Here is a 140,420-nt window from a genome sequence, read left to right on the forward strand (position 1 = left end):
GAGAGGAAAACCCCAAACCCCTTTACAATCCCTTAACGACACTGCAGTCTTCTGCTAGCGGTTTTGACGACATGCAATCTCTTTCCATCCACTTTCTAGCAAACATGTCAAGCTGGAAGATTAATTCATTAATTTCAAGTTCAGCTCTCAGACATGCAGTAAGAGTAAGAAGTTCTTGCAGCAAACCAAAATAAAGAGTTCATTACAGGGATACGTCCAGAGTATTTGATTTGTGAACGGTAACCCTTGTAAAATAAGAAAAGGCATATAAACATTAATGCTAATAAATTAGTTTACTCCACTACAAAGTAATTACTTGATAATATTGAATTTACAGCTTGAATTCAAACGCAACAGTTAACTATAATGTAGGGAAAATACATAATGAGAGTATTTTCTCTGTGCACAACATGATTAGATTTGTTATTGAGTCAGTTACGATAAGCTAAGCAATAAATAAACAAATCGATGTTGACATTTAAATACCGAAGATCTCCAGAATTTACTAGAGAACTTTCTCCGGATATATAAATACTTCCACAGCACAGGAGAGGAAGAAGGGGGAAAATCCAAATATTCCTTCCCTAACATTTTCGTTTCCCTTCCATTTGCCTCCAAAGCCCACGGTGGCACAGATCTGGAACTATGTTTAGTTTCCTAAAGCACCGACTACACAATAGACTTTTGTCACTCTGTTTTCTATTTTGATGAAAGCCAGCCGGAACCTGAATATTTCTTTTCTGAAATCGAGCATCAGAATAGCCTTTTTTTTTCTCTCTCTCTTTTTTCCCCCCCCTTCCCCTCGAGAGCCTAGGGATGTCCATGCCTCAAAAGGTGCTGTATTCTTTGGCGCATTTCTCTGTTTTCTTTGGCTCTGCTCATTCGGTGGGGTGTGCATTTTTATTGGCAGAGAAGTACTTTGCAGTCTCTGCCCTGTACAATCCACTTTCTATATCATCCCTTTCATGCAACAATAGTAAAAATTTAACCACGTTTTAAAAATAGGTCTCCTTGGGTCTCAGCCTGCAGCGACAGTACGAAGCAAAAAGGAAAGTATCTCGGTACGGCGAGTTTGTTCCTAGGGGTTAACAGTATGTCAAATAATTTTCACTGGGTTTCTGGCAATTAAACTCGGAGTATTTTGTCGTGCCAGGGTAGCCTAGCGTCCACTGGTTTTCCAAGTATTTAGCGGCAGATTTGAGGTGGAGAGATCTGCAAACACTCTTTGGCTCCGTGGTCTGCAATTTAAAGGGCTTTCTGGCTTTACGAATGAAGCAAGGAACGATTTGGAGAGGGTAAGGAGAGAGAACCTGTGTCCTGGGAGCTCGACATTGTTCCCCACCTCCAGTAAAGCTTGGCAGGAGTCGCGCGGGGTACTTGAGGTTAATATGTAAGTAAGGGAAGGAAGACACTAAGGACTTCGGAAGTGAACATGAATGCAAGCATGTAATCTATTCACCATGAAAATCCGTACAGACTTGACCCTGGCACATTCTTCCCAGTACCGTTTCCAGAAAAACCCTGCGGGGCGAGGGCTCTTTTTATTATTATTTCTTTTTCTCTTTCGGGGGCTGGCAGTGGGGGCAAAGCCCAAACCGGACCAAAACAAACTTAAAAAAAAAAAGAAAAGAAAATAGAAAAGAAAGGAAGGAAAAAAAACCGCGGCCGATTTCTTCAGGAATGTTTCCTGCTCGGAAGCAGCTTTCTAGGAGAAATCGTGTCTGCACCTCTCCTGTGCCCTCCTCGGAGCCTGCCAGCCGCCGATCGCCCCAGCAAGCACACAAACAAAAAGAAAGGTCTCACCTAAGCCCGGGGGCACTGCTAAGCCTCTCCGCTCCAGAGCCACAGGGTACCATGGGCCGGGCGGCTAAGTGAGGGGATAGTGGCCGGGCGGCTTTGTGTCCCCCTGGGCTTCCCCCCGGCCAACCTGCGCTCGGCTCGCCCGTAGGCGCCGGCGGCGAGCTGTTGCTTCCCCCCGCGATGGCCACAAAGGGAGCGGGGCCCGGACCCGCCGCTCGTCAATGTCAACGTCGGGCCACGTGACCGCACCTCCCTGCCGCCGCCGGGGAGAGCTTTCCACGTCAGCTTACGTCTCCCCATCTCTTACTTCACGGATCTGCTTCAAAGAGGCAGCTGCGTTAGAGAATCATGTTAAGCTCAGCTAATGCGGAGAAGCCGAGGTAGCCCTAATGATGGATTTTGATGAGCGTGTTCCTTGTTCCTCTAACATGTATTTGCCAAGTTGTACTTACTACGTCTCGGGTCCTGATTTTTCCAGCCTCCCTTCTTTTTTGCCCCAGACCCCGTCTTCTCGCCCTATGACATACTCCTACTCCTCCAACCTACCCCAGGTCCAACCTGTGAGAGAAGTTACCTTCAGGGAATATGCCATTGATCCCTCCAGTAAATGGCACCCCAGGAACAATCTGCCCCACTGCTACTCCGCAGAGGAGATCATGCACAGAGACTGCTTGCCTGCCACCAACACTGCTAGCATGGGAGAGATGTTCGGCAAAAACACAGCTAACGTCTACCACCCCAGCACCAACGTCTCCTCCAATTTCTATAGCACGGTGGGCAGGAACGGGGTCCTACCCCAGGCTTTCGACCAGTTTTTCGAGACAGCTTATGGCACGGCGGAAAACCTGGCCTCGGCGGACTACCCAGTAGACAAGAGTGGCGAGAAGGCGCCCGCGGCCGCCGGGCCGGCGACGGCAACTTCAAGTTCGGAGGGCGGCTGCAGCAGGGCGGCGGCGACGGCGGCGGAGAAGGAGAGGAGGAGGCGGCCGGAGAGCAGCAGCAGCCCCGAGTCATCTTCCGGCAACAATGAGGAGAAATCCGGCAGTTCCAGTACGTATAAAAGCAGCGCCCGAGCGCTTTTAGGAAAGGCAGCTTGAAATCTAGCGCACCGCCGCTGTTAAATTTTTATATGCTGTTTTATAAGCATATAAGGTTTATGAAGGGCCTTTAGATTTCCCCCAACAAAACTTTGTTATAAAAGGCGAGATCACGTGTTTAGTGCTGAAATTGGCCGTGAAATACCCACTGGGCAACGGATGCCTTATTTTTTTTTCTTTCTCTTTTAAAAATAATAATAATAATAATAATAAAGATCAACTCTCGAAAATATAATAGCGTACGTTCAGTGCCTGTAAATTTCGCAAAAAAAGGAGATCTCGACTCCTTTGATATCAATGTAATCCAGTGATTTTATAAAAGCCATGTGTTGCACCAGAAGTCTAGTTAGGAGCCGAATTCAAAGCCTTTGCCGTTTTAACGATTGCACTAGAATAGCGTTTAACAGATAAAGTAGCCGCCTGAACTGTAGCAATATATTAAAAGAAACAAATTAACCTAAAGCTGGCCTTTTTGTCTAAAGGAAGCCATTTTACTAAGGCACTGTGGCAATTACGTGTTGCCTTCTGTCCAACAGTTTGTTACTTACAATTGTTATTCAATCTGTCAAAGCCTGATTTTTTTATGTGGGCTTTTTAAAAGGCAAAGCTAGTATACGGCTCGGGGGAAAAATACCTCGACAATGAACTGCATCAGAAAAGGAAGTTTTTAAAGGGATAGCAGCTACGTTTAGTGTAAAGAGCTCCTGAACCTTGAAACCTTTTATATTCTGCTTAATGAACTTTAAAACCGTAATGGCTAATCGAGAGGAGAATATCTCCATGCTTTGGCGACGAAACCTGGTGGGGGGAAGCAAAAAAAAAAAAAGCCGACTGAGAGAATGAGGAGCCTGAGCCCTGGACTCGGGGGCTTTTCCTCTGCTGGGGAGGTAGAGCTGGGATTAGTCCATGGAAGGTGGGCACGATCCGAGCGGGCAGGGGCCTGGAGAGGGCAGGGTGCCGGGTCTTGCTGCCGGCAGCCAGGTGGTGGCTGCTCCTGGGGCAGCTCTGTGTGCGCCTTGCCCGGCGGAGCTGCCTTACAAAGGCTTTCCTCCGGCTCGTTAAATGCTCAGGAACTACCCGCCACCACCCCTTCCCCCGGCTGCCCTCCCTGCCGAGGCAGCCAGGCCAGATCCCCACGTCTCGGCGGGGGTCTCGCCCTGCCTGCTGCCCTGGGGCCGCGCCTCGGCGGGAGCCGGCGGGTCCCGCCGGGTCCTAGTCCCGGCCTGCCCTCACCCGCCAAGGAGGAGGGCTGGCGCCCAGCCTTGGACCTGCCAACACCGGCTCCGGAGCGGGCAAAACGCGTCTTTTCTACATTAAAGCGTTTTGCCTGCACGCCCTCCTTCAGCCCCCACTGCCTGACATCGCCAGGTTTCAAACGATTCTGCCTTTTCTTACCCTACAGGTGGACAACGTACCCGTAAAAAGAGATGTCCATATACGAAATATCAGATTAGAGAGTTAGAAAGGGAATTCTTCTTCAGTGTCTACATAAACAAAGAAAAACGCCTCCAGCTTTCCCGAATGCTCAATCTGACCGACCGCCAAGTGAAAATATGGTTTCAGAACAGAAGAATGAAAGAAAAAAAAATTAATCGGGACCGATTACAGTATTACTCAGCTAATCCACTACTTTAAAACTCATAGCGTTTTTCAAGATGAGATTAAATTCAGATTTCGCCCTTGACAAGGTCAAGCTACGGGGTTACATGGAGGAAGGAGGTGTGTATCTGACGGGACTTGAAGAATCCAAGGTTTTACATACATGTAGATCTACTCTGGAACTTCAACGGTGATTTTATATATATATATATATTTGCATATCAACTGGAATCGATTTGCTTTTGACACACATGGCATCCACTTCTAAACGTGCACGTCACCTCTGAGTGCAAAATCCATACCTCTTACCTTTCTGGCACTGCAGCTCACCCTGCGACTGCTTTCGGCAGGCGTAGGCCGGGGGACAGCACCCTGGACTCCCCCACCCCCGGCCCTTCCTCGCCCCTGTGCTGCTGCGGACCAGCTGTCTGGAGATGGCCGGGTCCAGCTCACCCAACCAGGACCACTGCAGAATATGAACTCTGAGGAATAATCTTTTGTCCTTCATTAGCCTTCTTAGAGGCAGGGCTTCATTGCCCGTGGGTTTGAAAGGGGAATTTAAGGGACACACACACAGAGGCAGAGTTAAACGGAGGGGGGGATGACATGCCCTTAGCTTTTGGAGGCCAACCATGAGCAGTTATAATACGGATGTAGCGATGGGTATAATAGTGTTTCCTTTGAGTGTATGAGGATGAAAGAGGATAGGGGAAAGAAATAGGATTAAATGAAAGATCTAATTATTTGCTTTTTAAAATCAGGTATAAATTTGCCATATGTCATAAAGAAACAATCACTGAAAGAATATTTAGGAAATTATAATTAGCTCTCGCTTTATTTATGACAACTGACTATACGTTGCCATCTTTTCGGAGACAAATCATATTTAAATACTAAAAATAAGACAGAAAAAGAAGTGTGAATTTCAGCGTTTTAAAAGAAACAACTCCAAAAGGAAACTAACCTTCTGGCTTCTGGCTCACCAACTTTCTTCAGGAAATACCTGTGGAGAACGACTGTTTAGCAAATACCACACAACACTTAATTGAAACTTGGAGTTGTGCAATGTACTAACATTGGATCATTAAAATAACTCGATCGCATGTTCGTTGTGACCAGTGAGCAGTTTAAACAGAAGCCAAACAATGTAAATATGGTCATTTTGTTGTTGTCTACTTTAAGTATCACAAGCTCTACTTTTTCGCCCAGTCGACATATGCAAAGAATGGAGAGCTGTTCGGAGTTATTTTAAATATCTATATATATATATATTTCCCTGCAGGAACCAAAGCGTGAAAAAAAAAGCAATTTAAAAAAGAAAAGAGGAAAGAAAAGGAAAATATTTAAAATTCTATATCAGTTTACAAATGATATGGTGTACTATGGTTAAGGTAACTTGCTGTTGAGAATATCTGAATGTATATTTCATACAGGAACGGTGTTTTTCAAGACTTGTAAATAATAATAAAAAAAAGGAAACCGTGACCTATTTTGTTCGAATGCCTTTCCCCCCCCATTCCCCCCGGTTTTGGTTTGTTTTGGTTTTCTCTTCCTTTGGGGCTGAAGGGTGTGGGGTTTCTTTACATGTGCAACGAAACGGTGATGAGAATGATTTTTGATTAATCAGTTTACCAAATGGGTGTAATTTCTTTGACACGGTTCACAAAATGCAATATCTTTATATGACGTCACTGTTTTCAATATGTATCATCTATATGTATATACAGTTTTCTTTTAATAAGCAAAAGCATTTGGTTGCATGTATACAATGGAACAGCGCACAAGGAAAATAAAGAAAAAAAATGGAAACTTTATATTTTTACTCTGGTGTTACGTTACTGTATGTTCTTTTATCCCCTGTAACTCTGGGACCTGAAATTCCTCATGAACTTGTTCGCTCATTTGGGGAGAATTATTCCTCTTTTGTGAACTTCACTTTTAAATCCGCTCTGGAGCTAACAACTGAAACTAGACTTGTTTAAGCAGTATTTCAATGGGTCACAGGAAAGCAAAAATGATGCCTGTTCGTGGCTCTCTGTGTTAGGCCTTTACCTTGTTCTGCCAAGGCTGGCGGGGCAGTGTCCCGTGCTCGAGGGTTTGATGTGACATTGCTGTTTGCTCCCTACCACGTGCCCAGGAGAGACGGTCGGGAAATGGTCGTGGTGTTGGGAGTGTTTTGGGTAGATTTTATAAGCACAGCACCAAAGGGAAGATTCATGACAGGTGATGGATGTAGCCAGAAGCAAGGGTCCTGAGAAAAACGTTGTTTTTAAAATAAAATAAATAAAATTTTTAAATCCCTGTAAGAGTGTGGTGGAAACGGGCTGTTTGAAATTGTCCTTGATCTCCAAGGCAGGGAGGGAGTGGACTGAAGCGGGTGGGGAGGAGAGGGGAAGGAGGACTAGAGAGAGAAAGTTGTGGGGGGGAAGAAAACCCCAAACAATAACTGAGATAGGAATGTGTTTTGGAAAGAGTGTTTGAATCTTTAATGTTCACCCGAAATCCTAATCAGGAGAAGAAAGTACATTCTGTTTACTGGCTTTGAACTTCTGTATTGCTTGGACATCACCCATAACCTTGAGGTGAAGGACTTACTGACTTCGGCCCTTTGTTGACAACCGCTACCCAGCCAGACTATGTCTATCCAAAAGAAATGTTAAAAAGTGAGAGAGGAAAAACGGGACTTTGTTTGTTTGTTTGTGTAGTATGCAAGGGAGAATGCCGATTAAAAAGAGATGGGACAGATGGACACATAGTGGGAGAGGGAGAGAGGGACGGATGGAGAGCTGAATGGCAATGAAAGTTAAGACACCGAGCTTCCTTTCCTGGTTAAACATTAACTGGCGTACATAGCCAATCCCCGAGACAGTTAAAACCACGGAGTTTCTCTGGTAGGGGTTTTGATTTCCTAGCCCAATAAAAATCGCATCCTCTGTGTTGCTGTGACAATTGTGGCCATAAAAAATGTCCGTGACTCGTCCAGACGAAATGCGTCGCTATAAAGGCACATGAGGTCTCTACACCGGGAGGTTAGTGGCTACTGCTCGCTACCGCCGTCCGTCCATCCATCCATCCATCCGTCCGCCGCACCGCCGAGCGCAGCAGGACGGCGGTGGGGCGGTGGGACCGACGGACAGACGGACGGCGGCCGTTTGAGGGCTGTTTGGCCACAAGATGGCGCTCTTCGGATCAATGTCAAAGCCGTCCGGAGCGAAAGGATCAGCCCTGGAAGCGGCGGCGGTGGGGGGGAAGCCAACAACCAAAAAAATCTTGGCCTTTGTTCATTTTGCATCCCTGGAACCGCACGGGTAATTATTGCACTTCCGTGGACTCTGCTTTTTCAAAAACAAACCAACCAAACAAACAAAACGCCACGATGGATAACTGGCGGGGGGCAGCCGCTGGGGCTTCTCGGTGGAGTTAAAAGTTTCATAAAAATTAGGAAAATGAGGCAAGGTAAGTGTTTTATGTATCTACCCTGCATGGAAAAGGGCAAGGAGTGTGGAGTGATCGGAGTGGTACCTAAGCGAGCTGGGGTGGCTCCTGCCTGTGCCGTCGGGGGTAAGAACCATAGGGAACTGAAGAGATGCAAAAAAGTTGGTGATTACGACGTGAAATAACATAAAAGAGACTTTCTAGGTTGCAGCTGACCTTTGATTTTTCTCTTCGTAAAGTTTTGGCCAGCCACGTGGAAAATCCACATTATCTGGATTTTTTTTTTTTTCCAGAGTAACTTGTAGCTTTCTTCCAGTTATATAAAAAAATGTAGCACTGGAAATATTATGAAACTTGACATTTATGTGCGGAACAGTAGGTGTCTTCAATCAAACAGATCTATGGCAACACAGACTGCAAATGACAGACAATTCTGACGATCTTATTGGACTTGAACTGTGGTTTAGCTAGGGTAGTTTGGTAACTTTAAAGAGTAGTCTGCTTCCTTGCAACTGGACACAGGTTGTGGTAAACCAGTTTTGACACACTTTTGCTAAAAACTATTCATGTGATTTGCATATTAAGTCAATATTCACACAAGACCAGATTCCATCTATCTATCTATCTATCTATCTCTCTATCTCTCTATCCATTTATGTATCCATCCATCCCTCCATCCATCCATCCATCCATCTAGCCATGTATCTACCTTTCTGAGTAGGCACAAGTACTGTAAACAAACAATAGTCACGTACTCTCATGTGCTCAGGGCTGCTCTGGGTTGTAGCTTTGAAACTCTACTCTTGCTACGAGTATCCCCAACTCCAGCTTATTTTTTTCACCCATAAAAGTTTCACATGTTTTTGTTATGTCTCCATTTGAGAAGGATGGGAGGGAAGGTAATATTATATGGAGTAGATACTGGTTTGTATACATATTTTAGTCCACGTGTTTCTTAGACGAAAGTATACCATTTTAAAATATCTGTCGGGAAAAAAAAGAAAAGAAAACATCGTTTTTATCCTTGCTGTCATGTGCAAAATAATGCAACTTGCTTGTAATATTTCTTAAGAAAATGCCCTTTAAAACAGGGAACTGTTGCAAACGTAGTTAAAAGCACATGCTCAGTCCGCAGAAAGCAGTTGTTAGCTGATTATCAGAACCTATCGATTTCATCAAAGATGCTCCATTAAAAGCTGAGGGATGTTGATCTCTTTTGACCTCCTCTCAGCAATGCCAGGACGTGAGAAGCAACGTCTTGGGAAGGCGCAGGCGATTTGAGAGTCCCTTTGCAACATTTCATTTTACACCAGTCAAGTTAAACTCAGCATATTTGATCAAATATTTATTTTTCCCCTTGTTGTTTCCCTGCCCCATTCAATCCTCGGCAGAATAAATCAAAGGGACCCAGCAGCAGCTAAAGCGCCCTCTGGTTACCAATTGTTTACTGACGGCCGCGGTCATAGGATAATATTTTAAAAAAACAATCTTGTTTCTTACAATAACTGTTTATTATTTCACATGATTTGGGTTTGCATGTTTTGGAGGGAAGAGGCGAAGCCAACTCAGTGTCTACGCTGTGTTTAATTAATCGTGTACTCAACTTCAGCTCACATACCACATCCAAATCCCTGGGAGGCTTTTTCATAAGCTCTTTGGGTCTATGTTTTGTTGTCGGTTTTTTATTTTTTTCCTTCTCTCTGTTCTTTTTTTGTGTTTTTTGTCACAATCTTTTCATTATATGCTCTGAAATCGAAACTTCAAGGCAACGTGCGTGTCTGAGAGCCAAGCTACATCGAAACTTAAAAATATATTTGTATATGGATCCAGAAAGACAGATACAAAAAGGGGAGAAAGGATACAGTTTCAAATGCTTAATACAGCTGCGCGGCCCATCTCTCGCAATAGAAGAGGTACGTTTAAAAGACGGCCTCGAGTGTGCAAGATTTTCCTGATACGTACATAACCCGATGCCGTTGTTGCTTCTGTACGGTGTTTGAGGCTCTCTGGACAATAGAAAGCTGCGTTTTCCTCGCCAGAGCCAGCGGAATGGTGAGGAGATAAAGCCCTAATGAATTGGTTTGGATGTATTTTGTCCAGTCGCACGCTAGAATTCAGAGCTTGTCAGAATTGCTTGCAAAATATGTTCCTAATCCAAATGAGTAAACTGATACACAGATACTATAAAACATAGATAGGAGAACAAGCCTCTGGATGGCTGGAATAAAATTAAATCTCAGCCTAGTTTTTAACAAGACAATCCGCCAAAACAAGCCAACCTCCCCCCTCGCTCGGCACCACCAGCGTGAAAGAATTTCTAGTAAAGATAAAATTAGTGGGGCCGTCGTTTGTCACCTAACTTGGCACAGATGCAGTTCCTAAACGTCCTGTCTAAAATCCGCCTTCTTTGGAGGAAATCCAGAAAAGGAAAAAAGAAAAAAAAAAAAAGAGAGAAAAAGAAGGAATCTGGCACACACGCACGTTCATGACAACTGACAGTTTCAATATTAAATAACTATACCCTGATTGCATTAATTTTTGGAGCTGTATACAGTGTAATCCGCGACTGTGTGCTCAGAGAGGCGCGCAGACGCTCCCACCGCAGACTGCAGGGCCATTTACGTTTTCACAAAGTGCAGTCTGCTCGTGTCTACAAATAAAAACATATTTTAATTAGCTCGCAAAATGCATCTCTGGATTAACAGTGCTGATCTTTCGGGTTATATGGGCCAATAATAAAAAGATAAATCACGGTTTAACACGATACATTTTTAGATTTCTAGTCAGAGTTTGCTCAGGCTGAGTTGTCGGGTTTTATTTATTCCCTTTTTGTTTTTAATTTTAGTCCCACCAATAAAACCGCTTAACGATGCTATTAATACATCCATTATATTTTTTTTAGATCAATAAACTTTTCTTTTGATAGTGTTGTCTATATACGCCGTGAATTTTGATTCTCCGCGGAAGCACTTTCTCGCCCGTTTTGATATTTATCAGAATTTTATTTGCTCGGTTTTATAGACCCTCGAATAGCTTTACTTACAGAAGTAGAATTAAAAAGAAAGTATTTCTCGTCCCCTGGCGTCCACAATATTCTTTAAAATTTCTTTTAAACAGGGGTTAAGCTCCAAGAGACACAGTGTTAAGCACTGGAAGTGCAGTAGCTACACGAAGCGCATGCCAAATTAGCTCAGTTTAGTCAGAATTGACCATTATCTTTTATAGTTACGAATCAAGTGAACATTATTAGTTTCACTTCACTGGGTTTGATTATGCTGGTTACTATTTGCCTTGGCCTTGTTAGCGATTAAAGAAAGCGGAGATAATGCAACACCTATTTGAGTTCATGATCTAGACGAAGACAGTGCCTTGACCATCAAACCGGCACCACTCTCTGAGATCAACAAAGCCCTATACGGCCTTGCCGGCGACAGGACACGGGATGGAGGGCAAATCCCAGCTCTCTGCCACAAAACTTAGGAGGGTAGGCTTAAGAAAAGTTAAAACCTTCTAAATTGTCCCTGGCTTCCGTGTCTTTTGTCTGATTTCCCTGCATTAGCTTGCAGAAAGGGAGAAGTCAATCCGTGTTTCTTCCGATGCATTTCGAACTATTTTATTCCTTCTAAAGAGGATTGCAACTTACTTTTATAGGTCTTCCCTCTTCTCCTTCAGTCCAATTTTTAAAGGGAACTGCTTATTTTAGAAATAGCTTTGGAAATATTTCAAGTGTTGTTCCTAGGTTCCGTATGGCTTTTCGGTTTGCAATCCATTTCTATTTAATTTGGCAAATGCAAAATAAACATACCGCAAGAGCAGACTTCCTCAGAGTAATTTTTATACCTGACTTGTGCAGAGAAATGTATTTGGAAGGCAGCATTGGTGCTCACGTTTCATTTTATTTAGACCTGTATTTATAACGCTAAGCCTATTGATAATAGCTTTCCTCTATACCAGCCAATAAACCCATGCCGTATATGGGATTAATTTTGTGAGCAGTGATATGACCCTCATAGGAATCTGATAAGGGTTTGTCCACCGCACATTAACACATTTCGGGGTTAGTCTGGTTGGGGAAATACAAAAAATATTACAGGAGGAAATACGGGAGGGAGAAACATGCGAACCCAAAACCTTGGAGGGTTTCTATAGGCTGTGTGATCTAACCCTGCCACTGCATTCCACGGGTTGGTCAGGAGGAATCTGCGCTGTGATGCTCGCCCCATCATCCTGGAAAAAAATCAGACTTCTTTCCATAAAGGTTTTATAGGTATTGCAAACTTGTAGCAGCCCGTGCCCGCCCCGGCGCTTCCAGACGGCCCGGGGGAGGCTGGGGAGGGCCCCGCCTGCTCGGCGAGCAAGGCGGAAAGGGACACTCGCCTCCTGCTACAAGCAGGGGCTCCTCCGAAGGAATGTCCTGCTGTGGAAAAAGCACTTCCCCGTGGCAGACAAACACTGCGGGACGAGACCACGTGGGAGTTGACAGAACTCGTGGGGCGGGAGGAGGGGGGAAGAAGTGCCGCCCCGGCCCCTGCTCCGCTGTGCTGCCCAGGGCGGTTTGAACTCCAAGGGTAGGTGCCGGCGAACGCGGGGCGCCGCGCCCACCCCGCCACCGCCTCCAGCGCCCTCTCGGGCGCGGCAGTCGGGTGCCAGGCAGCGCCTGTCGCCGGGGACAGTGCTGCCGGCCTGCCGGCGGCCAGTCTCCCCTGCCCGTCATGCTAGAAGCGGAGCCCGGTCGGCCGCTGCTTCCTCGGGCAGTGTGTGGGGGAGAGAGAGAGCCTTGCTCCTCGAGGGCGAGCAGCAGGCAGCCCCAGACTTTCCTCGGACTGAGGAGCTAGGCAGTGAGACGACATCAAAATGGCCTAAGTGAGAGATGATGGAAGTGAAAGCAAGCCATCGTTAAGCGATTCATTAGAAAATCTATCTGTCTCTCTGTCTACGTTCCTGTCTGTCTGCTATCTGTCTGCTACATCCGCCACAATGACATGTTAACTGGACGGGGCTGTCTAATATCTGGGGATTCATCTACTTACTCTTCTTTCTATTGTTTAGTACATGGCTCGTGAAAGGGACCCTGTGTTTGAAGAGGCGAAAAGTGAGCGACCCAAATGGAGGGGAAGGAGGGGAGGGAGATATAAAAATGATCGCCCAAATATAAACACATCAATAAACAGGGTGCGCAGTATCTTGCGAGCATACATTTGAACTGCTCGCGTCTGCATTCTTTCTGTGGCATATGTCTGGCTTTATATTTTAAATGGTAATTAGACCTCGGGAAAAATCCAATGTTAACTAAAGCACTAGGAGCTGAAACCGCAAGATCAGTCCTCCCAGAGTGGCATTGCTCCCTGAGAGATTCTTCAGAGCAGCAGCGAGCATTTTATCTCCAGGAAATTTAAGCCTGGCCTGGCTTCGTGACGGTGATACTAGGCTGGAAGCAGCTCCTCTCTTCGGTAGTTTAACATCAGAGGCAGCAGGCCTCTTTACGGTTTCCAATGATCCGTGATAAACAATAACACGTCTTTTACTTCTTAAAAACGAGACAATCAAATAAAATGAGCATAGCCTGAGCATAAAACACCGGGCGAACCGTGGCTTTATTAATTTCGTGAGAGACACAGGCTGTGCGGGGAGGTGAGCAGACATTGCTGTCGGAAAGCCTAACCACGGGGAGAGAGAAGTGATAGTAAAAGCTTCATCTGGACACCGCTCCAGCCTAGGTATAATAAACATCAAGACCGCCGGGTTATTTTATAGCGGTACGTGTGAGAAGAAGGGAGCAAAACTTGGAGGCAGTATGGGCAAAGCAGGCTCCTTCCCCTTCCATGGAGCGCTGCTCCCGCCCAGGCGCCCATGTGGGTAAAGTGTGCGCGCCTGTGTGTATGGAAATCCATATTACACATTAATATACATCTATCTCCCAAATTCAGAGGTCGACCTGAGAGCAGCTCGGTGCATACGAAACCAGACGGGGAGGGGTTGCTGGGGAGGCCCGGGCTTCCATTGGCTGCAGGCGTCTGCCGTGGTGCGGGGGTATCTCTAATCATATTCAGCATGTTTTGCACAAGAAATGTCAGCCAGAAAGGGCTATCTGCTCCCTTCGCCAAATTATTCCACAACAATGTCATGCTCCGAGAGCCCGGCTGCAAACTCTTTTTTGGTAGACTCCTTGATCAGCTCGGGCAGAGGGGACGCGGCAGGAGCAGGAGCAGGAGCAGGAGCAGGAGGCGGAGGCGGCTACTATCCCAACAGTGGTATCTACCTGCCACAAGCGTCCGATCTGTCCTACGGGCTGCAAAGCTGCGGACTTTTCCCCGTTTTGAGCAAACGCAATGAAGGTACTTCTCAAAGCATGGTCCCCAGCTCTCACCCCTACGTGTCAGGGATGGAAGTGTGGCTAGACCCCCCCCGGTCCTGTCGCATGGAAGAGCCGGAGAGCCAGCAGGCCACCTCGTGCTCCTTCGCTCCAAACATTAAGGAGGAGAGCTCCTACTGCCTCTATGACTCAGAGAAATGCCCCAAGGGCTCGGCCTCCACAGACATCGCTCCCTTCCCTCGGCTGAACGCCGAGGTCAATCCGGCCGGCGGCGGCAGTGGGGTTCCCGTCCCGGGCTACTTCCGCCTCTCCCAGGCTTATGGTACCTCCAAGAGCTACAGCGCGGGGCCGGCCGGGGCTGGTCCCTTCCCTCCGCAGCCCCCCGGCCGCTTCCAGACGCCTCCATCTTTGCCTCCCGTCCCGGACGCGGGGAGGAAGGAGGACGAGGAGCGCTCCCCCAGCCCCTTGGCGTGCGTCTCCCAGAGGGAGGACGAGACTCAGGCTTCATCTTCCACCGCAGAGGAGCTTTCTCCAGCTCCGTCAGAAGGCAGCAAAGCCTCTCCCGAGAAAGAGCCTGTAGGTAAGCGAATGATGGTCACGGTGATGGTAGTGATGTTTTGTTTTGTTTTGTTTTGTTTTTTAAAAAAAAAGCAGTTGAGGATCACGGTGGCATCGCGATGCTAAAGGAGGATCTCAGCTGCCCCGCGGGGCTGCCAAGAAGCGCTGCTCACACTGACCTTCTGAACTTTGTAATATTCGGGCATGGGGTTGCCGTAAAAATTAATGTCCATCCTACAGTTTAAAACCCTTAGAGCCTCCGCTCTGGGCAACTTTAGCCTGCATGCTGCTTAAACATATAGAAAAACAATATCAATCTTTCCCCTGTGATGTGAAGGTGCCTACCAGATAACAGAGATGTTTGTAAAGCATCCAAAATAAGCAATAGGCAGTGCCAATAAATAAACCTATTAACGCGGTAAGTTATATTTTACGATCCAGAATGCTTTTCGGAATAACAGTGGCGCTGAAATGTGCCATCTATGAACTGCTATCAAATTAGACTGATGAATGCACTGTGAATATCCTTCAGCGTCTACACGAGATAACAGGGTTGTTATTTATTAATTTGCTTGTTTATTTCCCTTTCGAGCTCCCATAGAAAAAAAAAAAAGAAGAAGAAAGAAATTAAAACAAACCCCCCTCTTTCCCTGGGCTGCAGACTTCTCTCCGGCCGCATTTCAGACGCCCTGTTACTCTTTCAGACGTCTCTTCGAAAAGTAATAAGATCAAAACAAAAAAGGGAAAGTACTAGAAAGACAATCCTAAACCACGAACCACTCCGAGCTATGGAGGAATCTGCCTTTTTTCTTTCCCAGTCGGTTCCACTGATAGTGATAAACACACTGCAACGGGGATTTTTTTTCCTTGTTTTTGGTGGTTGTTGGTCGGGGCTTTTTTTTTTTTTTCTCCCCTGAAACGGTTGGAAAAGAAAGGACTCCCCGGGAAGGCAGGGACTAGAGTCAGGGAGGATCCTGCTCCCCAGCTCACCTTGCTTTCTATCTCCAGAACATACTTATAAAGTTAGATCCACAGACATTGGGGTGTTTTTTTGGAAGCAGGTGCCTCGAGGGGGTGGGTGCTGTGGAAAAAAGATGCCAGGCCATTCATTTTAGCCCCCCGTCCCCCCCGTCCCCAGTAACGGTGGACTCTTAGCCGCCGAGGGAGAATGGATAAAAACCTGTGTTTTGTAGGGTCAGTGGTGAACTACCCCAGGCCCCGCCGAAGGCTACCCAGAGCTTTTTGAGCAGAGGCAGATTTGCCCAGGCGGACTCAGGACCTTTGGGAAATCACTTTGAAGGTCTCGATTCCTACAAGGACACCCTGCATCCCAGCTCCCCGAAGCTGGCTGAGCGAGCTCCCTGCACACACTTCCCCCAGACATACACACTCCTTCCACCTTCTCCTACTGCAGCTTTTGGCCTCCTACCCCCTGGTAACGTCCCTTTTTTACTTTCTCAAAACTAGGCAATTCAAAAGGAGAAAATGCAGCAAACTGGCTCACGGCAAAAAGTGGCAGAAAGAAACGGTGCCCTTATACCAAGCATCAGACTCTCGAGCTGGAAAAGGAGTTTCTATTCAATATGTACCTGACTCGTGAGCGTCGCCTAGAGATCAGCCGCACAGTCCACCTCACAGACAGACAAGTTAAAATCTGGTTTCAGAACCGCAGAATGAAACTGAAGAAAATGAACAGAGAGAATAGGATTCGAGAGCTCACAGCCAACTTTAATTTCTCTTGATGAACCTATAAACACATCTTTACGGTTTAAAGAGCCAGTATCATTTTCCTAGGCTGTAGTCGTCTGCACCTGTATGGATTATCGATTTTAGACATTCTCAATATGTCCTTAACCTCTGAGTTACTATGGGGAGGGGTGGAAGGGGGGTGGAATGAATCCACACTAATACACAAAATGCCGTGCATGAGCCTCCCCTCTTCTTCCAGTCTTCTCCACGGCCGGTCTATTCCTTTAAGCTTTGAAACACAAAAATAACGTTTCGGGAGCTGCAAATATTTTTTTTCCCTCATATCTTCTTCTGCAAAGTAAACAAGCTTGGTTAAAGGCTCATTCTTTTAAATTATAAGCGGTGTAACTTGGACCGTACATAGCTGCAGAATGAAGAATTTAAGCCTTGCCATATTTCTATAGCGGGAGCTTCCCCCCCTCTGTTTTTCTTCCATCCCCCGCCTTTTTCCTTCGAAAAGCAGGACTTACAATAATGAAATGCAGGCATCCTTTAAAAGGGCGTCACGGGAGCGGGTGTTAAGAGCGATTTTCTTTTCTTTTTCTTTTTTTTTTCCTCCCTTTACCTTAAAAGTCAATATTACAGCTTTAAAATTGGCCAGGAAAATGAAATCTCTTCTCTTTAAAGGTATGAAAGAGTTTGTGTTGCTCATGGACTAAATTACGACACTTACCTCTGAATTTCTCTCACTCTTTCTGGTTGTAGATATTTCCTTAATGTAGTTTTGCTTAAATATGTGGAATTAGTGACTCTTTTTTTTTTGTCTATTAATAACGTTACCCTTGGTAACGCATGACAAGCACACAGAAATTCCCCCTTGAGAGGAAAGTAGTCACTTTTTCCTCACTAATTTCACTGAAATGTATAAATCCTAAACATCAGAAGGACTTTCTGAGCCAGAGTCTGAGATTGCGAGGGAGAGTATGTTCGTCTTCCTTTATACTGTGAAGTTACATGCATTAAAGGGTCAAACATATGGGTGAAAAATAAAATTTAGAATATTAAGAAAAGAAAGGGGGAAAAGTATAAATACAGATATGTATAAATATCTATTATTATTAAAATGCCGATACTGTTTTAAGCAAATGCATTCTATCGTTATTATAAATGTTAGTTCTAGCTATATCTAGTTCTTACCTTAAATCGGAATAAATTAATATTGTAATGCTGCTGTGCGTGAAAAAGACGATGTTTATGTTCTCATAGAAGAATAAAAAACGTGGAATGAATCCTTTTAATTTTACCCTTTTTTTGTGACTGTTTATCCTCAGGTTCTACTTTATGTCTTCGAGAACTTTTACAACAGGAATAGTTGCCTAAACTCCCTGCAATTACTTTAGGAATCTATTTAAATATTACCTAGACGGTCGTAATTTGTCTGGGCCATATAGCGATGGTGCTCTAAGGTTTGTCGGCTTTTGTTCAGTTTTATGACTTGCTAGTATATCTGGATTGTTGCTGTCTTGAACGAGTGGTTTCAGTTGACTGAGGAGCTGCATAGACTGAGGAAGCAAATTACTATTTCTTGAGGGCAGGGAAACGATTTTTACTTCTTTTTTAAAATTCATTTTAATCAATCACCTACAAGCGTGCAGAGATCTTTAACTCCAGAGGACAGTGACAAAATTCTAGCTTTATCTCAGGGCTGAGAAGAAATCGTAAAGGTGAGCGCATGGGGAGGGGGGGAACCCCAGCATCGCCTCCTTGCCAGCGGGCCTCTCCAGACAAGGTTATTCTCTACCTGGATGCGTGTGGAAGAACTTATTTTACCCAGACTGCCTTTTCTCTTTTTTTCTTTTTCTTTTTTCTTTTTCTTTTTTTTTTTTTAATCCTGATTTCTCCTTCCTGCATGTTTAGCTGATACAGTCAAAGGAAAGGCAAAAGAAGAGCTGAGAGAAGAGCCACAGCTAATGTTTCGGGTATGTGTATGCCACGGTGGGGGGGGGGGGGGAAGGCCCGGACAGACTTTGAACCCGGACTTACTGGGAGCCGTTAGCTTTTCTTGATGTGACACTGTCAAGCACGGCTTTTTTCTCCCCGACTGTATCTGCATGGAAGGCGAAAGGTGCCCGGGGCGGATTGGTGGGGGGTAGTTGTTATGATATTTTTTGTTATTATGTTGTTTTCATTAACACATCCGAGCATGGCCGTGGGGAATGAAGGGGCGCCAGAAGGGCGAACGGGAGGGAGAGAGGGATGTTTTAGTCACGTTTCTGGTTTTATTTTTGTAGCGGGATCCTTGCGTTAAGCACCACGACAATGGGGAAAGTAATAATTAGCGCCTGAGAACTGCTCTGTGGTTTAGGTAGTTTCATGTTGTTGGGGCTCCACCTTTCTCTCTACAGCACGAAACTGCCTTAATTACTTCAGCTGATATCATCACCAGGTATGCTTGGTGCGAGTGTCCTTTCTGCCCGAAGAAATCTTAGCACTGAAGTGATCTGTAGGCGTCAAGTCCCAATGCCATTGTTCCCCATCTGCAGCGGAGCCTCCTTTGATTCCTCAGATAAACACGGCAGCCGAGGGGGGATGCTTGACAAGTTCTTCAAGGTTAGCTAGCTCCTAAGCGAGTCACTGCCTGCTTGCGGGATTTTAATATAACTCGTAGGCTGCATTCAAGGTCAGGTGCGTTTTTGCATTCTGTTTAGCGTGGGTCGAGCTCGGGGGGCGGGGGATGTGTGTGTGTGTGTGGGGGGGTGTTGTGCTCTTTTAATTTTTCTGTCTGGATTTGTTAAAAAGCAGAGACCCGAAAGCCTGCCTGGGGGAAGGGAGAGGCAGAGATCAAATCTGCCGGCTCTGCTCCTCTAACCATCCCAAAAAAGGCCCCGGAGGGCAGCACCCGTGGGCGGGCGGACGCCACTCGTGACAAGAGTACCTGGTCCCACTGGCGGCTCTCGTCCCCGGGCGGGGAGGGCTAGTACCCGCCTAGGCCTGAGGCAGGGCTCTGTCGAGCCCGCTGCTCCAGAGCTGCCCGGGGTGGCCGGAGACCCGCAAGGCCTCGGTTACGATCACGATTGCGGCGCGGGCGCTCTGCGCGACGGCGGAACGAGCAACAGCGACCTCTCCGGGCTCGCCGCCGCTGCCGCCGCCGCCGCCGCTGCCGCTGCCGCCGCCGCCGCCGCTGCCGCCGCCGCCGCCTTTTGTGTCCGCAGCGCGACCGCGGCCCGGAGCGGCCTCCCGCCGAGCCCTCCGCACCGCAGTTAGCACCGGCACGGCAGTGGAGCGGGGCACCTCACCAGCGGGAAGGCGGGCGGGGTAAAGGGCGTGAAACTGGCTCGCTGCGGCTTTATTTTTATTTGTTTTGGCTTTTAGTGATTGTGCATATTTTGGCCTAAAAGATAGTAATATTTTTTTAATAAAGTTTTTCGAAACTCCAGACTGGGCTGCAGGAGCTCCCAGGAGTTGGATAGCGGATTTCAGCTAGACCAATCCTAGCCGGTTCCTCAGAGAAGGAGATATCTTTGGCTGGGGCAGTATGCGTCTGACGGGCTGTCTGCTGTGTCCGCAAACATGCAAAGAGTGTATTTACAGTGTACGTGTCTGTGCGTGCCTTTATGACATTTGTACATAGGTTTACCTCTGCCCTTTATTTCCAGTTTGAATCACATCATCTTGATTTTGGACCGCTTCCCCCAATTCTGAATAATTTTTTCTACCCGCTGTGCCAAAACACCTCCGTGCACTCGTAGTTCTGGTGTTTCCGTGAGAGAGGTTTACAGAGCAGGAAACCCTGGGGAAATGCTATCCTGAACTTCCCGTTCAGGAGCGATCGCCAGCGCCTGAGGATTCTTGTCCCGCGCCCGCGTAGACTCCGCGCCTCTGTGGTGTGTGGCTAATGAAGCAGGGCTTGTAGATGCCCTTAGCTTCAAAACCGACGGGATCCTTCCGTGTTGCAGCCTGGGGTAAGAGCTAGCGTAATGGAAGCTCTGCTGATTTGGCTGTATCGGGATGGAGGGCAGGGTGTAATTTTATTCCGGTACGATCGCTTCAGCGGTGCTTCGTTCCTGCGAATTCCGATTTCATACCACAATTTGAGACAAACGCTTCTTTCTGCCCTGTTTTGGAGTCTTACATCTCCGAGGGTGTAAGCCACTAAGACCTTGAGTAATTTGCAACGCAAATTGTACGAAGCCCACGCTGCCGCCACTAGCCTCAGTGGCTCGTAGGTAAAGCGTACTTTGGGGGAAAAAAAGGGTCTAAAAGGACGATAAGGGAGGGCGAATGCTCCAGCTTTGTTATCAGCAACGTGACCGCTTGAAAAATGTCTGTAATTATTTGCTGTATTTTATCTCTTGCTTTCAGTACACCCTCTCCTGCCGCTTGCATGTTGGCAGTCAACAAATGCACAATTTTACAGGGAAATAAAAGTGCAGGCGCTTTCTTTTAAACGTTACTGTTATTGCTATTCATTTGCTATTATTTTTGGTGGGGAACCAAAAAAATGAAACCCGCTGCAAGTTGAGAACCCAAATTCGAATATAAACATCCAGGACTCCTGCCGCTAAGATTATTTTTTCTGAATGGAAAAAGGAAGTTCTACAATCACATTTCACCACAGCTGACTCTTAATAATAAATACAAATGACGTCGAGTTCCGTCTTTCCAGGAAAGAAATACAATTATTTTTTTCTATTACGGCGTGTCTATACAATGGCCACATGAAATAGCAGAGGAGAGCTTTATTTGCATTTTTTTTAATTGATAGAAAATAACGGGGCCCTTGTTTGTGGAGATCTTACAACTGTTCCGTAATTTTCGAACTCTAATGGGGGATAATAGTTTCATTATGGTCCTTTGTAATCCTGAATGGGGGAAAAGAACGCTGTTAAAATAGGATCTCTGTAAGATTTCGGATTAAACTGTTGGGAAGACATGAAAAGAAAAAGAAAGAAGGAGAAAGGGGGAGAGAGAGAGGGAGAGAGACAGCCCACATAGCGATGTAAAACTAATTAGAACCACACTTTCGCGTGCACAGTATTTACACGTGATTTTAATTATTGCTGAGCCGTCCCTACTATTTGCTGGGCTCTATCTTCAAGAAAAGATATTTAGAGTAAATTGAACCCCTCGCAGAGATTTTTTTGTGCCTCCTGCATCCCACTGACCGCGCTCCTTCGCTAGCCGCGGGGATACACAGCGTGACTGTCCGCCCGAGTAAAACTAGGAGTCACCGGCATATTTGCCAAGCGCTCAGCCACGACTTTAATTCCTAACACTGGACTTGGATCTGGCCGCCTCTTACTCTCTCCTCTCGCGGACCCTCCCCTCCTTCTGCGGAGCACTGTAACCCTCCACTCGGTCTCCGATGCCGCTAGCGTGTGTCCTGCAGCCAAAGGAGGTGTCAGCAAATAAATAACTATATTTGCACATAAATTTGATTCACCAGAATGCAGGATAGCCGACTGCGACCGCCCCTTTGATAGCTGCCCTGAAAAGCAGGGTTCCTTTCGGCAGCGGGGGATGGGGCTTTTTCTCCCCTTTCCCCCCGCTGCTTCCTTGCATAGTTAGAGAATTAATCGTCGTGATAAATCCCGCCGCCCGGCTCTGCCTGCGCTCCTTCCCTCCCGGCCGGGACGCCGGCTCCCCCCCGCCCCACTCCCCTCCCCTCCGCTCCACTCCGCTGTGGTAGCCGCCCGGGCCCCTGCCCCTCTCTCCCCGGCATGGCGAGAGGGTGCCCGGCCTCTGCGGCACCGTCCAAGGGCAGGGACGGGCAGGCGCGCCAATGTGGGGCGACGGGCAGGACGAGGAGGGTGTTTCGGTCACTGCCGCGCTCTGCCCGGAGGGGTGGGGTGGTGAAGTGCAGCTTGGTGCGGGCCAGCCTAAATACCGAGCCAGAGCCTGTCCCGGTCCTCCTCCGGCCAGGAAGAGTCAGCTCGGCGGCGCGGTTTCGGAAAGGGGATACGTTGAATTTGACTTTCCGCTGCCAGCTCTGAGTCGAACGGAACGGTATTATTTACAGTGAGTTCCCAAACTAAACACAATAGTATAATTTAACCTTTCCAAGCACTCGTAAATTTTTACTGCTGTGAAACACAGCCATGCAAATGAGCACGCTCATAGTTACAGACTTAATAACAACCCTGTGGCTCCCGAAACAATAACTCCTTATGAAATATAATAAATATCTATTTAAATACAGTATACTGCAACTGCTATTTTGCTTTTTTTTACTGCTTCAATTATTGTATAATTTTATGTGAAGGCTCCAATCACAAGGATGGTGGTGGGTTGGGTTGGTTTTTTTCGCAGGGAACACGATCCACTGGTGGAGTGATTAATTATGATATAAAATAGTCCGCTTAAAAGGAGGAAAAGGGGAAAAAAAAAAAAGGAGATAGGAGCGGGGGAGAGAGAGAGAAAGAGGGAAGAGAGGCCTGTAATACGGAATCTGATCTTTTAATCTCCGTTGGCCGCAATTAAAACAAACCCTGCCGTATAACTCCAATATCCCTTTGCATAAAAACATATGGCCTCGCTATAAAAATTATGGCTGGAAAACACTGACCCATTAATAGCCCGCGGACTGATTTATACTTTATTGTTCTGCTCCCCCGCCACGTGACCGGGGCAGCCAATGGGCGCCCGGGCTGCCCTCAACTTATTACTGACTCTACTTCTCCGCCAGCACCAAGTTGTTACGTGAAACCCGCAGCCCCGAACCGCGGCGGGTCCGCCGCCCGCGCCCGCCATGTCAGCTCCCGGGACCCTCAGCAATTACTACGTGGACTCCTTCCTGGTGCCGGAGGGGGAAGAGCTGGCGGCGGCCCGCTACGCCCCTGCCCCGCTGGGGCCGCCACCGCCCCCGCCGCGGCCGGCGGCGCTGGCCGAGCACCCCGAGCTGGCCCCCTGCAGCTTCCAGCCCAAGGCGCCTGTCTTCGGCCCCCCTTGGAGCCCCGCGCACCCCGCCGGCGCCAGCGGCGTTCCCGCCGTCTACCACCCCTACGCGCACCACCAGGCGCCCGTGGCACCGCCCGACGGCAGGTACATGCGTTCGTGGCTTGAGCCTGTACCGGGCTCCTTGTCTTTCCCCGGGTTACCTACCGGCAGGCATTACGGCATTAAACCTGAACCGCTGGCGGCCAGGAGGGCTGACTGTACCACGTTTGACACTCACACTTTGTCTCTCTCTGATTATGCTTGTGGTTCTCCTCCAGTTGATAGGGATAAGCAAAGCCACGAAGGCGCATTCTCTGAAAGCAATGGAGAAAGTGAGGCAAACGGAGAGAAACCGCAGATCGATCCAAGTAAGTGGGACTGCGAGAGTCATGGACTTCAGGGCGCTGCGCCGGCCGTGGGGAGGTGTCGAGGCACTGGGGCTAATTACACGGCCGAGCACCGGCAGCTGCCGCCGCCGCTGCCGCCGCTCCAGCTCGCCGGGCTCTGCAATCTGCAACAGTCAGCCCTGCCTTTCGCAGGCTCTAACGGGATCTAGGATGGCTAGAGCTTTCCAGACTGGAAGGAAAGCAAAATCCCATCCTACAATTGCCATTTTAAAAAAAAACAAAACAGCAACCACAACAACAAAAAGAAAGGAAAAAACCTGTCCCAGCCCCAGCCACCCCAACCAACTCCGCAGAACATACTCTCATCCTCCTGCCTCACTGCGCGCACGAGTGTGGGCAAATGCTGGGGAATGGGTGCCTAGAAAGCATTGGATGTGAATCTGTGAATCTTTTTGAGATGAGCAGGCCTGGGCAGCTATTGCGGGGCTGAGACCAGCAACCTCGCCGTTGACTTGTTTTTTCCCCCCTCCCCCTTCGTCTCCTCGGTGCAAAACTCCGTGCTGGATGCTCCCAGGGCTGCGGGGCTGGTGGCGGAGCACCTCGGGATTGGCATCGTGATTAACACCATGCGAATAAGGGTCCTAAGTGGAGGAGGCTTTAGTTATGCCGGCTGTAGACTGACTCGCCAGCTCCCTATGTCTTGGCAGTGATGACACCAGAGAAGTTCAAAATTTAGAAGTGAAACAATTTCGATGACATGTTGGTCTGGCTGGTCACTCCCTGGGCTGGCAGTTGGGGGGGGATGGGGGTGGCGTGTGAGAAGACCAGGAAGGAGGGAGCAAGCAGAGAGAGAGAAAGAGAGAGAGAGAGGGGAGGAGAGAGCATTTTAAAATTGCATCCTATAAACAATAAAAAGGCGAGGGGAGGCGGGGGCAGTGGGGCTTTGCTGCGTGTGCTTGCGTGTGACCTCTCTATGAGTCTGTATTTTGGAGTCCATTGTGCCTCACTATGCTTTCTGCCTGGGGAAATGAGAGCCACATCTTAAACACCAGTATCAGGACAACTACGCGGTTGGTCCCGCGTGGATCTACTTCCCCAGCTCCCTCCTTTCCCCCACGCAACACCCCCCCAAGCCTGAACTTCTCCTGTTGTTTTCGTTGTAGATAATCCAGCTGCAAACTGGCTCCACGCAAGGTCCACCCGGAAAAAGCGATGCCCTTACACCAAGCATCAGACGCTGGAACTGGAGAAGGAGTTTCTGTTCAATATGTATCTCACCAGGGACCGTAGATACGAGGTGGCCAGACTTCTCAATTTAACTGAGAGACAAGTGAAAATCTGGTTTCAGAACAGGAGGATGAAAATGAAGAAAATCAACAAAGATCGAGCAAAGGATGAATGACGGCGAGCACGGGTTAAACTGAAAATGCATAAAGTTAAAAAAAAAAAAAAAAAGAAAAGGAAAACAAGAGAAAAACGTTAAAAACAACACAAAAAAATTCCTCCCCTCGAGCCCTGCCATGCAATGCGTCTGGGTCCAGGCCTCATTTTTTTCCCTTGACAAATTCTGAGTATGCTTGTACCTTGCTTGTCACAGAGGCCAGTTTGCCAGGAGAGGTACAGTAAGACTTTTAATTTTCTAATAGGAAAGAAAAAGGGGGCATTAGCACGAGAAGGCTGTTTAGCTGGCTTGTATAAATCTACCTGTTTCTTCACTTGTGGAATGAAAAAAAAAAGAAAAAAGAAAAAAACTACCTTTTCATAATGCACAACTATTTACAGACTGTGTAGTTTAGTCTACGTAGTTAATTTTATTCGCTCTTTGCGAGGCAGAGATCTCTGCTCTAATACTTGAACACTGTGTTTTATTGTGGTAATTATGTTTGTGACTCAATTTATGTGCTTGGGTGCTGTACCGGATGTAATGTTGTAAGCTAGAATTCAATTTGAACTCAGGTTGTTTATTATAAAAATTGCATAGAGTATAGCTCTGTAGTGTATTAAGTCTATTCTGTATAATTAGACAGTTAACCTTTGATTGTAAAATATATATTATATATATATATATTCCAAGGCAAAAGAAAGGAAAAAAAAAAAAGTAGAAAAAAAGTTCGTCCGGAATGTCTGGGAATTATGGTTCTCAAAATATTGAAGCAAGTCATTTTAGTATGCACAGTTGATATATATATAGTACTGTCTTTGTCGATTGTATATATAATCTATATATTAAAAAAAGAAGTAAATAAACAGACTAGCTTAAATATTGTTTTTGCACCAGTGAGCAGTTATCAGATTTCGGAGCTATACGTATATGTGAGAAGGGTAACTACCTATGCTTTAAGTTTTAGTTTTAATCGAATGATTTGATGGTTATTGTAATGAAGGTTAATTTTATTGATAATAAATTATACACTATAAGAACTTACATTTGGTTATTGTAAATTTGTATCAATTTAAAAAATAAATCTGGGACATTATGTTGATGCAGAACGTACATTGTCTATTTTGAAATAGTTACCTCATGGCCTACTGACCAAATCGTTGTGTTGAAATGATATTTAACTTTTTGCCAAATAAAATATATTGATTCTTTTATATTTTGTGATGTTTAAAGATTACTAAGGGGGGAATTCTTCGAGGCACACCGGATCTCTCCAGTAGACGTAGCAAGGCTGGGACGGGCACAGGGCCGAGGTGAGGAGTGTTATTATTTTTGAGCCAAAGCAAACCCATGGCTCCACAAATGTAGACCCCAGGTGATGAAAATCTAGGGTTAGTTTTGTCCTAAACGGGCAGATTCATGTCCAAAACGCCATTGCTTCGCGGAGAAGACGCACAGCTCCCCTCTCCCGGGTATAATCTGGGAGGCTGGCGTGGAGCGGGACTGGTAGCGGGGCACAGCCCCGAGTTCGTAGTCTTTGATAAACCCAGAGGACAGGACGATGGGGTGTGTATGGGGGGGATAAAGTCCAAACCAAAATATCCGACGTTCTTTCGTGCGGGTGATCAAACAGTGACATTTAAGCTGAGACGGTTAATTAGTCCCCACCAGAAAACGTCCAGCACTAAACACGCTTGAAGAAATGCTGTGAAAAGGCTCGCCTTACCAGCGCGTTCATTTAAAAATCCCTTCTAGAGATAATTGCCCATGCAAAAATGTTGTTTCGAACGCCACACAATTTTTCCTTCCCTTGTCTTCACGTTTGGGGTTTGTTTGTTTGGTTGTTTTTTTCCATTTAAATGTTCCGTGGCGAATAAGGTCAACACGTTGCGTTTTATTAGCGCCTCAGATTTTATATTTATGTATAGATACATACACAGATACAGACAAATTTTACTGATAATTATGGTAGAATTTATGGTGTCAATTTTACTCGCAGATTTAGCAGAAGAAAAGAGCTGGGCTGGCAGTAGGCTGGAATAGAGAATAATTTAAAAAAAGGATTTCGTAGAGAAGAAAAAAAAAAGGATTTCTATTTAAAAAAACAGAAAAATCTTTCTTTGGAGTGGAAGATTTTCACACACTCCCCTCATTGTACCCACCCCTCCCCCGCCGCCCCGAGCCAAACCAAGCTCAGCAACAAAAGAAAATAGCAAAGCTTGCTGTAATCTATCCTTTTTTTTTTTTTTTTGGGGGGGGGCCCCGACATTTTACTTCTCAGTGTAGATATCCTCCATAATATGAGCCGCAGCACACTTCTATACCACATCGACCCTTGCTTGCAAATATAATAATAATAATAAAAGCCTTATTGTTTTGGGGAGGTATGCTTGCATATATATATGTATTTAAAGCAAAATAAGACGGAACGCACTTATGGTCTCGGCAGAAGTTGTTGTTAGGAAAATTCAGAGCCATACAGTGCAATAAAAGAAAATGACTGCTGTAACCGTTTATGGGGTGTAAAACGCTGCAGGGTTAAAGGCAAAACTTAGGGAGCCGGCAAGAAGTTTACAGATGTGCAGAACTGTTAAAAAAAAAAAAAAGAAAAAAAAAAGATTTCGCCTTCACCTTAAAAAGAACACAACAACAACCAAAAAAAAGAGAAGGAAATCCAAGGTAAGATTTGACGAGATCTAATTAGCAAAAGGGAGCTCGTTTTGGTGCGCGCACACACAAAAAGCCCCTAATTGATCCCTGAGCCAGTATTTGGGGATGCTGGGACGCCCTCTGTTGTTGCAGACAGAGGCAACTTCAAAGAATCAGCATTAAGAGTGTGTAATAAATGACGGGTCTGCAAACTGTCTGGAATTCGGCTCTTAATGAGTTTACAACTGTCCAGCCACAATTAAGATTTTCTACAAAAGCCTTTTCATTTGTTTTGTCTGGCTGTTTTAGATAAAGTGGGCGAGCGGAAATAACAACCTTTTATTGGCCTTCCCCTGCTTAAATCCAGGCTGGAAGCTGGACATTTATCTTGCAGTGCGCTGGCGGCAGAGGCGCTGGCTCCGCGGGGCCGGCGCGGCGCGCAGTGGCGCGGGACAGCGGGCGGCAGTGGCGGAGGCGCGGCGGCAGATGGCGCTGTGAGCCCGCGAAAGAGAGCTCACGCGCCCGCCCGCCATCAAGCGCTCGGCCGCCTCCCCGAAAGCTCCTAAAATGTCGACTTTATGGGATTGTAACTGGGATGGGAACCGCTGGCTTGATTTTAGCATAGGCTGAGAGGTTTGATTTTTGGGTTGGGTCGTCCACCTCGCATTGTCTCGAGAGTACGGTGAGGGTTGCCCCCCTGCCACTGGGCGCCGTTAGGGTGGCATTCACCACCTGGCCATGCTCGGTGTACTCGTGGCAAAAGTAAAGCTTGCTCTGGGCCGAGGACATATTCTGCAATTATTATTCCCAAAACATCGGGGTATTTGCTATTAACTAACAGAAACAGATGGATCCCTGACACTGAACTGCCAGCTCTTCTTTTCCATGCCCCAAATCTTCGCCCTTGCCTGGCCGAGCTCTGAGCCTGCAGACAGGATGTCCCCATCTCCCGAAGGGCCGGTCGCCAGGGTATTGTAAATACTTGGAGAAAGGGGAAATCGGAGGGTTCGGGCAGGGTGAAAGCGGATCTCTCCGGATCAGCCCGGGAGGAACCCCTCGAAGAGCTTGGCCCTCGGAGTGGGGGGCGAAGCGAGGAGTTTCCCAGTGCCCTCCTCCGTCCCACGCAGCCGGAGACACGGCCTTGCGGGGAAACGGCAGCGCCTCAAACCTCTCGTTTGGAAATTATTTACCGGCGACAGCTGTCCTTAATACAAATAAAAAGCCCTGCTTGTGTCCTCAGCAATTTCAGCTCTGTGGGATCGGTTGTAATTATATGATACAGATGGGAGAAGGCTGATGCTCTGCAAACTTGACGTGTCTCTCCAAGTCATTCATAACTTCGTCTCGCCCTTTCTTTTGACTTCCTCCAGTCGTTTTCTTATTTTTTCCCCCGTTTTGCTTTCGTTGGCTTTCATGTCTTGAGAATGAGTCTTGGTGAAGAAGTGGAGTATTTTCAGACGGCAGAGGAGGAAAGTAATTGGAAGGAGAATAAAGGCAGGAGGAAAAGTCACAAAACGTGGACTGAAATACGAACGTTGTATTTTTCAAGTTTAAGTAAACAAATTTTTAAGTAAACAAATCTCTGCATAGTATTCCGTAAGATAACTGCGTTCCCTGCGTGTTATTTATATTTCCTTAAATCAGAGTCAATCTCTTTCTATCGAAATTCTGCGTCGGGAAGAAACGTGAGCACTGAGCTATTTTTTCCCTACACTGTTACAAAGATTTAGTTCTTTCTAGGGATAAAGAATTAGAGCCACTCCCTGCTTTCTAACAAGAGCTTTCCTATCAAATGTTTTTCTACAGTGGCATTGCTAAACTTATTATGATTAATTATTATTTTTCCTTGGGCAGTAAAATTATATTGAAATTAAGAAGTGTTTATGCGGCGTCATACTAAGTAATAACTTGGCACGGTAAGCTCCATTATAATCGTGGATAAATTATGGCGAGAAGAGATTCCAAAACAACAAAATCTTCTCTAGTAGGAACCACATCAAGATACTGCTTAATACCCAAGCCATAATCATGTAGTGCTCCCAGGTCGCTTATAACTTATGAGAACCGTTTTATCACTACCTTTTTACTTCCCGGAAAAGCTCAGAAGGCAAAAAGAGGTAGTGAAGAGCTCACAAGAAAAAAAACAAATACCGCGAATCCCACCCAGAGGATTATTTTTCAAAGCATGTGAGAATACTGCGGTGACCGAACCTTGCAATCTGCACCCATTCACAGTTTCCTTTACTGGAAAAGAATAAAATAAAATTAAAAATGCATTTTCAGGCTCAGGGATCCAGACTGGTTTTGTAAGCGACAAAAGGAGATTTCAGAGACCGCATTGTGCCTAACACGTATGTGATGGGGGAAGTAAACAAGGTTCATTCATTGAAGATTTTTGGAGAAATCTTGAGACTTGGCAGGAAAAAAAAAGCTTAATGTAAAAAGATATATGTTTAGGAAAACGTGATAGCAGTAAGTACATACACGCATGAGAAAATACATAAACGTGTAAATTGTACAGAATCAGAGAGCTCGAAGTACAGCTACCTAGCTAACATATTCAGTCCTATGCTGTCCATATTTAAGTCTAGACGTTAGTTATATTTACTGTTTCTTTCTTCTTGCATCTCGATATGTTGTCACCAGAGGAACAATTTATTGGTCTCATGTAATCTTCTTCAACCTCTTTGATCTTCTTGGTCGTTGTCTTGTTTGCATCACATTCGTTTAACTTCTTGGGCCTTTATTTCTTTCCATCAGTCTCTTCTGCTGGCGTGTTCCCACATCGGGACTACGACGGCGGAGATACTGCCTGACATTGTCGAATTGGAAGAAGTAACCGAAGTGGGCTTCTCCTTTATGCCTGCAAATAATAATTGTGTTTTCACGTACTAAATGAAACAGTGTTTTCACGTACTAACACTTGAAAAATATCTATATACAGCCGCCACATTTGCATGCTCTAAAGCAGCAATATCTCGGGGATCTTGCTTTAGAGTGTTTTCTTGCTTCTGTCAGTAACCTATATTCATGGGGCTGCAATAACCGCTCATAAAGAGTCCCACGGGGTGCGTGTGTGTGTTGAAGGTGTGTGTGGGGGTACAATGTCCCACGTTTACAAAAGTTTAGTGTCCATGCGAAATATAGCCAAGAACAATTTTAACTGGTGAGAAAGTCTTTGTACACGGGGCACCAAACTATAATTGAAAGGAGAATTTCCGGGGCAATTCCATTGTGCTCCTTCCAGTTTATTATGTGCAATACAGGCAGGCAGTAAAAGCTGTCTTTACCAGGACTCCCTGTCTGAGGGAAGGAAACTCATTTTACGATCCATTTAAAGGAAGGGCACGCCGCAGCATCCTCAATGGAGAGGCATTCTCATTGTTGGGGAGCCCGGGGTTTACAAATGCAGCAACGCTCCCCATCATCTGAGAGCACCGCTGCAGCCTGACAGCGAGGTAGGTAGGACGGAAAGGTGAATGGGGTGTTAAATAAGCGTCTGAGGTTTTAAGCCGTTTGCAGGCGATTTCTTCAGCTCTAGCGGTTTGGGGATTTTTTGGGGTTTTTTTTGGTTTTTTTTTCATTTTTAGGCGTCCACGAAGTTGAGTCCTCGCAGATGTGTGTGTCCCCCCAATTTTTAGTCGTTTCGGGTTTTGTTGCTTTGTTTTGGTTTGGGTTTGTTTGTAGGGTTTTGTTGTTGTTGTTGTTGTTGTTCCTGAGTGACCGTGTTTTTTGCCTAGGGAGGAACCGGCTGCGTTCCCTCCAGGGGAATTTTCAAGGCGGGGACAGCCTTTCAGGGCCAGTGGTGGACCGGCGGGGTGCGGCCGTGGCGGGGCCCGGCGGCCGGGGGTTACCCCTGCCAAACCCCGCTGCGGCGTTTCGTCCCACTTCTTTTCCTTGCGGAAAAAAAAACATGCGAGGGTCATGAGCTTCCTTTAAAGCTTGGTTTTTTTTCCATTTTATTTTTCGTGGCACCCCGCCGGTCCGTCTGAAGCCTCACATGGTGCGCGAGTGCTGCGTCCCCCTGGGCGCGCCGAACGTCCCCTCTCTCGCCGCACCCCCCCTCCACGTCCACCGCGTCGGCGCCGTCCGGGGCGGGGGGAGAAGGGGGGACGACGGGGAGCTGCCGGCGGCTGGAGGTCGCTGCCGGTGCGGCGACAGCGGCAGCCGCAATCCCAGCCCCGGCTCCGTCCTCGACTCAGGCGCCGGCCCCGGCCCCGACCCCGTCCCAGGCCTGGCCCCGGCCCCGTCCATGGCCGGGCACCGGCGAGCCGCGGCCGGCACCACCTGTGAGGCGGGCGGGGATTGGCGGGCGGCGTCATATGACCGGTCACGTGCCCGAGGCAGCTCAGTCCAAAAGAAAATGGGGTTTGGTGTAAATCTGGGGGTGTAATGTTATCATATATCACGCTACCTCGTAAAACCGACACTGAAGCCTGCCGGACAACAAATCACAGGTCAAAATTATGAGCTCTTCGTATTATGTGAATGCGCTTTTTAGCAAATATACGGCGGGGGCTTCTCTTTTCCAAAATGCAGAGCCTACTTCTTGCTCCTTTGCAAGCAACTCCCAGAGAAGCGGCTATGGACCAGGCGCGGGTGCCTTCGCCTCCTCCATGCCCGGCTTGTACAATGTGAACAGTACCATTTATCAAAGCCCGTTCTCTTCCGGATACAGCCTGGGCTCTGATGCCTACAACCTGCATTGTTCCTCTTTTGATCAGAACATTCCCGTCCTCTGCAATGAGCTAACCAAACCCAGCTGTGAGAAAGCGGAGGAAAGCAACCTGCACAACCAGGCTGAGCCTAATTTCCGGATATATCCCTGGATGAGGTCTTCAGGTAGGGGCAAGCGGAGAGGGCTCGGAGCAGTGGCAGTCAGGCAAAGCGTGTCGCCAGAATTACTGTCAGCACAGCCTTTATGGTTTTAATTATAGCCGAGGCGCCATTGCGTAGAAAGCCCGTGGCATTGTATGTAAATGAGTATCATAAAACTTTTTATTGCCCAATTAATGGGTTCTAGCCTCGTAAATTTATTTAACTCCATTTGCTATGGAATTTTAGCTCTGAGTTGATTTTCGTTGTTTGCTATAGAAATGTGGAGAGTTGGCTGCGGGTTCCCCGAGACCCCACGGGTAAGCGTCTCCCCTGCCCTCTGCTGAAGTTGGGCAAAAAACCTAAATTCCGCTCGCTGAGGGAAGCGGAGGGGAGAGGAACGTACAGGATCGAGGTACGGGCTGCTGAGGACTTTGCCAGCCCACGTTGCCAAGACATGCCACTCTCATCTCCCCTGCCCTTTCCACGGAGATAAAGATCTATAGAAATGTACTAAACAGGAAAACGGGGCGGGGGGGCGGGGGGAGGTGAGGGTGGAGGGAGTCTGAGGGCGAGTGTGAAAAAGGAGAGCTCTCTTCTGGAGCTAAATGCTATATATTGTTTACGATTTAGGCGGAGTGAGAGAGTGAGGGGTGGAGGGAGCCCCCGACATTAAAATAAAATAAATACCATCCAGTCTTCCAGCTTTTTATTTCCCCTTGCAAAGCGCGAAAGTCTGGAAGGTTTTAAGGAAATACATCGCCTGGGGGAAAAGTTCCTCCTCCCAAAAGCAATTTCCTCCCCCACCTCCTCTTGAATGCTTTCTCTCCACTTTTTCTTGGTCTCGAGCAACTTAATTTTTGCCCTGTCTGAGCAGGGCAGGTCGTGTGGCTGAAATGTCTTTGTTAGGACAAAGTGTGGGGGGGCGAGTGGAAGTGAGAGAAGGGGATCACTCACTCTCACTCGACTGCTATTTGTTTGCTTGTTTGGTTGTTTATTTAAAAATATAAATAATAATAATGATGGGGGCGGGAGAAAATTAAAAAAAAAAAAAACCAGAAAACTTTCCACCTCTTTCCTAACTTCTGGCCGTGTGTGCCTTGCTTTCAGGTCCAGATAGGAAGCGAGGGCGCCAGACCTACACCCGCTACCAGACCTTGGAGCTGGAGAAGGAATTCCACTTCAATCGTTATCTAACTCGGCGGCGGAGAATAGAGATCGCCCATGCACTCTGCCTGACGGAGAGGCAGATAAAAATCTGGTTCCAAAACAGAAGGATGAAGTGGAAGAAGGAGCACAAGGAAGAGAGCTCCAGCACTCCAGTTCCCAAAGAGCCCACGTCAGCAGCAGCCTCTGTCGAAAAAGTGGAGGAAGACGAAGAGGAGGAGGACTAAGGAGTCCCACTCGAGGAAGCAATCTCTCAGTATAATGTATGCACATGACAGTTGAAAAAGCTCCCTTTAAAGGAAAAAAAAAAAAGAAGAAAATAAAAAAGAGAGAGACTCACTGTTTTATTTAAAAAGAAAAAAAAAATCAGTTCCCTTTAATAATCATATTGCAAGCGAGGGTTTGCAACCATGAAAATGGTTTTTGGGATGGTTTTCCAGCCTTCCCTCCATTCTCTGGTCCTCCCCAAACCTACCCTATGCCGAACCTTTCGGTAATATATCCTGATAGTATCCTACAATCATTTGTTTTTTCGTTCACCCAAACCTGGGTGGGTTTGTCCAGGGGACATTTCAGTGGGAGGACTGCTACTTGCACAGATAGTAAACCGTAACCTTCCGCAGTAGCTACCTGACTCAATAGTCCCAATCATGTGTAAGGGGAAAAGTGCATTAGGCTCACACTAAGAAAAACTACCTAATTTTGAATAAGTAGCTCTGCACTTTTCCCCCCTTTTTTTTAGTTACTGTTAGAAAAGTATTGTAACTAGCAGCTACACTAACAAAAGGTTAAACAGTAATGATTTTGAAAAATTCCACAAACCACTACAATCTACAGCAATGATTTGTACTACCTATTTTCCAGACTACCTATATATCTTGCTCCGCCTACCTATCTTCAAAAGTATGCTGTATTTTAGTAGTCAAAAGAAGATAACATTACTAATGTGAATTGCAAAATGCTTTTAGAAATGTAGGTGTAGTCATTTGAAAAGCACGCATCAATAGCTTTGGTATAGAATTTGGTACTGAAAAGGCTGAATATATTTAAAGTTAAAATAATATATTTATTCCAAAGCAATTATAAATTAAAACCATATGCTGCAATACATCTTTGTTTTCGATTCTTTACTATTCCGAGTAAGGAAGCAAACATACGCCAATATTGTATAAAGGGATTTAGTATCTCCCGTTGGCTTCTACCTTCGACTGCCTCTGCTACAGGCTTTTTCTTATTCTAGGTTGATCTTACTTAACATAGCGAAAAGTGTTCATCGAAAAGTGAATTCAAATGACCATGTAACCACCTTTAAAAAAACCCATGTTTGTCCTGATTATCCGAACGTGTTAATAGGTAATACCGTGATTTTTCCTACAATGGCAGATACTGTATATTTGAACTTTTTTTTTTTTTTTTGTCATTTATATTAATCTTGGAGCTCATTTGTAAGATCATGTCATAAATTGGAAAGTATTTAATTAACCTGGAAACTTTGTAGCATGATGTATTGTTAAGAACTCTGTATAAATCCGTCTTGAAGGTTTGGCAAAAGTTTATTCAAAAATTGTATGTTACAATGTGTTTCAATGTGTTCGTTGTGAACATTTGGATATGCCGTGTAAGTATTGGAAGTGAAAAAAAAATGTCTGTGAACTCTCTTTGGAAGTGATACCGTGTATAAGTATCTCCCACGATAAATGTGTTTTATGTTACACAGAAAATAAATATGCTTGTTGACAATTAAATGTGTTTCTTTATTAGGCAAGCAGTTCGAAGGAAGCATCAAAAAATAAATTACACGGACAAATAAAGAAATTAGACCATATAAATATCTTTTTTTTTTCTTTTCCCCCGTAATCGTAAGAAAAAAAAAATCCAAGGTAGTGACTTGATAGGAATCGGTCAGCACTTGGTGTTGAGTTTTATTTTTTTTTCCTTAGCGCAGTTGATTAATAAAGCGGAAAGCCGCCTTTATGGGAGGGCTTCCTTCCACCGTGTTCCCGCGTCCTCTTGCAATCCTCTTGCAATAACCACGGTCCTGGCGTTCCGCGATCAAGTCGAAATCTCACGCAGTGAAATAATATTTTGTAATAAATATAAAATACGATACGAAACTTCCAATGATAAAGGACCTGGTGGGGGACGTGTGTGGTTTAGGTGTGTGCTTGCAGGGGGCGGGGGTCAGTGGGTTGGCATCAAAAAAGAGAAAAATCACTCTGCTTTAGAAAAATGTATCATTTCTACCAGGTATCACGTAATGTCAAAGAGATCTAATATTCTCTATCTTCTTTTTTTAATAAAGTAAAAAAATTAAAAAATCTCATCTGAAAAGTCTCTTTAATTCAGCCGAGTAAATACAGGTAGAACCAAAGCATGATTTGTGCACAAGTTCCCTTTTTCTACTACACTCCGTTCCTGATCAACGTGCTAATTTTAATTTTAATAAAATTAGTACAAACTCCAGGTCTTTTAAAAAACTCCAGGGCTGCCTCTGTGGTAAGATGGCGCCTCTCTAAGACCTGCCTCTTCTTAGTGATGAGGAAAAGGCCATAAATCCGTTGTTGTTTATGAAAATTTACAACTTTGCAATACAACTTTATGAGTTGTTCGGTTTTTCCATTGGTCGTTGTCGGTCATGTGGATGGTAACCGTGAACATGAACTTTTTTATAATTTCCCTTGCGAGAATAGAGCCGCATTCTTTTGCTGAGCTCTGTCCTGCTTCGGATCTCTCTGGCTTTCAATCCCCATTTCATTTGTTCTTTGTAAGGCAATAGTGAGCAGAGTGTGCGGAGGTTCGGCATAAGCAGCCGCCTAGAACACAGATCCGGGATGGCAATTTCCAGTTCCCCCGCTGGAAGGTGTGGCATATTGGATTCAAAGCACTGGCGTGGCAGATTTTCAACTTGCAACCTGGCTAATTTCCTGCTTCTTCTGGCACCAAAAGGAGGGCGATTCGTCTCCTGTGCAGCCAAAGCGACAGCTGTCAAAGTCGCAGGGGCTCCTGTGAGCCAGAACCTAAAAGGTGAGAAATGTATATGACACTACCGTGAGCAGGGAAACATGGTTTAAGACGTTTAAATATTAGACAAGTGCATTTAAATCAAATATTATCGTCCAGAAATAGAGATAGCTGCAGCTCAGTTAATTTTGACTTAACCAGTGCATGCAAAAATATATCTAAATAAAATGTCTGTTTTCTATTATTTAGTAAGGAAGCTATGGATTTATTTTTAATTGATTTTGGGGGGGAGAGGGGATGATCACCAAGTTTATACCTGCATTTGCAGGTGGTTCAGGTTATTTTCTAAGAATTCAATTTTACAGCATCAATCTGAGGGGATTTTTTTTTTTTTTTTTTAGTACGAGGAAAAAAAGAAAGAATCCCCCAGATATTAATTATATTTTTTAAAAATTGACAGCATTAACTTGAAGATCATTTGCGCCAACTGAAATTTCGATGTAATTTCTACTTTACTATTTCAGGAAAAAACAAAAACAAAAAACCACGAGCCAGCACAATATCTCCTGGCTCCTCTGGAAGGTCCAGGATAAAGGTTACAGGAGAGATGGGGGAAAGAACAAAAATGTGTCTTTGATTTTCTTTATCTGATTGTGCACTGGCTGCCAAATGCCCCTGCCCGGCCGTGGGTCCGGCGGAGCCGCATTCCCGGCGCGTTCCGTGGGTAGTTTGAGCGCCTCGGCTGCGCGGAGCAGACGCTGCAGCGGCAAAACCCAGCTCAGTGGCGGAGACGGAGCCTTTTTTTTTCTTTTTTTTTTTCCCCAAGTCTCTTTCCCCTTTCTCTCCTTGTTGTGACTGTAACGGTGCGACGCTGGGGCGGGGAGAGCGGCGGCTGTCGGGCCGGTACCCCGCGGTGTGTGCAGGGGGGCCGAGGGGGAAGCGGGGCCCCGGGCACGGAGTTGCGGAGACACGCCGCCGCCCTGGTCCGCTCCCGCCTCCTCATGGCGAAAAAGCGGCTCGAAGCCTTGGCCCCGGCTCTGTTTGTGCCGCGGGCTGTTAAAGCATTGCATTTGCATGGCATTGCGGTATACGCCGGACTGGAGCTGCAGCGGGCTGCGGATTATTTATTGCGGGGCGGCGGGTGCTCAGTGCTGCCACAGCGTGGCGGGACGGCGGAGGCGGGCATCGAACGCAGCGGCCCCCGCAGCCTCTGGAAAAGGCTGCGCCGGGAGCCTGCGCTGCTCAGGGGAGACCCAGAGAAAAGGAAAATTGGAGAAAACAAAAACCAAAACAAAAGAGAAAATAAAATAAATCCGGCCTACCTTTTTCTACGGGAACACGGGAGCTCGCCCCCGGGCAAGATGTTCCGGCAGGACCGGCTCTGCCCCCTCCCCTTCCTCTCCGCTTGTACCTCGGTGTGTGTCAACTGTAAAATATCACAGTGGGAGCTGGCCGGGGATGACTTGCTTGCGTCCCCCCAGCTAGACTTCCGACACCCCTGCAGTCTAAACAACGGTTCGTCTTGCCCAAACTGTTTGGATTAGGAGCTATTAGTTAAAGGTTGGTTTTGGTGAGGCCGCCGAGCATGAGGATTTGTAAGTGGTTTTATAGAGGAGGCGGCTGTGAAGCTGAAGAGGATAACTGCCCCCGCACCTGTATCCGAGGTGGCTGAGGTTGCCGGCCGGTTTTGCTGCGGGAGAAGGAAGGCGCGGTGTTTGGTGGAGGAGGCGATGGGGGTTCGGAGAATTCCGAAAACAAATCAAAGGCGGATGAAATAGACGAGCATCGCAAAGTGTGACTTTGTTGCGGTGGTGAAATGCGGCAGCTGGCTTTCTGCTTTTCCAGAGGGGAGACGGTGAAGGGAAACTACTGTGAAATGTGTCCAGGCCGGGCATTGCCACGGCAGAGTTGGGGGTAACAGATTATTGTAATTCGGGGTTTTCTGGGGGTAGGGGGAGGAGCAGAAAGGGCGCCTGAATGTGACTGAAGCGGAGATTGCAGTGCAGATTGTTTAGCTGTCACTGTAACTACTCTAACATGAACGAGCCAGGCAGACATGCACTTTTTTTTTTTTTTTTTTTTTAAATATTATGGGATTGACAAAGAAATGTTTTCACTCCTGGTAGTCGGGCTTTGGACAATTTGGTTTGGATGTAAGCAAGAAGTTGAAAAAGAGGAAAGAAACAAAAAGAGACGGGGTAAAAAAAAAAAGAAATCAATCTGTAATCGATGCTATAAAATGTAAATATAACAGCCTGGCGCGATTTTTTTGTTTGTTTGTTTTATTTGGTCTCTGTGTGATGGAATCAAACAAAAGACGGTCTTGCCGCAACTTTTTAAAGTCAGGCCGGTGGATTTCCCTTATCTCGAGTATTAATTTTTCATGATGCGTTTTCGTTGTGACCTACGTTGGTGAAAATGTGCTCTCTCAAAAACCTCTTTGTATTTAGCGTCTGCGTGTTTGGTTGTTGTTTTTCCCTCCTGTTTTAAACTCTACTCGAGCTGAGAAAAAAAAAAAAACTTTCTCTCTCTCTTTTTTTTTTTCCTCTGGAGAAGGCTGGCTTTCAGGAAATACGTTTCTGAAATGACCTTGCAAAGCACACAGCTAGTACGCTGTAATTCTACCAGGTGTGTTTGTGGATTAGCCGGGCTGAAGAGGTTAAGGAAGTTGGGAAGGAAAAAAAAAAAAAAGGAGGCAATCAACATCTGAATGCGAAAGTCCAGCTGAGACTGTGAACAATACAAACTATTGTGGAAAGATGTTTTAACTCGCTGCTGTTTTATAGGTATCGTAATCTGCCCCCGGAAATGAGACAAATAGTCTCCCAACAACAACAAAACTCTCTTTTGAAAGCTACTTTAGGAAACGGTGCTCGTACGAATGTCACTTTCCGTCAGAGCGGGTTTAAAATTAGGCTATTAAATCTGTTGTAATGGGCAGGGATTACGAGTAAACACAGTTTGGAACGAACAACCTCATGTTATCTCCAGGAACTGCAGGGTTACGGCAGAATTTAAAGCGCCTCAGTGAATTTCATCAGCACTGTTGCTGTCCCTGCCCTGGGCCAAGAATTATATTTCCGCTATGAGGTGACTGCCATGTTGAAAAATGAAGGTGGAACTGTTTGTTTCATGGTTTGGGTGGGGTTTTTTAATCTCTTAAAGATACACATCCACGTTTAAGCAAATTATTTGGAGCAACGAAGAAACCGATTGGCTTCTGCTGGCTCATTAGTGGGGCCGTATTAATTAGGAATAGCCCTACTGGCTCGTTTTTGAAATTAAATGTTTGATTCTCTCGACTCGACTCTGGCGGGGAGGACTCGGGTGGAAAGGACACATGGAACTTTACCTGGGGTGCTCGGGCGGTGTCGGGAGCCTGCTTACCCCTTCCCGTGGCCTTCGCCAGCACTTGGTGCAAGACAAAAATCCCTCTCCCTAGAAGGCCACCATTTCCCGCCTCCGTCGCAATCTCTGCGTTAATTATGGGGGTGTTCATTAAGGTACAAGACCTCTTCCACGCGCGAGGCCTTTGTATCTCTGATAAAAGCTGGGTTCAGTACTGAGGCGGGCTCCCCGAGCTCCGAAAGGAAGCCTCAGCGGATGACCGATTTCCGAAAACAAACAAAAACATATAGAGAAAAAAAAATTAAACCCCCTAAAAACTCCAGGTCGCGGTCGCGGCATCGCGGTGGGAAGATGGAGCAAGGTCAGGCCGCCCTCCCACGCCGCGCCGCGCTCAGCTCCCTTCACGTGCTCCCTCCGCTCCAAACTTTCCCCCTGGAGCATCTTCCGCCGGCCGAGAGCCGGGGGCCACTGGCCCACGCGGCCCGCGGCGCTGCGCCGTTCCCTCGGGGGCGACGCGCCTCTCGTGAGGCAACCAACTTTTAAAGCCAGCCTCCTCCACCCCCCACCCCCGCCTGCAGCCGCCGTATGTGTGTGTGTGTGTCGGGGGGGGGTGTCCCCTCGCCGCCGCTGTCACACCGCCCGCGCTGCCTGCTTCTGCCGAGAATTATTACTGTTAGTGTTGCAATGATTGGAATATTTTTCGTGCGGAGGGGCGGTACCGCCACGGGGGCGCGGCCGGTCCCCGCGGCGCTGCGCGGGGCGGCGCGGGGCGGCGCGGGGCGGCGGGGCCTCGGCTGCCGGTAAGTTGGCGGCGCGGTGGCGGCGGCCCCGGGGGAGCGGGCGCCGCGCGCGCTCCCATTGGCCACCCCGCCGTCAGCTGCTCCTATTTTCTGCTGTCGCTTTTGGCGCTCGGCCATCCAGAAACAAACCACTTCGATGACTCCTAATAGTTATCGCCAGATGTACTAATACACAACAAATCACGGTCCGGGAGAGGGGGAGAGCAAATGAGTTCCTATTTCGTGAATCCCACTTTCCCGGGGAGCCTGCCCGGAGGCCAGGACTCTTTCCTCGGGCAGATCCCCCTGTACCCGGCGGGCTATGATGCTCTCAGGCATTTTCCGGCTTCGTACGGGGCAAGCAGCCTGCAGGACAAGGCTTACACCTCACCTTGTTTCTACCAACAGTCCAACACTGTCATCGCTTGCAACCGAGCTTCCTATGAGTACGGAGCCTCTTGTTTTTATTCGGACAAGGAGACTAGTAGCGTCTCTCCCTCCGGCAGTGGTAAACAGAGGGGGGCCGGGGACTACCTGCACTTTTCTCCCGATCAGCAGTACAAATCCAGCGGCGTCCCAGCCAAAATTGTAAATGACGAAGGCACCGACCGGAAGTACACGAGCCCTGTTTACCCCTGGATGCAGCGGATGAACTCCTGCGCTGGTAAGGCATCTCGATGCGATCGGGAGCGGGTGAGGAGGGGGAAGGAAAGTTTCTTTCCTCAAGATGGTTTGATTATTTTTTGGTCGGTTTTTTTTTTGGTGATGTTAGATAAAGTTAAGGCTGCTGAAGAGACACCGTTCCTTCAGGGTAACGTGTCACATGAAACCTTTCCAGATTGTTTTACATTTGGCACGTTGGCATCCTGGGAATGGTGGCAGAGAGTCCAGCTTGGGATTTCGCTAGTGAAAGTTACTGGGGATCATTTGGGAAACGGGGGTGGGGGGGGGGAGGGGGTGGAAACTACAAATAAAGAGAGAAAATGGAGCAGAGCAGTTTTACTACTCTCCTAAATCTGCTGTAAAGCCTCTCTTCTTCATTGTCAGAGAGCAATGTAAGGAATATGCCCTCTGCACTGAGGATCCAATGCATTTGTGGCACATTCCTCCTCCCCCCCCCCCCCTCCCCCAGCTCATTAGCCTGCAAGTATTGGATATTGAGAGCACGTTTCTGGGGTCGTGGGCACACTATCACGGCATTGCGGGTTTTCTCTGACGTACAAGTGAACTTCACATAATTGAACTATTTTGTCCAGGAGTAGTGCTAGAGGGGGAGGATTGTATTTTGTAGTTGCCTTTATTTTTAATAATCCCATACTAGGGCGTTTGCTTCCAGTGTCTGGTAATGACTCGCCTCCTTTCTCCTCCCGAGTTTGTTTGCTGAACTGTGGGTCGCATTTCTCTTTTGGAATGTTAAACTTTTAGCAAGACCATTCTGATGCTGCTTTGCATTCGAGAGCAATAAATTCCGGAGCAAATGGCAAAGGCTCTTCTATGATCTTCAGCTGATGTCTATAATTATACTTAAATTACAGACCCTCTGTAGTCACAGCCATGGCAATAGAGTTTGTTTGTGCAAACACACCCTGATATGCGTGCACATACACACGCACGCACATACACACACACATAGGCGTGCAGCTCTCCGGATTGCACACGTGTGTGTGCGTGTGCATGTGCGTGCACGGACTCTCCACACGCAGAGGGAAGACATTGCTCAGCCGTTCAACTTCGCTTTCCCTAGGGCCACCTTAAAGCCTCTTTGTATCCCAGTTACCCCAGTGCCGTAACCACGCTGCACATCCGCACTTACAGCTGGTCAGGCGGGAGAAAAGGAAAAGAGAGAGAGAAAAAAATCAAGCCTCCAGGAAACCAGAACAGCTTCCCCCTCCACCCCCAGCCCTACTTCCCACCCCCACCCTGTGATTGTGCCTGCAAAGAGAGACAGAATATAATAACCAGTCTTTCTGGTCTGAAATCACCGGGCCCTGTCCAATGCGATCATTTTGTCTTTACTTCTACAGGTACAGTATATGGAACTCATGGGAGACGAGGGAGGCAAACTTACACCAGATACCAAACGCTAGAGTTAGAAAAGGAATTTCATTTTAACAGATACTTAACCCGAAGACGACGTATTGAGATTGCAAACGCTCTCTGCCTTACTGAACGCCAGATTAAAATATGGTTTCAAAACAGGCGGATGAAATGGAAAAAGGAAAACAAATTCATAAATTCCACACAACCCAGCAGCGAAGAAGCAGAGGAAAAGTCAGGGGAGTAGAACCATGTTTAATAAACGCTACCAGGCCTTTCCTTAGAGCTTATTATTACTATTATTTACCTTGTGTTCCTTCTGCTACTAAAATCCTATAAGTTGGTCAAATTCCCGAAAGGTTTGGTTAAAAGATGTACATTTTCAACCATCTGTGACTTTCTTTAATATATGTGGAAGTCCTAGTTTTGAGCTATAGGCATGTGTGTATATAACCACTTTTCCAAAGCATAGATGGCATTGCTTAAAGTGTTAAGAGAAACGGCCCAGGTTTTTAAATATTTGGGATGAGCATCTTTGTGTGCGTGAGTGTTCCTGGCATGCCTGTGAGGGAAGAGATAATCGAGTGTGGGTTGTTGGTTTTGGGTTTTTTTCCCCTTTTAATTAGCAATGTTCATATTGTAGAAATTACAGATTTTAGAAAATCTTGGGGTTACGTTTTTGCTAGCTCCCGTTATGTCAGGCCATCTCGTTATGCTGTGTCCAGAAGCTTGTGGTCTGAAGGGGAAGGGAAAAAAATAGTTTTACTCATGTATAAAATATTTAAATAGCAAAAATAAGGGAAATTCTTTTAAGAAATCGCTGTCTAAAACCCTGGCTATAAACTTACAGTGAAAGTGAAGATGAATTGCAGGGAGATCTTTTAAATGCCGCTAAACTACCTAATCTGCACTACTAGTATTGAAGTAAAAGCTCGGCACTAAACTTCAGGGGAAGCGGTTTAGCAGCGGGCAAATTTCTGTGGTTCACGTTGAGCTAACACCGAGGTTTCGGTGAGCTCAGCTCTAAACAGAAGAGGCTTTGAATTATGGACTACGTTTCTTAGGGCTTTATGGGCTTGGGTCGATCTTTCTTTCTTTTATTCTTTTTAATTTTTTTGTTTGTTTTATTAGAAGTAAAGCGTCTGTCTTACTAACTCAGAGGTCTCCTTCCCCACTTTTGTGGTATCTTAATTCACATTTGCATTTATTAGCACTGGAAAAAAATAAATAGATACTCTAAAGAAAAGTAGCTGCCATACAATGCTTCCAGTTTGGGAGGTTTGTTAGTAAAATAAGAGCAGCGAAAATATTTATTAATATATATCTTATATCTCTTTGTATTATAGTGTGTCTGTGTGAGTGTGAGTATGTTGCTGTGTACAAATACAGTTGTACACGCATCGAGGGTCTTTTGTTTGGAAGACAGCTCAATTTGGGCAACTACTCTGCGTATTTTAAAATCCGAATCTGGAAAATACTGGGGCAAAATGGCTACCGCCGCATTTAGAGGTTTTTGGATCTTTTTCTCCCAGAGGCAGAAAAATAACGGTGGCCGTAAAGCCGCGTGGAATTTGACCCCCTAGTTGGAAAAACGCTGCCCGATATTTCTCTTTCATAGGTACCTGCCATTTCACATCGGCAATATCCGTCTGCCCCTCGAAACCTCAGGCACGGGAAAAAGGCGGGGGGACGGGAGGGAGAATATATATATTTTTTTAAAAAATGAATGTATAGAAGGGTCGCGAGCGCTGCCAACACCCGGCCATGGATCGCGCAGGATTTGTCAACCGATGTAAATACGCCTCTCCCGGAGGAGCAAACGGGCACAAAACAGGGCGCTCTCCGCATACCGGGGTCCCCGGCAGCTGCGACGAGCGACCAAGCTCCGGCCCCACCCTGCGCCCGCTCCCGAGGCCGCTGGCGGCGGCGCCGGGCTCGCTCCGCAGCTCTCCGCGCCGCTCCGCGCCGCCGTCGGGGGCCGTTACCCCGGGCCGACCCCGCGGAGCCGGCGCCATTCCCCGCGCCGCCAGCGGGTGGCGCTGGAGGCCGGCGGACGGGCGGGCGGCGCGGCGGCGGCGCGCAGCGGCGGCGCGCTCCGGGCCGCCCGCGCCCTCCCTGCTCCCCCACCAGTGCACGAGTTTACCTCTAGAGGTCATCAGGCAGGATTTACGACTGGACAACAAAAGCACGTGATGTGAAGCCGTACCCCATATTTGGGTGCCTACGTAGGAGGGAACCAAGTACATGTCCCAGTCATTTCCATAATTCATCATAAATTGTGCAAGGGTGCTATAGACGCACAAAACGACCAAGAGCCACAAATCAAGCACACATATCAAAAAACAAATGAGCTCTTATTTTGTAAACTCATTTTGCGGTCGCTATCCAAATGGCCCGGACTACCAGTTACATAATTATGGAGATCACAGCTCGGTGAGCGAGCAATACAGGGACTCCGCCAGCATGCACTCCGGCAGGTACGGATACGGCTACAATGGCATGGACCTCAGCGTCGGGCGCTCTGCTTCCACCCACTTTGGTGCCAATGAGAGACCCCGCAGTTACACGGCCAACACCACCTCTGCCTCGACAGAGCCCAGGTACAACCAGCCCGCGACGTCTTCCCACTCGCCTCCCCCTGACCCTCTGCCCTGCACCGCCGTGGCCGGTTCGCCTGTCAGCGAGAGTCACCACGGGGTGAAAAACTCCCTCGCCAACTCCACCAGCACTTCGTCCAATTCCAGCAGCAACACGCACATCAGCAGAGATGGGGTTGGCACCTCGTCTGGGACTGAGGAAGACACTCCAGCAAGCAGCGAGCAGGCAAGTGCCCCGACCGACCAAAGCACAGCCCAGGCTTCACAGCCCCAGATCTACCCCTGGATGCGAAAACTGCACATAAGTCATGGTAAAGCAAATAACCCTGTTCTTTCTTTATTTCTCTGGAGGAAAAGGAGGATTTTATGTAAACCGGGTGGCTGTGCCGGGCAAGGTCGGGGAGAGGGGGAGAGGAGGGCGTGAGAGCGGGCAGCCTCCGCGCGCAGCACAACTCTGCACGCCGGGAAGCCCGCTCCCTTCTCTGCGCGAGGCTTCCCCCGGAAAGGAAAAAAAGGATCCGAAAAAAACCAAACCAAACCAAACCAGAAAAACCCCACCCGGTCCCAAAACTACAGCCTGCCTGGCTCCCAGCCCCGGCCCCGGCGGGCAGGGGGGGAGCAGAAAGAGCCTTCCCGAAGGGGGATCGAGAGCAGAGGCTGCTCCCGGCTCTCCTCTGGAAGGGAGATCATCCAGTGGGAACGGCGCGGCTGACCCCATTTATTTTGCTGAGCCGTATTAAAAAAAGAATAGGAGAGGGTGAAGAGGGCAGTTTTCACTGCTGGGAAACCGTGGGGGGAGGGGGGACGAGTCGCCCCAAACTCCGTGGAGAGGGGCTTGAGGGGCGCGGGGAAGCGGAGCAACTTTCAGCCCCGGGTACTTGCCCTGCCCTCGCTGCCGGGGAAGCAACCGAGGGCTCGCTACCTCACAGAGCCTCCCCCAGCTGAGCCGTGGGAAAGGGCTGCACGCTTCAAGCTTTGCTCTCCCAGCCCTGAAAATCCAGCCAGCAGCAGAGGCATCCACCACGCCAGCTTATCTGGGGGAGGCGCGCTGGGAGGGGGGTGGGGAGAATTAGCCTTCAGAAAAGGAATGAAAATAATTCTAAAAAAAATACTAATTCTAACCCCAAATCCAAGCAAAAACTTACCGAGACCACCAAATCCCCCTCCCCCAAGCCTTTCCTAAAAGGGGCTGGAGGGGGAAACTTGTTGAGCATTTATCCAAACCAGAAACAAAACCAGGCAGGGCTGAGAATAACGGTCCTGGCCGCTGGTAGCTGCAATAAGACACGGAGACTGCGAGTGGCTGCTGAGAATCTAAATAATGTACTTTTCTCTTCCAGACAACATAGGGGGACCAGAAGGGAAAAGGGCTCGGACTGCTTACACTCGCTATCAGACCTTGGAGCTGGAAAAGGAATTTCACTTCAATAGATACCTGACCCGCAGAAGAAGGATTGAAATAGCACATGCTCTTTGCCTCTCAGAGAGACAAATAAAGATCTGGTTCCAAAACAGGAGAATGAAATGGAAAAAGGATAATAAGCTGAAAAGTATGAGCATGGCAGCTGCAGGAGGGGCATTCCGTCCCTAAGCGTTTGATCAATTAAAAGTACTGAGCAGTATTAGCTGACCCTGCGTCTCATGTCAGTACTAAGTTGACTTTCTAAAACTTCCTTGTGTTACTTCTGTGAAGAAACCCTGTTCTTGTCGCCCTTATTCATCTTTTAATCATGAGCCTGTTTATTACCATTTTCTCGCGTGTATAAGTAGATCTGCTTTTATCGTACATTTCTTTGTCTTGAATGGCTTTGTCTTGAAAAAAATAATAGATGTTTTAACTTATTTATATGAAGCGAGCTGTGTTACTTGAAGTAACTGTTAAAACAAATCAAAACTAAGCAAAAAAAGGACAAAAAAACGGAAGGTAAAAAAAGGAGAGAGAAAGAAACCCTCCCCCGGTTTAGTACAAATGTTATGTGTTGCACTCAACCTGCTTAACTGTGCATGTGTGGTCAAGTGTTAATGTCTGTATAGCTCCAAGCTGTTAAAAATATTTTTATTCGAACTACCTATATAATTCCCGTGTAATTAATGCTGTTGTAGAGGTGAAATGATGAAATCAACTGAACTTGTCCTACGTGTAGTGAATAGTGAATCTGTGACGAAAACTGTGATTCCAAGCAGTATGTCCTTGCTGTGCCTTTGTATATGACTCTTTGCACGAACTCTTAGAAGTGGCTCTTATTAAGCGCAGCTTCTGTGATGTATGTTTTTTGTGAAGAAAGTTACAAATATAGTCAAAGTCTGGCTGTTTGAGCAAACTGTGATCAGCTTTTTTTTTTTTTTGTATTTGTTTTTAAAAAAAAAAGACTGGAAATCAACAAAAAAAATAAACTTTCTATTGTAAAGTTTTCGTGATCTAGTTTGTGCAAAGCAAGAGGTTGTGCTTCCTGATTTGCCTCAGGAGGGGGAGGGGGGAAAAACCTACGACAAAAAAAACCCAAAACAAACCCGTGCAGAGTTCGTAATAGTATTTTACCTGTCTCTTACTGCACTTTGAAAATGGTAGATGCTGCGATTGTCCGCTACCAGTATTTTAATTGAAAGTTTGACCGTAAGTTCCTCCTTAATGGTTTCTCGCTAGGTGAAAAACTGTATCGTAGGACCACAATGAACACCCTTTGTGGGTGAATCAACTGTTAGTTGTTTGCTGATGGTTGGAAAAAAAAAAAAAACCAAACCAACAACACTAAACCAAAACATGTGCTTTGTTAAAACACGCTGCTAACTCCAAGGCGTGTTTGCATCACTCTAGAATTTCTCCTCTGGTTTCGCTAAGCATATTTGCAGGACAGCCGCGTCCGAGCCCTGTGCGTCTATTCCTAACCCTCACTAACCACATTCCCACTTTTCACCCTTTAAAGATTTTTGGTTTTCTTCGCTACAATTAGTTTGCTATAAACGTAATGTTACTTACCCCATCAGAGCTTGAATGGTTAACTCTTCTGAGCTTCTAAGAGCAACTAAAGATTTGCACATTTACTGACTGGTTACATTGATGCCTTCCCTTAAAAGTTATAAAACAGTAAACTTTATAAGCCTCAGTTCCGGCTATATGACATTTGGGTGCCAAATGAATAGGGTTTTGTCTATGAATTAGATCGTAAAATCATCCATAGCACAGACAGATAGGCTCACTGGCTATAAAAAGTCACGTGGTGCCATTAAAGTAAGTTTTATGGTTTTGGGGAGTTGACATCCAACATTATATACCACATAACATATAATCTCACTGACGCTGGACTTCATTTGACTCTTTTGCAGGCTACGTGTGCCTCCTGGCCATTCAAATTGTCAGGTTTAGGGACAGAAGTATCCAAACCACAAGTTCTCTGTACTGTATGAAAAATGGCTCCTTGCAAGTCAAAGGTAAGTTTTGTCCACAAGTTCCTTAAAGTTTATTTGTACAGTGGAGAAGCCGAGGCTCCTGCTTGCTCTCACTGCCTCTCGCCTCTCTCTTTCTTTCTCTTTCTCTTTCTCTTTCTCTTTCCCTCCCTCTCCGCCTGGAGCTTTTCAGGACGGTCCCATCGAGCCTGGGAGGCAGGATCAACCACTAGTGATTCAGGTTGTGCTGCAGATCCCCCCATCCCTTCACTCGCAACAGCTAGCTCTGTATTTTAACGATCAAATCAAAGTTAACCACAATAAGCGACTTTGGCAGAGATAGATTTTGGGGCCTAGCTTTAATCACTTTGACTACCGCAAAAGATCATTACTTCCTTTGCTCCAATAGGCTCTCCAAGTTTGGAGAGGTTTTGTTTAGCAAAGAGTAGTTACTGCAGGCGATTAAAAAAACAGGAGGAAACAAAATAGATAGGGCTTGATATTATCTGGGCAGTGTCTTATGTAGACATGATAGAGTTGGAGGCGTGTTGATATGATAATAATATTTGGATTGGTGAAATATGTTGCATATCAGAGCTGGTATTAAAATGACACAGACTGTACTGGAGCATTTCAGGTTCCTATTTTCTGCATTGGGTTGTGCAGAAAGCTTTAGCTATGTGCGTGTGTCCCCCTGCAAACGTGTAAGTGTGTTTCGGAGCTGAGCGTTTATAACGTTGCTTTAACTTTTCCCAGATCCTGTATGTAAATGCATAAACATAAATATATTTATGTGCCTGTGTGGTGCATGTACAAATCGATGCATATGCTTGTGTAAAGCTGTGCACACACAAATATATGTCTGTTACTGCTGGTTGACACCTATAAAGGGTGTGTACGTGTGGATATATGTATAGGTTTTGTGACTTTTTCCTTTTTTTTTTTTTAAAGCAAACCAATTGACTGTAACTTGTAACATTAATAGGAGGGACTACAGGTCGTTAGAGTGTTGCAAATTATGAAATACAGGCTTGGTTTATTGAGGATTGTAAATATCCACTAGATCTGCTCTCCCCCTGTCTGCTTGATACTGCTGGCTGCCATTGTGGGGTAGGCCCCAGCTGCGTGTTTACTTCAACATTCTTTTTATTTAAGTGGAATGTTCTCACTAGAGTGTGATTACTCAGCAATAAACTTTATGGCCGGATTTAACTTTAGTCTTTGAATTTCCAGGACCTGAATGAAAGAGTGAAAGGAACTCTGTCTTTCTTTGGGTAGCATTAAGGCCTGATCCTTACCCTCAGAGCTGTTACTTAGGCAGATTTTAGGGAGGGTGCAGACCGCCTGGTTGAGAGCTGGGAAGAAATTTGAGACTTGCCTCCAAAGTACCTATATCTCTACCTATCTATCTATTTCCAAACCAGCTGTGAATATCTCTTTCTCTGCTCAGGTTTGGAGTAGCAGGGATTCAGAGGATCGCCTTGTTTTCCTTAATGTGTCATAAAGTCAGTTTTGCAAAAGAACAGGATGGTTTGACATGAGCTGGGAAATGAGCTTTGTTTTCTTTTACTGCTGCTATCCTATTCAAATGTTGAAGTTTAGGCTGTATCTGTTACTGTAAGAAAAACATGAGAGAAAGGCACAAGGGTACAGGAGTGTAAGATTGTTGTGTACCTCTGCAAGGTCTGCATATTGCTGACTGATTCCTATTTTTCCCCATTTGCCTTTACCGATAAAGAAATGGTAGTATATAAGGTTGTCTCAGCTCGAAGTTCTCACGGTTTTACAAATATTAAATACTTCGAGTCAGTGCACTGTGTAAGGTTAAGCGAAGTCTGAAGCCTTTGTGTCTGTGTATCCTTCCTATGAAACCTAAACAAACATGCATATACTTTATATTTTAAAATACTAAAGGCTTTAAAAGTACACATCCAAATACGTATTTGAAAGTCATTTCTGTAATAAACAGCTGAAAATTTTATAGTATACTTGCTGTCACATTTTCGTCAATAGGAATACCGGAGAGTTATATATGATAGGGGTGTATTATATTATACTATACGCCATAAAAATTTATAGTTTGAGACAAAAGCATGAAAACCCTTTAAAAGTTTGGGCTTCATTTCTTCATACGGATCCTTTTCCATGAAAATCCTTTGCTTGTAAACGGGAATGATACTAGACACAAACCATTCACGATTACTCACTATTCAACAGCACTGCGTTATTTGAATTATCTGGTGAAATGTACAAACACACACGCATATCCCTTCAACTAATATTTTAGGAACCTGGATACTATCGCGAATTGTCATTTTTCATTCTCTGGAGTTAAAAGATTTGCTACTACATATTTTCACGTTTTTGCATGTGGCTTCTGGAACACATTCCATGTAAAGCACTGTACGGGGATTTAGGGACCACGGGAAAGAAAAATATCCCTAAAACCTATAAGCATACAAACTCACCCTTACTGCACGAAACTCTTTATCAACAAAAGAAAGTTAGCTAGAAGTGACAACTTCTCCATATTTCTGGCCCTGGCCTGTCCTAAGTAGCACAGTTGAAGCCTTTTAAATCCAGAAACGGATTAAGATTTTCTAAACCGCTTTGAAATTTTAAATGCAAACAACCTCAGACTCTACCAAAATATTCCCAGGTCCTAATTGTTTTCCTAGGGAAAATGTCATGGCGAATAATCGCTGGGAATCGGGAGACAGGTCTTATCTGGTCACGTTATTTTTTTCTGCTGTGTTTGGGGGATTAATGCGAGCGAGTTTGTTTTACTTCAGGCATGGCAAGTGGCGTTCTGTGCATTGAAATGTAGTTTACCTAATCCTTTGAAAGAAATACTTGAGTGTAGTGTGTCACATCTGAGCGTAAGGCCAATTAAAAGCTAGTCAACTCTCTTAATGTGTGCAACCACTGACTTTGCAAGGAATAACTTTCTCTAAACCAGAAGTATAACAGTCCAATGGAAAATCGTCCGTAAATTACAGCTCTACAGTCTTGTCTAAGCCCTGCAAATGCCCTAATTGCAGAACATTACAGGGAAATTATTATTCTGCCATTTCCTTACATTTAATAAGTGTGTATCTGTAGAAGGGTGACAATAAAGGGGTTTGCAATCTGCTCCACAGGAAATTGAATGGAACAGATCATGAGGGGCGGATCAAGAGGTTTCGATTTCAAACCCTGGATACTGAAGCAATGACTTTTCCCTCCCCGCAAATACAGATTTAAACGCAGACACAAGTAAATCTCCTGACCGAGTTAAGACGTCGCTCTGCTGTCTGTTTCTCTTTCCTGCCCTTAAAATCTCCCCGGTTCATTGTTAGAGTTGCTAGTCAGAGAGTAAAAGCACAGCTTCCAAAGTCGCCTGGCCATCTTAAAAAATATTATCCCTTTCGAATGAAAGCATCCTTTCTAACGTCTCTCTGGAAGGCAAATACTCATGGACCATCACAGTCACATGTTCCTATAGCTGCACGCACAAGCAGTATCAAATCTGACATGGAGAGCGTGTAAAATTTGCAAGGATTTCGCCTTATAGCATGCATAAAGAATATTTCCTATATCCCCTCCCCCTCCCCCCAAAAAGTCTTTTCAATAATAATATTTGCTATGAAGGTTATTGGGTAATTATTGCAATTTTGTGGAACAGTCCTTGCTTGAGGTGAAGTCTGTCTCTGGATAACAAATGGCAGCCCGTGCAGTTCACTGCCAGGTTAAGTAAATGCAGAAAAGATAAATCTGCACACCCTAGGAATCACCAGCAGAGCTCGCTTTAGACCAAGTTCACAGTCAACTCGTTTGCCTAGACAACGCTTCGCAAACAATTAGACTTGTTTCTTTATGCTTAAATCAAGGAGAAATGTCTAAGATCCTTGCAGCAGAGAGCTGCAGCTTTTCCCCCAACGCTTCTCGCTACGTTCCTTCCAATCTCACGCCCAGAACTTACCCAGCATTTCACCTGCAATTGTAACCATATAGCGCCTTTGAGTAACAGGCTTCCCTCCAACGCTGCTGAAAGGCTGTGCAAACTGAGCTAACAGCACTTTACAAAGCTGCGAGATTAAAAAAAAAAAACAAAAAAACCAAAAAAAAAGGAGCAATAATCGAAAATTCAAAAGAATCCGATTTCTCAACAGCAAGAAGAAGGAAAATGAAAAAAAAAAGCCGTTAGAACGCAGGGGGAAACGGCAGAACTATTGAAACAAACAGTGCGAGTCTCTTACTCCTAAAAGAAGCTGCATAGCTTTTGTATATCTTTGTGGTTAAGGGCGTTACAACTGCAGGTCAAAAAGTTGAGGGTCAAAAGTTTACATTTTGCACCACTCTTAGTCATTCGCCCAGACAGAGTTTGATGTCAATGTTATAGCCGAGATCTTGACTATCAGCACAAAAGATAAAATAGCTTTGAGTTACGTGTGTATCTCAGTATGGACTCCAGGTGAACCCTTCTGGCTGAATGACCTCAATTACCGAGGAAAGGATAGAAAATTCCTCTTTTCAAGACTAATACACGTTGTATTTCATCTTGAATTATCGGCCACATTTGTGTCTGAATATCTCGGGTTCGACTGCGACAGGTAAACACGCGTGTTACCCCCACAGCAGCCACTGATGCTGTGTGCTCCGAGAATCAGGTAGCAGAATGCTTCACCCTTGTTTATTATATAATAACATGCTTTAAGAGGTTTAATGTTAAGCCTTCTCACTTTGCAAAATGGCAGGAAGATAAGATAGGAGCGAAGCTATTAACGCCTATATCGATCCTAGCTGCCTCTTTGGTTTTGCTCTCATTTCTGCAACGACTGCTAAACTGTGGTTAAACAGGACATGCTAGAGATAATGCGGGTTATATCTCTGTTCCTAAGGAGCTCGTTTAAAATCCGGAGCGGTGGGATCGTGTTGTATTACCGATGGAAAATGCTACGCGAGAAACCGGAGCCCTGCGCGGCTCCGTGTTGAGGGTTACCACAGCCTCCTGGGGTTACCCGGGGCAGAAATTCCCGTCGAAACAGAGGGTTGATTTCCCTCCCTCTGTTCTCCCACTCCCTAATAAAAAGTTTAGTACCATTTCTTTATGCAGAAGGTTATCCCCATATTGTTAGGGAGGTTTTTTTCTGTTCCTGGTGCCACCTCGATGTTGAAGTTCTAGCCCCTCGGTTAGGTGTGTTCGCAGGGAGAACTGGCCAATACTGCACACGGAATTTCACTTTGGGGGAGATGACTGCAAACCGGTTCCGGCCTGAACTGAGAAGGGCGAGGGGTCGATGGAAGAGGGAAAGGTTATTCCCAAATACTCATAAACAGATATGAAAGGGGAGGAGGAGGGGACAGGGCTACGAGGGAGTTCAGGGGAGGAGGCACGTCACCCTTATCCGTGCCTTGCTGCCTTTCCATCCCGAAGGCAGGAGGCTGTGCCGGCCTCTATGTAGCTAGTACGCGTGAATTATTTGCCAGAGTCACAGCTGGATCGTGGCAGGCGAGCGCTATTTCTCGGGAACAAACATGCGAAAGGTTAGATTTCAGATTAGCCAGAGCGATTAATGGAGATTTTGCCCAAAGTACCTGCTGAAGCCTGGAAAGTATGGATATAATGCAAGTGTTTGCTCAGCGCGTAGGCGTTGTTCACAAGTTGCTGCTGTTGCTCACTTGCAGCGAGCCCTTGCATTGCACGTTTGGGGAGTTTGCCCTAGCTGGAGATAGTGTATAACCTTTCACATCTAGAGTATTTATTTGGTGTAAGAGTGACGCCTGATAACAAACTAAAAACCGTAGCCAAATATCTATTTTGTTAGAGAATAGCAGGCGGATTGTTTCCAAGAACAACAATGCGTCTTTGATATAGCCAGAACGAAAGCTGTTACTATAACTGGCTTACTCAATAGTAGGTGACTGAAATCCATTTGCTTCCTCACCAAAACAATTAGTGTCTCAAATTCCATATTTTCGGTCTGGTTTAGAATAAAAACATCGATGACAATATCTTCACAGAAGTTGAAACTGCGACTTTAATAAGTATTGACTCTTCTGAGTTCTTCTTTAAATTATCCCCTAAAAAAACCCCCTAAAAATAAAAAGACAACAACTTGGAGAACAGTTAATAATTTGAGACGGTCTCCTTCTGCCCTTTCACTCCGTACATTCAGCATACTGCTCTCTGGCGTGGAAAGGCTGCTCAAAAGACCATTCATTTCAAATCCGGGCACAAATCACATTTTACGTGTGTTTATTTAACCGCGACAGAAAAGAGCGAGCAAATCCCGCCAACCACCCCGTTGTTAAGAGGAGCTCTGGTACCGGGGAAGTCACCGCTTTACTGGATGCTGAACTTGGGGCAGGGCCGGGAGCATCGCCTCGGCCACGGAGGAGGCAGGAGCAGCCCGGGGGCTGTAGCGTTCTCAGGAACAAAGGAGGGGATACAGTCGATACATTCCATAACGTTTACATTTTCCCGCGATTTTTTCTTAATTTTCCTTTAGAAGTAGTGACCTGGGCGAAGCACCCCGCTATCTAAAAGACACTGTTATAGACCTTTTAGAAAAACTAAGTCCAAGGCCGAGGTGAACTTCAGGTCACCGCGTCTAACAAATATGAAAATGTCGCCTGGTGAAGGGCACGCCTTGTTATTTAACAAAGACTGTCAATGTGTAAGATTAATAAGAAACAAAATGCACACGGTGTCACTTTTCGGTCACTTTGAAACTTGGGACAGCCTCGCATTCAAGAGAGGAAAGCTGAGTCTAAATATATTCAAAATGGTTGAAATAAAATTCAACCCAGTCTGGTAGTGTGATTCCTCCTCCTGCTCTTGATGGAGGATGCCCGAGCACGGTGAAAGGATTATTATTATTATTACTATTACTATTATTATTATTATTATTATTATTTTTACTGTTATAACTATTTTCTCTTTCGGCGTTAACTACGTTTTAGCCGCGCATGCGGAGGGTAGCAAGAGTGTTAGCCTGTTTCACAAGAAAAAAGGGGAACCCCTTTTCCCCCCTCTTCGGGTATGTATGAAGTTGCCTCTTCTTGGTGCATGAAAATTGACTCTCTCCCTCTTAACTTAATTCCAGTGGGGTCACCATCTCCTCCCCTGCCAACCTCGGCCAGGAAGCTCTTGCTCCTTTATTAACTGATTAAAGTCTCCTTTGCCAGTGAAACCAAGCCCTTAGTCCTTATGGAAAAATAAGCGAGCTGGCTTATTTTTTTCCTCTCCTTTTTGTTTCTTTGAGGGCTTAGGATGATGCTACAAGTTTGTTAAAGGGAAGTACCGGGGGAAAAAAAAAGTTTCTGAGATTGTTTATTACAGCCATAAATCTTGCAGTAAAATGTCGAAATGGCCGTGTGCAAGATAACACTTGGTGGTCTTGGCTGGGCTCTTGTTTATGATAACAAAACCACAAAGACATGGAACAGGCCTTTTGGAGGTCCTGCCTCAGTACATCTTCGCAGACTAATACAACCACACGAAAAAAACAGATTTCAGCTGAGCAGCCCAGGTCACCTTGCAAATTTACAGTCGTATACAAAATTGTACCCTTCTTTCTCTCACCCAGCACTGGAATCCTATGGTAGAAAAAGACGCAGTGAAAGATGTATACTTTGAGATCTAATCAAGGTAAATAATAGAAAACAGAGTCCGGCCAGCTCTCCCGGTACAGCGCTGAGCTTACAAACCGAGACGTCGCTTTTCGTTGTATTTTACCGTGGCTTGGGAGTACTGCAGCCCTCTAGTGCTTTGGACACAGTCTCTTGGGACTTATGTTGAGGATCGTGTTTACGATAACCTAGTATAATTCATCTGATGTTGGCCGGCAGGTATTCGTACGTACGTGTCTGCATGTATGCGTGTGCTTCTTCAAGCCGGGAAAACGTGCTCTGCTAGTGCTGGACTTTGGCAAGCGTTTATTTTTTCATAGTCGTGTAGGTGGGATCTTTATTCTTTTACAACATGGGTTGCTGTTGTTTTCGGGGGAGGTGTTGTGGTTTTAAAAATACATATATAAATAAAGCAATCTCCTCTTTCCTGTCAAATGTGTGTTGTTAAATAGTTGCGGCTGCCTGCGTGTGTGTGTATAACGGCATTTCCTCTCTACGCAGAGTAAATAGAGAAACTTATCTATTACCCCAGTTAAAGACCTCCGTAGATGTGCTGTTGGAAATGAGTAAGTAAATGTGTTTTAACTCTCTTTACAAATTAGCCATTCGATAGGAGGAGGAAATGAGTGATTGTTTAGATAAGTACCCCAGTATACCCAAGTGCTGGAAATGTTCTAACATATTACAAGCCGCCTGCAATGTGCGTGCGTGTGTGCGTGTGGACAAAATATAAATCGATACGATATGTGTCTTGTTAGATAGAAAATATATTCAAAGAGAATGTTATTGCGAGTATCTATTATCTATAAAACTTCAAAAGACAATAATCTGAATTTAAGCAACCAGAGTAACTGTTAATGTAATATCTTTAGGAGGGCAAGATCTAAACCGTATCATATTTACGCTTGATATATTAGATGTATTTTCCCATACCAGAAAATGAGATTACCCACTCAACAATTATATTCTCGAAGGGTACGGTAAATATTTCTACGCATTTATATGCTTCCCTGAAACGGAGGAGGGGAAAATATCCGAAAAGTTCGCTTCTAACTCCGAATGTAGCAGACTAGCTGACGTTCAATAAGGGTTTTTTTTTTTTTTCCCATTAGAATAAGACTGTAATTAGTTTAACCATCAAATTTCAATTACCTAAGGTCGGGGCGGTTACCTCTTTTCCCAGTGAGCTGCAAATATCGTTAACAGTCTCAGTTTTAGCAACGCAGAAGTGCCCGAGTGCTCTTTCCCTCCTACGCCAGGGTTTGCCAGTTATTTCTGCGAAGGTAATAACTATTTCTCGTGGAAAAGAAAATTAAGAATTAAACCCACGATTAAGCATATCAAACCGATTCACTTAAATTCATAGTTTGGGAATCACTCCTCAGCGGGGAGAGATGCTCGCAGCGAACCCTGTGATCGCCGGTAGGAAGTATTTTGATACCGTCGTGTCCGCCTTCCCCTCTTTCCCTTCCCCCTCTGTTCCCCGTTATTTTCAGTCTCGCTGTGTCCCTCTCGCCCCGCAAGCCACTCGAGGTCTCTCCTCGGCCTCCCCGCCACTTTCGCACCAGCTTTTGTATCTATTCCTCCAGTTACAATGGCTTGAAGGGTGCAAAGGGGTTAGCCCCGGAGCGGCCGGCCAGCCGACCGGCTGCGGTCCGCAGCGCCGGGTCGCGGGTGGCAGACTCCAGCGGGCTGCCAGTGTCCAGTGCCCGGCATCTGCTGCCTCCCTCTGCCTGCGCGCAGCCCCGACTCCAGGCATTCGGAGAGAAGCTTGTTTAAGAGGATTGTGCAACGCCTTGTGCAATGCCTGCCTCCCTTTGGATCAGACAGTTGGGCTGTGCTCCGCTCCCTCGCCCTGCTTCCTACGCTCTCTCGCGGGGGAACGTCGGAACAAAAAGTGCTGCGGGGAGCGGGAGGGGAGAAAGACTGTCAGAGCCGTACTAGCTTTTTTTTCTCGCTTGACACCGCCACTGCTGGACGCGGCCCGGGCCGGGAACGCTGGTGAGAAGCGGCCGCTGGGCGCGGGCGGCCGGCAGTCCCCAGTGGGGCGCTCCCTTGGCGGGCAGCCGCTGCGCGGGGAGGAGGCGCGGCGGTGGCCTCCCGGAGCGGCCTCCGCGGTGGGTCCGCGGGCGCGGAGCTGCCCCGCGGCCGCTCGCCTTCTTTCCATTTCCTGATCCGGGGTCCGCGGCCCCGCGCGGTAATTGGCGCTGGCGGTCAGGTGGTGATGGGGTGGCGGGGGGTGCGGGTGTGTGTATGTGCGGGGTGTGTTGTGTGTGTTGTAGGCGCTCCAGGGGTGGGAAGAGAGGAAGGGAGGGGAGTGTGGCGGGGAAGGGAGGGGGGGAGGGGGAAGCTGGAGGCCCAAACTTTGGCAACGGCGAGCACTTGACAGCAGCGGGAGGGGGAGAGAAAGGGAGGGGAGGGAGGGGGGGAAGGGGAGGGGCCTCGCAGAGCCCAGAAAAACGACAACGCGAGAAAAATTAGTATTTTTGCACTTCACAAATTAATGACCATGAGTTCGTTTTTGATAAACTCCAACTACATCGAGCCCAAATTCCCTCCCTGCGAGGAGTACACGCAGCACAGCGGCAGCGCCGGCAGCTCCGCCAGCTACCACCCGCACCACCCGCACCCGCACGCCCCGCCGCCGCCGCCGCCGCCGCCACCGCACCTGCACGCCGCGCACCCGGGCCCGGCGCTGCCCGAGTACTTCCCGCGGCCGCGCCGGGAGCCGGGATATCAGGCTCCTGCGGCGCCGCCGGGGCCACCGGGGCCGCCTCCCGAGGCACTCTACCCGGCGCAGGCACCCTCCTACCCCCAGGCGCCCTACAGCTACAGCAGCGCCGGCAGCGCCGCCCCGGGCCCCGAGCAGCCGCCCCCGGGCGCCTCGCCGCCACCGCCCGCCAAGGGCCATCCCGGCCCGCCCCAGCCCCTGCTCCCAGGCCATGCCTTGCAGCGCCGCTGCGAAGCGGCCCCCGCCGCCGGGGCCGGCACCGGGCCAGGCTGCCCGCTGCTGCCCGACAAGAGCCTTCCTGGGCTGAAGGGGAAGGAGCCAGTGGTCTACCCCTGGATGAAGAAGATCCATGTGAGCACGGGTGAGTCGCCCTTGCCGGGGGGAGGTGGGGATGCGCCTGCAGAGGAGGGAAGGGGGGAGGGTATTCCAGGGGCCGGGATGGGTCGTTGCGTGTGTGGCTTTTTTTTTTTTTTCCCTCCTTCTCACTCCGTGTTTCCTAATAAACGAAGGGGAGAAAAAAAAAAGTGAGAAACCTTTTGTATCTGTGGTCCTTTATCAAAAGATTTACGAGACGCCAAACTGTTAGGGCAGTAATTATAGCCCCCATAAATTTAATTGCCCTGCAGTGGCTCTGGGCCATGTGTCTTTGAAGCTTTTCTTCTAACCCAAATGCCCATCACCATTTTTTATTGCTCCTCGATTGTCCCCACTGTCGATAGTCTGTGAAACAATTTTTCTTGCCGTTTATGTATCTTATGAGAACCCGGTGTCAAGTTATCATATAATGATTATGTTCCATCGCCCCCCCCCCCCCCTTTTCTTTCCCCTCCGCGTGTGTGTGTGCCCATGTGTGCACGTTTCAGTCAATCCTAATTACAACGGAGGAGAGCCCAAGAGGTCTCGCACTGCCTACACCAGACAGCAGGTCCTGGAGCTGGAGAAGGAATTCCACTTCAACCGCTACCTGACCAGGAGGCGACGCATCGAGATCGCGCACACTCTCTGCCTCTCCGAGCGCCAGGTCAAGATCTGGTTCCAGAACAGGCGAATGAAGTGGAAGAAAGACCATAAACTGCCTAACACAAAGATGCGCTCCTCAAACCAGTCCACACTGAGCCAGCAGTCCAAAGCACAGACACAGGGCCACCCCCATCCGCTCGATGGGGCTACACCCAACGCAGCCACGCTATAAATACGGTTAATATATATATATATATTTACCTATCTATTGGGGTTTTCCGGCTGCCCCGCGGTGGAGGCTGGCCGCTTGGACCAAACAACTATGTAAAACAAAACAGGAGCAGGAAAGGAAGACGATACGTGCCCTAGAACGGGTTGATGTTTAAACCAAAACTTGGACGATTGTCTACATTGTATATAGATAATGGTTCCATGCCCATCATTTATTTTTTTTTTTTTCCTATTTATGGAAACACTTTCTTGCCCTCGGTGTAATAGAGGGCTGGATGCTGTCACGGACGAATTCTCTGTACCTAAGATGGACTCTATTTTCTTCTCTTTTTTTCCTTTTTCTTTTTTCTTTTTTAGCGAACACTTTAAAAATAAAAGACGGTTAAAACAAAGCAAAGACCTCATGAGACACTTGTGTAAGGCATCGACTTGAAAGGCTCTGTTTCGTGACGTGTTCGTGGATTCCCCTTTACTCGTGTGTGTGTGTGAGGGTGCACACGCACATATGCACACACACTGATATGGGACACGTCCACGGGAGGTTAAAGACTTACGAAAAAATTCCCTTTACTCTATCTAAAGGAAAATGTTCTATGTATCAAAGGTAACTTAACTGGTTTTAAGTGTAGCCCCCGCAGTAGCCGTGATCTATTAGTTTTTCTCCACATTCCCTATCGCATTTATTTAAAGAAATATCGATATAAAGGCTGATAGTGTCTTCATATTTGGCACCGTCTAAGTTGTTTGAGTCCATGTACAATTTGTGGATTTTTGGTGTAATGTAAAACAGTGCCAAATGCTGGTAATAAAGATAATTCTGTATAAAAGAATTAAACGCTTGAAGTGCAAGTCCACTCAGTGCTGTTTCATGCACCTTGTGTGTGGCTGTTGTTGGCACCAGGAGTGGAAAACAATGGTTTCACCTATTGTCTTAACTCGGACTCATCTTGTCAGTAGCATAAAGGGTGCTCTAAGTATAATGAAAAAAAAAAAGACTCCTAATTGCCTGGCTGGGAGGAGAACAGGTCTCCTCGGCTGTATAGGTGAGTGGCGTTCTCTTTAGTGGACCTCTGTCAGAATTACCCCGGCTCCATCGCGGTCAGTATGATCGTTTTCAGCTGAGTTCCACAGAAACTAGGGGTCTATGGGAGCCATAAAGCTCCCACGATGGGTTTTACCGGAGAAGTCACACGTTTCCCATGATAACACACTAAATCTTTAACCAGATGTGATTTATTCGTTCATTTTCACCCGATTCTTTCTCAATTGGCTAGCACTTCTACAGGGGAATTTTAGGGAACCTAAAATTTCTCTACATTGCCTTTTCTGGTTTTGTCTCTTTTTGTTTTCTTCTTAATATTATTTGGAAATGTGTTGAGAACACCTTGGCGGAATCATGAATTTGGGTATAACTCAAGAAGTTAATTTAATCAACGTTGTCAAAACGACAGTGGCAAACGGGGGTTGAGTGGCTCCAGCTCAGACTGCTCATTTCACTGCTCCCAGGCATCTGAGCAGACCAGTCAAAGCAGAGCTACTAACGGTGAGCCTTGCTTAGACTTCCACAGCAGAGAGTAACACTCATCTGGGTAGGAAAAGGCTTGGAAAAGAGCTCAGGTGCTAGTAAATCTTCCAGAGAAGGCCCGGAGGCCGTGGCTTATCTACTTATCCAAATACACCCAAGAGGCATTTTTTTAATCAACACTTCTCTTTGTGTGAGTGAGCCCCTCAGGACTGGGTGCATCATCATCTCTTGGGTGAGGTAGTACCAGGCCCCAAAGCCATGGCCAGTATCCCTGTCTGGCCATGGAGCACAAATCTTCCCTGAGAAAAACACACTGTGCCATTGACAGAGCATGTTCATCTTCAGAGAAGTGATGGGTGAAAATACTCCCTACCAAACACTGCTCACCAGCTCTGACCCAGGAGCAGGCCTGAACATTGTGTTTCTACTCACATAGAACTGCTTACTAAACACCAAATTGCCAGTTGCCTCCTTATAAAGGGAGAAAAATATAGTGGTGAGTGAGGTTACTACTCTCTGCAAGCATGTAACTCTGTTTTGTTTATTGCTTTAGAATCCCTCGATATATTTAGAGCTAAAACTAGCACAACTGAGCAAAAATCCATCTGAAATGTACTAACTGGCAATGCAGGATTTCTTTAGTGTGCAGTCTATGTGTATAAACCTGGTTTGCTCTCATTGTAAAGAGAAATGAAATCACGCTGCAAATAGCAATTTTAGCGAGAATCATTAATCACCTCCTACAATAAATACTTCTTTGTAATTCAACAGTGGTTCTGAAAGGCATTCTCTTGGAAAAGTCTGTGAAGACGCAGAGGATTTTCCTGGAAAAAAAAAAAAAACAAACCAAAAAACCAACCAAAAAAAGTGGTCATATGTAAAGACACAGCAGCTTGGCTGTCTGCTAAAAAAAATGTACACTCACTTGCTGGAGATTGAACCGCGGACTGCAAAATACCCCATGGCAGATTATCGTCGTTTAAGGTAATTTTTGCTCTTTCCCTCCTTTGCCCCCTCCGCCCCCCGCTGGTACTGGCAGCGGGCCGCTGCTGCCGGGCGGGCCAGGAGCCCTCTGCTCCCCGTCCCATACCGCCCGTCTTTACAATAACTTCGAAAATTACATCGTTCAGTTTAAATTCTCGCATTGTACTCCCTTTGCTAAGGCAACCGGGAGTTCACCGAGAGGACAAATTTTCTATCCCATTAATTGTTTTTTTTAGAGGAGTAGACTGACCCTTCAAACCCTTGACCTTTAAAGACAGTATTCTTTTTAATCCAGCACTTGGACCTATATGTCTCTTCACCCCCTCCCGCCCTGCCGGTGCCTCTCCCACATGGATCCAGGACACAAAGTCCAGCGCGGCCCAAAACGCTGGAAGTGTAAGTTTGTCGATGTTTCAAAGACCGAAACACCCCGGAGCCAATTCGCTGGCCTCAAGGGATACCGAGCCGTTAACCCCGGCCCCCACCTCCCCTCCATCCGCCAAGAAAACCACTCCTTTGCCAAGATCCCCCTCGCTTCTTCTGCAAGGTCTCGCTATAACTGGTGTTTTATTACATGTGGATCTCAGCTGTGACAAGCACCTTGTGGTATTTAGTAGCTGGAGAATTACCCAGTTCTGGGACTTTCTTTTTTTGTTGGCTTTTTTCTTTCTTTCTTTCAGGGTACTTGCCGCCCCGTGGCCTTCTTGCCCGGTGTTTGTAAACAAGGAAGGGATGGGGGGAGCCCTCACGCAGGCAGAGATCTTGACAGGCTTGCCATGAAAGTCCAGCCCCCCTGGATCCCCCCCCCGGCATCGTGCAAGGGCCCGATCCAGGGAGCTCGTGGTCCCGCCCGCTGTTCCCACAGCTCCGCCGGAGGCAGCCAGGCGGCGCGGCCCTCCAGAGGCCAGGGCTCCTCCCGGGGCCGGAACCCACCGGTCCGGCCGGGCCGCGGAGGGGTAGGACTCTTCCGGGGGTCGCCCGGGGCTATTCCCCAGGGCGCGGCGCGGGAGCCTAAGCCCAGCCCACGCGGGTCCCAGTGGAGTCGGGGCTCCCTGAGTGGGCAGGAAAAGCTCCGCAGCCTCCTCCTCGGGCCCCGGGCAGTCCTCTTGACTCCACCCGGGCTCGAGGACTGGCAGTGCTGACCCGCGGAAGGCAGGCCTTGGGATGCCTCCCCTGATGCCGCCCGTCCCCCTGCCAGCGGAACTCAGAGACACCCTCCCCGTCACCCCTCCTCGCTACAGACAATGAGGGTCTAGGTTCAACTAGCTAATTTGGGAGGGGTTGTGGGGTGCGAAGCTGCCCCATCTCGCTGTACAGAGCGGGACAGCTTCATGTTATTAATGCCCCAGGGCTCTACCTAGAAACTGAGGAGCTGTCAAAGCCAGCAGAGATTAGGGGACCCAAGTACGAGGATCCCTGCACTCGCAGATAAAGGTGTTGCGTCTGTTCTGGGGGAGATATTGAAATTTTAATCTTTAGTGTCACGTGACTCATTAAATAATTAATGCAGATAGTCAGGAATGGATCTGTGACCGTCAGTCCTCACTAGGAGTGATTCTCTCAGAAGTGAAACTCAACTCCTTATTACTGGAGTTTGTTTTTCTTTTCTTCCTTTTTTTCTTTTTTCTTTTTTTTTTAAATCCCACCTGGTTTATCTTGAAAGATTCTAAACTTCTTAAGCAAGCAGTAGGGTCTGTGTTGGTAAGTAGGTAGTGTGTATTTCTAGCTTGATGACTTTAATTGTTTGTGCTTGCTTTGTCTGCTGAGCGTTTGCTTAACAAGTTTAATATTTAGAAATGTTAAATCTTTGTTTTAGCTGCCTTGTGGTCACATTACAGCTTTTGGTGATTAAGTGTTACTGAGGCAAACACATTTGATAATGTTCTAATTCACACCGTGGAAGGCTGGGTGCCACAGTGCAGGAGGACCTGCTTTGTTCAATTTTCCTGGCGTTAATAAATCATCGTCTTCTAATGCAGGGCCAAAAAAGCGATGGAAAGGCAGCTAGCATTGTAAAGGAAAAGTCATGGGCGAATTTCTCTATGACTCATTAGTCTGAACGATTTATGTACGAACCTTAAGTGCCGCAATGAATATTAGAGTTTGGGCTAACAACAAATTAACAAAAAAATGTCATAGCGTCGGTAAAGTGCTTTATTACTACTTAGCAACTTTCAAGAAGCAGCACAGTTTAAGGGACTGTGGCAGTGTAAAATATGCTGGCGTGACTTAATAGCTCAAAAATAAATAACAGAAAGTCACTGGCACCATTTTCAGGTACACGCTCCATATTTAACACGAGTGGAGCGACGCAGTCACGAGACGCTTGATCGATGGTTATTGCCGTTTGTAACATAACTATTGATTTGGGATCAAAACGGCTAAGATAGGAGTTTGAACCTAAAATGCCAGGGAGTTCCCCTTGCGTTGGAGCTGAGGGGAGCGAAAAGCAGAGCTGAGAATAACCCCGGGCAGCCTCTCCCGCCCTCTGCCATCGCAGACTGAACTTTCCATTTTCTTTTGTGTTTGCCAGTAGATCTTAACAGTCAGCGCTCTCAAATTTATGAGACGGCAATAAACAGCTTAGTAGGCTATTATTGCATGATTTTATGTAGACTACAGTTCAACATGAAATTTAAAATTATTAGCGTAATTATGGAACTACTAAATTAGCAAAGCAAAGTCTGCTCGAAAAGTTCTCCCAAGACAGACTTAATATTTCCAAGGCTCAGATGATACCCTTCCGCAAGAACTGTGTTATTTAATTATTAGCATTTACATTTGCTGACAATTTTAAGATGTGTTAGATGACTTTTATTAGCCAGAATGAATACGGGGGGTACGTTATTATATCTGACAAATTCATGTGTAAACGTGATTCAGTAAGTGCCATGCGAATAATCTGACTATTGCCTTCTTGGATTATGCAATAGTCTTTATTTTAGGAGAAGCCGTTCATAATTTTTCCTTCCTTAAAGACTTTCAGTGTGGATTTTTTTTTTTTTTTTTTTAAAGAAGAGGGGAATAAAGGGGTTTGGGGCCCAATCCCGCCCCAGAGAGGTCAAATTATTAGTCTCCTATTTCTCTCTGGTGTCAGGATCGGGCCCGGGCTGATCGTTTGAATAAAAGCCCAACCACAATACTCCCTGCATTTAAACTGGAACACTTTCCGCGTTTTATTCAACAGAGATGAACACAACGGCTTGTGTTTAATGTCTGTTCTTGATTAAATGATCCTAAACAAAGGTTTCCCAGAGGAAAATAAAGCAGACATTCATGTAACAAGAGTTTGGAATGACAATATTTCCAAACACTTGGAGACAGAAAGCATAGCTGTCTACGGGAAGGGGAAAAAAAAAAAAAAAAGAAGAAGAAGAGGGGAAAAAAAAGCGCTCAAATCAAAACCAACCCACAACTGCACGCTTTTATTGCTCAGCTCCCCGTGCTCTTTCCCCGGGTGGGAGCCCACGCTCCGCGCCGAGAGCCCGTGCCCGCTCCATCCCTGCTCACCCTGCTCTGGGGCTCTCCTAGAGCACCCGGGAAGTCATATCTTGCCTATGAAGGAGGACTATACCTCCCCCTGCCCTCCTCAGTAAGGCACTGTTTGTTGCTTGTTTACAGGGAGCCCCGAAACAAACCCACTCGGCCGAGGAGGTGGGAGCGGGGAGCCCTTCAGCCCGGCGCTGCGCAGCTGGAGGAGGTAAGAGGTCGCCGGCCGCTGCTTTTGCGCCGCTGGCAGCCGTAAGAAAGCCATTTGCCTAGTACCTGCATGCAGAACCAGCCTGCTGGAATGAGATTTTGTTGTTGTCGCTTGTTTTGATAAATATTTAACCTGGCTGGATTATTTTTTTGCCTGGATTGCCTCTATTCATCTTTCGTGGGTAGTGAGTGCGCGTGTCTGGGCAGACAAAGAAGTGTATGCGACCTGAGTGATTGCCATCCTTATAAAGGCATTGGGGACAGGAAGGATGCAAAGTCACTTGAAGAGCGAAAGAGCCTGAGAATTTCTTTGTCCATTCTTAGCCCCTTCCCAAAGCAAAGGCGTAAAGGCGAGGGAGAATGGGTTGGGGCCATTTCGGTGGGGAATGGCTTATCTCGGCGTGTCTGTTTGCCTCCTCCTCGAGTTGTTCCGCAACCAGTCCTGCAAACGTGGAGTTCAAGAAGGGGGGTGATGGGGTGTTTTAGAAAACCTGCTTTTTTTGGCTGAATGCATGAACCAGAGAGGATCGGGAATAAGTTTCGGGTGTTTGTGTGTCCTGGCCTGCTTTGCACTGGGCTAAGGTGGGTATTTGGTGGCTCAGTATTGTTGGAGCCCTTGATGTGCTTGGTCCTTTGGCAGGAGAAATGTAATGCTTTTCATAGAGACCATTTTCTTATGCCGGCCGCTGAGGGGGGAGGATTACATAGAATTAGCTCAAATTCCTGCTAGATTTACCTGCTTATTTTTAACGCTGATGTACAATTAGTATATTTTACTACCTTTTAAAAGCGGCCATAAATTACAGGACTACAAGGGCTCTTTGTGTTGGCTTAATGGGCTGCTTAAATCTTAACTACAAAAAGGCACTGCAAATGTCTCTTCACGCTTGTGTTCGAAAATTAAAAGCGAAAATACGGTAGGAAGAAACCTTTCTCCAGTGGCATCTACCAACAGCAGTGCACGCAGAGATATTTGGGATTCCTAAACGGACCCAGCATTGGCAGACTCAGCTGACTCTGAGCAGAACTTCTCTCGTAAGGGCACAGTCGATAGCTTTTTATCTGCCTGGAAATGATCAAAGACCAGCTTTATCTCTATCAGAAGCAGAGATGTAGGTAAACAGCTTTGCGTCCCAGCAGATTTCAAAGCTTTCGAGGAAGAGAGGAAACAAATACTCACATCGTACAGAGATTCCTATTTCGTCTTTCCATGGGAGTGACAGGCTTACCTCTTAACAACTGGCATAAAAGTTAACTTGGAAGACAGTACAAATTCTAATTGTAATTCTATTGAAGCTAAATTTAAATAAGGTTAATGCTAAGAGTGGCTATTAGTACCAGAGCTAGCACAAAAGGTCTCTCTCAATTAAGGCATGGTGTGGACTCAGATCTGTTTGCTGTTACCGAGCCTGGAATTTCAGCTGAGCTCGAAGCCATGTGTATAAAGCACAGAAAAATCAGTAGCAGATCTACTGATAAACACCACATTTTTCTTCTGGAAACTGTATTTCAGTTCTCCAAATTACGAAGGTAATAAACCACAGTGTTGAATGTCCAGGAGCAGGAGTAAAGCAATATATGGGGTGGTGGGGAAAATGTGGCATGTGTGACTCGGGAGATCAATTCAATTTATATTTGAAAACTCGTAATCACGATAGCAGAGCGAAGAAAGCTGCCTCTAAAATCGGCAGAAGATAATAACTTTCATCTATGACACAGGACAGCATAAAGTTAGGCAGATTCCCCCTCATCTTTTCCCAAAGCACACCCCGTGGAAGGTATTCACACGTCAAGAAGTTACTTTTCTAAAGAATTAATTAGTTTCCACACTACATACACTAAGTTAATTGTTAAACAGTAGTTTTAGCATTAACTCGACCATTAATACTAATAAAGATGTTCATAGAAAACAGGTTTTTGAAGCCAATAGTCATAGCTAGCGTTAAGGCATTTAAGCTGACTTATGATTGTGATTTATTGCTTTTGAAGTTTCTATTTGCTCAGGACTGTAACTTCTAAAGCCATCTTTCTGCTTTTGACGCAAAGCAGTCGATAACTTTTTACAACAGCCCCCCGAAAGACTCGCTCTGCTTTTTCCAACAGCTGCTCCTTTCCCCATTAATTTCAGTTTCATTGAGGCAGAAGAACTTCTCGGTGTGTTTCTTTGATGGGATCTAAACGCACTGGATTTGAAAGAACCGTGAATCTATCTCGAGTAAATATCAACCTCAGTTTGAGTAAGAGGGCTATGGAGTTACCAGTGGTGCTGATAGTTAGAGACCTAGGCATGCCGTGTGTGGCTAATGCTCTCTGTTCTTCAAAGGTAAATGGATTTTATTCTAGTTCTTGGTGAGATATAATATGTATATACCCTGCTGCTATCTTAGTCACTTCCCTGTGAAAAATTGCCAATTCCTCCTCTTCTGTAATGTCACGCTGACTTTGTTGTCATGTCTTCTACTATACACTACTACTGATGGGTTTGAATTCCAGTGGCTCACTTTCACAAGCCAAGCGAGTGTATACATAAGGCTTGCCCATAACAATAAAAATCACTTTCAAAAAGAAAATTTCTACTATTCTGTTCAATGAAGTGCAGGTGAAACATTAAGAGGGGACGTGAAAAATAGCTGGAAGTTTTATTCGAACTCATGGAGATGGTGGAAAGATTTGACCAGGGGTATATACGTACATCATCATGCAAAATGGTGAAGTCACAGAACTGGAACAGAGACACTGCAAAATGTGGACTATCTGATTTTCTTTGATTCCTTGTAGAAAAGTTCTGTGACTTGAGGGGTTTGTTTAGCTTATTGTGTCAGTAGCACAAGTTAAACAACGTTGCATTGAAGATGTGGTGTGTTCACACACAGGTGAAGCTGCCTGGCTTGGGGGCCGCATACAACTTTGCTCTTTTTTTTTTTTTTTCCCTGATTTTTTTCCCCCTTTAGTCAGAGAGCTCCCCCTCACCATTTTTTTTTTTTTTTAATCGTTAGAAACCTATAATTTTGTGCATCACTCAAACTAGCTGTATAGGAAATGCGTAAGCACAGGTTTAACAGCAAGGTCCCAAAAGGTTTTGCAAAATTCCGAGCCACAACAGTGAAAGAAGATGTATTCTTCATATTGTGTTACAAGGACAAAAATCAACTAACTTCTTAGAAGAGACCCTCTTTTGCCTTTGTCAGGTAATTATAGGTCTTTTTAGTTTCTACAGGAGCCCTGATGTAGTGTGTGGGAGTTGAGCAAGCCCTGTACAATGGCAGGGTAGAGGCAGCTGAGGGTGGGGGGAAAGCGTCCCATTTAGAAGGGGGTGGAAATAATGGTGTTAAGATCTGGGCTTTCTTCGGGGGTTGCAGAGGACATGCGACGTGGAACAGAGCGTCGGGCCTGGGGAGTAAACGCCAGTTAATTAGGCAGTATCAACGTGCAGCGTAATCCCGTATTATAAGATTTCCTCTTACCTTCCAATGGGCTTTGTGTAAAGAAGTATTGGTGTGGGAGGAAAAAGAATCAAACCAATCTCTCCCCCCTCAGCCATCTGCATCTTTTGGATTCCCCCCCCTCCCCCTTAAAACTCTTCTTTAACATGTCGGGTTAAAGCTTTAAAAAGCAAAGGCTCGCGCTAAGAAACCGTGTTCCTTCAGTGATTCCCTATTTCAAATAAAAGGATTTAAGTTGACGTATGACCACGTGAGCACATAATACAGCGCATTATTGTGGCATTTGGAGTGGAGACCCGGTCTGGCTCCATCTGCGATTACGCTTTTCCAGTTTCTGTTGAGAGCAACCACTGCTTTCTATTATTTTTTTTTTCTCCTCCTGCCCCCATCACCGTCCTCTCAAGAGCTGGCCATTTCGCTGGCAGCTTTCGTTCCTTATGGAAAGGTTATTGTCGAGCCGAGAGGACGAAATGCTTCGCTAGAAAGGATGGATTTTATTTTAAGGTATTTCCGTTGATTGTTCATTTATGTGGTGAGTTATTGCTGTTCGAGGCAAAGGTCAGTAGCAGAGGCTGGGGTGAGTGCGGGTGTGTGTGCGGGTGTGTGCGCACCCGGAGCCAGGCTGCTTCCCCCTTTGTTTCAATTTGCTGCGGTAAATATTCAACTCTCCCCTAGCAGCGAGCAGAGCAGAGAGAGTTTGATTCTTTATTTATTTTTCTCCATAGAGATCCCACGCTGCTGTTGATGGCCAGCTGCCTCAGCTCCAGCCTCTCGATTGCCATCTTATCATTATTTATGATCGGCTAGAGATGTGAAACCTCTTTACAGTCGTGTTTGGCTTTTTTCTCCTTCATTTTATTTTATTATTTTATTGTATTTGTGCGTTTGAGGGTTTATTTATTTATATATTTGGAGAAGTCCGATAAAATGATACGGGGAGGGAGAGGAGGGATATTCCTCGGTCGGGGTCGTGCTCGAGTGTGCAGCAGCGGCGGTGGATGTTGTTTTATGGGTGTTTGTTCGGCCGCTGCCGCTCCGTAAATCGATGAGTATGTGATCGCGCTGCCATTTTATTTATGATGTTTTAGCAGTACTTTGTTTACTGTGCGCAGAGGGCTGCATGGGCGCTCGGCTCTGTGGCCAAGCTTCGCTTTCCCAAATGAGGCAAGGGGCTCCTCTATTTCTCCGCAGTGAGAAGACGCTGAACCAAGAGCCAGACATGGCTTCTAACAATAAATCAGCCTTGGAAATGCGGGTCGTTTGGGTTTTTTTCTTGTCTCTGAATGGGGGTCTAGAAAGTGAGAATAAAAAGAGGAGGAATGGAAATTATCTTCCAGGAGAACATACAGTGGTCTTAAATTCATATCCGTACCGTCTTTTACATAAATATAGATATAGGTGTGAATATTTATTTGCATATACTTATAAATACGTGTGCATAGCAAGTTATAAAGAATGTACTTTAAGTGATGAAAATGACAGATCACTTGGCTACCCAAGGAAGACAAAATGCCATATAAAGCGAGATTTCCCCGGGATGTCCCAGCTTTGGGAAAGGTCGGGGCGCTGAGCCTCACTTTTTCCAGTCCACTTTGTACCTCTTGCCTTGTTCCTGCTCTACCATTTTGTGCCCAGCTACTGGATGCTTGTAGTTACTCATCTTCTAAGAGGTCAGACAGAGAGGAGGAGAGTAGGAAAAATGAATGGTCATAAAAACTCCGCCGAAGACATCAAGAAAAAGGTTGTTTCCGCTCAGAGCTATTCGCAGCCGTTCTGCAGAAACCTGCAGGACGGAGGTGTTTGGGCTGGTTTCTTGCATTCCTGCTCTTTAAGCAACTCTGAGAGCAGAAGTGACCCAAAGAAATGCCATTTCCCCCTCTCGCCATTCTGAAGCACGTTGTCCTTTCTTAGACCTGATGTCTCTCTTCGGCGGAGGGGGAGAAAGCTGTTTCGCTCCCAGCCCTGTGTCTAAAAGCCAAGGTTGGCTTTGCCATATTTTGAAATGGGCCAAACGCGTCTCAAAAATAAAGTACTAGCTTTAATTGCAACTGAATTACTTGGCAGCGTTTCCTCTGATTTATGACCTAGTTCGGATGCATATTGACCTAGTTAAAACACTCATAAATAATACAGTCCTGCTCCAGAGCAAAAGAAGGCAAGAAGAGTTTTGGAGAGGGATTTCGGCGAGTTGTGTAAATAACCCCAGTCTGCTGAGCAAATAGCAAAGAGCCTGTTGCCATTCTTTAGTGTTAGGGAGTATAAATAGTAATTCAGATTAACCACGGCTTGCTTCGATAGTTCAGTCCTTCTCTAAGGTAGCTAATATCCCCTCCTAAGTCTCTAATGACTTGGACAGTCACCACTTCCAGAGCTGGTCTCCTTCTCCAGCAACTCCCTGCCTTGCTATTTTATCCCTATAAGATCCCCTCAAATCAGCCTTGAATTATGGTGCTGCCTGCTTCCAATTCGGAGCATCCAAGGACAAAGCGTTTTACAAGCATTATTTATTCGGAAACTAAGGGTAATTCCAAGAAAGATAGGGAGTCCCACAGAGTGGGACCCTTCGGGTAGAAAAGGCAGCTCATTTCTGGCCCGGAATCATCCTCAAACGTTGCCATTCCCTCCCCAAGATGAGCCTATCACTCCCCGCGGAATGGAGCAGAAAGAAAATATTCAGCCTCTGGGAGAGAAAGACAGATAAAAGCAGCAGGGATCTGTGCATTGAGACACTTTTCCCGACGCCATAGGAGACATTAAGAAAGAAATAATCATCTTCCCATGTTTAAAATGACCTCTTTGAGGAAAGAGGGGGCGTGGGGAAATAGGACTAATAGTCGAAATCTCGCAAAATACAATTTTCAGGCAGTAAGGTGAATGAAGGAAACATTTCAGTATTCCTATGAACCACTTCAGTTCTCACGATTAAAGTCCCTTCAGTTTTAAAAAGACTTTCCCCCTCCCTCCTCCCCGTTCCCACTCTTAAATTCAGATACGTAGTCAGACTATCCCGCTGGAGATCGCTCCAAAGTTTAAAGGCGCTCCTAGAAGACCGCTCAGGCTTTTGGCAGGGCTCCTCAGCCCGGCAGGGCTCTCCGGCGGCTGCAGGTTTCCGCAGTCCCCAGCTCTATCTCCTTTGCCAAATCCTCCTCTCCGGTCAGGGGGCTCCGTCCGTCGGGGCACAGCTCCGTCTCTAGCTGCTCGGTCTGGCAAGAGGGCGAATGGCAGATCAGCAGTTTCAGAAGAAAGTGTGGGGTTGATTATTGACTAAAAAGACTTTTTTCTTCCAATGCGACATTCAGGGAATTGTTTGAAGCAAAACGCATACGTAGGATTTTTGCCTCTCCTCCTACGCTGCCCGCTTCCCCTTTCATGTGGTGCCTTCTCACTTATGCCATAAGGAGCAAGTGTTTTCTGTTTTAGTGCTCTGTTTACAGCTTTGGTGCATGAAGTCATAAATCTTGCATAGCCATAAATGACAAAAACCATTGGTATGCGTAAGAGGCCACCCCAGCCTTATAGTGTTTTTTATTTCTCACTTCCCCCTGGCTTTGTTTGTGCTTTAAGATGACGCCGGGTCCCCTCGTGTTTTAAAGGGACTAGTTTGGGTTTTGTTATGTTCTTGGGGTTGTTTTTAATACCTTAATTAGGGAAGTAACGTCAGTTTTACACCTAGGCATCATTTGGACCCTCCGCTTAATGCAGGGAGCCTATAGACTAGTTACCCTCTACCAGAGGAGCAGGAACTGCAACTTTATTTAAGTTCTCGTTTGCACGGTGACTGCCGCGTTTCTGTTGCAGAGAAGGAGCGGGGGCAGGAGAACATCGACACCCCCAAAAATCCGGGGCGCTGGAGAAAGAGGCGAGCGCCTTCCACAGCACTGCCAAGGAGCAGGAGGGGGAGGAGAGCTGTGCGGCACCGAGCCCGCGTCCACGCAGGGCTCCCGCCCACGGGTCCCCGCGGGGGGCAGCGGGCACCCCGACCCGCCTGTGCAGCACATGTGTGTCTCTCTGAACGCCTCTGTGCCCGTTCCGGGCGCTGGGGATATTTAGGGGGCGGGGGGGGGGGGGGGGGGGTGTCTGTGTCTACATCTGTGTGTGTGCGCTCACGCATGCATGAGTTAATAATTAGTAACTCTAATGATTTCCAGCGTGACTCTGAAACCATTGCCCAGAGCGGGGATCCTAGTGGGCTTCGGTTGGCTCTTCGGACCCAACCCCGTGTCTCCGGGCTTTGCTCCCCCTCCTCGGGACTCAGACGGGGCTTTGCGGGGCTCCTGGCGGCGGGGAGCGGCAGAGGAGCTATTCCGCAGCCCCTAAGCCCACTGGTAAGAGGGATAAGCCCGAGCCCCCCCAGCAGCACCCCCGGAGGCTGGTGAGAGCGACCCTTTGTGAGCGCCGTTTGTCTTCATTAGCATAATTTTCCTGGACTTTGGTGACGCCTGGTGCGGGGGGGCCGCACTCCTTCACTGCCGCGCTCCTCCGCTCCCTCCCCAGCCCCCACGCTGCCCCAGGCTTCCCCAGGCGGACGCCTTTCTTTCTTCCTTCCTTTTGCTTTTCCCGATTTGTTTTTTTCTTTTTCTTTCCCTCCCCCCCCCCCCCCCCCCCTCCCCTCAGCCCCGTTTCTCCTTTTCTTTCTCTCATTCCCTTCCCAGAGCAGCCCTGGGGAAAATCCCCATCCTCCGTGCCCTGCGTAGGGCGAACCCGGCACGCCAGGAACAGGCTCGGGGCAGGGTGGGCAGCCCAAAGGGGGAGGGGAGCGGGCGAGTCGAGTGTCCGGAGCAACCGTTCCCATCCCGTGCGGGGCAGGGTTCGCTCCTCCCGGTCGGGGGGTGCCGAGTGCGGAGGAGCTGAGCCGGTGCCCACCCCGCAGCCGCAGGGACCGGGCTGTGGCAGACAGTCCCTGCTCCCTGGCTTGTGTCGCCTACCAAAAAAAAAAAAATAGAGAGAGCGCGAGAGCGAGCATGCTGGCTTCCGCCTCAGTCGTCAGAAGTTAAGGTAAGCAGGCCACAAATACGCTGCTATCAGTCGTGAATGGCGGAGTTTATGTCCCAGTGATTTATGACCGTAGACTTAAATGTCGGTTCAAGAAGAGTTCACAAGCTGGGGCTTCCTTCCAGGCAGTGACTGATACCCTTACACTTCGTGTTCAGGCAGCTCTTTCTCCTTTCTTCCCCCCCCCCCCCCCTTCCCGCCCCTTCTCTCAACTTTGTCTTTATCTTTCAGGAAATCTTTCAGGGGGGCTGCCTGGTTTTTCGTCCTAGAGTCAGAGTTTGGGGGTCGTCTGGGACTTAGAGGGCAAAGATCTGGTGTGATGGGAAAGGGAGGAGGTGGAGGGAAGGAGAGGGTAAGGAAGAGCTGAAGTGGGGAGTGTGGGGAACAGAGGGGACTTGGCTCCCCCAGGCAGCTTTCATCTGCTGTCTCTGGGCTGTCTGGGTGGGAGGAGAGAAGTTGGTAAGGGGTAGAGAAGTGTACTGCACAAATTGAGACGGAGTCGACTAAATGGGTGCTGGAAAAATTGGGGGCCCATCTGTGTTTGTGAAACTTGGCCTTTTGTCAGGCGGGAAAGAGGAGAGCTCTTTCCATCTCAGACACCGACTGGGGTGGCAAATTTTCTCCAGGCCTCCTTTCCCTCCCATTAAGTCTCTGTTATTATCGTGATCATTGTCGCTCCTAATCCCGCTATTCCTGCTTTCCCTAGGAAAGCTCCTCAGGTTACCCCTGCTTCTCTATAACTTTGTAGGAAGTGATTAACTTAGCGAAGCAAAGGCGGGGGCAGATTTCTTTTGGGTTTTTTTTTTTTTTAATTATTGTTATTTGTTTGCTTTCCCCCTTGCTGGCAGACGGCCGAAGCTTCAATAATATTTTGCCTTCTGAGCAAAGTTGCCAGTTGTCTGCAGGCGCAGCCCGCTCAGTCTGGCCCGCCCGCGCCAGCGAGCTGCCCAGCTGCCAGGGCACACCGAAATATTTGATGTCGCGATCATGAACGGCGGATGTCTCTCTAAAATCACCATTGGCTCATTGTTTCCTCTACCTCCTCCGGTCGTGGTGTCTATATTCTCTCTTTCAAAAGAATTGTGAAAAATCACACCAGGCCTCGATAGCATCAGGAAGGAGAGGTGAGGAGCTGGAACTGGTGTGCGCACCTCAGATCTCCATCAGCTTATTAGCTTAATAGCATCCACAGAGCTTGATTAGTGCAATAACAGGGCAGCCGCCCTGCTGTAGGTGTGTTACCTTATTTCGTTACGGTCTAACAAAGGGAATACTGTTTTCTAAGAACTTGTATAACTTGAAAGGCGTAGAATGAGCTCGTTTGGTGCTTGTGTCGGTGTAAGGCTTTTCGCCCCTAAGCATTTGTTCTCGTTAGATGTTTTGGGGGAAAATATCCAGCTGCTTAAGTAGAGGTAAAGTGGCAAAAAAAAGAGGGCTCTTCTGATCCGAATAGGTGTGGTTGTTTGTTGACAAGAGGGTAGGGGGAAGGTGAGAAATACACTTTAATTTCTGAGAACAATATGAGTGCGTGTGGAAACGGCTCCTATATCAGATATTACGCACAGGTCTCCTCTCTCCTTAACACGGGTGATCCTGTAACTGGTTATTTTCAAGCAGGTGACCAGTAGGGTTTAATCTGGAGGGGGAAAAAAATAACCCTGAAAGAAAGATGGACGTGGGACAAAAGCCGGGGCGAAGGGGGGGGGGGGGGGGGGGGGGATAGAAAGAGGAGAGAAAGGGATTTGCCCGGGCAGGAGAAGCATTCTCTGGGTTTGTGTCCACCCTCTCCCCAGTCAAGTGACCCTCATACATCAAATTACATAGCAGTTTCCAAGACAGAACCTATTATCGCTAAGTTGGAACGAAAGTTCAAGCCGTGGTCATGGAGATGAACGCTGGTTTTTCAGGTTCCTGGTGTGTTTTTTTCCCCCAATCCATCATGTTCTAACAGGTAGGATCTGGCTGATTCCACGAAAAGTTAGTGTCTGGAGAGTAACTGCTGAAAAAAAAAACCCCAAAGCAGTAGCCTCTGGAGCGCCCAACTTGCCCCCGCTGGCCCCGCTGAAGGGGCTTCGAGTGGGGCGGGTGCAGCTGAAGCTCCAGACCCTCTGATGAGTGGGCAGCTGGCGGGGGGGCTGCGTGGGGCTGCGTGGGTCGGTCCCAGCTCCGCCTCGGGGCCAAGCGGGAGCCGCGGCGGGCGGCGGGGTGCGTGACCAGGGCGGTTCGGGGTGATATACGAGTGCGGAGGGGAGAAGGTGCTGGCTTTGTTTATTTTCCTATCAAGCACTTCATAAACGAGCCAAAATCCATCGCTTGAGACTGGGGTGCATAAATATTCCTGGCTAGAAAACCTTTCCACCCTGCTCCCACCTCCTGACACACTTGGACAGGAACAATCTCATGTATTTCTTTGAAGTTATATGGAGATCCGTAACCTGTAGAGAAAGGCTAAAAATAAAATGACGCCGGTTACAGAAGGGGTTTAATCCTAGAATTAATTCTGTAATGAAGAAACAGCCCAGCCCCTTCGTATTACCGATTCCTCAATTACCCTTATCACAGAGACTGGAATTAAAACAGCCTCTCAGCAGTAAAAGATCACCATCTCATCCCCCCATTCCACCACTTGCGTTGTGGTGCCCTACTCTGTTTCTGAAGAAGAAAGGAAGAAGAAAAAAAAAAACCCTAGAAAGCCCCTGTCCCGGTGCAGGAAAGTGCATATTTGTAGCTGCCAGTAAATCCAGGCAGCTTTTATATCGAAATGCTCTGTGCCTGAGGCCAAGTCATGCTGCTAAATATTGCTGACCACTTTTTCTTTTATGGCTTTCATGTCACTTAGCTATTGAAAGTAAGATGGATTTGTACCATTTCTTCACCCTGCTCTGCTCTCCCCACACCCCAGGTCTGCCCGGAGCGGCCATTGGAGGAGGAGTGCCACGTGACAGAGGGGTGCCAATGTTATTCTCCAAGGGTGTCAAGACCCTGTCAGTTTGCGAAATAAATATTGGGAAACAACGAAATGCAAAAAGCGACCTACTACGACAGCTCTGCAATCTATGGTGCCTACCCCTACCAAGGAGCAAATGGTTTCACTTATAATGCGAGTCAGCAGCAATATCCTCCATCTTCATCACTTGCAGAAACTGAGTACCACCGCCCTGCGTGCTCCCTCCAGTCCCCGGGCAGCTCTGTGTCCCACCACAAGGCTAATGACATCAGTGAGAGTTGCATGAGGACTCTCCCCAGCCAGCCTCTCCAGCCACCTGATCCGCAGGCCCCACCGCAGCCACCTCCAGCCCAGCAGGCACAACCTCCACCTCCGTCCTCCACATCACCATCTCAAAATGCCAGCAACAACCCTGCCCCAGCCAACCCCACCAAAAGCCCAGCTCTTAACTCACCCACCATGTCCAAACAGATATTCCCATGGATGAAAGAGTCTCGACAAAACACAAAGCAGAAAAATAGCAGTTCCAGTTCAGGTATGAAATACACTCCCCTGCTTCTCCCTGGGTACACCTGGGCTGACCATGCGTCTGGTGGGGAGGGGGGCAGCCCTGCCCACCTTCACTTTGGGGAGGGGAGGTGAGGGAGAGTGCTTTTTTCCTTCCAGAGTTGACCTCGCTTAAGCTTTTGGAAAGGGATTGCCACCACTCAAAAAAGGAACAATCCACCAGTGAACAATCCACCTCCTGCAAAACTTTCCCAACTTTGCAAGATGGGTTCAAAGTGATTTTACTTCCTAGTGGCTCAACCACTTGTGCATCTCTCACATTTCCTAGGTAATCCCTCCTCCAGTAAATCATATCAATGTGGAGGAGCCCAGGCCTTAAGCCAGGGTCCTGTCCCGACTACTTTGTTGGCACTGTGCTGTTAGATTAATAAGACTGACCTATCTCTGCCCAAGTGTCACAGGAATAAAATAGCTCATAATCATGTGCAGGCAGGATCAATGCGCTGCATGCAGTCAGAACCTCTTCCTATTTTAACAAGCTGATTGGCAAAGTTACAAGCCAGGTAAACAAAAATCCCTCTGGAGTACCATAAACTTCAGCCCATAAAGTATTACTTGAGGGATGGAAGTGTGTTTTAAAGCTTTTATTACTCGAGGAAACCCAAATCAATAACACCAACACTAGCTCCAGTGCCTGTGAACGGGACTTATATTAATCTCTTCCTCTTTTTCTCTTAAATATGCCTCAGAAATAGAGTCCAAAACCTTAGCAAATGTCTTTGCCAGTCTGCTTTTTAAAGCCCTGGTGACATTGCTGTTTACAGCCTTCCACGCCATGTATTTATTTTATGAAAATGCAGTAACATTTAAAGATGCCTGTATGCCTGTATGCAAGCCTAGCCACCATATGTTCTTCTTACATGTGTTATACTTCCTAATCACTACCATATGTTTACGCTAGTGCTAGACATGATAGAAACACTATACCGTCAATTCTATGTTCATATGCTATGATGTCATATTGTGGATGCCTCACTTTCAGTCTTCTCTACCTCATGAGCATGTATCAAGGTTTTCAGAAAGTGAGGGCTACAGGTCTGTATGGAAATGGAGAACAGCTAGTTCTTGAAGACCCTGATCCTACTACATTAGCCATAGGTTGACTTTCAGAGCTTCTAAGCCGCACTGTGTTTTCCTGGACCTTTCTTACTCCTTTGTGCAAAGCTGAACATATATTGTATGCTATAATTTTTTGAGGAAGCAAGTATAGTCATACAGTGACACTAATGAGATGAAGAAAATCTGTTGAGGCTAGCAGCTTGGCACGACTGAGCTCATACCATGGGCAAGCAGTCGTTGCAAATGCGGGCATCGGTCTCATTGAAGAGTGTTGGTGATGAGATCTTCAGGTGCTGGTGGTGCTGGCCATTGTTTCTGGTTGTGATGTGTGTTGGGATTTGCCATGCTGATTGTGTTCTTTGTGTGATTTACATAGGTGAGAGTTGTGCTGGTGATAAAAGCCCCCCGGGGCAAGCCTCCTCTAAGAGAGCCCGTACAGCTTACACAAGTGCCCAGCTGGTAGAACTGGAAAAGGAGTTCCACTTCAATAGGTACCTTTGCAGGCCACGAAGGGTAGAGATGGCCAATTTGCTCAATCTCACAGAAAGACAGATCAAAATCTGGTTTCAAAATCGCAGAATGAAATACAAAAAGGATCAAAAGGGCAAGGGCATGATGACCTCTTCAGGAGGACAGTCCCCAAGCAGAAGCCCCGTCCCTCCAGCTGCCGGGGGCTATCTAAACTCTATGCATTCTTTAGTAAACAGTGTTCCCTATGAGCCCCAGTCACCTCCGCCATTTAACAAGCCTCATCAAAACACCTATGGCATCCCTGCATCGTATACTGCTCCTCTTAATAATTGCCCACCTCCTCAAAAGAGGTACACGGGGACGGCAGCTGTGACACCTGAGTACGATACTCATCCTCTTCAAGGCAACGGTTATGGGAATCCACATATACAGGGAAGCCCCGTCTATGTAGGGGGCAACTACGTGGAGACCATGACCAATTCTGGGCCTTCCATCTTCGGTCTAACCCATCTCCCTCATCCTTCTGCGAACATGGACTACAGCGGGCCTGGGCCAATAGCCAACAATCACCACCACGGACCTTGTGATCCACACCCAACATACACAGACCTTACTGCTCACCATCCTTCTCAGGGAAGAATTCAGGAAGCGCCCAAACTCACTCATCTGTAAGAGACAGGAGTCACTAAGTGGAACATCAAGGCCCTGACTTTTGGAAAGTACTTACCCCTTCCCCTCTCTCTCTCCTTCCCTCTCCCCCTGTGCACCCGTCTCCCCTTCTTGTTTCTTTTGTTTGTTTTTGGTTTTTTGTTTCCTTTGGTAAAAGCGTTTTCTAGTTTATGTGACGTAGCAATATTTGTTGCTTGAATTGCTCTATAGTTTCATTAGTGGATATTTATCTTCTTGAACTGTAGCCTTGTGTCTCACTTTGGGAGTATGCAAAGGCTTTATACTTTACCTTCTACACTTTTATCAAAACAGGGTATATGAACAAATTTTCTATAAAAGGCATTCTTAAATGTGAATTTGTTCGTACATGATTGATCCCACGGGGAAGCAATTTTTTTTATTGCACTTCTTTTAAATACCGAGAAAGACATCAAAAGCGCTTGGACAGGGACTCCCTGGACAATTATTAATACGTGTAAGTCTTTCAGTGTGTGTATGCTGGTGAACATTCAGATTTATTTATTTTTTTCTTTTTTTGCAAACATTGAATAATCTAAGTGTTTAAAGTTTTATTTATCCCCATTTGTTCATATTTATATATATATAAAAAAAATCTGTACCCTGAATATTCAGGAAGCATTTACCTGGCCATATGTTTAGATAGCATATCGGCACACGTAGGAAATATAATTTGAAAGGGAACTATATCTCCTTTTACTAAAAATGGTGATAACGATTATGATGACGATGCAATAAAATCTGGGAAAAAAAATCACGGTTTGAATACTTTATGCTTGTAACATCCAGCTAGGCAGAAAGTGTGTGAGGCTGAAAAGGCTAGATTTGTTTTGAAAGTTATACATTCCTTGCTGCTCACGTTCTGAATTGAAAAAAAATAAAGTTTTTATTCTGAATAATAAAGAGTTAAGGATATGTTCTTCGGAGCGCTAGGGAAGGGAGAACCCTTCATGACGTGAGGGAGCTGAGAAACTCGTCTGTAAACTAACACGAGGATCCACTCCCCCACTCGAGGGCCCTGCGATGCCTTTTCAGCGTTTCGTAGGCAGCGAGGGGGATTTTTGGGGTTTTCTTTTTTGTTTTTCCCTGTTCGGTGGTTGTTGTTGTTGTTGTTGTCTCCCGAACGGGGTTTAAGGGCCCGCGGTGGCGGCCGCCTCTTCCTGCGCCCGCTGAGCGGTGCCCGCCTGGCGCGGATCCCTCTCCCCTCCGCCCGCCTGGCTCCGCACCGGAGCTCCGGAGGTGGACCGACGGGCGAGCAGGTCGAGGAGCGTCACTCGCCTCCCGGGAAGGCCTGCCGAGGGGTGTGCGTGTGTATGTCTGAAGCACATGTATGTGTCTGGAGCTGAGCTGAGGATAAAGCCCCGCGTGGGCGCGGGCGCGGGGGGCCGCCTCGTCCCCGGGTGGGCCCGCCGGGACGGGAGGGTACAGCACGGCGGGTGGCGGCGGAACCCCGCCGGCACCTGGGAGCACGGATGCGGGAGCAGGCCGCTGGCCAAACCCCGCGTGCTGCCGGAGGGTGGATACCGAGCACTGCTGCCTCCGGAAGCGGCTCCTTCCACTCGTCACCCCCGTCTCCGTTTTTTCCCTTTTCCTCAAAGACGTGGATGTTTTTTCCCCCCTAAATTACAATTAATAATTTTATTTGGGGTTTTTGTTTGTTTGGTTTTACCGAGCAGCCTTCCCTCTCTACCACAGCCTAAAGCTGTGGGGGAAGGGAGCCTCGTGTTCCTTCTCGTCCCGCGGGGATGTGGAGTTGTGTGTCTGTGTGTGTCTGTGTGTGTCTGTGTGTGTGTGTGTGTGTTTGTGTGTGTGTGTGTGTGTGTGTGTTGTTGGGCGGGAGGGGGGAGTGGGGGGACACATAGTGATGCAGGAGGGTGACTGTCCCGGGCTCAAACGTGCACCCACCGGGGTCTCCGCTCCGAATTCGGGCTCAAACGTGCACCCACCGGGGTCTCCGCTCCGAATTGACTCGAGCCGGAAGGCAGAAACCCGCTAAGCGTGTGGTTAAATACGATTTTTCTTCCATTCAGGCGAAATGTCCGTAATTTTTAGATTGAACCTTGAAAGATAAATCAAAATAGACCTTAATAGACTAGCTAAAATATACCACTGCACGTTTCCAAAGACATATTCCTATGCTGTGTCGATAATAATGCATGCTGTTCACCATCTGTATCTTTTAGAGCGCAGAAAAAAATGTCGCCATTTTGGTCTCATGCTGAAATATTATTAATCTTTGGGCTTTATCTTGTTCCCGGAACCATCCTTGCCTGATGCTGAAACATTGTCATGCATCCATGAATCCATATAGAGCTTTTCTGCATAACTAGATAAAGCATGCTCCGTCAAAGAAAGGGATTACGAATATATTTATACCGAGCTGTTTATTGTATATATAGACATGTAACCGTGGAAGGAAAAGGTTATGTAGTCTGATATTTTTCACTGCAACGTGGTTATAACGCAATACGGACCAACGACTGATTGTTATTTTGTAGGCGAAGGAAGCATTTTTTGCAGCACTGCAAGACATTTCGCGTTTCAAGGGAGCGCCCGTACAAACCACACGCCGCCCCCCCCACCCCTCGGATCGGCTAGGTTAGATACAACAAAAGGTAACGGTACAGCCGGTGATGCTTACTGTGAGGTTCCTTGGGCACCAGGAATTATATTGAGGAAAATGTTCAAAGAGAAGAAATTTGGTGTTCCACTCCCCTCCCACTCCGAAGAAAGAAGAACAGAGGCGATTTTGTCCTCTTCTTTCCAGAAACCGTACATAACCCCTTCTTCGGAGCCTGTAGGTTGCAAATAAGAATCTGTATTTTTGCATTTAAGATTCACCCGATGTAAAGATCCCTCTGGGGGCAGAAGTAATTGATTTGCCCAAGAATTTCGCGTTTTATTTCCAAAGGTTTTGTTCCAGGTGGTTTTTGTATTAGACTGACCACAAGAAACAAATGTGCAGAATAGAGACACCCACACAGGTTTTACTCACAAAGCCTGGTTAAACTCCGAAACTCTCTCTCTCTCTCTCTTTTTTTTTTTTTTAATTGTCATCCTGTTGTTAATTCCAATATTTTCCAGAGGGGAAAAAAGAAAAAGAAAAGCCCAACCCCAAGGTAGGCACTGAGGAGCAAAATGAAAACGGACTTTTCCCACAAACAGTCCAGTCCTCTACCAGGGTATTTTAAAAGCAGCTTTTTTCCTTGTTTACTTGAGTTTCTTGCTCTGCCTCTTTTCTCGGCCACATTTGATCTTGGAAAGAGCAAGAAGCTTTAAATGTGTTCTTAAGGGCCAGTAGCTGTCAAACCTTTTGGCGGCCAAGATTGATCGCGCGCAGACACCATCAGAGCTTTGTTTGGACTAAAAGCAAGAAAATTAAACCCCTTGCATTTTCCAACAGCATCGATATTTGTAAGGCATCCCTTTTGAGGGATTAAATGACAAGTCTCGTTCTATATTTTATTTAAACAAGTGACCACCAAAAAGCCCATTTAAAGCCTCCCAGCCCCTCCCCTCCCCCTCTCTCCAATGCCTTCGCGGATATGCTACATCTTGTGGGTACATTAACTTAAAACTGATTTTTAAAATGCACTTCTTCCAGTCTGGTCTCAGCCTGATGCTCTGGCTGCTTGGGGTTTGTGTGACTCTCCCCACCCCTCATCCCCCTTTTTACATTTTTTTCTTTTTGTCTTTTTCTTTCTTTTTTTTTGATTCCGAAGACGCTTGCAGACCCCTTTTTGGCAACTGCGAAAATAGAGCGAAAAGGCACGGCATCGCGCTGGCGATGGTCCCTGGCTCCTTGAGGACGCGGAGGGTAGCTCGGAAGCTCCTTGCTCCCCCGGCCCCGGCGCACCCCAGCCCCCAGGGCACCCCGGCCTCCGCGGGAAGGCGAGCCTCGTCAGGGCTGCCCGGGGCGGCTCTGATCATAGGATTCGTCCAGTTGGCGATAGTGGTCATCATCGTCATCGCTGTCTCTCTCGCCTCAGTCTGGTTGGAGAATTGTGTCCAAAGAATCCAAATTCAGGACTTGCCTCACCCTAGCAGGGGTGACTGGAGACGGCGGCGGCGAGACCCAAGCGTCGGAGGCGAGTGCTGTCTCTCAAGTAGTAACCTCGCAGAATTTTCACTCTGCCCGGCCCCGTGAAACCAAACCCGCTACCAGCCCATATATTTCCTGGTAATCGAAAATACTCACCAGACACAGCCTACTACGGTTATTAAGCAAATTATGCCAGCAGACGGGAGTATCGTTTGCAAGCTAAGGTACAGGATTTTTTTTTTTTTTTTAAAGAGGCAACAGCCAGACGCGTTTGCAGCTTCGCTATTTGGCTCGCCCAGAGAGGTACTCCTAGGGTTATATTTTACGGTCCAATCCCGGGAAGTCAACTGGAGAGGGAAGTCATGAAGCACAAGGGCTGTTGCCTATGTGACTCTTCCCCTAGAAGCAAGGTTGCTGAGGAAGATCCTGTCAAACAATGGCTCGGCACCGGTGGCCAATTGTTCTCCGTACTGTACATCAGATAGACGCCAAAAAAAGGGGGGGAAAAAAGGGGGGAAAAAAGGAAACAGGGAAAAATAAAATGAAAAAATAGAATTAATCAAGAAAAAAATGTAAAAGGAGCCCGTCGAGGCTGAGTCGGAAGGAGAAACTAGTTTTAGAGGAAGTGCTATTCCTAGGAAAAAATCAAGACCCTCTGCTTCTGACTCCTGCCTGGGTGCAACTTCTTATGCGGGGGCCTGGCGGTGTCAAAACTTTGAAGATTAATGGATTACTTTGTTAATGACTCAAGGCGTCAGATTGAGGTGCTTAAATGATTTGTGAGGTGCAAAGCGTTTTCCTGACAGTCCCAAACAATGAGAGAAGAGTGTGCGGGTGGAGGCGAGGGAGGCAGCAGGCTGCAGGACAAGCAGCCACACACACACACTCGCACACGCACACACACACACACACATACACTCGCAGCCTCTCACGCAAACATATCCACGCACACGCACCCTCTCTCCCCCCCACGATCATTTCAGAGTAGGACGCCAAGGGGATAGATACTCGAGATATCATTTCCCTCTTTAAAAAAAGTGTAAATAAAGCCTTTCTGGCCCCCAATGAGGCGTTCCTTCCCGACTTTTTTGGATCAATCAAACAGACAGTGGCTTCTTTTGATTAAAGCCCAAATTGTCATTGGGCAGAGGCAATCATGTGACAGCCAATTCGGTCCAATTTCAACCTTGTCTCCATGAATTCAATAGTTTAATAGTAGCACGGTCCCCATACGGCTGTAATCAGTGAATTAGAAAAAAAACACCCCACCAGCGATCTTCTATGCTATATTTTTTTCTCCTCTCGCTCCTTTTTCCTGGGCCTTCCCCCCCCGAGCCCCCTGAATCCGAGGGAACTTTTTCTCCGCGGGGGCTGCCAGTTGAAGGCCATGAATTTCGCTTTTGAGCGAGAGATCGGTTTTATCAATAGCCAGCCATCGCTTGCTGAGTGCCTGACATCTTTTCCCCCTGTCGGTGATACATTTCAAAGTTCATCAATCAAGAACTCGACGCTTTCACACTCGACACTGATTCCTCCTCCTTTCGAGCAGACCATCCCCAGCCTGAACCCCGGCAGCCACCCTCGCCACAGCGGCGGCGGTCGCCCCAAGGCGAGCCCCCGTGGCCGCAGCGGCAGCCCGGGCCCCGCCGGCGCCCCGCCGCCCCCGGAGTACCCCTGGATGAAAGAGAAAAAGGCGTCCAAGCGATCCGCGCTGCCGCCCGCCTCGGCCTCCGCCTCAGCCGCCGGACCTGCCTGCCTCAGCCACAAAGGTCAGTCCAAAGACTCATCGCCGGCCCCGCCGGGCCGCTTTTTTTGGCTTCCCGCATCCCTCCAGCTTCGCGGGGGCACGAGGCGGAGGGGCGGGCGGGCGGGGTGGACGGAGCTGGCGGGACTCTCTGGAAACCCAAACTTTCCCCAAACTTGCTTAATGTGGGATGATTTATTTGAGTTGGAGCTGACCTCTCTTGTCTTGCCGTCCTAGAGTTGGGATATTTGACAGTAATGAAGAGTGATAGATTGCTCCCGCTCAGCTAAGCAGCTGATGCATTAATTATAAATTGCGGTATGGCTAATATAAAGTTTGCTCTGGTGTGGGGAGGTTGGGGAGCTGGAGGCGGTAATTTGGCGGAGGTGGCCGAGAGGCACGCAGCACCGGGCGCTCAGCAGTGCAACACAATGGGTTTACTGCATCCAAAGGCGGCCATTTTGTTGCAGTTGCTATTTTATGCTATATGGACATATAGATATAAACACATACGTGCAGAGAGAGCAACTCCCCCCCCGCCCCCCCCCCCCCCCCCCCCCCGGGATGCGATGTGCTGAAATTCAATCCGTGCATTTATCTGTTTTGTGTGTGCGTGCGTGTGTTTTTGCTTTCGCTGTTCTGGCGGTGTTGCTTTGGGGTGCGTGTGGTGGTGGTGGTTTTCTTTTTCTTTCTTTTTTTTTTTTTTTTCTTTTCTTTCTTTTTTTTAACAGACCCCCTTGAAATCCCCGATAGCGGTAGCGGCGGATCTAGGCGGCTGAGGACGGCTTACACCAACACACAGCTTTTGGAGCTAGAGAAAGAATTTCATTTCAACAAGTATCTCTGTAGACCAAGGAGGGTTGAGATTGCAGCCTTGCTGGATCTAACTGAGAGACAAGTCAAAGTCTGGTTCCAGAACAGGAGGATGAAGCACAAGAGACAGACCCAGTGCAAGGAGAACCAAAACGGCGATGGCAAATTTAAGAGCCTAGAGGACCCCGAGAAAACGGCAGAGGAGGAGGAGGAGGAGAAATCCCTCTTCGAGCAAGCCCTCAGCAACGTCTCTGGAGCGCTCTTGGAGCGGGAAGGCTACGCTTTCCAGCAGAATGCCCTCTCCCAGCAGCAGGCACAGAATGTGCACAATGGCGAGTCCCAAACTTTCCCCGTTTCGCCTTTAACGAGCAATGAGAAAAATCTGAAACATTTTCAACATCAGTCACCCACTGTTCAAAACTGCCTCTCAACAATGGCCCAGAACTGTGCAGCTGGCCTGAACAATGACAGTCCTGAGGCCCTAGACGTCCCTTCTTTACAGGACTTCAACGTTTTCTCCACAGATTCCTGCTTACAGCTTTCAGATGCAGTTTCCCCCAGTTTGCCAGGATCTCTGGACAGTCCCGTAGATATTTCTGCTGACAGTTTTGACTTTTTTACAGACACACTCACTACAATTGACTTGCAGCATCTGAATTACTAAGAAATTAAAGACGTCCTCTCCAAGCGTCCTGCTTCCTCCTCCTCCTCCTCCTTCTTTTATTGTTCCCGTGAATTAATTTTATTTTTTTCCCTCCCTTTTCCTGGTCAGTATTTTCTGTTTATTACCTCCCTCTGCTGTACCATTTTGCCGTTTCTTACAAAGTTTTAGTTGTGTTCAATTTTAACCTAGCCACATTCTAGGTCCTTCTATGAAAGCAATATATGAGGTCTGTAAGAAAGTGATCATATAGGATTGTATCTTCACTTTCTTTTTATTTTTGTATTGCATTAGGATGCGTTGTCATAAGTATTTTTGGTAGAATAAATTCTTGTTTGCTACAAGGAGCTTCCTCTTTTTTTTCCCTTCTCTTTCTCCCTCTCTATTTCTCTCTTCTTTCAAGACTAGTAACACGATGGGTATTTCTCCCCCTCCCTTCTACTCTGAATTTACTAATAATCACAATCCAACATTCTGACTATGAGCTCTCCCTTTTTTGGCAATGTAGTCATTTATTAGAGAGGAAAAACACGTTCAAATTCTTTATTGCAAGAGCTCTCACAAGGACAAAAAAAGCCCAATAAAAAACCAAAGAAACTAAAACCATTCACAGCTTTGATGGAGACCTCTTCTTTTTAATGTATAAATGTAGCATCTTCACTCCCTGAGGATACAAAGCTTGAAAATGCTGAGCTGTAACAAAAGCATGAACGAACACTTCAACTATTACAGGCAAAACATAAGAGAGGCTCAGTAGGATAACCGTCTCCTGCAGAAACTAGCCCGTTACATACACGAAAGGCTTTTTTTTTGGTTTTTAGTGATTTTTTTTTTTAAAAATAATCTCGGTTGTAGTTTTTGTTTTTTTCCCCAGAAAGTAGTGCTTAGCGGCCAGCAAGCTATTTCAGGAAGTATATCTTTAAAAATATCAGAGCTCACAGAGAATAAGCTTGATCCCTCCTCAAGCACTGAGCAGTCCAAGAGACCAGCCCTAAAAAAGAGAGGAAATTGAGCAGTTAGTGCCTGTAAAGTCAAAAGGGTGACAGGAACACGGAGGGGAAAACATTTAAGGAGCAATCGGCCTTTCCACTCGGTCCTTTTGAGGGGTGGTGTGGGTGCACACCAGAACCTATTTTTCTGTTTAAACCTTCTTGTGAGGAGAAGGACTGATAACGAAAAGGGGAAACTCTGACTTTAAAGTTAAGATTTCCTCGGGGATCCCCACTCTGTGCTGGTGGCAGCAAAGATGGGTTTTCAGGGATCTCCACCAAATCGCCTACTATCCAGCTAACGGCGTTGCTGGACCCCGAAGAGGAGAGTGAGCCCCGTTCTTTGGGCTAAAGCCAAGCAACAGATGCCGGGGAGGCTCTGCCGGCCCGGGGCCAGTGAATGCCGGGCGGATGCGATCGCAGCCTCCTGTGTGCATGTGGCTGCGTGTGAGAGTGCATGTGGGTGCGTGTGTGCGTGTGGTTACATTACACAGGTGAGTGAGGCTTAAGTTGGGTATTTTGGAGGGGGCTCTGATGCCCGACCATGCGAGGAGTGTTGTCTCCCAGCCCTGCAACACGTTGTGGAGCTGGGATGCGTGGGTTATAGCTGGAAGGGCTGAACGCAATTCTTCCGAAAGTCATAAATCAAACTCTTTCTATGAATGAGAATGTCATCAAAGAGATCAATTGCAGGAACACATGCACAAATAAAAATCCTCTTACGTATTTGCCGGGGCTGGGGATCCCCGTCTAAAACCATTAAGTGAGAAGGCGTTTAGTCATAATTCATTTTTATTGCTCTTTTAAAATAACAGCTTGGCTGAGCTGCGGACGGGGCGAAACCTCGGCCCTGCTGCTTCTCTCTGCTCCAGCCCTGTTCCTGGCAAAAGCAAGCAGCCTCACCGACATTTTAACTCCTCTGCGGCTAAACTGGACCGCAACGTGGACGTACGGGCTAGGGATTCTTTTATGCCCAGATTTCTGGATGCTGATAACGCTTAAAGGAGAAAAAAAAAATCCCAACCCCAAACAATAACCAAATCCCCACAAACGCTACAAGATTTAAACTTATCGGAAACTCCATTTAAATAAACGAGGGGATACAGCGAGTAGGAGTCGCCTCCGAGTCTCCCGGTGAGCCCTGAGGGGGACAGCGGGGACACTGTCTCACGGAAAAGCCTCAAGCAACGGGATTGCCCCCTCGGCCCCAATCTCGGGGCAGGAAATGCGGAGCAGGGGGCGCGAGGGAAGCGGAGGGACCGGGTCGACCTGCGGACAGAGGGAAGGGGCGGTAGTTCCCCCTCGCCGGGCCGCGGAGCGGGTGCGAGGAGGTTCCCCTCTCTCTGGCCCTTTTCCCCACGCACAGTGCAGACAGTAAACCCCCAAGGCCCTGCCAGAGAAACAATGCAACAAAAGAGACAATGGCACCAAAAAGAGAGGGGAAAAAAGATTTTCAGGATGCTGGAGATTGTAAGAGAGGTGCTGTGATAGGATAGAATTTATGGGTAAAACTGATCTATTTATAGTAAAAGATACCTCCCCCCCCCCCTTTTTTCCCCCCCTCCTTGGCTGGGGGAAAAGCACTGAAAAAATGCCATCCCTTTTATTAGCACACAGTCCCGGCAGTCTGCCTTTTTTTCTCTGCCATGTGCAATATTTATCACAACCGGTTTAGAAGAATTAAATAAATGTATTTACAGCTGTAACCACAGCCAAAAACAGTGCAGTATAACGCCATAAATGCCTCTGCAGCGTTGTTGCTCTTGTCCTCCATCCCGCCCCCCCACTTCACCCCCAACTTGGAGAAAAGGAACCTTTCCAGAGGGCCCTTAACCATCCGTGCTTGCATAATAAATGAGAACAAATAGAAATGCTGAGGCTCTACGGATAGACACGTGGTGAAGAGAGCAGGCCTTCGGTTCTGGTGGCATGGGATAAAGGCTGACCTAACAGTAGTGTGAGAGCTTTGCACCTAGGAGAGGATGTTGTAGTTCATGTGGGAGGGAGGAGCTTGAGGGTTTGTGTGTGCTTAAGAGTAGGGAGAGGTGGCGGGATAGAAGAGGCTTTCGGATTTCAAAACAAGCAAGAACCGAGCGTGAGAACATAGGGGCGTAGGCATCGACTGGAAATGCACTAGCAGAAATAGGGGGGGCAGCCCCTCCTGGGGCTCAGGGCAAGGCACGTGACTTTCCATCCAGCTATCCCCGAGGTTAACGTTTCTCAGGAAGCGTGCTGGTGCCATCCCTTCTTCCTGGAGACGGCTTGGTGACGGGGATGGACGAATGCCTTGCCTTTACCTCCCCGTTCCTTTTCCGCATACGGAAGCTGAAAATGGGGTGGCAACCCACATCCCACCGCCCTCCCTCCTTCTCTGGCCACGGACTTTTTAAAAAAATTTTCTGCGGGGCTGAGGAGGGGTAGGTTTTAGTCGATGCTCAGAGCGGTTCCCAAGGGTCCTGGGGCTGCCTGCGCCACTGGCCATCTGCCGCCTGCCGCCATTGCCGGCCTGGGTGGCAGAGAGCAGGGACAAAGAGGCCCGGGAGGAGGGCCCTGCCCGCCTCCCGCCGCTCCTCTGCCCCTGCCCCGAGACACCTTCCCAGGACGCCGGGCTGCGACCGACGGCACCCCCGGGCAGCCTTTCCCCCGCCCGGTCCCAGGGAGACATGGACACTGCGGGGACCCAGCAGATGGGCTGTGGAACCCGCGGGTCCCCGCCCAATCATCCAGCCTCCTTCCCCCTGCTCCTCCTCCCCTATCCCAGCCCTGGGCTGGGGCGGGTGAGCCCGGTGGAGGGACAGGGGGAGGAAGGACGCGGGCACAGGGAGGCTGGTGGGCCTGGGAGAACACAATGGTCGTCAGTCCCAAAAGCGGCTCATTTCCATGCTAATGTCCGCGGTCGCCTGGTGATGCGGCTGGACAAGCCCCTTTAACTCTTGGCGTCGCGTCGCGCTGGGACTGCGGCGGGGCAGCAGCCGCGAGATCCCTCGGCCCCATCCCATCCCATCCCATCCCATCCCATCCCATCCCATCCCATCCCTGTCCCAGCCTCTGCCCTATCTCTGTTCTCTGCCTTATCCTCAACCCCATCACTGTCCCCATTCCCGTCCCCATACCAGTCCCCAACCGCATCCCGGGTTCCATCGTCCTCTTACCAGATCTGATACTCAGCGCTGCCCCTGCTGCCCGCTCCCCTACCACGGACCCAGCCGCGCTCCCTCCCGCTCCAGTGGCGAGGAGGGGGACGGCGGCGGTGCCCAGCGCCGATCTGACAGAGCCGACAGCAGGGAAAGCACCGTAGCACCCTCGCTGCAGCATCACTCACCCTGGAGGGGACGGCCGGTGGGCTCCGCGGGACCGGCGCAATGTCTGTGTCTCTCCTGCCTTCCCATCTCTCAGCCCGCGGGCGGGACCCTGGCGGTGATGGCTCGGCCCGGCCCAGCCCACCCTGCCCCCCGCCCGCCCCGGGGGGCCGCCGCCGCCCTGCCCCACGGTGCCGCGCCGTGCCGTGCCGCGCCGTCGGAGCGCTCGGCGTTTAAATGCCCCGGACGCGGCGATCTATCAGCGGCAGGAGCCGGGAAAGTCCCGCAGGCGCCGCAGCCATTGGCTGCCGCCCCCCACGTGCCTGCCCGCTGTCTGCACCTTCGTGTCATTTTCCTGCCGGCCCCATGGAGGAAGTGGGAAAGTTGGCGCGGCCCCGCCGGACGCTGAAGACCCGGTGGCGGCGTGACAGAGGGACGCGGCAAGGATGAGCTCCTTCCTCGAGTACCCTGTGCTCGGCGGCGACGCCGCCCGCGCCTACCACCCCGACCACGGGATTACAACTTTCCAGCCCTGCGCCGTCAGCGCCGGCAGCTGCAGCGGGGAGGAACACTTCCTCTCGGGCCGCGGGATGCCCATCAGCCCCCATCGCCACCATCACCATCCCCCGGCCCAGCCCGCCGCCTACCAGCACCACGGCGGCCTGGGGGTGTCCTACGCACACCCCGGCTGCGGCCCGACTTACGGCGCGCAGAGCTTCGGACCGGCGTACGGCTCCTACCCTCTCGGGCAGGACGCGGAACTCGGCGGCGGCTTCCCCCCCTGCGCCCCCGCCGTGTACTCGGGGAGCATCTCCTCCTCCGCCGCCGCGCAGCATCCGCACCAGGGCTACGCAGGGGGTCCCCCTCAGTACGTGCCTCCCCCGTACGGGCAGGAGCAGCAGAGCCTGCCTCTGGGCACCTGCAACCATACCCTCTCTCCCCTCCACGCCGGCCACCGGGAAAACGCCCGCTCCCCCTCCGCCGAGACCTCGCCGCCGGCGCAAACCTTCGACTGGATGAAAGTGAAAAGAAACCCACCCAAAACAGGTCAGTGGCTAGCGGGAGGGCCAGGTCGGGGGCTGCTCCACTCTCTCTCTCTTTCTCCTTCTCAGCCGTGGATGTCAGGAAAACGTAGGGGTGCCCCCGCAGGGCACTGGGCAGGTAGGGCGGCCCGCACCCCTGGGCGCAGCCGCAGCTGTCTGCCCGCGGCGCTGTAAGCTAGCGGCGCTTGTTCCTGACTCCCCCTCTCCGCCTCTCCCGCGGTCATATTTCTTGTGATTCATAAACCACTTATCAAGTTTCCTCTGACACAGGGGGCTGACTCCGGTTTAGCACCTCGCACTCCATCACTCACCCTGCCGGGGCTTCCTTCTTATCCTAAGAAGTTCTCGCTCCCTATCGCTTAGCCGGTGTGGACGTATTGATTACGTCGCCTATAAATCATTTGTGCTTACTTACCCCTGCATGTCCCCCTCACAGGCAAGGCTGGTGAGTACGGCTTTGTGGGACAGCCCAACACTGTCAGAACTAACTTCACCACCAAGCAGCTCACCGAGCTGGAGAAGGAGTTTCATTTCAACAAGTACCTGACCCGGGCCAGGCGGGTGGAAATCGCTGCCTCCCTCCAACTCAACGAGACGCAGGTGAAGATCTGGTTCCAGAATCGGCGGATGAAGCAAAAGAAACGGGAGAAAGAGGGTCTGCTGCTCATCTCTCCCACCACCCCCACGCGCTGCGAGGAGAAGGCAGAGGACTCCTCGGAGAAATCCTGCCCCTCGCCCTGCACCGCCTCGCCTGCCTCCTCCACCTCAGACACACTCGCTGCCACCAACTGAGGCCTGGTGCGCCTTGACGGACGCCCATCGCAGCCCCCCACCAGTGCAGCTTGCGTCCGTTCACCGCAGTTATGTGGGTCCTTTGGTCGGTCCCTCTGAGAGGTCCTGGCAGGCTGCCCCCACTCACACCGGCCCCACCACTCGCCTACCTGCTGCCGGGCCCTGGCACCTTGGTGCCAGGAGATTTTCTTTTGCCTCCCTGCCCCCAGTCCTTTCTGCTGGCGGAGCTGTGTTGACACACACATAAGGGTATCCCCCCCTCCACTGCAAGGATGCTACTCTGAGCTTCCCTGAGTGAAAGACATGTTATCTAGGGTACATAACCGCAAAAGATGCACTATTGCAAGTGTTTACACAACTTATAGGACGTACATCCCCTTAATTTAATGTATTCTTTGTTCATATCTATGAGTTTGTTGCTTGTAAATACTTTGTCCGAGAGATATATCTTTTTACAGATTTTTCTAGAAATGACGTTTCAATTATCAGGTGAAGCAAGGTGAGTGCATTCGCCAAACTGGATCCACTTTTATATTGATAAAGCTGACAACCATATTGAGTAAAACATCTTAAGCTCAAGCAGATACCTCAAAAAACTAGCGCTATTTCTTTAAATGTGACAAGGCTTCAATTGCACTAGGTTTTGTAAACCTTACTCAGTGTGCTTGCCCCTCCTCCATCCACTCTTCCCCCCGAAAGCTGTGCTGGACTGTACTCGACCGAAGGGTATTAACAGTCCAAAAGACCTCACCTCTTCCTATTTTCATATTAACCTTCCTTTGGACTCGATGTCTTATCAACCTACTCGTGAATGTGACGAATGGCCAAATGAATGTATAATGTCTGTGGTTGGTGTCTGGACCATTGCATGACGCACTGTGCTTTGCTGTACTGCGGGTACACTGAGTTCTATCAGTTATTGTGTGTGAGCGAAATGTCCTCCTGATTTTCTGTACAATCATGAAAGGCTCTGGGATTCCGCTGGTGATGGAAGCCAGGGCAGGATTTACGGGTCCTTACATCTGTAATAAATCTATTCCACTTTCAGGTATCCCTCGTCTGCCTGCCTCTGCATGACATCAGAACTGAGTCACAGGCTGGGCTCAGCAGTTTGGTTTCCCTTATTTTACGCTGCTAGGGCCTGCTCCTAGGGGAGTCAGGGAGGAAGGGTCTCCCAGCATTACACCTCATGCATCATTTTGCCGGGGTTAGAGCTCTGGCTGCCCAGCTTGACTCATAACACAAAACTTCTTCCTTTCCTATGCTCAAATAATATTATTTTTAGAAAATATAAGGCACTCCTCTCCCTCCCCTGTAACTGAGAGGAATTTATGGTCCCAATCTATTTCTGAAGCACAAACACAAGAACTTCCTGGGTCAAGTGCTAACCTTTTCACCTCCGGATCGATGCTGACACTTACATAAACAGAACACCCTTCAAAAGCAAAAAAGGCCTTCAGCCAGTCTTTCCTCACATAGTAGGCCCCTCGCCGAGGGCTGCACATCCAGTTTACCCAGGTACTAAGCTGCTCCAGCTTCTCTCTCCCCCTGGCCCACCCGAGGCTGATGGGTGCCAGGGTGGGAGATGGCTCCCAGGTGCTTCACCTATTATTTTATTCGGGAAAACAAAACAAGTAAACAGAAGATTTCCAAGAGATATCAAGTGAACAGTGGTGTGAGAGGTGGAAGGAGAGTGTATGAGTAGAAACTGGGTGGCAGGATGGAGCAGAGACATGCTCAGCTGTAACGGTGGTGTCTCAAGCCACTCTTGGATTTCAGCACAAACACGCATAATGTCTCCTTCTGCAGGCCCGGTTGCCAGGGGAGTGCCTCCAAGATTCCCCCGAGGCCGGGCTGCCCATGCAGGCTTTGCTCTGGGGGATCCGAAGAGCATCAACGGCACTTTCTTCACTTTGGTGTCAAAAGAGACAAGCCTTGATTTACAAGGCGCGGCGGCCATATCAAGAGCCGAGCTATCTGTAAGGGAGCAGGGCTGCCTCCGCAGGCTCCCTCCGATGCCCCTGTTTCTTTCATTTCCCCGCCTGCCCTATACCTTACCTTTTGTTTATTAGTGTAAAGCCACAAAGTAAAACAGATGGCCTTCTTCCAGAGACTTGGATGTGTTAAAAGTGGCATTTGCATGCCAATGAGGGCATTTCAATATCGAAATCTGGATCTAAACATTGCTGGAATCCGGATCTACAACCCGGCTCCCCTGGTGTTGACTTAATGTGTTGGAAAGAGTGGCCATAAATTATATCCTAAATGCAGGAGACACACTTGTCAGGGTGTCAATCTGTGGTAAGCGATTCATCGGCAAAGAACTCCATCTCCTTCCAAGCACAAACCCTAGGTTACTTTTTATTTGTTTGTTTGTTTGTTTGTTTGTTCTCCCCGCAACCCTGATCGATTTCAAGCAAAGACACTCCAGTTCCTCCCATTCTGTCTCATTTTGTTAGCGTTCGTATTATTTCGATATGATGAGCCTTAGGGGTCAGGGAGTGAGAGGAAGATAATTTGAAATATCTAAAAATATCGAAAGAAATTATCACAATCTACCTTGGTCTGATGGAGACACTCTTTTGCCTTCCAGGCTGTAGGGGATCCTTTTGTTTCTATATTTTAACAAATGTATTTTAATTTTCCTCTCTAGAGTCTCAGGGGAAAAAAAAAATCCTACCAAAATACCCCAACCTAAACCGCCTCCAAATGTCAAACGGAGTTTAGCATCTTCCTATCATACTTAAGGCCATTTCTGCTGTTCACCTTTAAAGTTTACTTTTGGAGGCTATTGAGATGCTTTGGTGTTTTCCTCTGGGGCAATCAGATTGAAACCGATCAATATTTACTCAGTCTGAAAGGGCTGTTGAAAAGGCAGCTAACAACAAACTGCTTAGCTGCTCTCCCCTCTTTAATCTCAGGTTCACCGAAAGTTCAAGCAGAAATGAATTCGGTGATGGGTCACTTTAGAATAAATCCCAGTGGTTAATCTCCCAGCCTCGGTAAAGGCAACAATTACAGACTCATCCCTCTCACTGTCTCCTCGGTAGCGGCGACTTTCCTCTCGTTTTTGTCCAGTCGTTTTTACTAAATCTTAACCGTTTTCCCCTGTTTTGTGGAGACGGCAAAACCCCAGTGTCTCCCCCTGCGCCCGCGCTGCAGTCGATGCTGGTGTAAAGGCCGGTATCCCCGGCGAGGGATATCGGGTTTGAGGGAAACGAACCCTCCCGCAAGACATCCGGCGTTATCAAGGAGGGGTCCGGGGGCAAAGAGAAAGAGTCTTGGGGTTTTCTCCCCGGCAGCAAAGCGGGTGTGTGCGTGTGTGTGTGTGCCAATTGGGGAAGAGCCATTAGTCTTGCAGAGCCGCGGGACTGTACCCGCCTTACCATCCTTGATGCGAAAATATAAATCTGGGTAAAACGCGATGGACATCCCTACTAATTGCGGGGACTCTTCAAAGGCCAAAGTTCACCTAATCACTGCATAAATATATGCTTAATAGGGATTTATTAGTACCTCTATAATAGCAGTTCACGTTTGGGCTATAGACTCGAGCGGGTTTTCACCGACAAATTGCTTCTCAGGAGTTACCTCCCTGTCACCCAGGCAGGTCGGGGGACTCCGGACACGAAAGGCGATAAGCTCCCGACTGGGCCCCGGGGCCACCGGCGGGAGGGGGCCTGGTGAAGGCTGCTCCCTCCCGCAGCATGGAGGGGCCCAGCCGCCCGGCGGGCAAGGGGCTGGATTTTTCCTTTTTGGAGAAAAGAATCGTTTCGGAATATTTTTCCGTCTAAGCTTAGGAGCAAGATCTCTGTTTTCCCCTAGCAAATAGTTCCGTGACATTGCAGTAAATTGGTAACCACAGAAAGGGAACACACAAACGGTTAAATGAACAGTAAAGGAAAAAATTGCAATATATATATAGTTAAAAAAATTTCTTTTCTTGCTTTCTTCCCCCAATCTGTCTTTTTCTCTCTCTCACTTTTTCTCTCTTTCTCTCCCCTTTTTCCCTTTCTCCTTTTCCAAGGCAAACATTCCTTTTCTCCCGCAGGCACTCTACTTGGCCAACTTTTACCGTTAGCATTATTCTTTTATGGTTTATGTGTCATAAAATATTACAGGTCACAGTTACTCCTGTTTCAAGCTCTGAAAAACTATTGAATCAATAGGAGCTCCGGGGAAAAGAAACTTTTCCTTGTGCGTAAGAGTTTTGGGTCAAACTTTGTTGGTTTTGATCATGCGAGGAGTCCTCTTTGTCATATAACTTCAAAAGGATTACACATTTAAGTAATACGAGCAGAAATTGGAGCGGAAACCTCTTCCGCGTTATATTTTTATGGAGCAGTGACATATTTATGAATTTGTTCCTCACGGAGAATGTTTCAGCCATTAATTTAAAAACTGTTTTCTCTTTCTGATCGACTTTCCTTGAAAGTGTATATTTCGTAAAGTTAGATGGTGAATATTGATTCTTATATAAATGGGACCGAATAATGATCAGCCTCGATTACGTTGAAATCAATAGACTATGACTTTTCCGTGTGTTCAGTTGATAAATACAAACTCAAGGTGCTACAAAAGCTCTCCCCGTTCAGTAAAGCTAAAGTAAAATTAGCAAAAAGGGGAAAAAAAAACCCCACCCGCCCCAAAAAAACCCACCAACTCAAATACAAGCCCAAACGACGAACGGCGAGAGGATATGAAACCAATCTCAGCCACAACCTCTTGTGCCCGTGTTCACATTGCTCTAAGATGCGATGTAGCCAGCGGGAAGCGGACGGATTAGGAAAATACAGACGCTCATGGAGCGTTTCGCTCGCAACAGTTGTAGGAAATGTCCGAGCGGTCGGGAGCCAGGGGACCCTCCTGCCCTGCCCCGGTGCCTGCCCCGGCGCCTGCCCGGCTTCCCGGCGCTGCGCACGGCTTGCTCTCTGCATTCAATCTGCTTGACTTTGCGCATAAGTATTTATACGTTTTAAAACTGTGAGCTACGTGGGGGGTTGCAAGTCGGCAGGCCACTCGCTGCCAGAAAAACAACCACTACGCTTTCGATTATTAAAAAATAGAAAAAGAAATCCAAGGCAACATGTACTTTTATAGAACGCTTCGCTAACTTGTTTTGTAGGGACCGATTGCAATCGCAGCTGTCTTCGGGTTTGATCGTCGGGAAATGACTAATACGAGGAATATTCGTTGTGCGAACTGTAATAACAACGAAGCCGGGCTTCGGCGCTGAGCCGCCTCGCACTGCCGTGCCTCACCCGGGGAGCGAGGTTGCCAAGGGCACCTCCGCGCCTAGCTCCGCGTGTGGCTCCTGCGGACTCCCGGCTGCAGGTAGGGCAAACAGCCCGGAGGTGCCCCGGCAGCGCCTTCCACCCCCGCACCAGCTCCCCCGGCCGGGTGGAAGGCGCTGGGCGGGAGGCGGCGGGCCGGCTGGCCGCGCCTGAGGTGGTGGCACCGCAGCGCTGGGGCAGGGATCTCGCTGTTGATCTCCTTTGTCTATTAATACAGCCCATCACCAAATCCCGGATAACCTTCCTTTCCCTCTGTCAACACCCCTGAGCTGCAACCCGTGCTGGTGGAAGAGGGATGGGACCTGCCATTGGAGTCCTGTAGCAAGGGGGTGCCCCTTTTAGGGGTAACTTGGTGACAGATGTTGACGTTTCTAGGGAGCTTGATAAACAGAAAGTTGGACTGGACTTCTTCATAGCCCATGTGGTTTTCATCATTCCCCATCAGGCTCAGACTGAAGGCAGAAGCTTTGCTCTTCACACTCCTCATCCCCTCTCATCTTCAGCAGTCACTCAGCCCCAGTGACATGGAATGAAGAGCAGAGAAAACACGGGAGACCAAGCTTGTTAAGTAGTAAAGAGATGGGGGTGAGGATGAGGCTGGCAGTGGAAATGAGTGAGAATCTCCCCTCCACTGCACGCCAATGAACCTTCAGGTGCAAAGCACATCTGTGTAAATCACAGACTCCATCTGGGGGCAGATCAGGGGGAGCATATCTGGGGAGTCTCAGAGAATAACCACTTGTCCAGACTTCTCACTACCTGCAGATGAAGGTTATGGAACAGATAATGCTACAGGGGTGGGGTTTTCTACATAGTTTAAATTTTAACTCCTCTAATACCTATAAACCAAAGTTTTTCTTGACTTTTGCAACATGTCTACTACCTGAAACAACTGTGCAAAACATCAGCTCCAGTGGAAATGCCATACAAGCCTCAATTTATTTTCTCAATGTAGTTGTAAAATATTCCCACTAGCACCCAGCAAAGGCTGAGACTTTAACCAGATTAATCCAGTTTGCAAGAAATAAAAAACCTGCAGGACTGCTCTGTAGCATCAGTGGATTTAACAGGCATGCATGGTTCTGAGGACAGATGGATCATAAACCAAAATGCATTCATTGGGGTAGTGTTGTGCTCCTCATACTGTGCTGGGAAAAAAAAAAAAAGAAAGGAAAAAAAATCTGGACACTGTCTACACACCGAAAGGTGATCTCATCTGAGCTGAGCCGTTGAAGAGCCACTCATATTTCACTGCTAAAAATGTTATCTTGGAGGAACACTCCTTCCAGCAAACAGTATTAGCATGAACAATACGTTTAGACACGGTAGTGTGTATTGCAGACAGGCAGGACCCCATGGGGCTTTGCAGTTTATTACACCCACTCCTTCTATTTTTTTTTTTTTTAAATTTATTTCTGACAGTGCTAGGAAGCAAGACAATGATCATGATGAAGCAAAAAGAAAGACAAACTCATCCTCAATGACACACCTGAGCTCATTCTATACAGAAGACGTGTAATGACCTTATCCATAGGAACACCTATGTTTCCACAGAACTTAGATTAATTTAAAGAGGCATTACCTGAGCTTCTTTCAAGTCAGCTCACAGATGGAAAGATTTGAATGTTAGCAGAGGCTTGTACCTGACCCCATGTGTACATCAGCTTTGAGTGGGACCTACTGTGGCTCATTACCCAGAGAGACTCAGCTCTCCTGAGACCCACAGTTCTGCAAAACAAAAGATTAGGCTCATCGAGCCTGGTAATCCACCAGGAAAGAACTATCTGCAGATCACACCTTTCTTAGCCCAGGGTTTGAATGGCACAGTAAAGCATACAAGGAACATAGACAAAAAAAACCCCTGAAAATTCTGCTGAGTCTCCTCTGACAAAATGGTTTGAGTACAAATCAGATGAGAGACTCTAGAAATCCAGATAATCTCCATGTAATCCTCTTTTTGAACACGGTGGTGTGTTTTGAGACCAGTCAACCATACAGGTCGACTTCCACTTTCACTGGAGCGGAAACAGAAGACATTGCTTTTACACTGGGCTCTGGATCAGACCCTAAACTCAAACTCCATATTAAAAAATGCGCAAAAATTTCTGCTCTGCTTTTCACTGAGAAGACAGCAGGGCAAGCTGTGCACTGAGAGCAGTGGAAACCTAACAAGAAATCTGGTCAGACATTCAAGGTGGGTTTTTTTTTTGTGTGCTGTGTATGTGAGTGAACACAGGAGAATCCTGCTTGTGGAAGGGGAAGATGATACACTTAAAAAAATTACTGCTATTGGAAAGAATAATTTTATCCACCCTATCTAATAGGTGTGAAACAAAAGAAAATCAAATAGTTGAGGTTTAAATACAAATCTTAGCTGCAGCCTTAACCATGTTCCTGTTCAAAACACAGGAAAGAAGGCCCTTCAGTAACCTATCCTTAACCAAGATTAAATACATAACACATAATGGGACCATCTTCTGCAAACCTTTTTCATTAAAATCAGTGTAGTTTTACCTTAGAAAATACTGCAGCCAGGATATTTTGAACCACTAGTCATTTTTTTCAATGTATCCTTTTACAATTTAAAGTAATAGGCAAAAATCAGTTAGAACAAATGCAGCATTTAAAGCAACAGTGAGCCCATGCTAACATTGATTTCAGTGTGTCTTTCTTTCTTTATAAAAGTTATATACTCTGTCGATACAACACTACTCACTTTGATAATAAATCTGTTGTTTCAAGCTAGGATGCTACTTTTTCCTTTTCCATGTAATTTATAGTTCTATTGATTTTAAAGCTGTGTTTCTGTTTCCCTCCTGTTGTATTAAAAAGGAGTTCTAATTGCAAGGCAAAAGATGTTTGGTCGAAGCACCTCACAGAGTATCTTAACTATGACTATGGAGATTTACTTTGATGAATACAAAAATGAAAGCCTCAAATCTTTAAAATGAGATTTTTGGTTTAGGAAAAATAAGAGAGACAGAGACAAAAAGGAGGTTAATGGAGCCAAGGAAAGCATTCACAGGTCAGCACAAGCAGATGTTCTTTTGCTTTTCTGTCAACATTTCTGGTCTGTTGTATGTATAGAAAAACAAGCTTTTCAACTCTCACCATGATTTCAGCCTGTTGGAAGCTTTGTTTGCCTGCAGGATATCTAGTACAGGAGCAGGATCAGGCCTCCTCCCCTTTGGTCTAGAAGTAAAACAACTTTTCACATGAGCTGTGAGGTTTGTCACCCTCCCCACTCCTTTGTGCAGACATTTTCAACCCTTAGATCTTTATGTCTTAAAATTCCTTTCCTCCTAGAGACTGAAAAACTGGCCAGGAGATGAATGGAAGAGCTGAGCCATATTTAACTGCATTCAGGTGTGTGTTGGCTGAGAGGAGATGAAAGGCATCCAGCCCCGTTCTCCAGAGCAGCCTGCATGTTCAGCTACATGGGACAGTGGCCACCATGCAGCTGTACAGAGCCCCCTGTACTCCCAGTGCCTGTGCTCTGCCTGTAACCTCAGACTGAGAAGAATGCCGTTCCTTCATATAGAAAATTCAAACAGCCCATCTCCTCAGTGAAGCACCTTTGAGAGCTTCACCTTTGAGAGCTTTGACAGCATGGTAATATGTCTGAAGCATCTGTATTTAAGGCAGAGTGCATGGATCTATGGGTCCCTTAGAATTTGTGAGAATGAGGCACAATTTTTCATGGTTTTAATCCTTAAAGTAGGCATTTTGTTTACTGTATTTCCATATCAGTTTAAGGTGGCAGCACTAAAGGTGATGGAGTCCTGCCTGAGCCTTAGAATCAGGTTTGTTCATCTCTAAATATGCTCCAGGGCAGAGAATATATATCAGCCTTTGGGAAAAAAAAATTACATTTAAGAGAAGATTAAATAATATAAGATCAATTGTTCAAATCTCAGAGGGCAGGACTTTTTCTTATCATAGTAAAATATTTAAGGTAAGAAACCCAAAAAGCTGGCAGATGTCAAATAGAAAATTCTCCTTCATCACAAAAAGTTAATTGCTGTATTTCTATATTTCTGTTATATGAAACACCTGAGCAGTTTCAACGGGGAGCTTCTCAGAAAAAGAACTGTCGAACTTGCCCTAAAAGTCACTGCTGGGAAGTGGACACTGTGTGAGCTCAAAGAGAAGAGGGAGAAAGGAATAAAGTGCCTTGTCTTGATACATATCTGCTTGATGTGAATTAGTCCAAAGGCAGGCACCATACTCTGCTCCAGAGATCTTGTCAGCTAGAGCCATCATATGTGAACATCCCTTTGACTGGAACTAGGAGTATGTGTGCTTATCCAGACAGTCACTACTCAAAATACTGCTTTTTCTTGACCAGCAAAAAAGAATTCTAGACACACTCAAAACACGAAGAGCTGCAAAAGGAAAAAAAAAAGGTGTGGGGGGGAGGGAAATTCCTCCTTGCATGTAGTTTACTCTCTTAAAAGAAATTAAAAAAAATCAAGCTTAATCAAGATGTCATTCACACCTATGAGACAAGCTCTTCAGGATCTGTTCACTGGTGCCCAAGCATTTCTAGTTTTCCAAACCTCATGAGTTTATATTCTCCATCCCTTGGTGCAACCCTTCCATTGCTTTAATCCAGGTTAGGATGAGAATGGTCAAAAGGGCAAGGCTGATGTGAGCAAAGAAGAGGGACAACCATGCAGGGCCTCTGCTGGCCACTGTCCCCAAGGACTTTGGCTATGGGGCAGTGGGGATAGCCAGAAGGAGAGTCTTCTGCCCAGCTGGGCAGGAGTGGCAGGACGGCACAGAGAAGAGAGACTTCAGTGGTGATATCTCTTCTTTTCTCAGGCATAAAGTGAAATTGTTATAACGCCTTGAGAGGTATTCTCAAGTTGCATTTCACATGACCATCCAACAATGTTGCTATTCCTAATGTATTTTATAGCTCCTCTAAGTTCTTACTTCTGGATTTCTGTACTGTTCACCATAGCAAAACCCATGGTTTTGTGCTTTTGAGTGCAGCAGAAAAGCTTGTTTTTCTTTAAAAGGTGTGTGGGTCACATCATAAAAAAATGAATGACTTGAAGTTTTTTAGTCAATTTTTGACAAAAGCAAACATTTCCTGCCTCCCTGCCTCCCTCCCTCCCTCCAATTCAGACAATCTGAAAATACTACCCTTGTCAGGCAGGTGTGGCTGTAAGATATACGTACCTCCATTTCCCTTCTAGAATTGCCCCACGATATTTATACTGGAGTGTGTGGGAAGGAAAGGAGAATGTTTGGCTTCCCCAGATTTCTATCTGCCTTTTCGGTTTTTAAGAGAGGCTTTGATTTAAGCAACCATAGCTCTGCTGAAGGTAGGATGGTGTTTCACTCTCATTTGACATTCGTTTGTGGTTTGCTGATGATTTTAAGTCTTCCCCCAATTTCTTCAGTCTGGAATTCAAAGACTCAGGCTTCTGCTGCAGGGAAAACATAGAAATTGTTTTTTTCCCTTGCCACAAAGTGTTTTCTAATAGTTACCTCCTTTTCTGACGTATTTTCTTCTGCTTTAATATCTTTAGTAAGTGTTACCATCTGCTTGGGTGCCTGGTATTACACGTGTTGAACAAGGCCAAGAGATTCCAAGGGGCTGCGATGGCGTTGTTTACTATTAAGCATAATGAGGTTTGTTGTCTCTGCCTGGGGCAGGTGGACTAGGGCTGGAGCACGGATAGAAATGCAGAACATGTGCTGGGGTTGAGCTATCTACAGTTCTCTTCAGAGGAGGTTTGGCTGTTGAGCTAGCAAGGCTTACTTAGTATGCAGGGACTCTTTTCTCCTGCCATTCTCTGGCCCCTAACATATTTAACCTTAGAGAGAAAGACACAACATATTGTGATGCTACTAACTGGTCGAAAGGCACTATCAATTTTAGATGTGATAGGTACATGTCAGAATCAGCATAATTAACTGGAATGACAGTCCTGTTAAATGTGTTCATGCCATTGCACCAGCAATAAAGCATGTGTAAATTTACAATTAAGGCCTGTCTTTCTTCTATACCTTGGAGACTAGTGACAAACATTAAGAAGTTGTATGGCATCAGGGGCTGAAAGGAGGTATTTATCACAATAAAAACATCAGGTGATGCATTTCCCAGATTATCTGTCCTTCTTATGCAAATACTCTTTTTGCTGGAAATTTCAGGGTAAGTAATATTTCTGATCTGAAAGGTGCAAGATTTGCAAGATGGATTAGAACAATGTTGCTTGGCTATCTTGCATAAAGGTGTCTGAAACAGTTGTCATTTCACACTGCACATCAAGCTGCACTTTCTTTATATTGGATACATTGCACATCCACAGAGAAAATATCAGTGATGCTGTAAGACATTTCCCTACATTGTACATAGATGCTACAGCTCCTGCTACAGCGGTGACTGGAAAGCATCACCATCAGCACAAGTAAGATAAAGGTGATTTAAAGTACGCCTGTGAGTCAGGCAGTGAACCGACAGCCATCTTTAACCAGCCTGACCCTGGGATGACCCTGAGCTCAGCTGGTTGCAAGATAGTTGGGTCTATTATGGGACAAAGGATCATATGTCTGACAGGATGCAGAGAACACATTATAGGATCACAGCTGAGTAACAGTGCAAGACATAATGTACATTTATTTGATGAACAACACAAGCAAATCTTGCCAAGGAAATTTAATTTCAACTATTTTGTTTATTTCAAGTCAATCTATTTCTGCTTCCTCTTTCAAGAAATTCATATTTGCTAGCTTTTTCTCTTCTAGGAATGAAGCAGATGATCCTGCTAGCGAAATTTACAAAGCATGTAGAGTGTACACTGATAAATTCATATAATGGCATTGCACATTTCTGTTGTATTTCCTGCTTCCCATGTGGGCTCAATCTGCATCTACTTGACACCATATTACAAATATCTTTCCCTAAAACCACATATAATTTGGTCAAGTGAGGCTAGAAATGTCAGCGTGAGTGCAGCAGTAGTTAAAGAGAAAGGCATGGGCTTGAAACTGCATACGGCCTTGCATGTGGGTAACTGCTATCATGTGAATGGCACGCAGAGACCCAACATTTGGTGTGACAGCTTCTCAAGAAAGGAGAGAAATATCTGAGTACCTTTCCAGGCTGAACTCCTTTCCCATCTAGTTTTAGAGATAACACTGTGGCAAGAGATCTGATATCTTCAATTTCAGCACAGTGAAAAAGGCTGATGGAGATACAGGCAATCTGGATAACCTTGTGCAGCAAAAATTAAATCAGCTCTATCTTCTCCTCTGCAGAGCTCATTGTATGCCCCAGAAGGGAGAGATTGCTGGGCTGAAGATGTGGGTATTGAGGTGGATGAGGGAGAGGGTTTGCCTGGGACACTTGGCTGGTCAGTCACCAGCCTCCTGCCACTGACCACACCAGTTCTCTGATGTGGAGAAAAGAGAAAGTGAGTGTCTCATTGCCTCAGAGGCAGCACTCAGCACTGAGGGACAGTACAGTGCTGAGTGGTCCCTGCCAAGCTCCTTGTTTGGACCCAGGAACTCTGACACTGATAAGAAACTCTTTTCAAGCAAGGGAGGGATCCTGTTGGCCTCAGCGGGCTTCACAACATATCTCTTCTCTTGAAAAAAAAACCCCTCCCCACCCCGTCCGAGTGGTTATTAACACTAACAGCAGTTAAGCTGCTGATGTGGAGGGCAAGAGAGGTGCAGAGATGGGGAATGGGGGCAGTATGTCTATCAGATGACAAGTCTCTTGTCCTCTTGAGAGGGAGACAGGACCACATCTGTCACTGCTCCTGGCAGTGCTGTGCCCTGATCCCTCAGCTGCCCTAAAGCTGCCATGGGGTCCAGCATCACTGGGCAGGAGGCAAAAACTTCAATCAGCAGAAAGAAAATTGAGAGTTAACTCCCCGCCTTCCCTGCTGCCCCTGTGGCTGATGTGACAGGGTGATGAGAGAGGTGGGATGAAGCACTGCACCACAGGCAAGGCCTAGAGCAGAACTTTACCTCAGCCAGCTTTCGAGGGGACGGGGGGTTAATCTGCTTCCCAGGTCCTGTTGTCAGTAGCTGCATGTCCTATTGCTCCAGGCAGGCTTGGATCTGGCTCAGAATCCTATACAAACAGCTCACTCTTTACAGAGCCACTGCGCTGGTGACCTCTTCTAATGTATTACTGGGCTATATTTGGGCTGATTGCTTCCAAAGGGGAAATGACACAAAGTGAATCAGTGTGACCTCATTAGCATGGCTCACACTGGTAAATGGATGACCACCATTAGGAAGGCTCTGCTGTGGCAGTACTTCCATCGTGTTACCTGTGGATAGTATCATCATCTTGCTATAACCTGCTGCAAAGATTTATGCACTATGCTAACTTGAGTACTACAGCTGCTTTCTGTCTTATAAATATTGACTTCTGTGCCAAAAACAACAACTTGGTACAACAAGAATTAATCTTCTGTTTGACTGATGCATCTTTACAGACCAGTTTGTCTTTAGAAAATAGAGCTCAAGAGAGTTTTATGATTTAGAAAAATACTTATAAGTTGATCTAAAATATAGGCTGTGATAAGCAGAGGCATCATTAAAGTGAAAGTGGGGGCTATATTTTGCCTTCTAGATTTTCCTAACTGTGCCATCTGTTTGTCATCTTGACTTGTATGAAATTTTAAAGAAATCATCAGGCTCTGGGTCCTGAATCTTTTTTGTTTGTTACAGTTTCTCTGCTAATTTATCTGTCACACTATCCAAATGGTTTTAATCAACTTGAGTTTTTATTTTTTAATTAAAAAAATCTTTAGGCAATCTGATTTATTAAAATGCTTGCAGATGTTATACTTTTTGTCCTCAGTTATAGCATTACAATGCCAAGAGAGCAAAGTGCATCCCCATCTGATGTTAGATATTGAGATAAAGTCGCAATATTGTAGGATTCTGGAGCTGACAGTAAATAGCAACATATCATGTCAATATACTAAAAGATTAAAAGACAGAATGTCAATTCATCTTAACAATGATCCTTCTAGGAAGACTCATGCACTGTAATGCCTAACCCATGATATTTTACTGTGCAAAGGAACTATTCAGAATATTAGACCTAAAGATGAATATAGTATTTTGACAATTGCCCTGTATTGAAATTCAGGTGTTCAGGGCTCCAGTTACAGTCATTTTTTGTAAGCCTGTCCATATAGTGTATGAGAGTGAGTGGAAGTGAGTGCTTCCTGCTGTGATGAAATTTTTGGCTTGACTATGCTCTTATGGATTATGTGAAAACTAGAAAAGTGTTGTGGTTTAGGACAGTATTGACTCAGGTATGTTGCCATGAGCTGACTGACTTGCAATTGAATTTTTGTTTGTATGGAGTTTTCAGTGCTGACTCTTCAGTGATTTAAACAAAGCTTATTGCCATGCATTCCTGAATAAGCAGGTTGGTGGCAGGACTTCTGTGAAACTCAAGCCTCCAAAACAGAGCCAGTGACTGGATTTTCTCACAATCTCCACCCAGCCTGCTGTTTGCTTTGTGAAATGCCATGAGGATGCCTTCAGAGCCACTAGCTTTTTTTCTCCTTCACTGAAATTCTCCTTTAGGTCATTAAAATCTATGGTAAAATGCCAGTAACCACCATGGAGTGCAATCATGGATAGAGACAGCAGATCTGTCTGAGGATGTCATTGATATGAATTTTGAGAAATCCTAGACACCAGCCCCTGTGAAGGCTGAAGTAATCTGAATGGCTGATGTTACTTATTCCATATCACAGGTTAATTTTGCCATAAGGTTTATATATCTCAAAAACCAGAACAATGGAAAATACTACAGGTACACAATATGAACAAACCGAAAGCTAACTTATTATGTAGTGAGATTAAGCATTTGGGGTTTACATTTGATAAACAATTAGCTTTTATATTTTTAACAGTTGGTTCCCCTGCTTGCTGAATCTTTGAGAGTTCAAGGAAGTAAGTGTTTGAATGGGCTGAGTTGTATGGCATTCTCAGAAATGGAATTTAAAGAATGTTCTGAGGCCTTACACATCAGAGATGGATATATTGGTGCATTTCAAATTATAGTGTGGAAGGTCTTCAAACAAGAGCTGTTTTTCTCTTTTCTGGGGAGACAGTTGGGCAAAGTAAACCAGCAACAATTTTTAAGCTTCATCCCTGTATAGGTCCTACTAATGCAAATATTCTTATACGGGAAAACAGTATTTATTTTGTGGTCAATCCTCTAAAAAAAACTAACTGAAGTGATTAAAATCTCTTTCAATCAACAGGAATTGTAAGCAGGAGGAATCTTCATCAATAGGACTTTGAAAATGTTAACTGAGAATTCAATTTCTGTTGTGGTTATAAGCTCTAAAGCTATTACTTCAGGTCTAATGCTGTTATTAGGAAAAGGTTCATTGCTAGTGAAACACACATAACTGAGGATTTTTTCATACATAGTTCCAAATAGTAACAGTGATTAGTTTACAAAAAATAAAATTAAGCAAATTACATGGCTGGAAACCTTAAGTGGATCACAATCAGATATGTGTCTTCTGCAACTGCCTGATAAACTGTGCATCTAATTATAAATATGCCAAAGCACAGATGTGGTCTTCGGTAAATATATGTTCATACAGCACATTAATGGATTCATATTAAATAAATGAGCACATTTTTTAGCTCCAGGAATGCTTAATGTATGGAAAGTAACATGAGCTGTAGTTTAGATGTTTAAAGATCCAGACTTTGGATTTTGAAGTAGGAACCTTATGATAGATTAGTATTAATTGTTAATTAAAATCTGTGAAATATAAGCTCTTTAGTTCTTTTTTCAAAGGTGTCCTTCCACAAATGGGATGCTGATCAACAAACAGCACAGCAGTAATTGCTATCATTCTTCATTTACAGAAAACAAAACCAGATACTGGCACTTGAGTGTTATTGCTAATCTGTGGTATAGAGGTCATCAGCAAGAGCTATGATTGAAGGCCCAGAATTGGACGGATTCAGGCGAATCCTTGCATCATCTACAAAAGCTGCCCACTCTTGCTGTAGCTGTTGGTTCTCTGGCAGAGTAGGTTGCCTTGACACATTGTTATTTCAGGAAGTGCTGATTTCATTCTATACCAAGCAGAATAATCTCTTTGGAAAGTGAAGGTTCTGTGGTAAGGGTTTTCTCCCTTATAAGGTGTTAATCTTGAGATCTTAATCAAGCAAGGAGATCACAGTCGATAATATGTAGGCAATATTTTGAGGTTTCATGGCTCTCTCGAGGCACAGTCCACTAATATTTCAATCCCTGACAACACTGAGAGAGTTTTTGATGTGTTACTCAATATTACTGACTTGCTTAGGTTTTGACATTGTGTGCACTTGTGATTCAGTTTTCAAATACCTGTAAATTCCTCCCAAGATTCTCTAGGCCTGAAAACTTTGATGTTTGATCTCAGCTTGTAAAAGACCTTTTTTTCTGCTGAAGCTTTTAGGAAAATTCTTTGATCCAACTTTGAGTCACAGCAGAGTGAGACAATGAACCTTCTTACAGGCTACAACTTAAAAGCAAGCAAGCAGGCAGGCAAACAGACAAAAATACCCCAGAGAAAATGGTATCTAATTTTGATGTCTGGATGTTCTCCTGTAGAGGCCAATATCCTAGCCCATCTGTAGTCCCATAAAATTCAAGGAATGCCATGCACAGAAGAATCCTGGGTAAAACCTCAAGTTTGGAAAACAGAGTGTTGAGAAACAATTCCTAAGTATGTATGGAAAAAAAATATTCCTTTGAGAAATACAAACAAAAGAAAACATACATCAAGAAGAGTGTGGTCAGCAGGTCAAGGGAGGTTCTTCTGCCCCTCTACTCTGCCTTGGTGAGGCCTCATCAGGGGTACTGTGTCCAGTTCTGGGCTCCTCAGCTCAAGAGGAACTTCTGGAGAGAGTGCAGCGCAGGGACACATAGATGATCAGGGGACTGGAATATCTTTCATATGAGGAAGGGCTGTGGGAACTGGTACTAGAGAAGAGTCTAGAGAAGACTAGAAGTCTAGAGAAGAGGAGACTGAGGGGGGATCTTATTAACATTTACAAATATCTAAATGGTGGATGTCAGGAGGCTGAGACATTCCTTTTTTCTATTGTATCTAGCAACAGGACAAGGGGTAATGGGATGAAGCTGGAACAAAAAAAGTTCCACTTAAATATAAGAAAAAACTATTTCACTGTTCAGGTGAGGGAGCCCTGGCACAGACTGCCCAGAGGGGTTGTGGAGTCTCCTTCCTTGGAGATCTTCAAGACCCGCCTGGACATGTTCCTATGTGACCTGATCTAGGTGAACCTGCTTCTGCATGGGGGTTGGACTAGATGATCTCTGAAGGTCCCTTCCAACCCTACCATTCTATGGTTCTATGAAAACCCTCTAGTATTACAACTTGGGAAATGGAGAAGACCTGTCTATTCCATTTGGCTGGAATACCACACTGGGGCCAGGCTGCTGTGGGTGTTTGGAAATGCCTTCAGACATAGCTGTCCCAGCGTAATGAGGACTTGCCTGTCCCACGCAACTACCAGTCTTTTTGAAAACCAGTTCGAGCATTGACTTTTAATAACTGGTTTATAGACTGAAGATGTTCCAAGCAATGCATGTGCTGCTGGTGTTTGTTAAATTTAAACAGGAAGTTTGCAGCAAATATCATACGGTTCCATTTAACGTTTATTATAAAATGTATTGGTAATGGCCTTAAAATCAGTTTAAACCTCTAAACAAGTTACAGAGGTGGTTGAAGGAGGAGAGTAGTGGGAGTATGTCTCAACTGTCAACATAGATCCTTAGACAAGGATGGATTTGGGTTTTGCAGTGGTAACTACCTCTCTCCAATCCAGTAGTGAGTGTCTGTTTAACTGAACCGCATCACATGCAAGTGTACAGACGTGCTGTTAGCCACAACACTCCCTTATGTGCTATTGGTTGTAGGAATTTGTTGAGATTTAATCTTTTTCATCTGATGGGACATCTAGACCAGAGCAGATAATGATATAGGTACACAGATGCTATTTGAAATTCAAGTACTCATCTTCCATAAATCAGAGTTGATTTTGTTCTTCTTGAGCTACAAAGTGCCAAGCATGTTCTGTTGGCCTGATTCTGTATGATGACAAGTAAATGCCTGTAAAGTGGCTGATGCCATGAAATAATTCCATCAGGAATATGTAATGAAAGCAAAGTAATAGTGTTTATAAAATCAAGGCTTTTCACGCTGTGTAACACAAGGTGCTTATTTCAGATGCATTCAAGTCTGGGCTCTTCTCACTGGTTTTGTCTTGGTAACGAGCACACATCTCATACTGGCAAATAGAGAAATCCCTGTTGAGAATAATATGCCCGTTGTTGTCATAATGGATCTCCAATGACACATTTAACAGCTTGAAGGTATACACTTCAGACACTATAACTTACACTAATTTATCTTTATTACATCATTAGTATCTTTAAAAAACCAAAAGAGTCTCTACAAGAACATGTCATTGATGTTAATGAATATGTCTGACATTAGTAAAGTTCAAGATAAACTTTATTTTGAAATGGAGATGGTCTAAGATCCTTATGCAAACAGTGAGGGGATAAACTCAGCCAACTGAAACACTGTTTTCTGTTATGGCAGAGTATAACCACAGCATATTCTTATCTGATGATGGGTTAGGGGTTTTTGTGTTTAGAATTCAGAGGATTACTAAAGAGATTATCTGATCTGTCAATCAAACTGATATCTTGATGGCTTGGAATACTGCTACAGATTTAGCAAAGTGTCTTTGCTCTAACGCTCATTCTGGGTGTCATGGTTAACCAACATCTTAATTACATATAATGAATAATCTCTCCAATGGCTTATTACTGTAATATGAGTCTCAGTAGCAACATATAAGCAGAGATCATAGCTGGGAGTCACTTAGAGCTTTAGAGTCCCCCTGAAGGAGTGCTATAATAAAGAATTAGGAGTGCTATAATAAAGAATTCAGTAAGCTTTACCTATATTGAGTTGAATGAATTTAAATGTGGCCTGCTTTGGAAAGTAAGCATCCTCTGGCCTGTCCAGGGGACTCAGATGACCATATAGAAGTCCAAGCACAAGCTTCATTGTAGTCAAACACCTGGCCACAGTAAATAAATAACAGCAGTTGAAGTAATCCACTCCTATCCACTACTGTTACTATACTGATGTTTACAGTGAAGAAAAGAAGCCACAGTGCAGTCAGATGAAAGCATATTTTTTCATTAAATAATGACCTGCAGCCAGGTATCTAGTAGTAGGACTTGAAGGCTTTGCAATGCTATGTTGACCTCTGCGCTAATAGACCAATGCACTAGCAGGTTTGCCTGTCTTCTTTACCTTATCCTATATGCTTCCATAGATCTTTGTGCTCTCACCTCACAAAAGAAGGAATGTGTTGGTGGAGGACTCATGGTGTGGAATAAATGGCATTTTACATTAACAGCTATGTAAGATTGCTTGGAAATAAAGGCTGGGGAGGCTGGCAGGTAACAATACTAGACACCAGAGAAGGGACATATAAATCCAGTTAAAAATCCCCCTGATATACAGGAAGAGTTTCAGCACAGCACTTCTTAATTTGCCTAGCTTAGATTTCTCCAGCATGTTATCAGTGCTGTTCAGGCAACCCCAGGTATAACTGCTGAAAAATCTAACATGATTGAAACATGAAAGCTTATCCTGGCAGCAGCTGCCAGGCCTGACTGTTCTCTATCACTGCCCAGAGTGGAATTGCAGCTGCATAGTCAGAGTGGGCTATGACTGTCCGCTCGTAGCTCTGCAGAGGAAGTCACTAACTTAGCTGTACCCCTTAAAACAGTGCACTGCTGATGGAAGATGGGTTTCACTGAAAATTGTTTTTATAGGACACAGTTTTATATATATATATAAGCTTTTGTCATTATAGAAGGCCAGAGATGAATTTCAAAGGGATGCTCTAAAATGGCTGAGCTCTTATTCTCATAATGATGCAAACTCATCTGTGCTGTGCACTGCATCCTCATCTAAAATGTAGATACCTAAAAATCAATGCCATTAATTCTTTGTCTGGGTGCTGAAAACAAACACAACAGTTATGGTGGTTAATATATATGAGACATTCCCCTGATCTGCAGACAAACACAAACCAGTTAAGTATTGGATATGTTTTCTCTGACTTTCTGCCATAGCTGAATACAGACAATACAAACAGGAGCAACTTCTCAGGTGCTGTAAGCTGCTATAGGGTCCCAAATTCATAGCTAGGCTAGCTGATGGGAGATAAAACATTTCTTTCAAGAAGATCTAGGAAAAGGGCTCAAAGGATGAACAAATATGAATTCTAGTAACTGCATTTTCTTTGTCATGAACAGGGTCTATTTATAGCCATTTCTCCATGGAAGTTCTTGCATTCCTGTCTCTAGATACAGTTATCCATATGAAGTGCACTTGAGTATTTGCTTCAGGATTGCTCACATGCTTAACCCAACAGGAAGTGCAAATGCTCTGGAATGTTCAGCTACAACAAAACTTCATAGACTAACATGGGAATAGTCACAGTTAGGAGATGGAGAAGTTGATAAGTGATTAGCTGAATAAGATTTAGAAGTAAATGTGGCCAAAATGAGCCAAATTATTCACAGTTATCATGAAATTAAAGTTTTGGTGCATTGTTACAAGCTACCTTAACATACATCTAATTGAACTTTTGCCAGCTGTGCCTGGTATGCGTAACAGGTCCTCTGTAACTGAGACAGAAAGTAATAATTTGCAAACACTAACTGTGCCCTGTAGCAGTTGAATGGGAGGAACAGAGGAGAGAGCTACAAAGTTTGTTTTATCTCATTGATGCATCCCTGGCATTATGACAAAGACTGGTGAAAGCTAAATGATCTTTATAAGCGACCTTGCTTTACCATTTGCACATCGGGACAGATCTTGGGCTGCCATAGGGTCATTGACTTCCACATATCAAAAGATACTCCTCAACTGGAGAGACAAAAAATCCCCTGTGCTTCCTGCTTTGGGTTTAATAACATCAAATGAACAAAGTGATCTTGCATACTCATTATCCAAAATGATGTGCATGCCGTGTTGTCCCCAGTTCAAAGAAACAGCACTGTGCTTTAAACATAAAATGGTCAAAATTGGTAATTTGACTGCATGTAGCAAGCAATTTTCAGCTTTCCCTGCTGTGAATCAAGTCCATGGCTTCCTGTCTTAATCAGGATTTTATTTAAATAAGTTTCATTGTAGCACAAGAAACAAAACTGGCAACTCATTCTCTTGTAATAATCCATCTTGTCTGCGGGGCCAACTCAAAGCTTCTCAGCAGTGTTGGCAGGACTGAGCGTTGCAGCCCCAAGGTTGGAGGACTATGCTTGTCCTGCTGCTCAATGAAGAAGGACGAAGGAAGGGCTGGAATGGAGGTGAGTCCTGGAGAGCCAGGCTTGCTGCTCCTGTGCCACTGGGGTGGTACATCTGCCACATCCCCTTACTTGACTTTCCAGGGCTCTGCTGGTAGGTAACACAAAATCTATTTTACTGTTCCTACCAGTCATCTGCTTGAGGTAACTGCTGATTTTGCCAGTGGCAGTGCCAGCTGTGGTTATTAGTTTGTCATATTGAAGGCAATGTGGAAGGCAGAGCAAATACTGGGCCCACTTGGAGGCACAGTGGGAGAGACGTTTCTGTTGCAAATATGCATATAAAACTGCTTTTTCCCCAGTCTGTTCCCCTGGCTGTTCTTGTTTACTGCTTTATGCAGGTATTATTTCCACCTCTCATATCACCACTGTGATATGTTTCTTGCCTTTGAACTCAAAGATCAAGATAAATTCTCCCTTTCACCAGAGTTTATCTTAGGTTAGGAAGAGTGAAAAGGAGAGAGGCAGCCTTAGTTTGATATTGGATGTAATTCAGACTTACTGAGAAATGTTAAACCCTGGATCTGTCCTGACTTCTTGACAGTGCCAGTCCTGCCTCCTTCACCTCTGCTTGCTTGTAGGACTTCCCTTTCCTGAAGAAAACTCTACATTGCTCTTTACAAAATCACGGAATCACAGAATCATAGAATCTCAAGGGCTGGAAGGGACCTTGAAAAATCATCTAGAATTTGAATTCAGGGAGCTACCAAAGTTGCCCAAACTCTGGGAATGTGTGATCATGTAATATTTTGTCTGGTCTAACTCTTGCAACTTGCTGGTTTTGGGTATCAGGAACAAAAACTTGTCCTGATCCTAAATTGGTTGAAGGGGCTTTGTTAGGATAGGACTGCATTGGCTTAACAAATGAAATGGCCTAATCTTAATTCTGAAATACAGAAACTGCAGCAACTTTAGAGCCAGACATGCCTGTGTTACTGGAGAGGTGTAACATTACTTCCTTGAGCCCAACACAGCCTGTGCTCATAGGTGTGACCTTCTGGTGGCTTGTGTGGCACCTCCTGTGGGAGACGTTTCGAGTGCTGGCCTCCAACTATCCCATCAGCCCTGCCTGGAGTGATTTAGGGCAAGAAAGATGACTCAAGGACAGGTCCTGCACAGGGGTCCTTCATAAAAGGTCTGATAACACTTGTAACCAGCGCAGGCAAGACATAGACTACTTACTCTTAGGCTCAGTGAGTGCTGTGTCTTAGGAGCAAACTGGGGGTCGAAACATTCTTGGGACCATCCTCTCTGGGGTTGTTGCTGCTCTGGTGACAGTCAGATGGGAACCACTGGTCCTTCCTCCAGGAACACTCCTCCAGCTCTTAAAATATCCTATGATGAATATTTGAAACACTTATTTATGGCCTTAAATGCTTGGGTTAAAGGAGTAATTGTAGCTAATCACTGAAGAGAACAATGAGACACTTCTAGATATCAGATGACCTTAACACAGTAATACCTGTCTTGTCACGTTTTATTGTCTGGTGATGCTCGGAAGGTTTTGAAGATAATTGAATGGCAGGCATTCACGAGTGCAGTGAGTGATTAAAGGAGCAAATAGCCTAACAAGCATGGTCAGGTACTGCCTGCATTTCAGTTGTTCATTTTGCTGAAGGCCAACAATTCATGCTATATACCCAGTGGCTACCGACTTTCTTTAGATCGGCTACATGCAATAAAACTGGAATGTTAATTGGGGATGACTGCAAGGCCTTAAAGGGACAGTGTCCTTGCAGGTACTGGCAATGCCTTATTTTAAGCTGTTTCACTCTCAAATTTTAATTTAAATCATGGTTGTTGAAGTGCTTATGGGAAGGAATTAATAAAAAGAGGCAACATGTTTTGACACATATTGGACATCCTAATTTCAAAGTGAAATCCAGGGTTCATTTTTTTTTTTCCTGCAGGTGAGATGACATAGAAAATGTTTTAGAGTAATGCCTATGGTATATGAGAGATGCACTGTACTAATAAATGTGGAAAAATGCCAGAGTTGTGGAATTATTGACAGACCTGATATAAAATTCAGTTTCTCCAATATCATTCCAGCTAAACAGAATGAATGAGGTATTAGACTCTCAGGGTCTGTGATGGCAGGTATATCACTCACTAAACAGCTTCCCAGCTATGCAGTTAGGGGGAAAAGGCCAGTGTTACTCTCAAAAGTACAAGCTTACGAGTATTTTTTCTACAGAAGATAGCTGTCTTGCTACTTGCAGGATTATTGACTCACTATATAAATACTGTTATAAACTGTTGTGTATCCATCCATTCTCTGTCCTCTCTGCCCTCCAGCTCTATAACTGAAGTAGGATTCATTGAAACTTGGAATCAACTCAAGATGGAAGTACCTAAGAAATTGTTTAAATGTCAGCTGTCTAGGCTCATTTTCCCAAAGATATTCAAGGCCTACCTCTCTAGTGGCTAAACTTCCACCAATGGCAGAGGGAAGCCAAGTACCCTTGTAGGATTTAGGTTTTCAGACATCATTATGAATTTGACCTCTAGTGTCTGTAAAGCCTCCTGTTGAGTGGCATAAAATGTTTCCTGCTCTCCAGAGATTAAGCATTTTGGCTAGCACTGGCAAGCTACACTAATCCCCATCTGTCACTAAAAAAACAAGTGGAACTGAGATGAGTAGTTGGAAAGCAAGTGTCTCTCCAGTATAACACTAACTTGCTGGACCATCAAGCCAAGCTATGTTTGGAGGTTTGCCACATCCTGTTTTCTCGAGGACTGGACGTTGACAGCAATTTTGATCCTCATACTGCCCAGACTTTCCTGACATGAGAACTGTACAGTGATTACAGATGAAGGGTGTTGGTTACATCTGTTTCAGGGCCTCTCCACTCTCCCTGCTAATAAGCAGAACTGCCTCAGGCCAGTTCCCTGTTGTTTGTGGCTCTCCTACCTTTTCTCACGCTTGCTTCTGAAGTGCAATGCACTGATACTTGTTCTATGTGGAGCTTGGCTGCCAACCATGTCCTTAGCAGCTCATGTCACCAGCTGGATCAGCTGGCTAGGAGGCACAGATATGATTGTGACAAGTTTGGAATATGGATAAATGCATAAAGACTTAGGAAGTTTTAGCTTTGCAGCAGTAAAGATCATATAGCCTGCAAAAGTATAATCATTCCTCCTCTCCTTTGAAGAACTCCTCCTTGAAGAAATGGACATATTCTTTCCCGTGGAAAAGCTATGTTGTATTTTGTCAGTTTTTGTCTTGATTTTTAGGCTCCTTTGAACATTACAGGTTTTCACTCAAATGTCACAGACTTCTTGTACATATTCTCTTTTAAAAATTCAACTAAGTAAAGTAAATTATCAAAAGTCTACACCCAGCCCCCACTGAACTGAGGGCATGAAGCAAAAAAATGAAACAGCAAGTGAATGGCATTTAGACAAAAATGTAAGCAGAAATAATAAATGAACCTCTGGAGGAAAAGTAATTTATGTGAGCCAATGATAAGCATCTTGGCTTATTCTTATGTGAACTACTTTTTCTTTCTAGATATCAAGAAAACAAAGATGAAGCTTGTGTCACGGTGCAAAGGAATGGTGGGCCTGGGGAGAGGGATGTTGAGCTACTGGGATCTCTGCTTCTGAGAAGTGACTCATCTTTGTGCTCCAGTCAGGTTTAGTTGTTGTGTCAGCTCCTTTCTGCCTCCTCTTCTTGTTGTGTTTGGATAGCAGGTCCTGCAGTGAGGAGGGGGGAGTGTGATGGTCAAGAAGGTGTTTGTGTGCCTCCTGTTGCCTTGCCTTCTCAGAGTACAGTGTCCTTGTGAGCCGTTTGTCACCTAGACTTACATTCGGGATGAAAGAAGTGAGGCTTTTAAGCAATTTTTCCCATCTTTCATCCTCACTTTATTTGCAGCCATCACAGCAGGCTATATTGACTCCTACACTTCTAAACACAGTCTGCAGCAATCTTTGGTCTGCTGGCAGGGCGAGAGTACCTCAGTTGGGGCTTGATTTTGGGAACTTACTAGTCCTCATCTTATTACAGCCTTGCTCTCTTCTGCATGGGATTAGAGTGCCTCTGCTGTCAAAATTACTAATAGATCCCTGAGGCAGAAAATGTTTCTTCTGTAATGATATGTACTGTGCTACTTCACATCTGGAGTGCTGCAGGGCCACTCTTTTGGCTACCTCTCACTTTGCTGGGAGGAGAGATGGAAAAATGACTGTCTTTCCTGATACACCTTTAACATACTTCAGTTCAGTTTACATTAAATACCCAGGAGTGAGGACAGAATGACAGCTACTGTACTGTGTGAGCTGCCCAAAGGTAGACTCTGTTAATACAGAAGTTAGACAGTGTGACAGATAGATGGGAGATAAGCAAAAGGCTATTATCCCAAGGTAAAGTTATTTCAACATACTGCCAATAACCCCTACATATAATTTGGATGAGAGGTGGGAGAGGCATGACTTCAGCTGAGATCCTTTGACTGCCATCTACACCTTTCAGTGAGGCTCTGACACTTTATCAAAGAGGGAGGAAAAAAAAGAAAGATCAGTCTTTATATTCTGGGCAGATGTCCAATAAGAAACTCTAGCAGAAGATTAAAGTCTTTAACATGAAAGAGAGATCTAGTGCAATGTGTAATATCTAGCAGTTCTAAAAATAAGTGTGTTTGTCAAGTCTGCAACAATCAGGCTGATTGCTAGCCTTGACAGCATGACATACAGCTTGCAATCTGGCGCAGGGGAAAAATGTTATTCAAATATCTTCACAGGCAAGCTGGTCTTTGCATTTATGGGAGAATGACTGTGCATCAGGCCTGGCCCAGCATGCCTGGTGTCTCTCCCCAGCTGTGACTTCCCCCACCCCGTTCCCAAGGAGCTGGGAAGGAGCTGGAAAGTTTCTGCAAAACATTCATTAAATACCCCTGCCTGATCTTCAGAGTCTGATGAGACTCTTCAAATGGTCTTGTCATAGAGGAGTCTCTGGCATGCCTACTGGGGTGTCACGTTGCAACTGAGTTGTTCAGACTGTCATCAGGGGAAGGGAAAAGATAATCCCAGAGAGGTGATGACTCTTGAGCAGGCAGTGGCAGAGCTGGACCTAGGACCTCTCCCCACCCCAAAACTATAGGCCTTAATAAAGAAGGTCCCAGACAGTAAGTCTTTGTTCTTTCTAAGAAGTATGATTGACTCAATTTGCTCTTGAAAGGAAAAAGGTTTCAAAATCTCACTTCAGCTTTCAGCTCTTCCTAACTGGAGATTAACTAGGACAGTCAGTGCTTTTTGTGAGTCTGAGACCTGCAAAGAAGACTCTGGGCATGAAACTCTAACACCCTGTCCCTTGTTTCTCCTGGCTAACCTTTCTCTGCACTCCATCAGTTCCACATTTGCAAACCACTCTTTTCATTTCCAAATGTCCTTCTGATCCCTCTGATGCACAGGATTTTCCTTTTCTTGTTTTTCTTCTTCTTTCCAGGGAGCCAAACACTAAAATCTGAAATGTGAACATAATGTTAGTCTTGCTAAACCCTGTTATAGGCCAAAAGAACAGCCACATGAATTACATAGCTAATGTCCTCCACCACCTCATTAAAATCCAGGACAACTGAATGCAGATGCATTCTGACCAGAACTGCAGGCATTTCCAACTCTTCAGATTAATAAAATTCCAGAGTACTTTGTGAAAACATTGCGTCTCCACCCACTCCCCAAGACACCTCTGGGGTTTGCAAGCCTGAGGCTAGAAAGCATCAGGCAACAGAACTGTTTCTGCTTCTGGCAGGTGTCCTCCGTTCACAAATAGAGTCTTTGATTCCTGTAGCTTTTTTTCTTCCTTTAAATACAGAACTTATGACTTCATAGTATCTTCCTGGGGCTAAATAGTGCTGGTTTATACCCGTTACTACACATCATCTTCTAGAGTAAATAACTTCTCATGCTCTGTTCTTTTGAAAATAAAATAGAAGCTCCTGACTCCTGTCATATGGAGTAGGTTCTGTTTTAATGGAAATTCATCAGGTTTGGAAAAATACAAATGTTTTAGGGAAAATACAGCCACAGAGGTCTGGCTTAGTGTCTCACAGTTTGTCCCCAGAGATGGACTGGATGGTTAACACCCTGCTTCACTTGCCAGAGGTCGGGTCAGAGTTCATTCATGTGCTCTTTAACTGCTCCTATGCCAGTCCGCAAGGTTGTTGCCTGTGCTGTTGAGACCCTGCTGCATCTCTGTGGGAACTGCAAAAAAATGTACTGTCCTTGCTATAGAGAGAGGCGTTGGATAGACTGGGTCCATTAAACAATTTGCAATAGTTCAGAAAGTTGAGGTAATGAGAAATGACCTAGTGATAGCATTTTGAGTGAGGGCTGGAAAAGTGTTCCCATACACAAACATGTCCAAAATGTCTCTGGTTTCTGGGAAAGCCTTGTCTAATTCATCTTTGTAATGTAAGGAATTAGTTAAATAGCTATAATTTATGTGCTCACTCACCCATAAGTGTGAATTGCAATTCTTTGCCTCCTTGACCCTAAAGAGATATGTCTGGTTTTAATGACTCTAATTCAGATGGTATTTTACCCACAGATACTGTTGGCAACATCAGCATTTTTTGCATGACAGGATAAGGGTTCACTATCCCAGGAGAGCAAATCCAAACCCATTCCTAGGAATAGATCCAGTGCTAGTCTAGCCATGCTCCAGCAACCTGCTTCCGAATGTCCAATAACCTGAGCACTGCTAATTGAATCTACCATCAGTGATGTGTTTTGTGAGTTCCCAGCTGTTACCCTGGGCTCAACAGGAGGACTGGCATACAAAGCTTTCAGTAAGCAAAGAAAGATTCTGTTCTCTGCCAGTTTCAGCACTGCTGTGTGATATGTAGGAGGCAGCAAAGCATGTCCAGGAGTTCCCACTTTCAGCTGAGCAAAGGCACTGAATACATTGTTTTTGACATTTAAAAATGCCTGGCTTTGTGAAAGTTCAATAAAGTTTGGCTTTATTACAGCTGGTATGAATTTTATCATTGATTTCAGGAGAGCTAGAATTTTACCTTGGACATACAGACCCACAAATCATCTCTAAAAATCCACCTATTTAAACTTAGTCCTAAACTTTTTTTTTCCAGTCAGTTTTATGATATAAGATGGAAGATCACACTACCAGTTTAAGTCAAGTCAGGTGCTGAAAGCCCTTTCACATCCTAGGCGTGATACTTGGGAATAGGATGACAGTCTGTATTATTTCACTCTTTAGTAGAACATAATAGAGCAAGTGCCACCTGTTAGAAAAGCTGTCAGCGCGCTCTTTGGTGGAAGGGTGATCGAACAATGAAAAACACTTGTCTGATCCAGTCAGGATTTATGATGATACACTGCTGAGTACATTTTGGATTTAACTGTAAGAAAACATACAAGCATGAATGCATCTGTCTCCATCACTGCTCTGAGCTGGCCGGTTTCTTTATGCCTCCTTTTGCAGTTTACATACTTTGCTTGCAAATATTTTATTCCATATCTGCTTGTAAAGTTGCTTCCCCTACAACATTTCCCTTAATCACCTCTTTCATGTACTCTGTTACTGAGTTACCCCAAATCTACATGAAAGCTGCTCAAAGTCACCAGGATGAACTTAGATTTCCCCCCTTCCCCCCCCGCCCCAGTTCTTTTCCTCCCCAGTTGATAAGGTTGTGAGAACTAGTTTCCAGACAGGCTGTGTAGGCAGGAGATCCAGCAGGGAATGGAAGCCATTCCTTTCTGCAGGAGTGCCCAGGAGAATCACCCTGTTTTTAAGCAGTCCTGCTTGCCATCACAAGAAGTTTGCATATGGCTGGCTTCCATTTTTCCACAGTGCCTTAGCTTAAGGAGAATATTTTTTCTCTCTCACATATATATAAATTTTATAAGTTCCCTGAAGGCTTTGGGTGAATTGTGCCAGATGAACCTTGTTTGTTAGGATACTTAGCACAATTACCATATAACACCTGTTTTGTTATGGCAACATTTCCCATACATACGATCAATCCATTGTAGTCACTGAGAGCCTGAGGACTTAAATTCACTTTTTACTTAAGGTTTGTTTCTGTTTGTTTAAATAAGCATTTGAGGCAAAGTAAAGTGAAAATCTCTGCATTTGATTGGGTTCTGGCGAGTAGCTCTGAGAGCTGCATGACAAACCAAGGAGGAGACTGCAGAGGTGCATTTCTACCCTGTCATTAGCAAGCTTGGGGAAATGAGTGGTTAAATGAAGGTGACAGAAGAGACTACTGCTTAAGCTGTGATATTGTGAAGACTTTGAAGTAAGTGTGCTCTAGGACCATGCTGATATCCTTAGCTGTTCCCTTGACTGCAGGAATTGAGCAAATAAGGTACCTCTTGCAGGCTCAGGATTTGATTATCCAGAGTTCATGAAAAGCCTGGACAGAGGTGGTCCTGTGCTGGAGTGCTTTAGGTCCTCCCTTTGTAGGTATATCTCCCTCATCCCGCTATGGTTACACCATCATACCACTGTGTTCCTGACTGTAGCTGAGCCCCAGCTGCCTCTGTCCTCTCTAACTACACCACAGCCTTCTCCAGCTTAGCTTTTATGCACGTAAGCCAGCTTCTTCAGAGGAAGAATGAAGAGTGGAAAAAGTGCTGATGGGGAAGTTATCTCCTGCCTGCACATGACTGTTACACTCAAAAAGGCCCAGGAGACACTGGGCATATGAGTGCAATCAATGATCCCACTCTCTTGGGGACTTCTACTGCAGATGTGAAACACAGACCAAGAGAATTTCCACTCACAGCTCAACTCACGGCTCTCCATGATGTTGCCATGTGTTTGTGTGAGCCAGCATCTGTATTGTGTAAAATCCCATTGGTACACAGATACATATCGTGGAAAAGCTGAGGCAGGCTCCAGTCCAAACTCCTGCCTTAAGCAAGGTCAGATACCACAGAATCACAGAATCTCAAGGACTGGAAAGGACCTCAAAAGATCATCTAGTCCACCCCCTCTGCCAGAGCAGGACCACCTAAAGTAGGTCACACAGGAGCTTGTCCAGGTGGGTTTTGAATGTCTTCAGAGAAGGAGACTCCACAACCCAGCTGAGCAGTCTGTTCCAGTGCTCCCTCACCCTCACAGTGAAGAAATTCTTCCTTGTATTTCTTTGGAATCTCTAATGTTCCAGCTTGTACCCATTGCCCCTTTGTGCTATCATTGGACATCACTGAGAAGAGCTTGGCTCCATCTGTCTGACACCTGCCCTTTATGTATTTGTAAACATTAATGAGATCACACCTCAGTCTCCTCTTCTCCAAGCTGAAGAGCCCCAGATCCCTCAGCCTTTCATCATAAGGGATATGCTCCACTCCATCACCTTTATGACCTTGCACTGAACTCTCTCCAGCAGCTCCCTGTCCTTCTTGAACTGAGGGGCTCAGAACTGGACACAATATTCCAGATGTGGTCTCACAAGGGCAGAGTAGAGGGGGAGGAGAACCTGTCTTGACCTGCTGCCCACAGCCCTTCTAATACACCCCAGGATACCATTGGCCTTCTTGGTCACAAGGGCACGTTGCTGACTCATGGTCATCCTGCTGCCCATCAAGACCCCCAAGTCCCTTTCCCCTATACTACTCTCCAAGAGTTCATTCCCAACCTGTACTGGTACATGAGGTTATTCTTTTCCAGATGCAAGACTCTACACTTGCCCTTGTTGAATTTCATTGCATTTCTCCCTGCCCAACCCTCCAGCCTGTCCAGGTCTCATTGAATGGCAGCACAGCCTTCTGGTGTGTCAGCCACTCCCCCCAGTTTAGTATCATCAGCAAACTTGCTGACAGTGCCCTCTGTTCCCTCATCAAGATCATTAATGAAGATATTGAACAGTGCCAGTCCCAGCACTGACCCCTGAGGGACTCCACTAGACACAGGCCTCCAACTAGACCCTACCCCATTGATCACCACTCTTTGCCTTCTTCCCTTCGACCAGTTAACAATCCACCTCACTACCTGATCATCCAGCCCACACTTTCTCAGTTTTTCTGCCAGGATGCTGTGGGAGATGGTGTCAAATGCTTTACTGAAATCAAGATAAACCACATCCACTGTACTACCACCATCTCTCCACCTGGTTACATCTATGAGAGCAGATCAGATGGCTTAAGAATTTATCCAGCTGGGTCTTAAAAATCTCTCAGGATGGTGACAGCACAACCTTCTGGACAGCACTTCCAATATTAAATCATTACTATTTTGAAAAAGCTTTTTCTGACATCCATTTAAATTACCTGTTTAAATTAATAACCATTGCTCCTTGTTATACTACCATATATACCTCTGTGGAGAACCTGCTTCTATTTTCTCAATAACTTCCCTGTAGGTACTGAGAGACTGCTGTAATGTCCTCCCAAATCTACCTCTTCCTCTGGCTGAACAAGCCCAGTTCTCATTGGACAAGTGTTCCAGCCCTGACTGCTTCAATAGTCCTCTGCTGAGCTTGCTCCAGCTTATATATATTTTTCTCATAGTAGTTCAGCAAGGAACTTTGTGTGTCTGGGATGAAGACAGTAAAACACCAGCTACAGTAACACTACCTGCGTTGGGTTTTATTTTGTGCCTAATCACAGTAAGAGTGACGCTTTTCTTCACTTTCAGCTTTGTGAAAATGTCACAAAGAAAACCTTATTGGATGTGCTTAGAGCAGACTGCATTAGGTCTTTTGGATTTTTGGTAACATTAGATTTTTTTTTAAGAGATGAGAACTCCATATGTGTAGTTTCAAAGCACATAGAACATGCAGAATACTACTGCTATTTTGAAACATTTTCTTTCATATCAGTTAGATTTGCAATAGAAAGATCTACAAAGTCTACTATTTGTGGGTTTTTTTTAATTTCAGAATTAGAAAATTTCAAAGTTATTTTCTAGATGAAAATTTTCCCCTAAATTTATTGAATCACAATTTGTGGAAAATGTGACAAAAATGCCAAATTTCATCACACAGTTATTTTACCATTATGGAAAAATGCTTACATTATGAGTAAATTAAAAGCTTATGAAGAGGAAGCAGTTGTTATATGACATAGTTGTTGAATTTTCTAAAGGATGAATCCTTATTTGATATAAACTGGCCAACATACTGCAGCCGGTAATCTCATCCTGAATTCAATCTCCCAAGTAAAAAAGCATAAATGCTTTTAATTGAAAAATATAATGGCAAAAAGGCCATCAACAACAATTCTATAAAAATGATGTAGGTGCATAGGGTATCATTATACTATTGGACTGCTGGATGCTAAAAGGATTTACTGAATCAAAACACACTTGTCCTGTTCTGATAGTGTCCTCCAATCATGATGTGACACTGAGCAAGACTGGACTGAACTAAATGAATCCTTGGTCTGTCACAGTTTCTATAGTAGACTACTGTACTTCTCTGATTTGCAAATGAAGCCATGCTTGACTTTATTTACATGTATCTTGTGAAATACAAACTGTGTAGTGTAAAATATTGCTGTACTTAATTTCTGTAAAAATATCTATTTAAGACATCCCAACTGACATCAGTCTTCTGAGGTCCTTTCCAGCCCTTGATATTCTGTGATCCTGTGACTTGGTTTTGCACAAGAAATCACCTGCCACAGATGCATATTTTGTTTTCAAATACAAACTTCAAACTTCTTTTTTCCTGCTAGGCATACTGAGTTACCACTGCTGAGTGGTGCCGAGGACTTAGCAGGCACAGTTAGCAAAGAACCCCCTGGAAATCCCATCAGTGTGTCAAGACTGACGTTATTGATGTATATGGGGAGACTTCTCATTCCAACCCCTGCTGCTTCTTTAGAAACCCAGAGGATTGTTAACATGGTTAGAGAGAGTTCATGAACTCTGCTCTGTATGAATGCAAAGTATCTGGAACATTGACATGGAAGTGGAGGCTCTCTTGCCTTTGTTTCTATTCATGTTCCTTTACATAATATTTTAATGATTAAGAACCAGATTTAGCCTTCTGATATGCCTACTGACCCTCTGAAGTCACCCGAATGTTACCAAATGCATAATTTAATCCTGCATTTTGTAAAAATGAAATTATAAAATTCCCAGCTTTTTCAACTTTGTAGAGCTTTTAAATAAAACCATCCCTTTTGGCTCCTGCCATCTCTTGTTGATTCGACCAGAAAGACAAAAAGGGAAGCTTAAAAGACACGGCATAACCCTGTGGATCTGGCTTTTGTGCTGGAGGTGTAAACATAAAGTAAATTCCTTACAGAGCTTTTTCACCAGCGTTGCACACACTCCACTGGGCAAGTGAAAGTCTTGATCCCTTCAAGCATCCTCAGAGATAGGAATGGCTTCTAGGGTGGTAGATGTAAAACTGTTTTCCCCCAGCAGCCAGAGGTTCAACTGCAGGAAGTGAACTGCGCTATCAGAAAACATGCTGCAGCATCAGTTGCTCATTGAGCCGTGTTTCAACATTCGCAGCACAAGCCAGTTCCCACTGGTGGTGTGTGAATAACTACTGAGATGACCATGAGGTATAACATGAAGCAGGGAGTTACAACAATCATTGATCTATTTACTACGTCTAAGCCTCACTTGAGAAAAGTTTTTTGCTGGACTAGGTCCAACTCCTTCTTTGCTACCAGATTGCCACCAGCCACCTCCACTGTCTCCTTTGCCTCTACGGAGAAGTTGAGTAGAGCTTGTTAGACTGAATTCTGTTCTTCACCTGTAAAATGTTGTCACTTCATGAGCCAAGTATCGCACTCTGACTGGGAACTGATGAAAGGGAAGAGGTCTATGCTATAACCTCGCAGATTCTTCTTGAACTACCCGTTTACAAGATAGTGCTGAGATGCTCCTCCTCTTTTTTTTTTCTTTTTTTTTTTTTAATATAGCTTTCTCTTTTTGACAGCTTGGACTCTTTTATATTCAGTGGGCCAAATTCTAAGGAGTATAAAATTCATTTAGCTTTCATACAAAAGGTCATTTTACACTGTGCCCCGAATTTCAATTTCTTTTTACTCTAAAGTTATAGGATAAGTTCTGAAATGTACAAGAGCTACTAAAAGAATTAAATATCTTTTAGATATAGCTAATAAAATGTTTACAGCTAGCACATAATTAAGAAAATTGCTTAATACAGCTCTAGGCTGGTTAATCATTTTGGGAGGGTAAACATGCTGTGGCAGCAACCTAGCTTTTATCAGGAGTTGAGAATAATAGGTGAGGCAGTCAGTTTTTGCAGCTGTCACACTGAGTAATGTCTGAAAGATGATGAGATGGATAAAAGGGGTATCCTTGACGGTCTTATCTACCATATTTTCTCATTTTGCAGGCTTGCTTCATGCATTTAGGTATGGGGAAGTTTAAATAAGAGGTTCTAGCCTGAGACTGTAATGAAATGCAGCGATTTCAGATGTGATGGTTGATGAACATGGTAGTTGATGTGAACATACCACATTTTTTCTGCAGTAAAAAAAAAAAAAGATTTATTAACAGCTGCTTGTGGACACAGTAAATTCTTCAGACTGAATGCTAAACCAACAAGAAACCTACTACTGCCCCCATTGAAGCTGCAAGCAAACAGCTCATATCTTAGAACTGAAGTCTAACTAAACACACCACCTCTCTGTATCTAGAGAGCATGTGGCCAGATGAATGCTGAGCAATGTTGCCATTTCTGGTTAGCTCTGCCTAATGGTAAGCCATAACACTTTTATGTTTTAATTCTGTTTTCAGTAGACATTTATCCTGCGACACACTCTATTGCAGTGTAAACTTAACTGTCTTCATCAGAAATAAAACACATTTCAACCAGCCATATTTTGCCACTAGACATAACGCTGTTCTGCTTATGCTGTCAATGATCCTGTAATTTTTTTCCAGAGTGTTGTATGATATTGTGCTTCTGGGTCTTGCTATAACAAATAAAGTCAGGAAGTCTCTTCTCAGTGTGAAGGCTTCATTGCTGATGGCTGTATTGACACGATGATGGCTGAGGGTAATCTGTATTGAAGGCACAGTAGTCTGCTGAGATAGGTGACAGTCATTCCTGAAATGCTTAATATAATCTTAATTTTTTTACTATTTTGTCAAGCAAGGACACACATGGTTGGAAGGTATCGTACATTCAAGAGTTTAGGTCTGAACCTAGCTTTGTTTTGTAGGTCTTTTAGACATGAATCCACATGTGCAGACTCTTGAAGTTCTTCCTTGTACCCAGGTCATTGTACTTGGCAAAATAAGTGGAAAAGGCATCACAGACATCTTTACATTTGGCTGCAGGCTGTGTGGGGTTTCTGTTCTCAGTAGTGTCAGTCCACCCGAATGTGAGCCACTTGTATACAAGCTTGCAGTTTGTGTAGTCCAAAGTCCAAATTCAGCTCTCCCATTATCTCCCAAGAAGAGAGAACTTACTGCTGCTTCTGAGTATCCACCTCCCAGAGTATTCAGATAAGAGTCAGATAAGATTAAGAAGGATATAGATTCATTATGTGTCTGCCAGCAGGAACATGACACGGAAATTCTGATTGTGCAGAAGACTGTCAGTTCAGATACTGAAAAGCAGACTTTGCCCTCTGCTCTTTCTCCATCCTGAAGTGAAAGGACCACTGAGATCAGTGACTTATGATTGATCATTGTTACTATCCATTATGATTAACTTCAAGAATGTGAGACCCTCCTCTTCATTTACATGACTGTGATATCCTTGGCTGTGGTGCAATTTTATTGCTAGGATGCTTTGAGCTGACACGGCTGGTCTCTGTATACTCTGTTCATATCTCAGGGATCGAATGTTGCATTTGCTCATCAGGATGGAATATACATGACCATTTCTGGTACTGCATCATAAACCAAAACAGATTCCAGGTTGTTCATCAGCTGTTCTAGAGAAATTCTTAGATGTAGCAACATCTGTTCACACACATGCTATTGCGTCCTGCCTGGACAGGAATCATCACTCCGATGCATTTGAGTTTGAACCTCACAGATAATCTTTTTTATCAGCTTCTATCTTCTTAACAAAGGGTTAAAAAAAAAGCTTTTAGCTGTTTTATCACTGAATTTATGATTATTAGCTAACAAAATTAAATTATTGGCTTACAAAATTAAATTGCATAGGGAAAGCTTTGGAACTCTGAAACATAACTTTTATACAAATCTCCATTTCAATTTCTCATCAATTATTCTCAGAAGATGGCTTCATTTTATTGCCAAAAGTTGTGTTTTTATGAAGGGCATTTTCTTCAAAATAACAAATGTTTCAGGTGATTTATCTCTATTTTTAAGCATAACACTTCAATATGCACTCTACCTTATTACGGATGTCTGTCACTCATGCTTCAGTCCAGTGGAATTACTGTTGAAACTATGACTAATAAAATCGGTTGTGAACCAAAATTCAATAACAGCAAAGTTAATTACATGTTTGCAAGAGTATAAAGTTACAGTTTGATCAATATGTAAATTCTGACCTTCAATGGTCTTTTCAGCCTTCTTTTAAGCTTTTAGTCTTGCAAAGATTAACTTAGCTACCTAGAACTTCCTTTATGAACTTACCAGAATATGAGAATAAAGAATTTTAAATGGTGATTTCCTATTTTTCAGAAATTTAAAAACATGTATATGGCAAGTACTCATTCATCTGACTGAAGGGCAGCAGCATTAAACTGATACATATTTACCACAGCAAGAATAGCTAATTCATTTTTTTAAAAATACAAATGATACTATTAAGTATATTAACACAGCATGGTTGCAACATACGGCTTGAGACTTCTGTCTGAACTGAAGAAGAGTTCTATATAACACATGGCTGTGGAATCAAAGCTTCTATCAAGTTGTCTCCCAGGGTGTACCAGAGCAGCCTTTATGTAGCAATGATCCCCTTTTCCTGACTGGCCACTTTTTAATATACCTTTCCTGAAGTGTCTCTAAAGACACTGGTGCACTTGGTTTTATACTGCATTTCCTAGGGAATCCATTTCTCTTGAAGATTAAACATGTCTATCATACCCTATATTTAACATTGCTATGGATAGTAATAAGCTTGACATACACAAGCTCTATTCAGGGCAGTCAAGAAAACACATTTTTTGACATGACTTTCTGGTTAAGCTCTAATCTGACCTTGTGATGACATGTTGTTTAAGTGAACAATTTGCAGAATACTGCCAGCTGCATCACAGAAATTCACTGAGAAGGACATTGTTTCTATCTAGACATTCATCATTCATATGTTTGTTTGGCTGGTTTTGTGTGTTGCATTTGTCCTCAGAGCCAGGAGGGAACTGCTGTGACTGAGATGGAAACTGAAGGAAGTCCTAGCTCAGACATGAATATATCCTACTGTGTAATATGAGGCTGTATTTTTCTGGAAGATACATGGTTATAAAGTAAACCACAAAACCAAAGCAACTGGATGCTTTCTAGCACATTTGAACTGAATGGCTTCTACAGTAGGAGACATGTGCTCTGGTTCAGCTCTTAGGCACTGATGTAGGTTGCATAATAACACAGAAAGAACTCATGTTATTTTATAATAAACTGTAGATTTTCACTCAATATTTTAAAAATATTATTCTTTCAGGAAGATCATATTTCTGATTGGGAACATCAGCAAGAACTTTGTTTGGAAGGTGTGGGATCTTATGGCTTACCTAGTTTTAGCTTTACCTCTGGAGCTTTCCTCCATGTTCTACCATGTCTTACTATTTCCAGATCTGTCAAAGGTCCCAGCTGTTCCTCTTCCTTTGTAGTTGGATTTGTCAGTGTCAGAGCAGAAGTCATCTTAGCCCAGAAAAGTTTGTGTGTTCATTTTAAATAGCCATAGGAAACATACTTCTCCCTTGACACAAACTGATATCTTCTGATGTTGTCAGTGTTACCTGGGAGCTTCTGTATGCTTAATGTAATTAATTCCTCCATTTCTGTCTTCTTCATGCAACGGAATTACCAAAGAGAATGAAAAAAACCAAACACTATGCTTTAGTATCAGTAATCATTTCAGGCCTGACTAGAGGGGGAATAATGTTGCATGGGTATCAAAACATTATACATGTTACATGGGTGGTCAGTATAACAGCATGGAAAGCTTATTCTAGGGTCCAGCCCAAGATGTATTCTTTAGAAGGAGGTGGTGTCCTTCCTGATCTTGAGCACTCCTTTTCCCCAGCACTGACAAACGGGAACCAGAGGACCTAAGCAGCTCGCATGAAGTCCTTGCTAACTTGCAGAACTGCCTGCATCATTTCTGTTGATGAAAAACCCACAGTTGTATTACTGCTCACTACTGGAGTATTAAATCTAGTGTATTTTGCATGGTGTTTGCTAAAAGGCTGAAAAGGCTTTGTAACATACTGTGAATGTATATTTTGCCCTTGATGCAATTTAATTACAATGCTGAACTAGAAAAGCAAGTGTATAGTACCAGGCAACATAGAAGAAGTGAACCTAGTGAGAATTACTTGGTCATTTAAATCTAAAAGTCAGGAAGGTTTCGATCTTTGGGCTCACCTATAATTTGTGCACCATAAATGTAGACTGCAGGCGTTAGGGACTTTGTAATGACAGTGCTGTCTATAACAGTATCATCAAGCAAGACATTGGCATAAATCATTGGCACTTTGCAAAGTGTCACTTCTGTCAACCTCCCAGTGATGTGATCTTTAGTCTTTCAAATCTATAGACTGGCATTTGGATCAGCTAAGCACCTAACATCCTGTCTTGCATATTAAAGCTGTTTTAGCCAATATCTAAACGCTGAAGTAATGCCTGCTAAAAAAATATTTTTTAATTATTTGCATAATACAATCCCACTGCTTGAAAGCTTTTCTTTAGGGCATAACTGTACAGTCTCTCCTCTGTTGATGAATTCACAACTACCTTAATCAATAATAAAAAAATTGCTATTAAATGAAGCAAGAAGCCCTGCAAAATGATTAAATGGACATTAAGAAAAATCAGATACCAAAATAATCACAGTTTATATAATACTTTCAAACAAATGTAATGAAGACTAAGGCTTTTCAGTTTGAAATTGTTTTAGGTAATATGCAGGCTTTTTATGGATAGAAATTGTGCTTCTATGGATTGATATAAATAGAGCAAATGACATAAGAAGATTTAATCATGACTGAACGAGGAGATCAAGCAAAGAAAGATCTCTTCCATCTCTCCAATGAAACTCCACACTGGAACTCAGTAATATAGCTCCTCTCTGGACAATACTAAAATGCTGTCAGAATTGTTTTGTTTAGAGGTCTCCTTCAACCCCTACTCTTCTTTGATTATGTGATTCCCACGGGTGCTTTTAGAGACAATGTATTGCCAAGATGTGAACACTGTTGGGGATGTTCCCAGCACTGGACAGATGTTAGTGCTACTGGTAAACTGTTAGAAGGTCCCTGGTATGGTCTTGTTCAGTGACTTGTTGTTTCAAGGACATTCTTTGTCCGGCACAGATGTTGTAGTGTCTACCTGAAGCTACTAAGAGGCAGGTGCAGAATTTGCAGGTGTTCTTATGACTACACTGAGATGACAATCTATGGTTACTTTACATTCTTTTCCTCCTTCCTAAGCTATTACAGCTTACGGTTGTGTCTTGTATGAGATTTCAGAAGAGTTTTCTTTTGGATTAAGAACATATTTGTTAAAGACATTTTAAAAGCTCTTGTAGTCTGTGCCAAAGCCAAAGTGATTAATATACCTACTGTGTAATTTAAAGGATGTTGTATTTGTATACACAGATGTAATGAAAGGCATGAAATCATCTTTGCCACAAATAAAAATACCTGTAGCTCTACAGACGTCAACAATTTCATGATCACCTATACCCAAGGCTAAACTAGCTTACTCGTAGTCTAGAAGGCATGTACATCTTATATTGCAGATGTTTGGAAAAGGCTAGATTAGACAAGCAGATTTTGTTCTCTTGACCCCTGGCTTCTGGAGGTTTCTGGACTGCTTCTAAAATACCTAAAAGGTTACTAAAAACCCAGGCCTGTTTTCAGTATAGTTAGCTATCCTTTCCTTTGTTGAAGAGGCTGAATGAGGGAAAACGAGACACAGCAATCAGATTAACATCAAGCACCCTCAAGATCAGCTTGAATTTTAAGAGAGACATATATTATAGGTATTCAGATGTTATGAAGGCGTTACAAAATTCTGGCATAAGTAGCTGTACAGTCTCATTTGTCTGCAAATAAATCTAGTACTATTATTTAGAATATTGTGGTGTATTTAAGCTCTGTGATGGACTGAAGCCCTATTGTTCTATATTCTTTGTCCAAGCATAACATAATTATGATTTACAATTATCACCACAACAGAAGTGGACAGTAGAAGAATAGCAAGATTTTCACAATCACTTTACAACAGTGAGAATCACCGATGGATGACCTCGCAAATTGATTTTATTGTGGTTTTGATTGCCAAAGGTAATAAATGAGTAACTTAGCCAGGTTATATCAATAAATTTGAAGCAAAATGGCTACAGCTGGACATGATACAAACAAATGTGCTTAGAGTTGAAAGATTTATACCTCTTTTGGCATAAAAGCTGCCATATCTTTCTAGATATGTTGTAGTCCTCAGTATCTGATTTGGGAAACCTCTTTTACAGGCAAGAGGAAAGAATAAAATTCTACATTATAAGCCTTTAATGATCAAAAGTGTAAACAAGAGATGTAGTTTCTTATTGAAAAGACTAGAAGGTATTTTACAATTAACTTGGAAATATAGTAAGGAAATGTAGTAAGGTCATTATCCACCTGAAATTCAAAGGAGGAGAAGCCCCTCTGACACTTATATATTCATAGTGTAGCTCCTACTTTTTTTTTTTTTGAGTGTTTAAGCTGTGTGACACTGAAGTCATAGCTTTCTGTAAAGATCAGGAAGGAAAAGTGAACTAAAAATTGCATTTCTGCTTACTGATCTTGTTGGTTCATAAGCTTAAAAAAACATCTGTTCATGTTTATCTGACTTTTTCTATAGTGAATCATGTTAAGTGGTGAGAGATGAGACAATATGTGTGTATGTTAAGGGATAAAATTAAAGAATTACAAGGAAAATTTCTATGAAGCGTTGCAAAAAAAAAGAAGAATCCATCAGCACTGGAATTAATGCCTGTACTGCCATGAGATTTATAAAGTCAAGATTTTCTTCTCTAATATGTGAAACACAGTAAGAAAAACAATTCCACAAATAATAATGGTACTCCAACTCTACTTCCAATCTCTCTGTAGCTACATGTTTTATCTAACTGATCACCAGCAAAAAAGAAGCATATTAGATTTCATAGTTAACGTGTCATTTTGATGCATAAATTTGTTGCATTCAAGGCAGGGCCAGAGGAGTGTTGTCAACAGAAAACGTCTTCTCCTGACATTTCTTCCTTACAATGGACTCAGCATGCACGGAGCTTAATGATCTCACCGGATCCTGAGGTCAATTTGCTAAATTCTCTACTCTTATAAAATGTCACTATAGTATCTGAAGCTAGTTAAGCCAGATCAGTGCAAAACTAGTCTAAATGAGAGGTGATCTTCCCAAGAAGTAGTGAAGATGCTCAGCATCTCAAACAAATGCTATATCTCTTATAGTATAGCTTCTTGGCAGAATATCAGATGGAAGAATAAGATTAAGGGAAGTCTCTCTTCCTTTATGGTTTAAATGTGTTCTCTCAGCACAGAATATTGTTTTTTCCCAAGCAGCAATGGTTCAAATCAAACGTAGCACTTCAAGCAATAATTGCTCCACACCTAGAAAAAAGACCAATTACATTATTAAGTGCTGGAGGCCACTGAGTGGCAGAGTAGCCTTATCACTACAGGCATAACTTTCTACAGGACCAAGCCTTAATCTCTTTTTAGATGGACAACTCCTCTCAGTGGCATTTCATCTACCAGCAGAGATCTTTACCGATGGATGTGGACATACCTGAGAATATGACTGCTTGCTCTCTAATTCCTGAACCCTGAACTTTTTAACATTCTCTCCCATTTTCCTGTCTTAACGTTTGAGTTTTAACTACTTTAAATATTCACTGAGATTCCCTGCACCATGTTTTCTTCTTTCCCAACGTCATTGATGATACTTCCACTTCCTCTATTGTTCTGAAACAGATAATTATTTTCTTTGCTCTTCTCATCTGCTCTTGAGGCAAGAGTTTGGTGAAACAGCATCAACATCTGACTCTTCCCAAAATCCAAGATTTAGCTGTCCTGGAAGGAGATAGTAGTAGTAACTAGTAACTTCACTGAGTAAGCTGTGGGCACAAAATCTCATAGCCCGGGAGGAGGGGGGTACAGGAGGTTTATTGAATAAGCATAGGTAATAAATGTTAAAGAGGTTGGCTACCAAGGTGGCTGATGTAATGTTGCTGTGCTGCCTTTCCCTTCTGTCATTTTCACAGTGGATAAGGCATGATTAGTGATTTTTTGGGAAGTTTATGTTATTGCTTCACTTATGATTTATCAGGGAGGCTGATGACAACCTGGGATACAGCAGACAGTAACTATTCACTCCTTTAAGTGCCTGGTCCTAAATGGGAGATAGCTGTGGCAAAGTAGTATCTTCTTATCCTGCCTCTATCATCATAAAAATATTCTTTCTCATCACACTTTATAAGGAGCTTTCACCTAATAAGAATTTTATACCCAGGCTTTTTTGTTACATGCCCTGTTTCCTTGTCCCTTCGTAGATCTTGTCAATATAGCTGAAAATGCTTCAAGCATGAATGTCACTACGTGTTTGCAGAACAACATGACCCGTGTTGGTCAGAGCTGCAAGGTGCTACTGCTGTAGCTAATTAATTAGCTTGACTCTTTACTAGTAAATCGGGTTTTGCACTAATAGTGAGACATTGTCAGGATTGACACATCTGAAGAAGAGAAAAATGCTTTTGACCTCACTATTGTGGTCAAAATAGTTAAAAAAATCAAACACAAAATGTTATATAGTTTAAAAATATAAAATTATGATCTTGAACCCTGACTATTAAAATGCAAAGATTTAAAGGGTACTTGTGCCTCTTAAAGTCTTCAGGATGTTTTTCAGGAAATAGTTCTCTAGTTTTGCTTGAAGTATTACTTGTCCTCACACCTAGTATCTGGTAAAGGAGCTTAGAAGAGTGTTTGCATCCTCAGTGACTTATCAGAAAACGTGTCAAAATACTCAAAGACAATGCTCACAACTGTTCTGTATAGACTTACAGACTTACGATGACAATGTGTATCAAATACTCAGCACATATCTAAGGCAGCAGCTAAAGTTCAGCTACTCTACTTTAACCTCCAAGAGGAGGTCAACAAGAAAAAGGAATGCATGTTAAAGCTCACACTGATGTTAAGTGAGATTCCTTCAATGGGGCTTGAACTCCTACTCGAGATATCAACAGTGGGGCTGAGTGCCTTGGAATGCAAATTGAGCTTGTTACTCAGCATCACAGAAGTCATAAAAGTTCTACATCAAAGATGCAGATACAGGCCAGACTTTATCCAAGGGATACTTCACCCCCTACCCAATGCTACCTTCCCATCTGAGACAATAGCAAGGAATACTTTGAACTATGTCTTGTGGCAGAGCATGTAAAATGCTGCTGATTAGACTCCCTCTGGCTTCACAAATCCTTTATCATTGTTCATTCCACTAAACTAACACCGGAAATGCAAAACCTTGGAATAATGGCTCCATGAAATCCTCTCAAAGATTAAAATCCTTGCATCTTTCATGTACCAATAAAAACCCCAGAATCTCACTTCTGAGTGTTGCTTAGACTAAATAATGAGATGTACAATTTTACTGGCCATGAGATGACTCCAAACTCTAGTGATTAATTTAAAAAGATGCACTGCCTCACCTTCAATCACAGTAAAAAACACCAACTAACCAACCAAAAAAAAAAATCCAGACCTGAGAGGCATGTAAGAGAATTGCACAAGTAACAAAATTGCCCATTTTTTTGTTGTTCATTGTTGAAAGTTCAAAGCACATGAAAGGGCCCAGCAAAGAACCATAGGGATTGCATTTTATCCATCACTTAAATTAGGGGAAAGAATGTACCAAAGGAGTGAAGAAATTCAGATAATTTCAGAGGAAATGAAGTGGAGCAATAAAATTTAAAATAATGATAATTTGCATAAATCCAGGTGTTTTACTGTTAGAAGACTGAGCAATTGAATGAAAGGTAACATGAAACCATGCAACAAAAGGCACACAAAGGTTAAAAAAATGAGAATGCAACAAGGTTTTTTGTGTACTGGTCAGGCAGGCTATAACTTATGAAACAAGACCAATCAAAACAAGGCTCAGTAGTTTGGACTCCTTTGTTTTATGAAGATGAGAGAAGACATAACTTAGATCAGTTTTTCTCTTAACTTCTGGAAGATACTAAAATGCAGAATGAGGTACAAAAATGCAGACAGATATACAGATGAACAGGGATGTTAATGAAGAAGGGATATCTGTACCTTTGGTCTCCTATTTCAACCATATATTTTTTTTCACATGTCCTCTTTGTATTGTTTTTGCTGAGAGGACTTTACCCACTGTTTCCTTCCATGTCATTCCCTGTACTTCCCCTTTTAAGATGCCTTTTGGCAAAGGCCCACACAGTGATTTTCAGTGAGCATCACTGCATCACTGCTTGGCTGTCCCTAGTAGACCAAATAAAGCCATAGGAACTTCACGTGTCAAATCTGTCCTCATCCAAGGAAGATGTTTTATACTGTGCAGTTGTTTCCTGGTGAATGTATGCTCTACTCCCTTTGCAATATTCATTAACACAGTCACTTGTACAGTAAATATTTATTTAACTTTAAGATTTATATAGTGTCTTTGCCTACAGCATCTAGGTGGTATTTGCAGAAATTAAAAACATAAGTTATATGAAGCTTTCAATAATGTTTTGCATTAAACTGCTACTGTTGTCAGAAATAAATCAGCCATATTGTCATGAAATGAAATAAACCTAACAAAACCCAAACAAGCAGAAGTACAAAATCAATCAACCAAAAGCTAACCAAATAAATGTGGCTTGCATAAATACAAGCAAGAAAGATTAGCTATCAGCTGCATCTTTGAAATACCTAGACATGAATGAATGCAGGCATCATTAATCTGCGTTGATCGCACTTGTTTGCTGTTCTGTGTTTCCTATCTGACCTGAACACTAGCTGGAAGCCATATTGCTAACGTTATTTGTAGGCAAATGTATGTTTGCGGCACAGCCGGTGTTAAAGATGAGCAATCACAGTAACTGCTAAGTTTAGGAATGCGAAAGGGGAGCATTTTCCTCTGGCAGCAAAGACAGTTCGAGGGGTTCCAGCCTTGTTGCTCATTTTCTCCTTTGTCTGTCTGCTCATCACGCCAGTGGTAGCTTAAGGGCAGCCATTAGTGCAATTTTGCTATATGGTTAATTGGTGAGTTTTTTAAGATTAAATACCTCCAAAAGCATAAATAACAAAGAAAATCAGAAAGAACAGCAAGCTCCTCCAGTCAAGTACACAGTTTCACAAATAGCTAAACTGGCACCATTAGAAGACCACTGACATATGGGAGTCAGAAA

General features: G+C 45.4%; 10 protein-coding genes and 1 long non-coding RNA gene across 18 annotated transcripts; 10 read left to right on the forward strand and 1 right to left on the reverse strand.

The window, feature by feature from the left end:
• The first annotated feature begins 2,189 nt into the window (after positions 1-2,189).
• HOXA11 (homeobox A11) lies at positions 2,190-4,532 on the forward strand. The gene is made up of 2 exons (XM_061996976.1): positions 2,190-2,850; positions 4,300-4,532. Exons 1-2 carry the CDS (start codon positions 2,190-2,192, stop codon positions 4,530-4,532), a joined length of 894 nt encoding a protein of 297 aa, XP_061852960.1.
• A 9,466-nt stretch (positions 4,533-13,998) lies between these two features.
• Positions 13,999-16,544, forward strand: HOXA10 (homeobox A10). Its single transcript, XM_061996813.1, has 2 exons — positions 13,999-14,824; positions 16,270-16,544. The coding sequence occupies exons 1-2, from the start codon at positions 13,999-14,001 to the stop codon at positions 16,542-16,544; spliced, it is 1,101 nt and encodes a 366-aa protein (XP_061852797.1).
• A 6,656-nt stretch (positions 16,545-23,200) lies between these two features.
• On the forward strand, positions 23,201-25,724 carry HOXA9 (homeobox A9). Its single transcript, XM_061996636.1, has 2 exons — positions 23,201-23,795; positions 24,938-25,724. Exons 1-2 carry the CDS (start codon positions 23,240-23,242, stop codon positions 25,174-25,176), a joined length of 795 nt encoding a protein of 264 aa, XP_061852620.1. The 5' UTR covers positions 23,201-23,239; the 3' UTR covers positions 25,177-25,724.
• Positions 25,725-32,167: 6,443 nt separating this feature from the next.
• On the forward strand, positions 32,168-36,039 carry HOXA7 (homeobox A7). The gene is made up of 2 exons (XM_061996890.1): positions 32,168-32,646; positions 33,730-36,039. The coding sequence occupies exons 1-2, from the start codon at positions 32,271-32,273 to the stop codon at positions 34,011-34,013; spliced, it is 660 nt and encodes a 219-aa protein (XP_061852874.1). The 5' UTR covers positions 32,168-32,270; the 3' UTR covers positions 34,014-36,039.
• A 413-nt stretch (positions 36,040-36,452) lies between these two features.
• Positions 36,453-81,642, forward strand: HOXA3 (homeobox A3). 8 transcript variants are annotated; one of them, XM_061996625.1, is made up of 8 exons: positions 41,477-41,538; positions 48,833-48,937; positions 56,464-56,830; positions 57,008-57,072; positions 62,725-62,937; positions 66,559-66,637; positions 77,974-78,553; positions 80,021-81,642. In XM_061996625.1, exons 7-8 carry the CDS (start codon positions 78,091-78,093, stop codon positions 80,785-80,787), a joined length of 1,230 nt encoding a protein of 409 aa, XP_061852609.1. In that variant the 5' UTR covers positions 41,477-41,538; positions 48,833-48,937; positions 56,464-56,830; positions 57,008-57,072; positions 62,725-62,937; positions 66,559-66,637; positions 77,974-78,090; the 3' UTR covers positions 80,788-81,642. The 8 variants fall into 8 exon arrangements, with proteins under 8 accessions (XP_061852612.1, XP_061852609.1, XP_061852614.1 ...); XM_061996628.1 differs by lacking the exon at positions 41,477-41,538 and adding an exon at positions 36,453-36,810 and having other exon boundaries at positions 56,464-57,072; XM_061996630.1 differs by lacking the exons at positions 56,464-56,830; positions 57,008-57,072.
• HOXA6 (homeobox A6) lies at positions 40,886-44,862 on the forward strand. Its single transcript, XM_010201317.2, has 2 exons — positions 40,886-41,538; positions 42,899-44,862. Exons 1-2 carry the CDS (start codon positions 41,103-41,105, stop codon positions 43,156-43,158), a joined length of 696 nt encoding a protein of 231 aa, XP_010199619.2. The 5' UTR covers positions 40,886-41,102; the 3' UTR covers positions 43,159-44,862.
• Positions 45,052-47,916, forward strand: HOXA5 (homeobox A5). The gene is made up of 2 exons (XM_010200514.2): positions 45,052-45,819; positions 46,849-47,916. Exons 1-2 carry the CDS (start codon positions 45,258-45,260, stop codon positions 47,097-47,099), a joined length of 813 nt encoding a protein of 270 aa, XP_010198816.2. The 5' UTR covers positions 45,052-45,257; the 3' UTR covers positions 47,100-47,916.
• Positions 58,956-61,276, forward strand: HOXA4 (homeobox A4). Its single transcript, XM_061996634.1, has 2 exons — positions 58,956-59,598; positions 60,101-61,276. Exons 1-2 carry the CDS (start codon positions 59,010-59,012, stop codon positions 60,427-60,429), a joined length of 918 nt encoding a protein of 305 aa, XP_061852618.1. The 5' UTR covers positions 58,956-59,009; the 3' UTR covers positions 60,430-61,276.
• Positions 81,643-85,362: 3,720 nt separating the features above from the next.
• Positions 85,363-88,500, forward strand: HOXA2 (homeobox A2). The gene is made up of 2 exons (XM_061997131.1): positions 85,363-86,613; positions 87,320-88,500. Exons 1-2 carry the CDS (start codon positions 86,232-86,234, stop codon positions 88,063-88,065), a joined length of 1,128 nt encoding a protein of 375 aa, XP_061853115.1. The 5' UTR covers positions 85,363-86,231; the 3' UTR covers positions 88,066-88,500.
• Positions 88,501-88,676: 176 nt separating this feature from the next.
• On the reverse strand, positions 88,677-92,525 carry LOC133625495 (uncharacterized). The gene is made up of 2 exons (XR_009818788.1): positions 92,374-92,525; positions 88,677-89,053 (listed from the first exon to the last, which is right to left on the reverse strand). It is a non-coding gene; the product is annotated as an uncharacterized LOC133625495 (long non-coding RNA).
• Positions 92,526-92,724: 199 nt separating this feature from the next.
• HOXA1 (homeobox A1) lies at positions 92,725-95,119 on the forward strand. Its single transcript, XM_061996484.1, has 2 exons — positions 92,725-93,397; positions 93,830-95,119. Exons 1-2 carry the CDS (start codon positions 92,797-92,799, stop codon positions 94,183-94,185), a joined length of 957 nt encoding a protein of 318 aa, XP_061852468.1. The 5' UTR covers positions 92,725-92,796; the 3' UTR covers positions 94,186-95,119.
• Positions 95,120-140,420: the final 45,301 nt, after the last annotated feature.

This window comes from Colius striatus, chromosome 5, assembly GCF_028858725.1.
Source record: "Colius striatus isolate bColStr4 chromosome 5, bColStr4.1.hap1, whole genome shotgun sequence".
NCBI lineage: Eukaryota > Metazoa > Chordata > Aves > Coliiformes > Coliidae > Colius > Colius striatus.

Coding starts and splice junctions, on each gene's coding strand:
- HOXA1 (XM_061996484.1), top strand. CDS start 92,797: ATGAGCTCCTTCCTCGAGTACCCTGTGCTCGGCGGCGACGCCGCCCGC. Junction 93,398..93,829: donor AAGAAACCCACCCAAAACAG/GTCAGTGGCTAG, acceptor TCCCCCTCACAG/GCAAGGCTGGTGAGTACGGC.
- HOXA2 (XM_061997131.1), top strand. CDS start 86,232: ATGAATTTCGCTTTTGAGCGAGAGATCGGTTTTATCAATAGCCAGCCA. Junction 86,614..87,319: donor TGCCTGCCTCAGCCACAAAG/GTCAGTCCAAAG, acceptor TTTTTTTAACAG/ACCCCCTTGAAATCCCCGAT.
- HOXA9 (XM_061996636.1), top strand. CDS start 23,240: ATGTCAGCTCCCGGGACCCTCAGCAATTACTACGTGGACTCCTTCCTG. Junction 23,796..24,937: donor GAAACCGCAGATCGATCCAA/GTAAGTGGGACT, acceptor TTTTCGTTGTAG/ATAATCCAGCTGCAAACTGG.
- HOXA4 (XM_061996634.1), top strand. CDS start 59,010: ATGACCATGAGTTCGTTTTTGATAAACTCCAACTACATCGAGCCCAAA. Junction 59,599..60,100: donor GAAGATCCATGTGAGCACGG/GTGAGTCGCCCT, acceptor TGCACGTTTCAG/TCAATCCTAATTACAACGGA.
- HOXA11 (XM_061996976.1), top strand. CDS start 2,190: ATGATGGATTTTGATGAGCGTGTTCCTTGTTCCTCTAACATGTATTTG. Junction 2,851..4,299: donor GGAGAAATCCGGCAGTTCCA/GTACGTATAAAA, acceptor CTTACCCTACAG/GTGGACAACGTACCCGTAAA.
- HOXA10 (XM_061996813.1), top strand. CDS start 13,999: ATGTCAGCCAGAAAGGGCTATCTGCTCCCTTCGCCAAATTATTCCACA. Junction 14,825..16,269: donor TCCCGAGAAAGAGCCTGTAG/GTAAGCGAATGA, acceptor TCTCAAAACTAG/GCAATTCAAAAGGAGAAAAT.
- HOXA3 (XM_061996628.1), top strand. CDS start 78,091: ATGCAAAAAGCGACCTACTACGACAGCTCTGCAATCTATGGTGCCTAC. Junction 78,554..80,020: donor AAATAGCAGTTCCAGTTCAG/GTATGAAATACA, acceptor TGATTTACATAG/GTGAGAGTTGTGCTGGTGAT.
- HOXA5 (XM_010200514.2), top strand. CDS start 45,258: ATGAGCTCTTATTTTGTAAACTCATTTTGCGGTCGCTATCCAAATGGC. Junction 45,820..46,848: donor AAAACTGCACATAAGTCATG/GTAAAGCAAATA, acceptor TTTCTCTTCCAG/ACAACATAGGGGGACCAGAA.
- HOXA6 (XM_010201317.2), top strand. CDS start 41,103: ATGAGTTCCTATTTCGTGAATCCCACTTTCCCGGGGAGCCTGCCCGGA. Junction 41,539..42,898: donor GCGGATGAACTCCTGCGCTG/GTAAGGCATCTC, acceptor TTACTTCTACAG/GTACAGTATATGGAACTCAT.
- HOXA7 (XM_061996890.1), top strand. CDS start 32,271: ATGAGCTCTTCGTATTATGTGAATGCGCTTTTTAGCAAATATACGGCG. Junction 32,647..33,729: donor TCCCTGGATGAGGTCTTCAG/GTAGGGGCAAGC, acceptor CCTTGCTTTCAG/GTCCAGATAGGAAGCGAGGG.